Source organism: Asterias rubens, chromosome 20, assembly GCF_902459465.1.
Source record: "Asterias rubens chromosome 20, eAstRub1.3, whole genome shotgun sequence".
Taxonomy (NCBI): domain Eukaryota; kingdom Metazoa; phylum Echinodermata; class Asteroidea; order Forcipulatida; family Asteriidae; genus Asterias; species Asterias rubens.
In genome coordinates this window covers 4,835,019-4,944,092 of record NC_047081.1, presented here as the reverse complement: position 1 = coordinate 4,944,092, position 109,074 = coordinate 4,835,019, and the positions used below count along the sequence as shown (strand labels likewise).

Genomic DNA, 109,074 nt, shown 5'->3' with positions numbered 1-109,074 from the left:
ATATCTCAAGAAATATACAACGATTTTCAAACTTTTTTCAGTTATAGACTCCTTGGACATTCAAGATTAGTTTGAACACATTTGACCCCACGTTGACCTTTACTTCCGGGTCGACCGGAAGTGGGCCAATATCTCAAGAAGTACAAAGCCAATGTTCAAACTTCAGTTATAGACTCTAAGCAATAAATATTAACTTTGAAAAACTGTGACCCTATGTTGACCTCTACTTCTGGGCAACCGGAAGTGGGACTATATACCAAGATCTTCACAACCGATTGCTTAAACTTTTTCAGTTATAGACTCCTTGGCATTGCAGATTAGTCTTTGGTAGCTTTGGGCCCATTTTGACCTTTACTTGTGGGTCAACCGGGAAGTGTGACCTAATACCAAGAGCTACACAACTTTTATGAAACTTTTTTTTCCAGTTATATATTCCTTGGGCAATGAAGCACATAATCCAAGCAAAACATCACGGAACAGCTTCGTGTTTGTTCACAAACACTTAATGTCTAGTTTTTATTATTATTATTATTCTTTGTTTCTCCCTAAATCCCATAGTGTTTGTACACGTTTTTGCGGCAGCCTAATCTCCTAAACCATAATACAAAAGAGTGAGTTTATTATACCAAATTGAAGCTTAGAACATAAGCTTAATTCTTATCGTAAAAAATGTTAAAATTGTTAATTAAGAAGCCTTAATTAAGCTTGTGAATATTTAATTAGCAAACCAAGTTAACACCATATCTCAAAAAGTAGACCGCTGATCCTGAAACTTTTTTCAGCTATACACTAGTGAGGTCCTGTTAATGTGATTTCCGACATAAAATTCTGGACGACGTCACCATGACGTCATGTAATGCACGTTTTGTGTCTGTGCACAAACACAATGGCTCTTGAAGTGTAAACAAACCCAGCTTTCCGAAACATAATTTATTCGATTAAAATTAAATTACATGTTGTACACTTCCCAAAACTGCTTTAGATTAAGATATATTTTATTGATGGTCATTTTAAAAGCATCAGAACTTATAGAAACAGTGTAATTATTTTAAAAAACCTGTATTTCCGGGGATGTTTTTTCAAAGATCATGGGTACGGCGTAAAACTTGATTTGAATAGTCAAAATTGTAAAACTGTTAACTTGACCAGGTCGTTATACTAATTTCGACCGGTGTTATTGCGTTTTTTTGTTTAATATACATAGATTTCTTACGGTAACCGACTAGCACAAGTCTAAACTTGTTCCCAAAATTTGACAAGCCTGAGCATGGTGCGTCGTGGACCGGGTTCATTTCAGCCAACGAGCGTGGACGACGAAAATAGACCGCCCGGGATTTGGAATTATTTACGGGTAAAGTCACCTTGTTCGCGCCGGTGACCATTTGCCTAAACTAATTCCAGTATTTCGCGTTACGTTCGGAAATTAGACCATGACAAACAAAAACTCTTTGACAGGAATACAGAAGCAGAGATTTTATTATGCTGACGTTTCTCTGGTGGTTGAGTGGCTCAGGTTTATAGAGCTGCTTATAATAAACAGGCAAAACATTTTGCTTTACAAAATTGCAGAAATTGAGCAGAATACCTGGATTCACAACTTGAACATTAGGCATGGTTAAGCTGCTTTTTGTGTTTAAAAAGCTATTATGTAGTTTGGTCCTGGGCCAATGGCTTTTAAAGGAAAGAATCGCAGCGCTTACGTAATCAGGGAACTGTGCTTACGCTAAGCGTATTTTACAGCTTAGCAGGGAATGTGTTCTTCACGTCACAATTCGCATCAAAAATTTGCTACAGTTGACTAATTGTGCTCAACTCCTGCGAAACTTTCACTGTGAAAACAGTGACTTAAAAATTTGATTTACATTCGCAGGAAAAACCGTGCTTTACTTGAGACAAAAGTAGGCAGGGGCGACTAGACTGCTTTAGTGTTAAAGTCGCGACTACAAATTATTATTTGAGTCGCGACTACTGTTTTTCTCTACTCCGTTATAATCGTGTCCACACATCGACTACAAAATTTGTCCCGACTACCTGTTTGGTGAACCAGTTGTGTTGCTTACTACTATTCGCAACATAATTAATATTGCCCTTGCGGCATAGCGGCACAAATCTTGAGAATCTGTACTTTATCTCGACAAATGTCATAGTTAGGTTTGAAGTGCGACTAGTCGAGTAGTAAATTTCACTAGTCACACCCATTCGCAAAATAATTAAAAATTTGTCCCGACTACCTGTTTGGTGAACCAGTTGTGTTGCTTATATTCGCAACATAATTTATATTGCCCTTGCGGCATAGCGGCACAAATCTTGAGAATTCGTACTTTATCTCGACAACTGCGTAGTTAGGTTTGAAGTGCGCCTAGTCGAGTAGTAAATTTCACTAGTCACACCCATTCGCAACATAATTAATATTGCCCTTGCGGCACATAGCGGTACAAATCTTGAGAATCCGTATTTTATCTCGACAAGTGTCGTAGGCAGGTTTGAGGTGCGACTAGTCGAGTAGTAAAATTCACTAGTCACCCATTCGCAACATAATTAATATTGCCTTTGCGGCACATAGCGGCACAAATCTTGAGAATCTATATTAATTTTATCTCGACAAGTGTCGTAGTTAGTTTTGAGGTTCGACTAGTCGAGTCATGATGGGAACTTGCTTAATGAAAAAGATTCAGTGCTCTGCAGAAGCATTGAATTCTGCGCTTACGTCAAGCGAAATAGACTGCTTATAGCAGGGATTTCTTTTGTTAGTGTGCTTCCAAGTTCGCACATTATTTTCCAAGCTTGCACATCACAGTAAAGCGAAAATGGTGATCGTAAGCGCAGACTTTGGTGGTCATGAGAACCATGTAATTTTGCCCTGTAAGTAGGTTTGGTAAGGCCTACACTTCAAACATGTAAAGTCAAAAAAGATTGTTAGTACATGAGGGGAAATCTTGTGAAACTGGTCCAATTTGACTCTGCTTCACTGCGTAAGCAAAGAATTGTCACATCAGAAGCGCGGATATTATCGCTAACTTAAAGCATATTTCACAGCTAAGCAGGGATATTTTTGCTTGTGCGCGGGGAAACTTATCATATGTATTATTTGCTTTGAACTAATTGTACAGATATTTCAGCACCTGCACAGTAAGCGGAGAATGGTGGTTGTATAATAAATGGGCAGAGTTTGGTTGAAGCAGACAGAGCCATAAAACTGGGCCGTGTTCTATAGGGGAAATTATAGCTTGACATTTTGTGACAGTTTTGGTCTCTGCAACGTACACATACAAATACAGAGTCAGATACAGACGTTACGGTGCAGAAATCGTGCAATTGAAATGTCTCATAAGAGCGCCCCCTATCGGCAGGAGTAGGAAAATAAAGGAGTATCCTACAAATTAATTATGTGTTTTTAAACACGTAAAATAATATCAAATGGAAGCTTTAGGATGTTTAGCTTAATTCCTATCATAAAACATATTAAAATTATTTATTAATTAACCACCAGTGACCCTCATATGCATATTAATTAGGAAATCTTTGCAGCATCATATCTCAAGAACTTCACGGCCGACTTTTCAACTGTTTGTTTTTAAAGACTCCTTGGGGGTTGGAGATTAATTTGAAAAATCTGTGACCTCAAGTTGACCTCTACTTCCGCGTCAACCGGAAGTGTCACCATATCTCAACAACTATACAGCAGATTTTCAAAATATTTTCAGTTATAAACTCCTTAGGCATAAAATATTAACTTTAAAAAACCGTGACCTCAAGTTGACCCCTACTTCCTAGTCAACCGGAAGTGGGACCATATCTCAAGAACTATACAACAGATTATCAATGTTGGTTCAGTTATAGACTCCTTGGGCATTCAAGATTAGTTTGAAACAACTTTGACCCCATGTTGACCTTTACTTCCGGGTCAACCGGAAGTGAACCCATATCTAAAAAAGTACAAAGCTAATGTTCAAACTTCAGTTGTAGACTCTTAGGCAATAAATATTAGCTTTGGAAAACTGTGACCCCAAGTTGACCTCTACTTCTGGGTCAACCGGAAGTGGGACTATATATCAAGATCTACACAACCGATTTTATAGACTCCTTGGCATTGCAGATTAATCTTTGGTAGCTGTGGGCCCATGTTGACCTTTACTTACGGGTCAACCGGGAAGTAAAACCTTATAACAAGAGCTACACAACTTTTTTGAAACCTTTTTTTCAGTTATATATTCCTTGGGCAATGAAGCACATAATCCAAGCAAAACAACAAGGAACAGCTTCGTGTTTGTTCACAAACACTTAATGTCTAGTTAATTTACTGATTTTATTTAAAAAATGGTAATGGCTGTTAGCAAACTGCGTCCAACTAACACTACATGGTGTAGTACTTGCAAAATAGTGTTACTGGCCTGACGTTTTGACCCTACTAAATGGCTACGTGAGAAGAATGAGACAATAAATCATGAATTCAGTTCAAAAGGATAAAAGTTTGTTTTCGTCATATTATTCATCAAACTATAAGCCTTTACACAATTAAAATCTTCACAACAAAATGTATAATGGAAGGTACCAGACAGCACGTAACGGAGCCGAGTTGAAAAGTGACAATACCAAAGTGCAACCATCAGCCGTTGTCAAAAGGATAAAAAGGTTGTTGTCGCCACAACCAACCTTATATTCAACGAACCATGTGAATCTATTCACAAAACCTTGTAAAGAATATCCATGCATAGATTTGTCAGGTGCATAAAATTATGTGCCACTATTGTACAGATGACGTGTTCAAACATGTCTAACCATCAATTGATTTATGTTGACTTCTTGGTTTCTGTAAGTCAACTTGTCGATATAAATTCTATCAGTAAGTTGACTTATTATTTTATCTAAGTCGACTTGGTGAGATAATTTTTATCAGTAAGTTGACTTATTACTCTCAGTAAGTCGACTTGGTGAGGTAAATTATGTCAGCAAGTTGACTTATTGTTTTATCTAAGTCGACTTGGTGAGATAAATTAAGTCAGTAAGTCGACTTATTACATTCAGTAAGTCGACTTGTTGAAAAAAATTATGTCAGCAAGTTGACTTATTGTTTTATCTAAGTCGACTTGGCGAGATAAATTATGTCAGTAAGTCGAGTTAGTACCCTCAGTAAGTCGACTTGGCGAGATAATTTATGTCAGTAAGTCGACTTAGTACTCTCAGTAAGTCGACTTGGCGAGACAAATTATGTCAGCAAGTCGACTTTTTGTTTTATCTAAGTCGACTTGGTGAGATAAACTATGTTGCTTAGTCGACTAATTGTTTTGAATAAGTCGACTAAGCTAGATAAAATATGTCGGTAAGTTAACTTATACCACGAAATAAGTCGTCTTGATGAGATAAATTATGTCGGTATCTCAATATGTGGGATGGCACTCCTGGAGCTCCGTAGAGGAGAGACTTCGCTCAATTATTGAGTTTCGCTTGACAATTGAACTAATGTGGATACATGTTTCTTGTCCAGTGAGCCTCAATACAGACAGGTAACTCAAATTATCATCTTTACTTGAGATCTGTTTACTCAAGTACTCCCATTTCAGTTCAGATTGCTAATCACACACATCCGTGTTAGGGGAAATAAATTATAGTGTGAACTGTTGGTTTTAATCTTGCAGAAAACGGTTGGTATTGTCCCAAAAGCCCAAGCAAGTTTCTCGGTCATTAAAGGCGCTTGAAACGTTTGGTAATTGTCAAAGATCCTCACTTGGTGTTTCCCAACATATGGTGTATCCCAACATATGGTGTATCCCAACATATAGTGTATCCCAACCTATAGTGTATCCCAACGTATGTATAAAATAACAAACCTGTGAAAATTTGGGCTCAATTGGTCATCGAATTTGCAAGAGAATAATGAAAGAAAAACACCCTTGTTGCATTACTTTGTGTCACGGTTTTCAGATGCATAATAAACTAGAGGTACATGTACAGTTTTTGTTTACTACAAAAACAAGGTGTTCGTGGTGAGTGAGTGAATGAATTGGTGACAACATTTTACCTCATCAATCCAATGACTGGTTAAGGAGTTATGATTTTTTTACAAATTAAACACCAACTTCCGGTTTGCATTGGAGAAAAGGTCAAATAGGGGTTACTTTTTATGTAGCGCGTGATAAGTTTATTAAGACCTTTTAAATGATGGATGGGGTGTAAAAATCCAATATTTGGTTTAGAAGTTATGGTTTGTTCAAATATAAAGTTTCAACTTCCGTTTTGAACCGGAAGGTACTGTCAAATGAGGTCACACTTGGTAGCGTTGGTGATGTCTTTTGAGTTCTATCTTTTGACGTATAGATGATAAAAATCAAATCATGTGGTTTAGGATTTTTTTATTTTTCAAACATTATATATCAATTTCCAACTTTAACTGGAAGTCAAGGTCAAACAGGGTCGCATATTGTATAGCACGTGATAAGTCTATTAAGACCTTTCAGATGATGCATAGATTGAAAAAATCCAATGTATGGTTCAGATGTTATGATTTTTTTCAAATATAAAATTTAAACATCCGGTTTGAAGCGGAAGACAATTTTTTTCAGGTCACAAATTATAGCAATAGTAATGTTTTTCAAAGCCTTATCTGTTGAGTTGAGGACTTGGACAAAGTTAATAGCGCCCTCAAGCGACCTTGTTTACTACTTGTTGTAAGAGACCATGTTTGGATCAGTCCCATCTTTGCATACTTTCATGATCAGGTGTTTGGCTACTTTCACTGCTGCCTCAGCTTTCCCATTAGCACTGTGATGTCCCGGGGAGGATCGAACATGAATAATTCCCCAGTCCTTTAAGAAATTCTGGAATTCTCCTGATGTGAATTGCGAACCAGAGTCCGTTGTGAGCACAGTAGGAATACCAAATCGAGCAAACTGCTTTTTGTACACAGATATCAACTTGGTAGTAGTGATTGTTTGCAAGTGATCAACTTCAATGAAGTTAGAGTAGTAGTCAACTGTTGCTAAGTATTGTCGGCCTTTTGCTTCGAAGGTATCACTTGCGATTTTGTCCCATGGGCCATTTCCATCATCTTGTGGCTTAAGTGTCTCCCTCGGGTTACGAGGTCGCAGCTCTTGACAGGGTTCACATGTATCCACGAGCTGCTTGATGTCTTTGGCAATGTTGGGCAAAAAAACGAGGGATCGTGCTCGGCGTATCATACTGTTGTACCCCATGTGAGCGGAGTGCAATCTCTTCATAATGTCACTCCTCAGACCTTGTGGAATGACGATAGATTCACCTTTAAGGATAACTCCATCCTCATAACTGAGTACATCCCTGATATCGTAGTAAGGACGTGCTTCATTTGGTACTTGGCACTTTGCATCGGGCCATCCATCAAGAATGAGTGATCGCAGAGTTTTTAATGACACGTCCCTGGATGTAGCTTCCCTGACCTCTTGCAGTCTGACATCGGATATGTTAGGAAAGAAGTTGATTTTCATAATGCGAGGTCGGAGGTCAGGTGAGTCAATATAGGCACGGCTTAGGGTGTCAGCAATGATGAGCTCTGACCCCTTGAGAAAATGAAAATCCATATCATAACGATGGACTCTCATCATGAGGGCTTGCAGTCGTTTAGGAGCCTGACTGAGTGGCTTTCTCATTATAGATGCAAGTGGCTTATGATCATTCTGGACTGTTACCTTGGTGCCATAGGTATACTGATCAAAACGCTCAAGCCCAAAGACTACAGCCAATAGTTCTTTCTCTATTTGTGCCCAGTTTCGTTCAGTAGTAGTGAGCGTACGAGATGCGTACTCTACAGGTTTCCCATCCTGTAGCAAAACAGCTCCAATGCCATCCTTGCTGCTGTCTACTTGGAGTACAATGTCTTTATTTGTGTCGAAGTATGCAAGTACTGGAGTGGCAGACAGCTTTTGTTTCACAGTTTCCAGTGCATTGTCACAAACAGTAGACCAATTCCACTCGGTGTCCTTTCTAGTAAGGGCTCTGATCGGCTCGAGATCGGCAGCAAGGTTGGGTAGGAATTTAGCCATATACTGCACCATTCCACATAAACGTTTCACCCCTTGGATGTCTGTTGGGTGCGGCATATGTAGTACGGCCTCCACTTTGGACTTGTCAACCTTCACACCTTGATTCGTGAAGAGGTGACCATGAAACTGGATTTCAGACTTTCCAATTTCCTTTTTGGCCTCATTTAGCATGATGTGCTGTTCTTTAACGACGTTCAGATAATAAACAACAAATTTCTGGTTCCGGAGTAATATTTTTTGAAATAATTAACTGCATCTTCCTGTTTAACTGGAGGTCAAGGTTTAATAGTCAATGTTGTGTATCGTTTCTTAAGTTGTTACATCACTACCCAATGACGTATAAATATATAAAAAATCAAATGTGTGGTTGTGAAATTATTTTTCTTTGACCAATTATTTTCAACCTCTGGTTTGAACAAGAAGCCAAGTTTAAACTGATTTCATTTGTGTAGATCCTGACTAGTTCATTAAAACCTTTCAGCTGATGTATGACTTGTAAACATTTTATAATTATGTGATGGACTATCTGAAGGTGTATAATGTATCTTATAACATCAATGCATATGTATTCCTACTTGTAGTTTTGGTGCGAGACGTTCATTATTACTCAACTACTGCGATTCACCGCGATTCACTCAGCGCTCGATGTTACTAAAAACGTTAAAGCGCCCTCTTTCGCTGGACTAAAGAGAGCACTTTTGGGAATTCCCGCGCTTGCACTGCATAGCGTACATAGCGTGCGTTGTTGATCAAAATGGGGTAAACGCGTGGGTCAACAGGTGCTTTGACGTCCCTTTTCGACTGATGTAAAGGTCCAAATTTTGTTATTTCTGTGCAAAAGATTGAGCGGGATTGCTGTTTTACAATCTGAAACAAAAATTACGTTGAAATGATCAGTAGTGTTAAAAACATGAATACGATAAGATTTTATGAAATTTTCAAATTTTGTTTTGCACTAGAAGTATTAAAAATATTTTACGTGTTCTGTGAAGCATTTGTCCAACTTTTAATGATCTATCCGATGATGTGTAGATTGTCAAAATCCGATTCATAGTTTTTGAGTTATGATTTTTACAAATATTAAACTTTGATCTAACGTAATTCAATTCCCGATGACGTCATAATGACGTAATTAAGTATGTGTCGTCTTGATACTGAGGTTCAACTATCTATTGAGTGTCAACATTCCATTCAATCTCAATTTTGAGTTATTCCGTAGAAAAGCTCGAAAGTTGTTTTTTGACGAAAAAAACCCGAAGGTGAACTTCGACCCAGGGTAACGACCCGGATGCTAAGGTCGTACGATTTTGGCGTTAACTTTTCAAATGTTGCCCCAGTCTTGGTCTATCAGATGCGAAAACTTTGAACATCATAGCTTTCATATTCGTTGAGATACAGCAAAACGAAAATGGTCCCTTTTCAACTTTAAAAACCCTGTAATTTGACACCTAATGACGTCATCATGACGTAATGAAAACTGTGCCGTCTTCGTATTAAGGTTCAATTGTCTGGTGAGTTTCAAGGTTCAGTTTGGCTTGAATCTTGAGTTATGCTGCAGATAAGAGTTGACGGGAAGAAGAAGGAAGATGGAGAAGAAAAAAAAAACAGAGCAATAACAATAGGTGTTCGTGCATGCACGAACACCTAAAAATTTCAGCTGAAGTCGTTCATTACTTTTTGTGAGAAATTACCCCTTTCTCCGAATGTTTTATAATATGAGTAATTTCAATTTTGTGATAAGTTTGATTTATGCACATAATAAATGTACATCCTAGTGAGAAAATTTCTTTTTTTTTTTGGGGGGGGGGAAGTAATATAAAACACACAACATATACAAGTCAAAAAATCTTCTTTTAAAAATTTTATTCTGATTTGAGTAGACAAAAAGCGAAATATAATATATTATATTTCAAAAAGGTGAAGGTTACAAAACTGCCATATTTTCCAAATTATACAAATTACAAAAGTGAAAACTACTATTACTACAGTTTAGTTTCTTCAATATTCACGGACAGAAAAGAAGTGTTATTAATTAGACGAAACATATTTAAATAATTGAGTTGATGTAAGATACAGAAATGAATTCTTAAACCTGTTTGAAAGGAAACACTCTTGTTTAGAGTACTTTTTACTTTGGCAACCGTTTTCAAATCAATTAAGTGTTTTGCAGTAAATATTAGAGAAATAGTGTATAAAGATTTACTTGTTTATCTTGATTACAATTAAATGGCAAAAGAGAGATTTCAAATGCAAGATTAGTGATGAACATTATAATTAGCAGCTGCTAATATTCATTTTACCAAATTCATAACGCATTACACATTACAAAACTTGCCTTTATCCCTGTGCAACTTGATTGACTGCAAGCAATCACTTTTTTTTCAGAATACAAGAAATAGAAAAGAAAACGCCCCAAACTGTCAAAATTCTATAGCAATGCACAAGGTCTGTCCCATGTTGGAGTATTTTGTACAATATGTAGGATGCAACAATCACATCACGCGATAGGCGCAACGCGCACAGCAATCTCCTTATAAGGAGTTGTTTACCCGAGGGCGATACCATTTCATAGCTGGAGGGGTGTAGCGTTGAAAGAAATCATTGAACAATTATAATTTCTGCATTTACTTTACTTTTTGACCAAAAATGTTTTTATGAATGGGATTCGAAGTGTGTTGAATCTATTTTCAACTCGTGGCTAATACATGCCAAGGCCTGGTTCTTTATAATTTACCTCGACTTCGTCTTGGTAAAATTATCAAGAACCAGGCCATGGTTGGGTTAAAACCACTAGTTGAAAACCTCTTCACCACACATTGATTCACTTAGAATGCAACCAAGCATTGCGTTTCATAGCACATGTTTGTGCAGATCAAGTAACGTGTAATGACATGCCTGTAAGTACTTCATCATAAGCAAGCAATAGAGATGAATCAAGGTATATTTGTACACTGTATTCCAGGAATACTGTCATGCGGTATAATCCCTTAATAATTACTCTTATTTAAGTTTTCAGTTTAGCAACAAATTCCAAATTTAGCAAAAACAAAACAAAGGACCATTTGACTGACTGTATTTAGATCACTTTTAATTGAGTACAAGTACCTTTACTTTATCGTCAAGTTTGCTTGTATAGACAAAGCTTGTACTAAATTAGTTTACCAATTATAAAACTATCACCTTCCAATACTCATATATTAATCTTAAAATCTAATATTTGTTGCAGATTTAAAAGCCGAGTATGGTAGGATTGTCCATTGTTATTATAATAACAGAGAATTCCAAGTAGTGTTATGACAATAATACATATTATATATTATACGATTGCCTGTAATAAGTGTGATGTTGATGAACAAGCACAAGCAATCAAAAGCTGTGACATTCTGGACTAGCCTTCCACTAATTTATTGTAAAGACTGTAAGTTTTGATTAATGTCATCCTATTTTGTAAAAATAACTTTGAAATGAAAAAAGAAGGGAATTTAGTTTGAATTACACACAAAAAACTGCAATTTAGGTCAGAAGGAAAGAAGAAAAAGCCTAATGCATGGATTCCTCTGCATTCATTTGTCTTTATAAAAAAAATTGGGAAACATAGGCGGGTTTCATACAATTGTTTGTTGAAATGTTCATGTGTGGCCACTCTTGATCTTGGTTTGTTTGAAGAACTTAATTCCAAACATGGCGACTGCAGTGCTCAACAGCCTAAGAAAAAACATATCAAAGAAGAGGTTTATTCATCTTAATGCAGACTGGTTACATTCTGGTTACATTTATTTACCAATCAGTGTAATTGTAGTTTCACATTCACCTGTGGATGTCAAAATCTCAAAGTTTGAACAAATTATAAACTTTGTATAGCAAAGGGAGAGGAGTTTAAGTCGCTTTCACAAAACACCAAGATTTGTCAATATCATCATAGATATTGGCATCTTTGTGAAACCTAGTCTCCGTTTTGAGAACAACAGTTATTAACGATTACGAATAAGGCTACCTTTAAGGAGCTGTCTAAAGTTATCAACAATTCCAAGGTCAGACAAAGAATAGAACCAGGGGCAACCATGAAAGGTATGACAACATGTTGGTATTCAGACAATGTGCATCAATGTTGAAAGAAAATGTTCACATGTACATAGAAAAATAGAAATTCTTTTATGGCTCAAAAAAAGAGGAAATAATTATGATTCAATGCCCAGAAGAAGAAAAAAACTTGGTTACAATTTGATAATTTTACAAAAATGAAACTAAAATATTCAACTTACACCACATTTGATGGCCTTTTGCTTGCTTGCACACCAGTACGTAGGTCCAAACTTACATGCATCAACATTGAAAAGTCCTCCCAGGGATTTGGGGCACATTTTCAGAACCTGCGTATATATGAGACAAAATAAGCATTCTTTGATTGATAAAATGACAAATATTCAGCTATACACATGTACATTAAACACTATAGAAATCTTGGTTTGGGGATTTTGTTTATGTTACAATACATTGTAATGAAATAATTTTGATTAACATGTATAATAACAGTCAAGGAGGAGGTTTTGACGAGTGCTTCAATTAAACATATCAAAGATAGCTTTACATAAAAGGTGCGCACTTGGCAGAGGATGACAGGATGACATTTCAAGCCAATGATTCCTTCCTGCCCCCCCCCCCCTCCTTTTTTTGTTTATATAAACAAGAATGGTGTGATGACAAACACAAATGCCCTGCTGACATTAATCTCATTCTTGAGTATTTGCTCAGACAAAACTTCTTTTGTTTTAGCCATTTTTACCTTCACATTTGACCTAGGGGGTCCACACACAACAGGCTTTTGGAGGATCCCAAGACCAATCCACAAACCAAGTTTGGAGTTGATATGCCAAGTCCTTTTTAAGTTATCACTCAGACAATGATTTCGTGCACACACACACACACACAAGTATATATGTACATTAAGCCTGCAACCGTGGACCTCCTATTGTCCCTCTTTTTCTTCTACTTTTTTTTGAACAGCTCCCATTGGTTTTGTATATGTTTTCCAACTGTGGACCCTAATGTCCTCTTTTCTTATATGTCCCCGGTTTGAATGTGAATACCTACTCACAGACACCTGGAAGGACAAGAAAAACACTATATGCCCCTTCAGCTTGCTTTGCCAGTGGGGGAGAACATAAAAACTCCTTGAGGAAAGAAACAGGAACTTAGACTGATCCCAAACTGATAACTTTATCAGTATGACACAAGTGGGCATTCACCATTTGGGAGATTCAATTGTATCTAAGACTTACCGAACAGATTTCACTGGGAGTGAAAAGCTCTTCTTTGAGAAGGTCCAGGATGTATGGTCCATACACATCAACGTAATTCTTGCACTTGAGAACAAATACAGAAACTTTTACTAACACAAAAAAAAAAACACTTGAAAGCTACCAATATCATAGACCTAGTTATGCAATGGGCACTATGAGAAATTCAATCATGAGTAGTGATTTTACGTAGTTTTTTTTTTAAAGTACTCTGTTCAAGATTAAACATCCTTCTTCCTCGGTTAAGAGATTATTTTGTTGAACGCAAACAATCCTGATAATGGTAAGTAGGCCTTGATTGGCCCTTATTGTAGACTGAAACCTCCAAGATATCACAATTCAAAAAGTTTACAGTCGCTGTACATCACCAGAAATACACAACTACAGGTACAGGTTTGGACACAATAAGGATTTTTCCCCCTCTCCCTTTGTTGTTTGCTCGACTTCTTTCAAGATCTGAAGGCCTAAGAATAGTTTTGAGAGATCAAAGGCGCCTTGTCAAAACCTCCAAGCCCATCCATTCCGCGTGCATTCTGCGGGAGTCCGCGGATTTTTGTAACAAAAGAACCCGTAGCAACCGGGCATGTCCACGGCCACGACGGCTCATTTACATGTCAATAAACATGAATATTCCGGGGGCTCCGCGGAGCGACCGGTCGCCATTGTAAGGTCCAGCTTATGAGCTGACCGGCGGAACCGCGGAGGAACGTAGGTGGTTAACAATGGTTTTACCTTTGCAGATTAAAAAGCAAAGTAAGGGTGGATGTGTAACTAAAATCCATTTCCTCCAATGTGTGATTTTTAAGACTTGGTTCGGCCTACATAACCAAAACATGAATTTTAAAAATGGTTGTCTTTATTCCCAGCTTCGACTGACAAAAGTTCCAGGCTACGTGCAAACTCCGTTCCAAGTGGGTCAGAGTATCCAGGGGACAATTTTAACTGTTCGTTCTTACTTTCCAAGCGGAAAACATTAGTTTCTTATTTATAAAATCCCAAGTCACCGTCACCAATAAACAAATATACACACCTGTGTGAGTGTGTCTCCATGTCAAAACAACCAGATAGTCTGGTTTGTCCAATGTCTGAGGGGGAGGAAGCCACAGTTTCAGAGACCGGTGTTTCTATTGGCTGTCTAATTTCCATATAGAGCGTAACAAATGTTTTCATTGGTCGATTTTGCCCTACACTGCCAGAGCAGCATATTGTATTTACCATCATGGAAGAAAACCTTCAGTAGTCGCGGCGGCGGTGATTTCTTATTAATTTAGCATCGTTTTTCTTGCGGGAAAATTGATTAAATGTGAATGGTTTCAAGTTAAAAATCGATATTTTTGTATCAAGCATAAATGTTGCAAATTATGCTTCGCAAATTGGATCGCAACATTTGCGATGCACTTTTTACAATTGCATAGCAAATCATCAAAATTGCATCACAAATTGCAATGTGATACAGGTGAAATCGTTCCCTGATTATCACATGCGCTGGATGGTGTAATTGTCTTGTCGGTGCGGCCTGTCCGCTTCCAGGAGGATGGTATTCGTGGGTAGAAAATGTATTGTTCTGGAAGAGCACGGCCGGTCCGCGTCCAAGCCGCTGATATTCATGACCTGAAAATACAACTTGTTTATTCATGAGACTTATTGTTATACTAACAATAGCGCCCGGCAAGGATAGCTCATTAACCTCGCCGCGCTTCAACGCACATGGCCGTTCTTCCGCGGACTGTCCGAGGTCCTTAGCAACGGCGGTATTTGCTGTCCAGTCCGCAGACTGTCAGCGGAGGAACACCCGGGAGGTTTTGACAAGGCGCCTAACAATTGGAAAAAACGAAATCTGAAAGTTCACATGCCTGCTCCCTTTAACTGCCCTTATCTAGACAAAATAATGAAACCAAAGCATTTGACAATTAAAAAAAAGTCCATAATTAATGGGTAGCAGAGGCTGGGTTTTCCTTGGTTGATCGTTTCAGAGAATTTCCACATATCAACCGATGCAATATTGCACACAATGTAAAGACAATCAGTACATTATCACATTATCACACATTATCTTCAAGTACACGGATCCTCCAATCAGAGCTGCAGATAAAGTGGCGATATTAACCCATATTGCACGGCTAATATTACTACCTGCGTCTTGTGTGTTCTATGTCACGCGCCAAGTTTGCTTGAAGATAAATACGTTATCACACGCGCCCTCGTTGGATAGTGGACGCAGAACCGCTATACTTTTTAGTGATCCACTCACGCTTGTGTGATAGCTTATACTATTTGACAAAATACAAGCAACTTTTCCTGTATTGAGTTGGGACTTGACTGCTAGTGCTGGGCGAATAGTGAAATTTTGTTATTCGGATAATGCTGGCCAACTATCCGAAATTAATCGGATATTTGAATAGTTTTTTCGCCGCTAGAGGGCACTATTTAAAAAAAAATTAACAAAATATTATTATTTTTTTGCCGCTAGAGGGCGCTGTTCGTTTGTGAATGAGATCTTGTGGGCAGATTGATATTAGTTTTAGACAGTGTCACTCGGTTCATTCATAAAAATGACCGGATCTAATTTAAAGATGGCGATTTGCTTTTTCTTTTGATCGTGATTGACTCTACGTGAAGGAAAACTTTTGTAATCTTTGAACAAATTACGTCAGATGTGTCATTTTTTGAACTCTTCACGGAGGTGAGCATAGTTAAATACTTAATTTATGCTGTTTTATGCTGTCTTAATAGAAGTTTCATAAGGATTCAGACAAAACATTCATATCAGTTGTCGCCCAATGCCGCGGATATTCCGATATTAAAGAATATCCGGTTACTTGGCTGTAATTACAGAACTATCCGGTTTATAAAACGCTATTCGCGCCCTATGTGGATATCCGGTTAAGAAAAAAAAGGCATTCGCGGTTACGGATAGGAAAACCTATTCGCCATTAATCGGATATTCGAATAATTCGCCCAGGCATATTGACTGCCTAGAAATCACACGCTGGTAGAGATATTCCACTACCCGGAATCTGAGGTAGCGATAGGTAGTGTACATAATTACCTCTTGTTGGTCAGCTGTTGGGAAGAGTTGACAAACCTTAGCAATCTCATCAATCACTTCATCTTTGTTCTCATCAATGAATGCTTCTACAGCGCTAACTATCTCTTTACATGCAGTACAGCTTGCTGTTCCATTGCCTAGCTTAGGCCTTGCTATAATCATTAACATAAAAAAAAATAAAAATTTTACCACATTCAATCATTTTTAGACTCAGGAAATCTAAAGTGTTTCAAGATTCTTGATGCAAAAACAAAGTTGGATTATTATCTCGCTGTTAATGCATGAGTTATGACAAAGTAAAAATCATTCAATTCTAGAATGTAAAGATTCCGCAACTAATGAATAGACATTTATGCCACACCTCATTTCACATACATATTATTTGCTGTTTGTACAATTCCACAATTTTTTTTTTTCTTTATAACATGCTGTATTTGCCTCATAAATGTTTCAAAATGTACAATTATCTAAGTTTCTCTCAAAGAAACTTACTCTAGGAGAATGGACGATAAAGTGTAGAATCGTTAATAGAATGTACGAGCCGCAGGCAAGTACTTTGTACAAACGAGTCTACACTTTATAGTCTACTCTCTGACTAAAACTATCCCCCCTCAAATGTTGTACTTTGTCAACGTTTGATCACATTTATATTTTTTTGGCAAAATATATAACCATGGTTTAAAGTAATTTGAATGGACAATCAGCTTCAAGTTGAACTATCATTTTAGTTTGTTACAAATATACAGTTAAGTGTAGAATTGTAAGGAGTCTACAAGAATCAAGTGTAGATTCATAAGATAATCTACACTTTCATCAAAAGAGTGACATCACAGATATAGTTTTTCCCATTAATAAACAGGAAAGAACCCTGAAAGCTTACTCAATGGGGTGCACAGTTTGATCTCTTTGCAGATGTCATTTGGTTCCAGCTCCGAATCCACAATGAGTTTGAGTAACATGGGTCCATATAGGTCCAGGAATGACATACACTGCTTATTGAGAGAGTCTGGCAGTACAGTGCATACATTCTCAATCATCTTAGTCACTTCCTCCTGTAAGAAATGAAAACCATAAGTCTGTCTTCTAGATGAGAGATCAGTTGCTTTCAGGAATTACTTAAACGTCATCTTCATCACCAAACATGAAAAATGTCTTGATAGTTATGAGATATTTTGTATGGTTTAACTTCAAAACAATGCTCGGAGAAAGAGGAGTATAAGAATGGATCGGTGTATCGAAAAGTGGTAAGGGATTATACAATAGATCCTTTTGTTTGGAAAGCAGTTTGCAACAGCTAATTTTTATTATTTTTTTTTTTTCAGATGGATTAAGTACCAATACACCATGTTCAATAGTACAGTGTTTGCACAAATTTGTGTGATGTGTGTTGTTAGAGAAAGACTCTTCTGGGGTCGAAAAATGAGGCCACTAGCTAATGTTTGCAGTCTATTGTACCATAAGTCATTTTGGTAAACTAGAACAGCGAAGCTGCCATGGCGAGCTGCTGATCACCAGATAGAACGAATGACTGACAGAAAAACCAATCATTTGATCAACTGAAGGTCAAAGGGATGTTGACAAGTATAAGGTTATGACATTTAAGGTTTTCATTGATTTAGCTCATTCAACTGGAACCAGTGATCTTTGAGTTTTATCTTTTCATATTATATGCATTTAAGCAGCAATAATTATTTGAATAAAACTTTGCACTCTTCAGTGATGCACTGGTTGAGTTTTATCTTTTCATATGCATCTTTATGTTAAAAGTAATATTTGATTTAGGTTTCAAGTCAGTACATCATGGAAATAAGGAGTTATGCCTATTCAATGTGTTCATTGTTTTAGCTCATTCAACTGAAACCAGTGATTAATTCTTTAAGTTTTATCTCTTCATATTAATCTACATGTAAGAAGCAACATTTGACTTAAAGGGTCTATGTAACTTTTGTAGGACAAAATACACAATGTCCACAGATTTACACTAAACTTACACAATTTGAAGATAATGATAGTAGAAAGCTTCCCTGAAAATACTACGTGCTGAGGTGCTGTAGTTTTTGGGAAATGAGTAAAACAATTTCGTGAAAATAATTTTCGTCTCATGAGACGAAAATTATTTTAATCATTTACAAATGGATTTTCATGACATTGTTTTACTCATTTTCTCAAAAACTACAGCACCTCAGTAAGTAAGATTTGAAGGGAAGCTTTCCATTATCATTATCTTCCAACCCTGTAAGTTTAATGTAAATCTATGGACATTTTGAAAAAGTACCAACATCATTGCAACAGGGAGTTATTACCATTTAATGTTTGTCATTGTTTTAGCTCATTCAACTGAAACCTGTGACTAATTCTTTGAGTTATCTCTTTTCATATGAATCTACTTGTAAGAAGCAATGTTTGACTTAAGTTTCAAGTCAGTGCATCATTGCAATCAGGAGTTATGATCATTTATGTTCTTCATTTATGCTCATTCAACTGGAACCAGTGACAAAGAGTTTGATTTTTGTTTTAACAAATTATTTCAAACTTTAAGATTTTAATTTGAGTTTGTTTCTTTTAAATCCAGATGTCAATGTTCGAGCCTGAAAAAAAAACTTCAACATTATTTGAAAAAACCCCTGAAAATTACTGAAATGACTGGCAATTGTGTATATACCAAAAACAACTCAACTCAAAGACTTAAACTTAAACCAAAAACTTTAACATTTTAAAAAACTTTAATGCGGACGGCCGCCGGACGGAAATTGGTATTACATAGGCTCGCACTGCTCTGCAGCTCGCCAAAATGCAGTTTGCAAAAGGTAATTTTTTTTTTCATGAATAAATTACCATTACGCAGTGTTACTTAGGGTAGTATTCCTTGATTACTAATAATACAGTGCTAGCAAAAATGAGTGTGATGCTTTGTCAAACAAATCAACTGTGCTTCCTGCAGATCCCAAGTACGGGCGGTTGTGGGCCGCGAAAGTCAGTCAGACTCACACGAGCAAACGTGGTCCGGTCCGACGTCTTTTTCAACGCTGTGATGCTTTGTCAAACCTATCAACTGTGCTTGCCTACACAGTGTGTTCAAAGCAAGTTTAGTGAATGAGATGTGTACATGTACTTACTGTAGTTTTGTTCATCTCTAATTGAGTATCAATGATGCCAAAGATGACATCACAAACTGTGCATAGGGATCCACTCTCTACCTTGCTGACAGCAACTATGACATGAGAAACACAGACAATTACATGACCATATGACCACAACCAAAAGAGCTCCAAAGTATACCAAACAATATGACACTTTTGACCATTGACACAATGGTACTGACCAGCCATATTCTTAACATATCATTGCTACTCTGTCCCATTCTACCAAGTTGAAATCATTTACAAACCCCTTTTTCTGATTTTTGGCGGATTAGTGGACGATGGAGCTTTATGAAGGGACTACAAATCAAAGGACAACTACAGAGAATCAAGTTAATTTCTATTGAGCAGGCAAAGTACATCTTGGTTTAATGAATGACTTCATTACATTTTTTTATGTTATTTCTTATTAACTCTTTCAGTGCTTTCTTTACACACAAAAAATGCAATTTCTTTTAAAAATTCTGTAGAAAGTCTTTAGCAAATTAAGTCTTCAACACCAAATAAAACTGCATCTTGCTGATTTGTGTTGCCTTGATATGTCCCAAAGTCCATAGTATTTCTTGACTGTTAATGCTCTCTTGTGATAACATGTATACCAAGGGGTTGTTAAGGTACGACTGACAACCTTTTTTGAGCACATAAAAGAGGTTGCACAATAACAGTGCTTTCTGAATACATAAAATAGACCGTTCATGTACATGACTTGTAGCTGAAAGAGTTGATTGATAGATACATGTAGAATACTTCTAACCTTTCTTGTTGGTAGAACAGACACTCAGAGATTCACAGATCTGATCAGGATCCATCTCAGATAGAAGAAGTTGAATAATGGGTTTGGTGTAATCATCAACGAATCCAGTACATTCCGATGAGTATTTAGACAATGGAACCTTACTGCATACCATATCAAGGAACTTCTGAATCTCAACCTGCAGGTTACACATATATGTCATCAATAGATACATGTATATTGTAGTGTGTATTGTGTTTTATCCTATTGTTCAGTATTGTATCAAATTGGGTTGATGTGGCTTGCTGCCAAAGGCGCCCTTGCATGCATGCATCACAATTCAGCATCACAATTCAGCTCTAAGCTACAAGTAAGGATGATTAGCCTTCCAAATTATTATATTGTTTTAATGGTATTGTTTTCCAAAACTGGAACAAATCCCATAACATAGTGAAAAAGTCATAACGGAAAGAGTTGAGTGTAAACTCAACCCATTACAAAAACCTAGTCAGTTTTTTTTTCAAAAAAAAAAAACCCTAATAAAAAGTTAGTATTTGACAACACTAAGATGCTAGGTTTGTCATATGAAGGAAAAATGGGATCATAAATGCATAAGATCCTACGTTACTGAATGCATAAAGAGGCTCATAAATGAGGCAGTCAAAAGTTTTAAAAATACCTGGTTTATCCAAGCAAATTCAATTATCAAAAGGTAGTTAAAAAATAGTTTACAACTGCTGTATACAAACCAGAAATGTGTGGTTTCTTTCAATTTGCTTTCTAAGATAAATAATATATTTAGAAAGTTTTTTTTGCACAGAAATCTTATTCCAGAAGAAAAAGTGGGAGCTGTACCTGAGTTGCATTTTGTGATAGTTCAGAGCGCATTTCCTTTACAATCAGCTCACAGATCATACATTCAGCATCAGAGTCTACCTTGGATTCAGGCTCAAACTGCTCAGATTCTAAGGGGGGAAATCATTCAAAAATATCTGTTTATCTGAATATGCTGAAAACCATTCTTTCATATTTAATTCATTTGACAATGCTTAAAGCTGAAATTCCAAATGTATATTTAGATAATATTCTTTTTTTTCAAAATATTGCTGCACAAAAATAGACCCTGTGAAAACACAATGTTCCTATTTACAGAAGATTATTTCAGAACTTTACCTGCTGTGCAAAGCCCAAGTACAGCACACAATTTCTCTGGAGTCATGGTGGTTACTAGTTGTATAATCTCAGGCAGGTATCTTTCCACTACATCGAGGCAAGTTGTCTGTACCTCACCTTCTAGTTTAGAGCAAATCTCACTTGTTAAGAAATCTTCAATTTCTTTCTGTCATAAACCAAGAGAGTAAAACAGACTCATTAGGCAGGATATAGACCGTATTGAATAACGCTTTTTTGCTATGAAAAGTCGCTATCTTGTAGGGCAAACTGTATGTGCGCCCAAACGCGTACATCATCGAAGCACGCACCACTCAACATTCCCCGTTTAATTTCTATGGCACATGCACAAAAACGCACGCACACGCGCCATCTAGCACAGTAGGTCAGATATTGGAGCGGTGACGTCATACTCAATACGATCTTTTGGATTATGCTGATTGTCTAAGGGACCATGGATAAACTATGTCACGGGAATGACCGCGTCACGACGCGTTCCTTCGCGTGACAAATTGAACAAAAGAAAATCTACGGAGTGGAACGCGTTCTTCTCAACCAACGGGTCTTTAGGAAGACCCACTGTATAACAAAGGAACAATGGTGAGGCCGAAAACCACTGTGTAGTTATAATCGGCTTATCTGGGTAGATATAAACCCAAGTTGTTTCCACTGCAAATTACGTAAACTGTTGTTTCAATAAATAAACAACAACCAAAGATCCATGGTAATTATAATAACTGTGTCTCGGGTCTAGTTTATATTTTGACTAGTTTTTTTTTAAGTTACAAAAAGATTAATCCTAGCCCTTTTCACGCAATAAGTCAAAACACAACCGCATATTAAAAAATAAAAAATATTGCGTTTTTGCACGACCGCCATGCAAAATAATCCCCCAAAATACAATAGAATAAAACAAAATCAATAGGAAAAACATCTTACATTAAACAGTAAAACTATACCTTTTTTTTGTACATCCAAGGTATCCAAAATGTTTCATGTTTGAACAATGAAGCCAACACGTTATGTAGTTTTTCTTAAACACGCTAAATATTCCCAAGGAACTGCTGAAAATTCACCACGTTGTTGACATGCCCAAGGTACCAGCAACGGCGCCAATGTTGTACGCTGGTTAGTATTGCAATTTTCGGACACCAGATTCTCCCGAAAGTCTTAATCTCAAGGCGGTTGTAACTGATTTCGTAAACTGTTGCGCAAATTTTCCAACGGAGGGCGGCTCTCCCGCTATATCACATTGTTTAGGAAAGCCCTCTAGCGTTCAATGTTTCTTGCATTATAGTTCGTTGCACGCAAAGTAACAAGACTACTAGGCCTGAATATTGAAAACACTGTGTGTGAGTGTGTCGCTGGATATAGTGTGTTTGTGTACTACGATGTAATTTTGCGTTGTGTTTTGTGTGATTGCAAGCCGGTCAGCATGATTTCGCGGTACTTATATGAACAAATCGTGTAAGTGTAAGCATCTCTGTAAACACAGGTCCTAATGTAATAATTAGATGTAGATACAAAATAAGTTGGCGATGATTTCAAATTTAAGAATAATAGTCACCACTTCAACTTGTTATGGCAGTACCATATTATTGTATTGGCTTTGGCAAACTCGAGGGTTGGCTGTACATGGACATCTCCAACCAATTGTCATGTGTATACCTGAGCTAGACCGCAAACACTAATCCTTCACCCCTTCGTGGCTTACTTGCGAGCTGCCTTGTCCATGTAATCTGAACAACAAAAGGCACCAACAATAGAGTTCGATAATGAGGGACCTTAAAAATCAGTGAAGCGCTTAATCCATCTTGGGACGGGCGCGTGACAATTTTGGGACGGACTCGTTCTAGAACGAGTCTGACCGCGGGCGGCCGCGTTCTTAGTTTATCCATGGTCCCTAAAATGAAGATGATAACCCAAAGCTGGTCATTAATTATTTATATAAAATTGATGTGATAGCCTACCTCAGTTGATCCATCCTTCAGAACAAGTTCAACATAACGAGCAATTTCCTCACAAAGTCCACAGTTTGATCCTTCAACAGGCTTCAGCATTGTTGCTAAACAGAGAGAGGCAAGGGGGTAAGACAGAGAGTTTAATTAAGTAGTTATTAAAAAATATCTCAAAGTGCACTAGCAAAACGTTTGTAATAAAAGACTTCTTTTGTTCTTAATATTTAATCAAGTAACACTAGCATTACAAACAAGTCGCATCAAAGACAAGGAAAGAGAGAACCGGTAACTTTCATTGTCAATATCTGCTTATCTCTAGTTTGGTTTATCTTGTAGAGAATGAATTACATGTCATGATTAAACAGTTTGGTTTGCTTTACTATGTTGAGATTAAAAGTTTTAAAAAATGAGACAGATCAACTAAAATAGGGAAACATTGAATGTGTGCAACGTTAACGCTTGTTACGAGCGGTTTAAAGGGAAGGTACACAATTGGTAGTTACTCAAAACAAATATTAACTTAAAAACTGACTTGGTAACGAGCATTGGAGAGCTGTTGATAGTATCAAACATTGTGAGAAATGGCTCTGTCTGAAGTAGCATAGATTTTGAGAAAGAGGTAATTTCTCAGTAAAATAATAAAAGACTTCTAGCCAGAATACTTTTATTCCTATCTGGAATTCCTAAATTTTCACATGCTTGTTAGTTTATGCTTATGTTGGGATACACCACGTGAAAAGACTTCTCTCTTTGACAATTACTAAAGGTGTACCTTCCCTTTAAGATAAAACAGGGAGGGTGGCTTTTGTTTCCCCGTTGGACTTGTATGCTTTATGGATGAGATTCTGGAGCCTTGACCTACCTGATGAAGCTGTGCAAAGTTTAAGAGTGGCACAAATCTCACCGGCTGACAATTCAGCAGCAAGTAACTTTACAATCTCAGGCGTGTATTGAGTAACAAAACTGTCACAGTCATTCTGCACTGTCTTAGGCAAGACTGAGCACACCTCCTTCAGAGCTGCTTCAATATCAGCCTGTTGGGAATTAACCAAACAACAAGAATTAATAGTTGGTTGGATATGTACATTAAATATAATTATTTCAAAGGCATCAAGTACAGTCTGATGTTTAGTAACTCGTGTATTGGTAGTACATGTTGTGTGTATGCAGAAAGTGCGTTTGGCAAACCATTTATAACTCTGGCATCTAAGCACAAAACTGATGTTAAAATTGGCAAAGTACAACTATTCTGGAAGAGCTACAGAAAATTAGCAAAGATCGGTCAAATTTGTTTCTGTTCTGTGCCTGCATTATAACAAGCATTTTCACACATTTGGAATAGGAAAGGTTTGAGTAGATTTGATTAGATTTGATTGGCTTACCACAGCTGTTTTTCCTTCCAGTAACTGATCCAACTTCTCTATGACAGTTTTGCACAAAACACATTCCACAGATTCTTCAACGTCTTCTACATCGGACACTAAAACACAAATCAACAAATATGAATCATTAAAATCATCAAGGGGAAACAAATCAAATCAAGTCAATATTTGGAAAAAAAATGGTCATAGTGGTTTCAGGCGGTTTGAGAAGCAACAGGCAGGGTTGTTTCAGGCAGTTTGAGGAGTAACAGGCAGGGTGGTTTCAGGCAGTTTGAGGAGTAACAGGCAGGGTGGTTTCATGCAGTTTGAGGAGTAACAGGCAGGGTAGTTTCAGGCAGTTTGAGGAGTAACAGGCAGGGTGGATTCAGGCAGTTTGAGGAGTAACAGGCAGGGTGGATTCAGGCAGTTTGAGGAGTAACAGGCAGGGTGGTACAGGCAGTTTGAGGAGTGACAGGCAGGGTGGTTTCAAGCAATTTGAGGAGTAACAGGCAGGGTAGTTTCAGGTAGTTTGAGGAGTAACAGGCAGGGTAGTTTCAGGCAGTTTGAGGAGTGACAGGCAGGGTGGATAGAGGCAGTTTGAGGAGTAACAGGCAGGGTAGTTTCAGGCAGTTCGAGGAGTAACAGGCAGGGTGGATTCAGGCAATTTGAGGAGTAACAAAAAAGGACAGTTTGGGGAAGTTTGTGGAGGGTAGTTTCTGAAGGTTTGAGGAGCCTTGACCTACCTGATGAAGCTGTGCAAAGTTTAAGAGCAGCACAAATCTCACCGGCTGACAATTCAGCAGCAAGTAACTTTACAATCTCAGGCGTGTATTGAGTAACAAAACTGTCACAGTCATTCTGCACTGTCTTAGGCAAGACTGAGCACACCTCCTTCAGAGCTGCTTCAATATCAGCCTGTTGGGAATTAACCAAACAACAAGAATTAATAGTTGGTTGGATATGTACATTAAATATAATTATTTCAAAGGCATCAAGTACATTCTGATGTTTAGTAACTCGTGTATTGGTAGTACATGTTGTGTGTATGCAGAAAGTGCGTTTGGCAAACCATTTATAACTCTGGCATCTAAGCACAAAACTGATGTTAAAATTGGCAAAGTACAACTATTCTGGAAGAGCTACAGAAAATTAGCAAAGATCGGTCAAATTTGTTTCTGTTCTGTGCCTGCATTACAACAAGCATTTTCACACATTTGGAATAGGAAAGGTTTGAGTAGATTTGATTAGATTTGATTGGCTTACCACAGCTGTTTTTCCTTCCAGTAACTGATCCAACTTCTCTATGACAGTTTTGCACAAAACACATTCCACAGATTCTTCAACGTCTTCTACATCGGACACTAAAACACAAATCAACAAATATGAATCATTAAAATCATCAAGGGGAAACAAATCAAATCAAGTCAATATTTGGAAAAAAAATGGTCATAGTGGTTTCAGGCGGTTTGAGAAGCAACAGGCAGGGTTGTTTCAGGCAGTTTGAGGAGTAACAGGCAGGGTGGTTTCAGGCAGTTTGAGGAGTAACAGGCAGGGTGGTTTCATGCAGTTTGAGGAGTAACAGGCAGGGTAGTTTCAGGCAGTTTGAGGAGTAACAGGCAGGGTGGATTCAGGCAGTTTGAGGAGTAACAGGCAGGGTGGATTCAGGCAGTTTGAGGAGTAACAGGCAGGGTGGTACAGGCAGTTTGAGGAGTGACAGGCAGGGTGGTTTCAAGCAATTTGAGGAGTAACAGGCAGGGTAGTTTCAGGTAGTTTGAGGAGTAACAGGCAGGGTAGTTTCAGGCAGTTTGAGGAGTGACAGGCAGGGTGGATAGAGGCAGTTTGAGGAGTAACAGGCAGGGTAGTTTCAGGCAGTTCGAGGAGTAACAGGCAGGGTGGATTCAGGCAATTTGAGGAGTAACAAAAAAGGACAGTTTGGGGAAGTTTGTGGAGGGTAGTTTCTGAAGGTTTGAGGAGCCTTGACCTACCTGATGAAGCTGTGCAAAGTTTAAGAGCAGCACAAATCTCACCGGCTGACAATTCAGCAGCAAGTAACTTTACAATCTCAGGCGTGTATTGAGTAACAAAACTGTCACAGTCATTCTGCACTGTCTTAGGCAAGACTGAGCACACCTCCTTCAGAGCTGCTTCAATATCAGCCTGTTGGGAATTAACCAAACAACAAGAATTAATAGTTGGTTGGATATGTACATTAAATATAATTATTTCAAAGGCATCAAGTACAGTCTGATGTTTAGTAACTCGTGTATTGGTAGTACATGTTGTGTGTATGCAGAAAGTGCGTTTGGCAAACCATTTATAACTCTGGCATCTAAGCACAAAACTGATGTTAAAATTGGCAAAGTACAACTATTCTGGAAGAGCTACAGAAAATTAGCAAAGATCGGTCAAATTTGTTTCTGTTCTGTGCCTGCATTACAACAAGCATTTTCACCCATTCGGAATAGGAAAGGTTCGAGTAGATTTGATTAGATTTGATTGGCTTACCACAGCTGTTTTTCCTTCCAGTAACTGATCCAACTTCTCTATGACAGTTTTGCACAAAACACATTCCACAGATTCTTCAACGTCTTGTACATCGGACACTAAAACACAAATCAACAAATATGAATCATTAAAATCATCAAGGGGAAACAAATCAAATCAAGTCAATATTTGGAAAAAAAATGGTCATAGTGGTTTCAGGCGGTTTGAGAAGCAACAGGCAGGGTTGTTTCAGGCAGTTTGAGGAGTAACAGGCAGGGTGGTTTCATGCAGTTTGAGGAGTAACAGGCAGGGTAGTTTCAGGCAGTTTGAGGAGTAACAGGCAGGGTGGATTCAGGCAGTTTGAGGAGTAACAGGCAGGGTAGATTCAAGCAGTTTGAGGAGTGACAGGCAGGGTGGTTTCAAGCAGTTTGAGGAGTAACAGGCAGGGTAGTTTCAGGCAGTTTGAGGAGTAACAGGCAGGGTGGACTCAGGCAGTTTGAGGAGTAACAGGCAGGGTGGATTCAGGCAGTTTGAGGAGTAACAGGGCATGGTGGTTTCAGGCAGTTAAAGCAGTAACAGGCAGGGTAGTTTCAGGCAGTTTTAGGAGTAACAGGCAGGGTGGTTTCAGGCCGTTTGAGGAGTAACAGGCAGGGTGGTTTCAGGCAGTTTGAGGAGTAACAGGCAGGGTGGTTTCAGGCAGTTTGAGGAGTAACAGGCATGGTGGATTCAGGCAGTTTGAGGAGTAACAGGCAGGGTGGTTTCAGGCAGTTTGAGGAGTAACAGGGCATGGTGGTTTTAGGCAGTTTGAGGAGTAACAGGCCATGGTGGTTTCAGGCAGTTTGAGGAGTAACAGGCATGGTGGTTTCAGGCAGTTTGAGGAGTAACAGGGCATGGTGGATTCAGGCAGTTTGAGGAGTAAAAGGGCAACTTTGATGACCAATTGAGCTGAAATTTTCACATGCTTGTTATTTTATGCTTATGTTGGGATACACCACGTGAAAAGACTTCTCTCTTTGACAATTACTAAACGTGTACCTTCCCTTTAAGATAAAACAGGCAGGGTGGCTTTTGTTTCCCCGTTGGACTTGTATGTTTATGGATGAGATTATGGAGCCTTGACCTACCTGATGAAGCTGTGCAAAGTTTAAGAGTGGCACAAATCTCACCGGCTGACAATTCAGCAGCAAGTAACTTTACAATCTCAGGCATGTATTGAGTAACAAAACTGTCACAGTCATTCTGCACTGTCTTAGGCAAGACTGAGCACACCTCCTTCAGAGCTGCTTCAATATCAGCCTGTTGGGAATTAACCAAACAACAAGAATTAATAGTTGGTTGGATATGTACATTAAATATAATTATTTCAAAGGCATCAAGTACAGTCTGATGTTTAGTGACTTGTGTATTGGTAGTACATGTTGTGTGTATGCAGAAAGTGCGTTTGGCAAACCATTTATAACTCTGGCATCTAAGCACAAAACTGATGTTAAAATTGGCAAAGTACAACTATTCTGGAAGAGCTACATATAATTAGCAAAGATCGGTCAAATTTGTTTCTGTTCTGTGCCTGCATTATAACAAGCATTTTCACACATTTGGAATAGGAAAGGTTTGAGTAGATTTGATTAGATTTGATTGGCTTACCACAGCTGTTTTTCCTTCCAGTAACTGATCCAACTTCTCTATGACAGTTTTGCACAAAACACATTCCACAGATTCTTCAACGTCTTGTACATCGGACACTAAAACACAAATCAACAAATATGAACCATTAAAATCATAAAGGGGAAACAAATCAAATCAAGTCAATATTTGGAAAAAAATTGTCATAGGGGTTTCAGGCGGTTTGAGAAGCAACAGGCAGGGTTGTTTCAGGCAATTTGAGGAGTAACAGGCAGGGTGGTTTCATGCAGTTTGAGGAGTAACAGGCAGGGTAGTTTCAGGCAGTTTGAGGAGTAACAGGCAGGGTGGATTCAGGCAGTTTGAGGAGTAACAGGCAGGGTGGATTCAGGCAGTTTGAGGAGCAACAGGCAGGGTGGTACAGGCAGTTTGAGGAGTGACAGGCAGGGTGGTTTCAAGCAATTTGAGGAGTAACAGGCAGGGTAGTTTCAGGCAGTTTGAGGAGTAACCGGCAGGGTGGACTCAGGCAGTTTGAGGAGTAACAGGCAGGGTGGATTCAGGCAGTTTGAGGAGTAACAGGGCATGGTGGTTTCAGGCAGTTAAAGCAGTAACAGGAGGGTAGTTTCAGGCAGTTTTGAGAGTAACAGGCAGGGTGGTTTCAGGCAGTTTGAGGAGTAACAGGCAGGGTAGTTTCATGCAGTTTGAGGAGTAACAGGCAGGGTGGATTCAGGCAGTTTGAGGAGTAACAAGTAGGGTGGTTCAGGCAGTTTGAGGAGTAACAGGCAGGGTGGATTCAGGCAGTTTGAGGAGTAACAGCCATGTTGGTTTCAGGTAGTTTGAGGAGTAACAGGCAGGGTGGATTCAGGCAGTTTGAGGAGTAACAGGCATGGTGGTTTCAGGCAGTTTGAGGAGTAACAGGGCATGGTGGATTCAGGCAGTTTGAGGAGTAACAGGGCATGGTGGTTTCAGGCAGTACGAGGAGTAACAGGCAGGGTGGTTTCAGGCAGTTTGAGGAGTAACAGGCAGGGTGGTTTCAGGCAGTTTGAGGAGTAACAGGCATAGTGGATTCAGGCAGCTTGAGGATTAACAGGCAGGGTGGTTTCAGGCAGTTTGAGGAGTAACAGGGCATGGTGGTTTTAGGCAGTTTGAGGAGTAACAGGCCATGGTGGTTTCAGGCAGTTTGAGGAGTAACAGGCATGGTGGTTTCAGGCAGTTTGAGGAGTAACAGGCAGGGTGGTTTCGGGCAGTTTGAGGAGTAACAGGCAGGGTGGTTTCAGGCAGTTTGAGAAGTAACAGGCAGGGTGGATTCAGGCAGTTTGAGGAGTAACAGGCAGGGTGGTTTCAGGCAGTTTGAGGAGTAACAGGCAGGGTGGATTCAGGCAGTTTGAGGAGTAACAGCCATGGTGGTTTCAGGTAGTTTGAGGAGTAACAGGCCATGGTGGTTTCAGGCAGTTTGAGGAGTAACAGGCAGGGTGGATTCAGGCAGTTTGAGGAGTAACAGGGCATGGTGGTTTTAGGCAGTTTGAGGAGTAACAGGGCATGGTGGTTTCAGGCAGTACGAGGAGTAACAGGCAGGGTGGTTTCAGGCAGTTTGAGGAGTAACAGGCAGGGTGGTTTCATGCAGTTTGAGGAGTAACAGGCATGGTGGATTCAGGCACTTTGAGGAGTAACAGGGCATGGTGGTTTTAGGCAGTTTGAGGAGTAACAGGCCATGGTGGTTTCAGGCAGTTTGAGGAGTAACAGGCAGGGTGGATTCAGGCAGTTTGAGGAGTAACAGGCAGGGTGGTTTCAGGCAGTTTGAGGAGTAACAGGCAGGGTGGTTTCAGGCAGTTTGAGAAGTAACAGGCAGGGTGGATTCAGGCAGTTTGAGGAGTAACAGGCAGGGTGGTTTCAGGCAGTTTGAGGAGTAACAGGCAGGGTGGATTCAGGCAGTTTGAGGAGTAACAGCCATGGTGGTTTCAGGTAGTTTGAGGAGTAACAGGCCATGGTGGTTTCAGGCAGTTTGAGGAGTAACAGGCAGGGTGGATTCAGGCAGTTTGAGGAGTAACAGGGCATGGTGGTTTTAGGCAGTTTGAGGAGTAACAGGGCATGGTGGTTTCAGGCAGTACGAGGAGTAACAGGCAGGGTGGTTTCAGGCAGTTTGAGGAGTAACAGGCAGGGTGGTTTCATGCAGTTTGAGGAGTAACAGGCATGGTGGATTCAGGCACTTTGAGGAGTAACAGGGCATGGTGGTTTTAGGCAGTTTGAGGAGTAACAGGCCATGGTGGTTTCAGGCAGTTTGAGGAGTAACAGGCATGGTGGTTTCAGGCAGTTTGAGGAGTAACAGGCAGGGTGGTTTCAGGCAGTTTGAGGAGTAACAGGCAGGGTGGTTTCAGGCAGTTTGAGAAGTAACAGACAGGGTGGATTCAGGCAGTTTGAGGAGTAACAGGCAGGGTGGTTTCATGCAGTTTGAGGAGTAACAGGCATGGTGGATTCAGGCAGTTTGAGGAGTAACAGGCAGGGTGGTTTCAGGCAGTTTGAGGAGTAACAGGCAGGATGGTTTCAAGCAGTTTGAGGAGTAACAGGCAGGGTAGTTTCAGGCAGTTTGAGGAGTAACAGGCAGGGTGGTTTCAGGCAGTTTGAGGAGTAACAGGCAGGGTAGTTTCATGCAGTTTGAGGAGTAACAGGCAGGGTGGATTCAGGCAGTTTGAGGAGTAACAGGGCATGATGGATTCAGGCAGTTTGAGGAGTAACAGGGCATGTTAGTTTCATGCAGTTTGAGGAGTAACAGGCAGGGTGGATTCAGGCAGTCTGAGGAGTAACAGGGCATGATGGATTCAGGCAGTTTGAGGAGTAACAGGCAGGGTGGTTTCAGGCAGTTTGAGGAGTAACAGGCAGGGTAGTTTCATGCAGTTTGAGGAGTAACAGGCAGGGTGGATTCAGGCAGTTTGAGGAGTAACAGGGCATGATGGATTCAGGCAGTATGAGGAGTAACAGGGCATGTTAGTTTCATGCAGTTTGAGGAGTAACAGGCAGGGTGGATTCAGGCAGTCTGAGGAGTAACAGGGCATGATGGATTCAGGCAGTTTGAGGAGTAACAGGCAGGGTGGATTCAGGCAGTTTGAGGAGTAACAGGCCATGGTGGTTTCAGGCAGTTTGAGGAGTAACAGGCAGGGTGGATTCAGGCAGTTTGAGGAGTAACAGGGCATGGTGGTTTTAGGCAGTTTGAGGAGTAACAGGGCATGGTGGTTTCAGGCAGTTTGAGGAGTAACAGGCATGGTGGTTTCAGGCAGTTTGAGGAGTAACAGGCAGGGTGGTTTCAGGCAGTTTGAGGAGTAACAGGCATGGTGGTTTTAGGCAGTTTGAGGAGTAACAGGGCATGGTGGATTCAGGCAGTTTGAGGAGTAACAGGGCAACTTTGATGACCAATTGAGCTGAAATTTTCACATGCTTGTTATTTTATGCTTATGTTGGGATACACCATGTGAAAAGACTTCTCTCTTTGACAATTACTAAACGTGTACCTTCCATTTAAGATAAAACAGGCAGGGTGGCTTTTGTTTCCCCGTTGGACTTATATGCTTTATGGATGAGATTCTGGAGCCATCACCTACCTGATGAAGCTGTGCAAAGTTTAAGAGCAGCACAAATCTCACCGGCTGACAATTCAGCAGCAAGTAACTTTACAATCTCAGGCGTGTATTGAGTAACAAAACTGTCACAGTCATTCTGCACTGTCTTAGGCAAGACTGAGCACACCTCCTTCAGAGCTGCTTCAATATCAGCCTGTTGGGAATTAACCAAACAACAAGAATTAATAGTTGGTTGGATATGTACATTAAATACAATTATTTCAAAGACATCAAGTACAGTCTGATGATTAGTAACTCGTGTATTGGTAGTCATGTTGTGTGTATGCAGAAAGTGCGTTTGGCAAAAACATCACAGTAATAAACTGATGTTAAAGTCACCTGGAGGTGGTATTTTTTCAAAATAAAGCTTTTGTCACTAATATATGTGTTTTGATGAGTTGAATATGAATAAACAGTTAAATAAGGTTTTAAAAAATCAGTTCTTATGTTATTTACAAATTTAAGAGTAGACCCCGACCCGAGAGGGCGCTGTTCGTGACGTCAATCGAGGCAGACTTTGCCTGTAATGCGTAGAGTAAACACAATTGCAAAGTACATGTACGGACCAAGTCGTGAGTTTGTACGTTTAAAAAAAAATGCTAACCAGGTGTATTGCTGCTGAATGCAGAAAGACACTTTTCGAAATGTACCAACTCCCACTTGGACGTACATGTTCTTTGCACGTGTGTTTACTATACGCATTGCAGGCAAAGTCTGCCTTGAATGACGTCACAAAAGGGGTAGGCGGAGTCAGCCCCCCAAACAACTTTATATATTTTTTAAACATATAAATCATGACAAACAATTACTAAAAAAATTGTTTTATTGTTCGTAAGCATATACTCTTATGTTTGAAAGAAAAAAAATTCTATTTCCAGGTGACTTTAAAATATGTAAAGTATGTCTATTCTGGAAGAGCTACTCTACAGAAAGTTTGCAAAGATCAGTCAATTTTGTTAAAAAGGATATCACACTTTAAAACATGGAAGGGTTTGAGTAGATTTGATTTATTTACCACAGCTGCTTTTCCTTCCAGTAACTGATCCAACTTCTCTATGACAGTTTTGCACAAAACACATTCCACAGATTCTCCAACCTCTTCTACATCGGACACTAAAACACACATCAACAAATATGAATCATTAAAATCATCAAAGGGAAACAAATCAAATCAAGTCAATATTTGGATAAGAAATGGTCATAGTGGTTTCAGGCGGTTTGAGAGGCAACAGGCAGGGTTGTTTCAGGCAGTTTGAGGAGTAACAGGCAGGGTGGTTTCAGACAGTTTGAGGAGTAACAGGCAGGGTGGTTTCAGGAAGTTTGAGGAGTAACAGGCAGGGTGGTTTCAGGTAGTTTAAGGAGTAACAGGCAGGGTGGTTTCATGCAGTTTGAGGAGTGACAGGCAGGGTGATTTCAGGCAGTTTGAGGAGTAACAGGCATGGTGGTTTCAGGCAGTTTGAGGAGTGACAGGCAGGGTGGTTTCATGCAGTTTGAGGAGTAACAGGCAGGGTGGTTTCAGGAAGTTTGAGGAGTAAAAGGCAGGGTGGTTTCAGATAGTTTGATAAGTAACAGGCAGGGTAGTTTCAGGCAGTTTGAGGAGTAACAGACAGGGTGGTTTCAGGCAGTTTGAGGAGTAACAGGCAGGGTAGTTTCACGCAGTTTGAGGAGTAACAGGCAGGGTGGATTCAGGCAGTTTGAGGAGTAACAGGGCATGATGGATTCAGGCAGTTTGAGGAGAAACAGGGCATGGTGGATTCAGGCAGTTTGAGGAGTAACAGGGCATGGTGGATTCAGGCAGTTTGAGGAGTAACAGGCAGGGTGGATTCAGGCAGTTTGAGGAGTAACAAGTAGGGTGGTTCAGGCAGTTTGAGGAGTAAGAGGCAGGGTGGTACAGGCAGTTTGAGGCGTAACAGGCAGGGTAGTTTCAGGCAGTTTGAGGAGTAACAGGCAGGATGGTTTCAAGCAGTTTGAGGAGTAACAGGCAGGGTAGTTTCAGGCAGTTTGAGGAGTAACAAGTAGGGTGGTACAGGCAGTTTGAGGAGTAACAGGCAGGGTAGTTTCAGGCAGTTTGAGGAGTAACAGGCAGGGTTGTTTCAGGCAGTTTGAGGAGTAACAGGCAGGGTGGATTCAGGCAGTTTGAGGAGTAACAGGGCATGGTGGTTTCAGGCAGTTCGAGGAGTAACAGGCAGGATGGTTTCAAGCAGTTTGAGGAGTAACAGGCATGGTGGATTCAGGCAGTTTGAGGAGTAACAGGGCATGGTGGTTTCAGGCAGTTTGAGGAGTAACAGGGCATGGTGGTTTTAGGCAGTTTGAGGAGTAACAGGCATGGTGGTTTCAGGCAGTTTGAGGAGTAACAGGCATGGTGGTTTCAGGCAGTTTGAGGAGTAACAGGCAGGGTGGTTTCAGGCAGTTTGAGGAGTAACAGGCAGGGTGGTTTCAGGCAGTTTGAGGAGTAACAGGCAGGGTGGTTTCAGGCAGTTTGAGGAGTAACAGGCAGGGTGGTTTCAGGCAGTTTGAGGAGTAACAGGCATGGTGGACTCAGGCAGTTTGAGGAGTAACAGGCAGGGTGGTTTCAGGCAGTTTGAGGAGTAACACGGCATGGTGGTTTTAGGCAGTTTGAGGAGTAACAGGCCATGGTGGTTTCAGGCAGTTTGAGGAGTAACAGGCATGGTGGTTTCAGGCAGTTTGAGGAGTAACAGGCAGGGTGGATTCAGGCAGTTTGAGGAGTAACAGGCAGGGTGGTTTCAGGCGGTTTGAGGAGTCACATGCAGGGTGGTTTCAGGCAGTTGAAGGAGTAATAGGCAGGGTTGTTTCAGGCAGTTGGAGGAGTAATAGGCAGGGTTGTTTCAGGCAGTTGGAGGAGTAATGGGCAGGGTGGTTTCAGGCAGTTTGAGGAGTAACATGCAGGATGGTTTCAGGCGGTTTGATAAATAACAGACAAGGTTGTTTCAGGCAGTTTGTATCCCGACATGCATGGCTGAAACAAACAAGTCTTTATAATAATAATAATAACCGCATTTCTATATACTAACACCTCCAAAAGAAAGTCTCTATAAGCGCTCAGAGGAACAAAAGAATGATTATGTATATGATGAATTGAACAGATATGTTTTGAGAAGAGTCTTGAAACTAGAGATAGTGGTGGCTTGTTTGATGTGGCATTATTTAAGGGAGCTAAAGTTACATGTTGTCCATGTTTTTTCTTTTCTCATTGTAATGAGCACTAAATCCACCTAGTGTTATGAGACTTACCTGCAGTAGAGCAGAGTTTGAGGAGTTGGCAGAGATATTCAGGAGGGAAGTCTGTGAGTAACAAGTCAGTCAGTGCTGGTGTATATTGCTCAATTAAGATATCACACGAGTCTTGATCTGAGCTAGGTAAAAGACTACACACCTTCTCAAGGGCACTTTCAATATCCTCCTGTAATCAAAATTCATTAACAAAATAAGGAAACATTCATTGCAAGACAGTATCTTCACCCGACAATGTTGACTTCCCCTCAGCCACAGTATCAGTCAACTATATTCATACCACAATAACAACAAAACAAGTCTCTTCTCAAAACTTATCTTATGTAACAGGTTTTCAATGACTAATTTTGTTGTGTCTGTTTTTCTTTGTGTTGTGTTTTGTTTTTGGTTTTACTGTGCCTTGAACACCCAGCAGGGTGGATATGTGCGCATTACAAGTCTTATTATTATTATTATTATTATTATTATTATTATTATTTGGCATTGCTGATGACCAACTCAATATTTGTGTTTATCCGCTTGTTTGGTGCTATGATGGTCATGTGAAAACCTCTCTTTATATGCTATTCTTCTTCTTCTTCTTCTTCTTCTTCCTTTAAAGTGCTGCTTCAAAAAATTTGAAGATTACTCTTATTTACATCCCATGTACACCTTGATTATCTTAGTATCTTGCATATTTTACTTTTCATACTTTTTTCTAGTGCCTCGGAATAGGTTTGTTCATAAAATGATGACACTTTACAAATTTGTTATGTGTTTTATTATTGATTGCATAATTTAGTAGATGTTAAATTTGCAACGGGTTAAATAATATTAATATTGGTCCAACAGTCTCACCAAAGTGTGTCAGCACTGTGTACTGAGTACTTTTCTGAGTTCTGTGTAAAAAATCAAAGGCATTTTTAATCGCGTGGGATACGACTGCACGACCTTTGCAATAATGAGCTGACACACATCAGTGTAAGGGTAAAATCAAAATGAATATGAATGCAGAATGTTTCTCTGGCAAACAAGAAACCAAATGTTGGGAGTAGTCACCTGAGTAGAAGGTTCTTGGAGAAGGTCCTTGAGTTTATCTCCAATGAGTTGACAGATTGTGCAATCAGCGGACTCTCCAAGCACTGACCTAGACTGCGTCTTTAAATCTACAATTTATAACCCAACATGTTATACATCAATGTGACTGTGAAGTTTATAACTGTATTCATTTCTCTTCTACATTAACTTTTATTTCTTAAATTGCTTTTCATCTCAACGCACATAGAGACTTCTCTGTGATTGAGATACGCACTAAACAAGAATTGTTGATTATTATTAATAAACCAATCAGTTTGTGATGAATGATCATTTAATGACAAACTTACCGGATACTTGCAGTGCTGGTAATAACTCTACTTCAGGAACCTGTAATATTGAATCAGGTGAAAGAATTTAGCATTTTACAAGTGGTTTGAACCAAATCATATATAAAGGCAAGCTTTAGTGGTCAACCAATCATCATCATGAATCATTTGTCTACCTACATATACATGAATGTGTTATTATTTTTTTATAATTTGAAAGAGCATGATCAATGCTTTAATGTGTAAACCCAAGTAAAATACCTTCTTCTTTTCTTTTATTTATTTGTATTCATGGTTTATTAAAGGAACACGTTGCCTTGGATCGGACGAGTTGGTCTATGAAAAGCGTTTGAAACTGTTTTTTATGAAATGCATATGGTTAGAAAGATGTTTTAAAAGTAGAATATAATGATCCACACAAGTATCACTCAAAATTGCACGGTTTACACTTTACGTCGCGAACTAACACGGTCGGCCATTTATGGGAGTTAACAATTTGACTCCCATAAATGACCGACCGTGTTTGTCGACGAGGTAAAACGAAAACCACGCAATTTCGAGGCATATTTGTGTAGATCACTGTATTCTACTTTTACAACATCTTTCTAACCATACCGATTTTATAACAAACGGTTACAGAACGCTTTTCAAAGACCAACTCGACCAATCCAAGGCAACGTGTTCCTTTAAGATACTGTAATACAGCGGCTAAGAGACGAGTGTAAAGTTGACAAAAATCGTCATTAAAGGCCGTGGACACTATTGGTAATTGTCAAAGACCAGTCTACTCACTCGGTGTATTTCAACATAAGCATAAAAAAAAAAAAAAAAAAAAGTGAAAATTTGAGCTCAACTGGTCGTCGAAGTTACGAGATAATAATGAAAGAAAAAGACACCCTTGTCACACAAAGTTGTGTGCGTTTCGATGGTTGATTTCAAGACCTCAAATTCTAAACTTGAGGTCTTGAAATCAAATTTGTGGAAAATTACTTCTTTCTCGAAAACTATGTCACTTCAGAGGGAGCCGTTTCTCACAATGCATTATACCATCAACTTCTCCCCATTACTTGTCACCAAGAAAGGTTTTATACTAATAATTATTTTGAGTAATTACCAATAGTGTCCACTGCCTTTAAAAAAACATTACATATACATATAACAAGAGCACATGAGCACTTCTTGTGAATAAAGAAACACGAAGGAATTAAACAAAGAAAAAGAGTTTAAATTCAAGTTGTTTATTGATTGTTCATTTTCTTTCAATGCTAATTTTAGATCTTTCTTTGATGTTTTTTTTATCAGGAAGGACGTTGGCAATAACAACTTAGATAGATTTTGGTATTTAATTTTGAATGAAATGTTGGCATTTGATGCTCTTAACCACTTAGGAAAGACACCCAAAACAATAACTTACTTGAAGAGCTGTGGTCAATAGTGCTGGCTGGACAAAGTTAACACTTGTCACACATAGTTTAGCCTCAGTGCATATTTGGTCAGCTTGCTGTGGTTATTTCAGAGAAAAATACATCATTATAATATACACATTGTACTTAAAAGTTATCTATTTAAAAGAAATGTCTCTTTCATCATAACCAGGAATACTTGTTTTTATTTCAGATTATTCTGGATAGGCTTAAAAACTAATTAAAATCACTCTCGAATGAAAGTAAAATGACAAAATTAAAAACAAAACTCAATCCCATACAATTATGTATAGCTGTCATTTGGGGTTACAAGTCTCTTTTTGCAAACAACTATTTTCCCTATATTAAAGTATAGCCTAGTATCCAGACTATCAAGTTTCTCTTGTACAGTATAGCAAGTTATCATAACTCTTACCAGAAATCCCTCTATGTAGTTAATTACCAGAGAACCATATTCCTTGATGTATGTACTACACTGATCTGCCGGTAGCCCTAGTCCTACACACAAGTTGATGAGTTCACTGAAAATAGCATTCTGGTGAATAAGAAAGAATGTTTGCCATAAGCTTCAAATGATGTGATTTTGACTTATTCTTACATCACAGATACAAAATTGTCAGAGACAGTAACAAACTGTGCCTTGGGTCTCAGTAGGGCTGGACCTTTGGCCTCCGATGAAAGTGTATAAAGATTGATACAATGAAAGTGTATAAAGATTGATACAATGAATGTGTATAAAGATTGATACAATGAATGTGTATAAAGATTGATACAATGAAAGTGTATAAAGATTGATACAATGAATGTGTATAGAGATTGATACAATGAATGTGTATAAAGATTGATACAATGAAAGTGTATAAAGATTGATACAATGAATGTGTATAAAGATTGATACAATGAATGTGTATAAAGATTGATACAATGAATGTGTATAAAGATTGATACAATGAATGGGCATAAAGATTGATACAATGAATGTGTTTAAAGATTGATACAATGAATGTGTATAAAGATTGATACAGTAAATGTGTATAAAGATTGATACAATGAATGTGTATAAAGATTGATACAGTAAATGTGTATAAAGATCGATACAATGAATGTGTATAAAGATTGATACAGTAAATGTGTATAAAGAGTGATACAATGAATGTGTTTAAAGATTGATACAATGAATGTGTTTAAAGATTGATACAGTAAATTTGTATAAAGATTGATACAGTAAATGTGTATAAAGATTGATACAATGAATGTGTTTAAAGATTGAAAGATTGATACAATGAATGTGTATAACTGTATAAAGTCTAGTCACTAGTAGCTAACCTGTACTGTTGAATTGTTGAGCATATCATCTAGATCAGTTAGAATCTCCTTGCAGTCTTTGCATGCATCACCATTGCCTCTAGCTACCTGAAATTTACATCCAAACACACCATAACAACATCAACTACTTAATAACAGAAGACAATTCTGCTTTTTCCAGAAGACGATCAGAACATACTGTCGAAACACCGAGTTGAAACCAATGATTCTTTTCATATCCACCCCAACTCATTTAGAGATAATCATTACATGGTGTAACCGCAAACCTTTCCATAACTTATAACATACAAGTTTCTTTAGTCCAATCTATATATGAAAAGTAGTATTATGAGATTAAGCTTGGGCGATATTCACGATATATCGCCGACAATATATCGCGATATTCGATATAATCGCGATTAATTAAATTTGACATCATCAGTCTTCAAACTCCAAGTGAAAGTTGTAGAAGACACAGTCATAGCATAAGAGAGGTGTTCTAATGACCTATTCTTCTGGTTTTACTCCAAACCTATGGGGTGCAAGATGTCTCAGCTAGCAAATACATCGCGATATTTAATCGATATCGCGATATATCGCGATTATCGCGACTATTGCGATATATCGGGATATATCGATATTTCGATTAAAACCAAATCCATCCGATATCGAAATCGTTTCCAAATTAATATCGCGATATTCGATAATATCGTGATATCGCCCAAGCTTACATGAGGTAAGTCCTTTTTAAGAACACAACCTTCCAGCGAATGTTTCAACATCTATCCTGATTTTGCAGCAAGTTGCATTGCACAGGGAAGTTAACATTATTATTGGTAAAATTGTATTCTTGTTATTCTTTTCCCCCCTAAACATTGGTAAAATGGTTCAAACTGGTAATAGTCAAACGTTACTTTTGCTGGTATTGTACTCAACAGCTAATCAACAATCAAAATAGAAAGCTTAAATGATCACTACATAATGACTCTTCTGTAATAAGTGCAATAAGGCAAATGCTTTTAAACTCTGGGTCAGAATGGTAGCAACATTGTGCTGTCTTAAAGGCAGTAGACACTATTGGTAATTGTCAAAGACTAGCCTTCATAGTTGCTGTATAGGGTTAAAGGCAGTGGACACTATTGGTAATTGTCAAAGACTAGCCTTCACAGTTGCTGTATCTTAAATGCAGTGGACACTATTGGTAATTGTCAAAGACTAGCCTTCACAGTTGCTGTATAGTGTTAAAGGCAGTGGACACTATTGGTAATTGTCAAAGACTAGCCTTCACAGTTGCTGTATAGGGTTAAAGGCAAAGGACACTATTGGTAATTGTCAAAGACTAGCCTTCACAGTTGCTGTATCTTAAAGGCAGTGGACACTATTGGTAATTGTCAAAGACTAGCCTTCACAGTTGCTGTATAGGGTTAAAGGCAGTGGACACTATTGGTAATTGTCAAAGACTAGCCTTCACAGTTGCTGTATAGTGTTAAAGACAGTGGACACTATTGGTAATTGTCAAAGACTAGCCTTCACAGTTGCTGTATCTTAAAGGCAGTGGACACTATTGGTAATTGTCATAGACTAGCCTCCACAGTTGCTGTATCTTAAAGGCAGTGGACACTATTGGTAATTGTCAAAGACTAGCCTTCACAGTTGCTGTATAGTGTTAAAGACAGTGGACACTATTGGTAATTGTCAAAGACTAGCCTTCACAGTTGCTGTATCTCAACATATGCATAAAATAACAATCCTGTGAAAATTTGAGCTCAATTGGTCATCGAAGTTGCGAGATAATAATGAAAGAAAAATAATCATTGTCACAACGAAGTTGTGTGCACTTAGATGGTTGATTTCGAGACCTCAAGTTCTAAACTTGAGGTCTCGAAATCAAATTCGTGGAAAATTACTTCTTTCTCGAAAACTACGCAACTTCAGAGGGAACCGTTTCTCACAATGTTTTATACCATCAATCTCTCCCCATTACTCGTTACCAAGTAAGGTTTTATACTAATAATTATTTTGCCTTTAACATAAGCCTGTAAATAACTATAATTATCACAGGTAACAAAGCTGAATACCAAGTGCTTTTTACAAATATCAAATGTCTAGGTTTTTGTGTTTAAAGACTTTTCAGTTAAGCCCTGGTCAATCCTCTGAACATTTAGAACATTACATACAAGTGCCTGAACTGTACATAATAAACAGTGCACACTGCATGCAGGTGATTGAAAGTAAGCCTTCCATATCTGGGTTTTGATCGATTCGAGGTGATGTTTGTCAGTTGCACCGCTTCACCTCGGACCAACCAAAGCATGTCTATGAAAAGCTTACATCACTGCTTGATTATCCAAGAAAATCATTACATCCAATGAAATCACTGGTTCTGTAAAACCAATACCTGTCTTTATCCTTGCAGATAAAGAGAGGGGACCAGTCTAAGCTTTCCTCAAACTTGATAAGTGAAGTTAGTTTTCCTTAATGTCATCACCAATAGTACAACTTGATTTACAGCAGTCAGGTATTTCCCTTTTATTCTGTTGTGTGTCACTAAATCCCAAACAGCAGTCGGGTCATTTTCTTTCTAGAATTTAACTCATTCCGAGAGCAAAGTAAGGGACGTACCTTTTTCAAAGTTGAAACGACAAAGCGCAATTTACTCAACCTGCCATAGGAGCACAGCTGCAGTTCTTTGCAGATTGTTGGTGAATCCTGTTGCAATAAAACAAATACCTTACATAAAACATACATGTACACACGATACATATTATCAAGTTATTTCAAATGAAGCTTGTTAGGTTTAATTCTCATTTTGTGTAATAAATATTTAGAAGTAGAGTTGGAAATCTAAAAAGGATACTTATGAAAGATATGTTATTTTTGTGACGCCATAATTCCATTTGCTGAAGGTAATGTTAATATGAAGTGATCTTACCAGTTGAGAGAGAATGAAATCCAGTACTAAGGGTCCATACTCATCGATGTACTGAGAACAGATATCTGCTGATACACCAATAGACTCACAAAGACTAACAAGGCTGTTCTCCAATATTGTCTGGGCAAGAACCACAAGATATCAACTTTAATTCATTTTGAACAGAGCTACATGTAGTTTCAAATATTCCATAAAGGAATCAATCTGATATAAAATCAATAACCAAGTTCTGTCTTGACTGATTAACCCTTCAATTCAACCCAGCATCAATCTAGAATCAATCATATGGTTTTCAATGCCACTCATGACGATTTTATCAATTATTTATACGCACCTCCCTTAATATAAGAAATCATCAAATTTCATTTTACTAACATAATTTAGTTTTTCTTTTTATTGACATCTTGCGCTGCTTAGAAAAGTTTGAACTGATCACAAAAAGTACACCTTTGATGCATACCATTTGAATAATGAATACATTTTTGCTGATAACCTTTTATGAACCTACCATAATCAATCTGATTTAATTGAAGAAAAAGAAAAGAACATAAATTTAATGAGAATTTCTGTTTAGACAATGTAAATAAGTTGACATACATCAATTGTTTTGTTGCTGATCAAGTCCTTTAAATCATCTATAATCTGTTCACAGTCAGTGCAGATATTTCCGTTGGCTGTAGACATCTGCAACTAAGACAAACATAAAAACAAATGTGTTTATGGAGCTGACTGACATGGATAACACACTAGTGAATTGTGGTAAAGGCATTCAACGCAACATGAGTTGATTACAAGAATGTTTTTAAATCACAATAACTCGTCTGATGTACGTATATTATTATGTTCATTACACATCCAAAAGTGGGTGTGGCAACAATAGGTTGAATAAGGAATAAGGATTGTTCAGTTTACGTTGTCAGAGGACAATACACCCAATCAGGTGTGAAAACCAACATGTAATGGACTTGCAAGGCTCCGGTCTGAGGTGGGATTCCAACTAGGTAGGGTCAATCAGGTGAAAGGCAGGGAAAGAAACCATCAAGGCAACCTGAAATAATGATCTACAGGCAATCACCCCCACAAATATGCAGTTAAAGTCTATTTTTCCATTGATTGAGTGGAAATCAAGACATACTTTAACAAGGAGTTTTTATACATTCAACATCTTGTGTTTATATATATCTGTTGTTAGTTGGGAAAAGGTATAATAATAAAAACAATAGTAATATAGGTTTTCCCGGTCAAATTCGGAAAATGCGCAGTCAATTTCATTTATTTGCATGCGTTCGAATTAAAGCTGTTTTGCCTCTCCAGTTGTTACTGCGTTTCAAATTCAGAATTCAGCCATTCAATTTCGTTTTGGGTCAAGTCAAATTCCTTTAGCACTCTGTTCAATTTAACGTAGCAGCATTCTTTTTCGTGACACACATGCCTCAAGAAGCGTCTGCGAATTTGAATGCTGCTTTGATGAATCATTAAATTGAATGATTATTTTGTTAACGCAAATGATGCAACATAACATTTGACTAATCCCAAAACGAAATCAAATGACCCTTTTGAGTAGCATTCGATTTTGTGCGAAATAGAATAGCTTGTTGGGTAAATTGGCTGCTCATTTTCCGAAATTGACCGTGAATAATAATAATAATAATAATAATAATAATAACCAAATTTATAACCAAATTTATAAAGCGTCTTTTCCAAAAGATGCAAAGCGCTGGGGATAATGCAACCAACAACCCAGAAGAGAAAAAAAAGGCTAGTATAAAGCAAAAATACAACAAGTGACAGAATCAAAAACACATTAGATGGAACGATTAAACAGATGTGTTTTTAAAAGTCCTTTAAACTGTTCTACAGAGAAGCGTTCCGGATGTTTGTTGGGAGTGAGTAGCATTATTATTATTATTTGTTTATTAAAACCCAATCAAACATCGCAGCTACAAGCTGATTTGAGTTTGTAATACAGAGATTCATAAAAAAAAAACCAGAAATGTCATTAAAGAGCTATCGTGAAGAACTTACCTTGTTAATGTTTGCTTGCTGAGCAAGTTTAGATAGCTTCATTGTGACATCACTGCTGCATTGCCCCAAGAAACCACACATCGTATCTGGCTTCTAAATAACATTTAAAGGACATTAGCGTGATAAGTTTATGTGTGAAAGTTAATAAAATTTGGTTTAACTCTTTGATCACAACACTGAAAATAGTTTCATACCTGGAATTTTTGACCGACATTTCGGTCTTCATCAGCAGGGTGACGCGAGCACATCCTTTTATTTCTGATGGATTATATCTGTGTACACAACCATCACATCAATTCTGTTCCCAATGTGGAACGTTTACTTGCACTGTATAACTTTAATTTTGGTTTAACCCGTACCTGTGTGTTAGCACTGTATATTTGATACTTTCCCCCATGGTTCTGTGAACATAATACTCAGGTGGGAATCAAACCCACAACCTTTGCAATTCTAAAGTAGTGGCTTACCATCTAGAACACTGAGATTGCCTGGTAGCTAGAGGCAGTTTGATTCCTATGTGTAAATTTGATATTTAAACATTTGATAAAGACGTGAGATGTGTTGGTCTTGAGTACATTGGTTGCATTAAAGAGAGTTAGACTGGATACCGAGGTACATGTACTTACCAAGAGTTGAATGATGTAATTCAATACTTCTGGTTCAAATAATGCAACTTCTTGACAGATAGTGTCAGAAAGTCCAAGTTCAGTGCAGACTTGAATCAATTGCTTCAGGATTATTTGCTGAAACCAAAATCACATTGACATGTTTATTCTCTGCATGTACAATTTCATCACTAAAGACTGCATTTGTTTATTTTACTGGACATTTATATGTAAAAATACATATAGGCAAAACAACTTTAAAGTATGTTATATATTTGTTTGAAACTTAATATCAGTTTCCAGTTGATATCTCACTTTTTATAATATATATCTTTTTTTTATATGTTGTGCAACTAATGCATCAATTTAAATCACTAAAACCAAACAATAAATAAGCACCTTGGTCATGGTGCACACCTAGTGTGTATATAATTACTACACCTCATACATATTCATGATCGAGAGCTGAACTCTCACTGGTACATTCACCATCATGTGCCACTTAAGTTGTGACTCCTTAAACCATCTCAGCTCCCTGGGGAGTATACAGCCTGTGCTGCCAAATATGTAGTGCACTAAGTTAATCAATCACAAGAACCATCTCTGCCCTCATAGGTACCCATTTACCCCTGGGTGGAGAGAAGCAATTATAGTTAAGTGTCTTGCTCAGGGACACAAGAGTCCGTCCAGGATTCGAACCCACACTCTGCTGAACAGAAGCACCAGAGCTTGAGTTCGGTGCTCTTATCCGCTGTGTAACCAGTTAACAGTCTACCATGCCTGCGCTCTACGAAGCAATCGAGCAACCACCGTGTGGGTTTACACGAGCAAATATCGCTGTAACATACACACCATGGCACAAGTCATGCAAGATAAGTAAATACATGTTTGCCTGAACTCAATGAATAAGAGTAAGAGAAGTATGAGGTAAAGGAAAACAAATGTAACATGGTTTACATTGTACTTCAAACAGGTGATCAATTTTATCTTCACTAGGTATTAAAAGTTAACAAATTAGTTCCCACTGTGGGCACCTAATACAAACTGTCCACCTTCAAACCACGTTTGTATAAAAATAACCTGCATCTTGGCTTCAGAAATTGACTGCCAACAAAAAGATTGACATTAACCCTCTCTATGGTTCCATGTTGTGCATGTTGGTTGCATACCTGAACAGACTTGTTAGCTAGAATATCATCCAGATCACTGAATATCTGTTTGCAGTCAGCACAAGGGTCTGCATTAACTCTGATAACCTGCCAAAAAAAAAAATCAAGTTATTCTCCATGAAATAAGTTCTTTGCCAGTACATATAGTACACGTAGTTCGGCAAAGATACAGTATCATTACTTCAAATTATTTATGAAGTGCAGGGCCCAATTTCAGGGTCTGCTTACCGAAGCAAAGAATCCGCGCTTTTGGAAACAGGGACTTCTGTGCTTACGGCAAGTGTATTTCACGGGTTAGCAGGAAATTTTGGCTTCTACGCTTGTGTACTTAGGCATAACTGTACTTAGGCTTGTAACTAGGCATTCTACACTCACACAGCTAGCGCAGAAATACGGGCGCTTGCACTTAAAAGGAGAATGGTGATCGTAAGCGCAGAATTCAATGGTTAGCAACAACACTTCAAAAACATTTACAGGTTCATGAAGAGTGTATAATTAGACATAAATAAAGCAACAGAGAAAGCAAACAATACTTGGGAATCAAACCCTACCTTCTTTAACAAAACATGTCCCACTTTGTTATTGGCTTTACAAAGACCTACGGCCTGACAGATCTGATCACCGTCCTGTAGTAAAACAAAGCATTAAGTTAACCATAGTCATATTTAGCCATGTATAACTCCTTTCATTCGCAGTCATTCTTAGCCATGTAGCACTCCTTACATTAGATGTACGCCCTCATTTTCTCATCATGGTCCGTCACTGCTTTTAATATCTTAAATACCATGTGTACAGTGTCCCTTTAGTATAAATTGTGTGTGTGTGTGTCCCCCCACCCCCAGTTTTTGAGGCATTGCATGGTGAGGTATCAATGTGTATTTGGTTTGCGGTAACACCATGTGTGTATCTACTTGCCAGGTAGAGTTGTTCTTAGGGAACTGTCTTCTGACGATGACTAGAGCAAGCTAGTCGAAACGTTGAGACCAATTTCAGAACTGACTCCGCGGCAGTACAGTTATTACGATCCTATAAGCTAAAGTAGTAGTCCAGTCTAAGTTATATACCATCCGCCCTGGTAATAGTTAAAAAGCAGGACAATTCTTTTCAGAACTGAGAAGTCTCCCGAACCTCCGATTATCTGCTCCACGGCAGTAGAATAAAGCAAGACAGTTCTCTAAGAACAACTCTACCTGGCAAGTAGATACACACATGGTGTTACCGCAAACCAAATACACATTCTACAGAGTACTTTTAAAAAGGCTATCTTTGAACTAATAATTCTTAACTCTTGTAGCTCCTTAAATTGTGAGCAAGATGACTTGAACAGGCCACTGTATGCTTCCTAACAGCGACGCGCTGTCTGTAAAGGTTAAAGTGCCGAAAGGGTTATTTTTGTCAGCATGCTGTTGTTATTTAACTTCAGTGGTAGCCCCACCATTAAAATCTATATTTAAGTTACAATTAAGAGTAGAAAAATCAATACAGAGAGGACAGGCGGCATGAGATCCCGCGCTTTGCCAACGCAAAGCGGCCTGGCCACCTCAGTCAGTTTAAATTTTTAGGTTCCTTCAGTCATAGCCATGTATCGCAGACTTACAGAACTACATGTAGAAGGACTTCAAGTGCATTGCTCCCAGACTAAGGTACTTAGCTCACACTGTAACTGGACTAGTGGTGTAGATGATCGTATTGCTAAACATGCCCCCCAGAAGCCAAGCCAATGGCTTTGCCCCTTGACCCCCATCCCACCAGGGACCATTAAACGAGCCCCTGGAACCCATGTCATAAGTGCTATGACTCCTGATGTCCCCCATGAAACACAACAGATTGAAGTCCCAGCCAGATAGTAACCAATACAGTTCAACCAGTGTTGACCGATAAGTCAACTAATGTACAACACATCTTCTACATACCAGAAACTGCAGTAATTCGTCAATCACCAGTGGTCCATATGTGTTGATGTATTGCTTGCAGGTGTCTGCAGATAGTCCAAGTACCTCACATGCCATAATGACCTCATTAAACACGGTTTTCTGTTACATAAAATTGATTGACAGGGTTTGTTTTTATTTGAATTTGATGAATCATTCATACACACTACCAATGTAGTGGTATATAAACTGTGTCAGAGGACAAAGTTGGGGAAACCACACTATTAGTAAGCTTCAGTGGCAATTTTTAACGGCTGTAACCTTAGCGCATTGATGACGTTGACATACAAGTGTAAAAGTTTTATTGACGTGAATAATAGCAACATAACACAAGTAAAAAAGGAATAGTAAAATTAGGCAATTTTCTAAAATTTTGGTGAGGGAAAACACACAATAACCAACAGACAGGTAGCGCAGTCTCACTAGTCATTAACATTGGACTTCTCTGGTGGTGTGGGAGTTTTGGTAGTCTATTTCAAAATGGAGGATGAAATTTTTGTTTATTAACGAAAGGCAATTGAAAATTGCATCCTCTATATAGTTTATTCTATACGTGTACTTAACGGGGGTCATCAACAAAATCTCTCTACACAACCAGTCTTTGCAGTTGCATATATATGGTTAGCTAATTAAAGTTGTAAACTCTAACCATGAAACCCTGCTATCATCATCAACAAGTACAAACATGTTGATGACATTTCATGCTATTCAAGTTCAATATTCTGAGTTAAAAGTCATGAGTAAGAAGCAGTTATAGCTAGAAAATTCAGATTTTTGTAAACTACAGAAAGAAGGTGTGTGTAGAAAAAGAAGATGAGGAAAATTATGTTTGGCTGGAGACCAAATGCCTACTAATCAAAGATACTAGAATCAGATTGGATGGAGTTACAACCCAAGGACCTTCTGAGCAAAGTCTTTGATATTTCACTCTTACTTTATGCAACAATGACTCTGAGTTATGATTGCCACACCAGATATTAACTACACTCTCATGACTTTACCTGGACTGTAGCATTGTTGAGTAGATCTTTCAGATCAGTGAAGATCTGCTTGCAATCGGTACATGGATCAGCCTTAACCTAAAATCAACAAGCAAAATGGTTGGTATTATAAGTATTAATAATGTTTAATTCACAGTCAGAATTTAAGTTTCACAATTTGTTTCAATTTCATTTTCACTGCTCAGTTATCGGTTTCACTTGAGACAATAGAAAACAAAACAATAACATTTTAATTGAAAGAAAGTCAAGATACAGGTACCTTGGACAGAAGCTGGCTTTTTATCTTGGGTGTAGGAGCTTTCTGGCACAGATCAAGAAGTGTACAGACTTTGGATGGAACCTGGCAAATGTAATAAGCAATTATAATAAGCACAACCTATCAATAATAGGTATTACCATGTAGATGTAGCTTCAATGATTTGGGTTTAAATTCAGAAAATACTTCAGCAATAGAAATAACTTCCAATAGGCCTACTTTATACAATGTAGGTTCAAAGGTATTTGTTGCCGATTACTTGTAAGACTTAGTCCCAATTTCATAGTGCTGCTTAACGGCTGATTTTGTACTTACTACGTGATTTCCATTTTATAGTGATGCTTACTGTATTTTATAGTGATGCTTACTGTATTTTATAGTGATGCTTTTAAGACCAAACTAAAAGGCATGCTTACTGCATGGAAATGAATGACGTCACACTACAAATTCATGGTGAACGCGCAAGATGGCTTGCTTAACTTTCTTGCTAACCTGTGGAATACGCTCACATCTTAGAAAATTTATTCGTCAAAGTATGCACAAAAATTTGATTAGCGTTAAGAACCGCTATGAAGTTGGGCCTGTGCTCAACATTGCACGTTTGCTTTTCAAAATCCTAGCCTCAGGAAGCCTCTAGAAAGAGGTGATTCATTCATAATATGTATAAAAGTGCACTTTCATCACTGGAAAGTATCACAAAAAACATCAACACCGCTGAAGATAAATCAATAGTTTCACTTTCCAAATCTTTTTTATATCCTAGAGAAACACCAGAAGAAAATGAAACAGGTAGTAAAACAAGTTCATGTTAGTTCCAAAAGATTTCCTTGTTAATAAAGGTTGTTGAAGCTATACTTTCAATGTTTACCCAGCATTTTACATACAATGGATCCAGGGACCGGCACCCAGGCATGCCAGGTAATGAAAATGAAATGTTTTTTAATGTACAAGGCTTGCCCAGGAATTGTTTTCAGTGACCAGTCACAAGGAATATCAATATAATTGTTGCCTCAAATTTATATTTGGTGAACTGGTTGTAGGTTTAGAATGGAAAATCTTGTAGATGCTAGGTCAAATTTGTTGCAAATTTGACCAAAACATTTCAATGAGCATACTGACCAAAACGTTGAGTCGTTAACCACTGATTCTTTTCAGAACCAACATTACTCAAAAGAGAGATATCCACATGGAGTTACCGGCATCGCAAACCTCTCTCAGACTGACAGAGGTTTCCTACACCAAGCAAAGTTTCATATCCTACTTATTCTTTACATGCCCACTTAAATACAATTAGGCACTTGTATTTGAGTTCCTCCCTGCAAACAATCAAAGTTTGGGGGCAAATTGGATATGTTTAGCTTCAATCAAAAAATGTTTCTTGTCTGTATATAGGTTGACAAAGTTTTTACACAATGTGCAGATAGTAGAAATGTTGTGTCATTGAGTCGTTAACCATCAACTCTTTTCAGAACCAACACTACTCAAAAGATATATTCACATGGTATTACCACAAACCTTGGAAATTAGGTACTTTCAACCATAAGTAAAACCCAATGTTCTCTCATCTGCTACATTGAGTTTAAGTTAACGAAGAGCTTTTTGTTCCTTTTGATTTAAGTGATTTGAGTCACATACTGTGGTACTTCCAGATTGTATGACTGATTATATGAACTATTATTTAATGCGCGTCTATTGTTTGGTCACATGTTATTCTGATGGACTGATGTACAGACAATCAGATACTACTCTGACATGATTGCAAAATTCCATACACATATTTTTGTATGAAGTATTTATAGCTCTGATCAAGTTTAATGTATATCACAAGACTTGATTCAAGGGTCAAGCGTCACTTGTCCACAAAGTAAACATTGTATTCTACAAGTGAAACATCACATGTACATGTACACCTACCAACTGTGTTCACCACTGACCTCAAACAAACTTTATTCAAAAAGGGAAAAATGCTATACTTTTGATAACACCCATTTTGCAACTACATGTAATAGCTACCCATTGCAATGCGTGTCAACACCCATTTTGCAACTACATGTAATAGCTACCCATTGCAATGCGTGTCGTGTATAAGTTGTTCATGGCTTATCTCTAGACTATATTCTGATCCCCTGCATACAATAAACCTTGTTTGTCCTCTTCGTTCTGTTGGCTAAACCTTACTCACTCAAACTACTTTTTCCACAACATTCTAAAGGCAATGAGCATTCACAGGTAACTTAATTGTTGAACGACATACCTGTTCATATTCGCCTAGCTGACTCTCTTCTGATTTTTAAGGGACATTTAAAGACTTATTTGTTTGAATCTTTTAAAAGAAACATTGCTTAGTGTGTAACATTTCATTGTTTAGTGGTTTTTGTTGCGCTCCTCCGACATTATGAGCTACATATAAATGTTTTCAAGTATTATTATTAAATAAGGTGATGTATTAAAAATTTTACTTTCAATTTCAGCTCAAAGAATTTAGGAATCAGCCTTTGGTAAAAAAAATAATTAAAACAAAATATGTGAAAATTCTTTCACCAAGTTGTACAAAAATACATTTAAGATCTTTGAGTGAGTAATCAAAGTCAACTTACTAATTCTGTAACAAGTTTCTCTAGCAGCTCTTTTCCAAACAGGTCCACTAATTCCTTGCAGGTTTCAGCTTTGGAGCCAAGTTTGTCGCACAGGCCCTTGATGAGTGTTATTACATCAGTCTACAATGACAATAGATAATAATAATAATAACAATAATAATAATAATAATATCGAAGTCTTATATAGCGCACGTATCTACCAAACAAGGTACTCAATGCGCCGAGTATATACAAACTTTCAGATAGATAGGTTGTTGAAGTGATGAATTTTGAGACCCAATTATTTAGCACCTTATAAGGGTTGTTTACAAGGTGCTACGGCGCATACAGCAGCCACAGCCAGTAACACATTTTAAGCATATCATATCTAAGTATCATTCATAAATACCTCAGTTTATTCATTCTGATTGGTCGAGAGGGCATCACGAGGGGTTGTTTGAACGGATGATATAACACCAGTAAAAAGTGTTGAAACATGGGCGTGACACGCGAGCTTGCACCTGTGCTTATAAGACAGTTTCTTCATTCCTATTGGTCGAGAGCAACGGCTTGACCAGTTGCGCCACATCACGCAATACACAAGACGCGCACAGCAATTTCCTTATAAGGAGTTGTTTACCAGAGGGCCTTACAATTTCATAGCTGGAGGGGGGTGTTGTGTTGAAAGAAATCATTGAACAATTATAATTTTTGCATTTATTTTACTTTTTGACCAAAAAGTGTTGATGTTTTTTTACCAAAGGTAGGCCTATTTGTGAATGGGAATCAAAGTGTGGTAAGAACCAGGCCTCGGCGGGCTTAAACCACTAGTTGAAAACCTCTTCACCACACATTGATTCCCTTATTATTAACGTTTGAGGAAATGGTCTGTGGATGCTGCCAAAGCCTAACAGGAAGGTATCACATTCTGTTTTGTGGCAGGTAAGTAGAGAGGTAATGGGTCTCTAGTCAATTCTACTGCCAATGTTTCTGTTTAAGGCCTTTTTTAGTTTCCTTATTTGTATGCATTCCTGCCTTGTTCCTTATCTTCAAAACTTTGTCACCTCATTGTTGTTATTTTACCACCTTCAATTTAGTCTCATTATCATATTATTTCGTTCATCCTCTTTGAGTTGGATTGTTAACTTTTTTGTTTGTTTGTTGCTTGTGTTTTTGCTGTCATTACTTACATAAAATTTTGTCACATCATTTTCATTAAATATTTTCTTGACCAGTTCCTGACTGTCTTTGAGTTAAACAATTGTAAGCAATGTGTTTATTATTCTCCTATTATTATCACCAATGTGAACTGAACATTTTGTTTAAAAAGGAAGCAAAATCAATCAAACACAAGTAAACTTTGACCGTATAATCTCTTTATAAGTTATAACATTTTGATGGTTGTTACTTCCTCTTGTGACCATGATGACACTCACTACATGCACTATCTTTAATTACATGGCTCTGAAAGTTATAATTAGCTGAGCTTCTGTGAGTGTCACTTATTTCTTCAATGTTGTCATCAATTAAAGCAAACCTAGAAAGGTTCTACAATGACAGTTCAGTTTTTTGTTAGATCAGTGTGGTGCAATTACAACCTCTCAATAGTTCTGTAGTGACCATACTCAAGTAGAGTATACAACCATAGACATTAATTGCACTACAATGGATGATTTTTTTTATTTTGCTCAGTTATGTACTGTATGTACAACTTGTCCACGAAGCATTACCTGTAAATCTCCACTGTTGAGAACATCATGGACTTCTCCAATGAATGTCATACACTCATCACACAAAGATTCATCCTGTCAAAAAGAAGTAGAATAAGATTAAAATTACACTCTAGGTACATGTACCTCATTTCCATGAATTATTCTTTGTCAAGTAATGCATGATAGAAACAAGAGGCCTCATACATTTAAAGGGTAGGTACGTAGTTTGCTGATGCACATGGTGCACAACAGTTCACGACGCATATTTTACACTGGACAATAGGCCTGAGGCCAGTGATTTAAGTGTCGAGAACAAATACACTCACTGTCTAATAATAGGAGCAGATTATATTCAACTTTTGATTTTGAGTCTTACAAATATCTTTCCATTCTATTGAGTAATGAAGTATATTTTATGCTACCCAATAAAGGCAAAATGAGATAAAACTTCCCTTAAAGCCGTTGGTGGTTGTGCTTGTTCAAATAAAAACCAAAGCAACCTTGAATGCAAGAGTACCAGGAAGTTTTTTCTCATTTTGTCTTTGGTCTTGTAAGATAATCTTTGTTCCAGTAAACAATTTGAGCTACAAGCCCTGGGGTCTTGCATTAATTGTGTCATTTCCATCCATCATGTCCATATTTGAGCCCTGCAGTTCAAACTGAGGTCTTGTATTTAATCATTTTGTTGTGCATTATTCAACTACATGTATTCACTTCAAAATATTCCAACTTGTATAATTTAACTTGCTCAGTGACTACAAAAAGTGTAGTATACACTTATCTTTTATGAGTCAGAAAATAGTGTCAACAACAGGATAGTTCCAATTGTTGTGTAGAGTATTGTGACAATGTAGTGTATATGAAAAATGAATAGTATGCTTTCAAAGTTTTGTTTTGTTGAAAAATAGTAATATGAAATCTCATGTGAGCTATGAATGTACAATTGTATGTACACGTATCAACTTTGAAATTAGGTTGAATTGTAATTTGTTTGTACATGATTGATGTACCACTAACAGAGGTGGTTCAAAGTTATCATGGTCTTTATAGTGCTTCTGTTAAAATAGGCCAAACATGGGAGGGGATGCTCTCATGGGCTTAGTTGTATAATGCTGTGTTAAGCCAAAGGAATACTGCCCTGGGATTGAGATTTGGTGTACATTGTAAATGCTCAGATTGAGTGTGAATCCAACAGAGCTCTACGAACATTGTTTACACAACCTTAAAACTTTCTGGGGAGACCATCTTGGGTTAGGCTTTTCATGATGATTATCTTACTAGGGAAGGGGGAACTGCCCTTGGGTGTCGTCAGGGTTGCAGATTATTTTTCCCGGTAAGATATAAACCAACCCCCTCCCCTCAAAAAAAAGTATTTGTCTGCCAGCTCCAATCCTCTCTTTTCACTCCAAATGAATAATATGTCTTCCTTTCCCCAAACGAATAATATGACTAGCTATGCAAGTTCAGTTGATAGTAAGCTTATAGTTGATAGACAGAAAGAACTAGAAACATATGAGCACTACCATATGACGCCAATGGCTTAAGGAATTGAATTTCATTAAAGACCCTGGTTGTACAATTGGATCAATGAAGAAAGGAAACACACACACATTGACTGTCATTCGTGTTTTTGCTTAAATACAAGTCATAACCCAAGGATTCTTTCTATTTGACAATGGGCACAATGGCTGACTTGATAAAATGAATGTTGAAGAATTGTTAATATTACACTTACATCAACTTTGATCTTTGACCACTCATTCTGGATACAGTAATTCACTGCCTGTGTGCCACATTCTTTGGCTTTAACTGGGTGATCACACCAGTAGGCTGGACCCCATGTGCATCGCTGTGATCCAAAGCTGGCAGCGTTCACTGCAAATCATGCCACAGATAAAAAATATTTAACATCAATGAATAGCTCCTCAACTGCTATCCCTCTCCATTTAAAAATGACAAAATAATGCCTTATTCTGATCATCAGTAAATAGTGCAGTAATCAACAATAACAGACTATTTGAGTCTTACAAAGTGCACATATCCACTAATACAGTACTCAAGGCGCTGAAACAAAGATTTAGACCTTTTAGACAGGTTTTGAAGTGTTTGAATTATGAGACCAATTTATGTAGCAGTGTAGCACCTTCTAATATTTTGCGAGGTGCTGCGGGGCATTCAGCAGCCACTGCCAGAAACACCTGGATAAACCATGGTGGAAGATAAACATTGCACAGCAGAGGGGATCTACGGCTTTACATCCCATATTTTCTCAAGATTGGGAACACCCACACTCTACTGAGAAACCCTAGATACTGAAATTAAAAGTCTTTGAAAATAGCATTGTCAAAAATCAGAATTTTTTTAAAAGGCAATTAACTAGGTCATAAAGGAGTATTCATAAATACCCCAGACAGTTTCTCTACTCCTATTGGTGGAGAGTGCGTCACGTGGGGGTGTTTGAACGGTTGATAATGACCAGTGTTTATAACCCGCTGGCTTCCGCGTGTCAGGCGCGCAAGATTATCACGCAGAACGCAATTCATAGCTATTATGAACAGCGCGTAATCTACTTCTAAGCGCACGCTCGTAATCTATTTCTAAGCGCCCGCACATACACACAACCCAAGCCCAAGCAACAGACTCTTCACAAAGTTTTTGAAAACAAAATTTCAAACCTCAAATTTTTAACTGTCAAAGTGTCTGTAATTGTATTTTTTTTACGTTTTTAACATAAGGGGCATTTATGAATGGGAATAAACGAGTAGTTGACGCGTTCTTAAACGTCCGTTTAAAACCTTGCAGGGTCGTTGCCTTGCGCTAAAAGCCCTCGCCTTCGGCTCAGGCCTTTATCACATGGCAATTCGACCCTGCCGGCTTTAAACGGCCGTGTAAGAACCCGTCGCTACCCTTTTATTCCCTTATTTAAAATGTTGTGGTGAACTTTTGTAAAAAGTACACAAAGTTATTGAGTTGGGGCAAGGACTTCCTTCTGTCATAGGGGATTATGGCTGTTGTTGTGTACATTAAATGATAGCATGGGTAATAATTAACCTACTTTGCACATGTAGGTAAGTGTCTCATACTGAACTTCCAAGAAGATACAGTGTACACCATACATTCTGTACTTACTGACACCTGTAGTCAGTTTATGGACACAGTGGCCCGATTATCATGGTATGTAGCTCCCTCTGCACGCCCCCTACTGCTGCATGAAATAAACTGACTACGACCCACTTTATGTATATATACCACATGCTCAACTGTTTTCAAACGTTTACTGTACTTTTTAAACACTTTTTTAGGTGGAAATCATTGTCTCTCAAAACAAATTTTGCTTTTTGTTTTGAAATAGAAACAGGATACCATTAATATCAGCCTCTGCTAAAAAAGCCAGGTCTCGAGGCCAGGGTGGAGAATTTCCGACCCGTTAGTAATCTGCAGTTTGTTTATAAACTACTTGAAAGAGCTGTAGCATGTCAGTTACAATCTTATCTGACTGAGAATAACTTATACCCATTGATGCAGTCTACTTACCGCAAATTCCATAGTACCGAAACTGCTCTGTTGAAAATTCAAAATGATTTGTTAATGGCTATGAATAGAAAACATGTTACCCTGTTGGTTTTATTAGATTTAAGTGCTGCATTTGATACACTGGATCATGGTATTTTACTGCGTACACTTAAGTCTCGCTAATGGTAAACCGTCTCATAATTATAATCTTGAATGGGGAATTCCGCAAGGGTCATGTCTAGGGCCCCTACTTTTTATTTTGTATACTAGCCAATTGTTTGACATTGTCAAAGTTCATCATCCACAGATTCACTGCTATTGTGACGATACTCAGTTATATCTGTCCTTCAGTCCTGACGAGGCTGGTAGTCAGGTGACGGCTCTTTCTGCCATGGAAGCTTGCATTCATGATGTTTGCCAATGGTTGCTTGCTAATGGGTTGTATCTAAATGACAAACTGAATTCTTGATCATAGGTACCCGTCAGCAACTATCTAAGGTTACATTGGATGGTATTCAGGTTGGGCAGTCAATTGTGTCACCTGTTTCCCTTGCCCGAAACCTAGGTGCATGGTTTGATGCCAATATGTCAATGAAAACTAAAGTTTGTGGTAGTGCATTTTATTATTTGCATAACATTAGGCGCATAAGACAATTATTGTCTAAGGAATGGCTTACCCAACACTAAGATTAAACAACTCCAGAGAGTGCAAAATGCCTGTGCCAGGCTGGTCTGTAATGCTTTCAAATATTGCCACATTTCTCCATTACTTATGGATTTACATTGGCTCCCTGTTCGGTTTAGAATTGAATTTAAAATTTTAATGATCACTTACAAAATTCTTCATAATCTAGCTCCTCAGTATTTAATTCAGCTTGTTTCCATCAAACCCCTATCTCGCTACGTCCTTCGCAGTTCTGATAATGGTATTTTTCTTAGTCACCCTGCTGGTTGTAGTAAGGCCACTCTCGGGGACAGGGCCTTTGAATATAGTGCTCCCACCTCTGGAACAAACTCCCCACTCATATTAGGAGCGCTGATGGCAGCCTGGATATTTTTAAATCTGTCCTTAAGACTTATCTTTTTAAAGAAGCTTTTTACTGATTGTGCATATAAATATATTGTTCCTTTACTAGTTTGTTTTGGTCTGTCTTAATGTTTGCAATTTTAACTCTTCGGATTGTCCTGTAAGGTTCTTGTATTTTCAGTTTGTTTGGATTGCTATATATTTTCCTGTTGTAAAATGTTATATTTTTATAATTATTTTGTTATGCGCTTGTGTACATTTTATGGAATGGGCGCAATATAAATGAATAAATTATTATTATTAGCAGCAAAATTTTGTCTTATTTAATATCGTATTATGCATGTTTAACAATACACACTCTATACCAACAATTCTGTTAAATCTGCAGGGTCCTTGTTTGCTCTGTAGCCAAACGCAGACAGAAAACAAACAAATTCAAATTCCGTTCAATATGAAACACACTGATTTATTTAATACTTCGAGAAGGACAACTTATTCCATGCTCACTCACTGAACTCAACATTTGGTCTGTCTACACATCTTAATCATACACAATACATTGCTAGAAAAGGCGCCAAAACAATGCATCCGGTCCGCGCACCTGGATATAATCTCTTATAATTATTTTATACAATGTTATACATCATCGATAGTTCGTCCAATCACAGAACAGTTCACCAAAAGTTCAAGCCAGCTGCCGTGGGAGTGTTGTCCTCCAAGATCCGGCGGGGCCACTCCAACGCACCGGCGGGGCGCACAGTTTCAGTTCGTTACACTGCCCCCTCCTTAGAATCAGCCTATTCTCCGGAATAGCTGCAACAGCTTTAACACAGCAGCACATTCATAAAGCAAAAAAATTTATGGGGTTTCCTCGGGGAATGGTGATCGATGACGATTCTAGTCCACAACTTGGGGACATAGAATCAAGCAAGGATCCACAATCGACGGGGCTACCCGCAACAACACATTATTTACAGATTTATTTGTTATCTACTTTAAAAGCAAAATCATTTCAATAACTAGTTTTGTCTAGAAAACAATGATGGGTGTCCTCAAAGGATGTTGATCAATGTTGTTTCTGGTCCCCACACTGGTCACACAGAAATCAAACAAAGATACAACAGACCAACGAAGACGACACGACTATACAAAACAACAAAATGTTCCACAACAGTTCAGTGTTCGATTCTCAAAACAAAACAATGTCCATCCAAGAGAGGACTTCTCTCCAGTCATTGTTCGTCACTATTCTAGCTTCGGCGCCTTCAGCTGCGAACTTGGGCCATACGGTCGAACACTTGACACATTCTGTTTGGATTCCGTGTGTAGTGCCGGCGGGTCCTTGGTCATTGGTGTCGGCGGATCCTCTGTCCATGCCGGCGGCTCCCCTGTCCATGCTAGCGGGTCCTCTGTCTGAGGTGCCGGCAGGTCCTCTGTCTGTATTGCCGGCGGGTCCTCTGTCTGAGGTGCCGGCGGGTCCTCTGTCTGTATTGCCGGCGGGTCCTCTGTCTGTGGTGCCGGCGGATCCCCTGTCTGTGGTACCGGCGGATCCCCTGTCTGTGCCGGCAGATCCCCTGTTGGTGCCGGCGGGTCCTCTATATGTGGTGCCGGCGAATCCCCTGTCTGTGCTGGCGGATCCCCCGTCTGTGCTGGCGGATTCCCTTTCCATGCCAGCAGGTCTGTCGTCCATGCCGGCGGGTCCTCTGTCTGTGGTGCCGGCGGGTCCTCTGTCTGTGGTGCTGGCGGATCCCCAATCTGTGTGCCGGCGGATGATCTGTCCGAAGTGCCAACTGGTCCCATGTCTGTGACACTCCCGTCAACGGTAGTTGCTCTGTTTGCGGTGTATCCAGCACCAACGGATCCCCTGTCTTCTGTTGTGCTCCCTGCACCTTCGGATACTCTGTCTTCAGCGGCCTTCTTCAGCGGTGCTCCCTGCACCGGAGGATACCAAGCCGTTGATGCTCCCCGCACCAACAGGTATCCTGTCTTCGGTAGTACTTCCTTTACTCTCAGCCTTGTCTTCTGTGATGCGTCCTGCACCAGTCCGTATCCTTTCTTCAGCTTCTGTGATGCATCATGCATCCGGGGGTCCGTCGGTGCCGTCCTTCGTTCCGGCGGGGCTGCTTTTGCTGGTGGATAGTGCCGCTCCAGCTGAGCTGCCGTCACCCGAACATGACGGTCCTGCAGTTGATTGTCCAATGTCGAAGTCTGTCCTGTCAGTTTGTTGGTCGATGGTGAGATCAGTGTGCTCCGGCGAGGCAAGTTGCACTGGCGGAGCCGTCCACAACGGCGGAACAGTGTGCATTGATGGTGAAGCCTTCCACACCGGTGGAAGTGTAGACGTGGAGTTGAAGGACAAAGCAGTTGGATCAGGGCTGGAAAATCCATCGCAACCACGAACTGCAATCCCACTGGCAAACGCCATGCAGGGCAATATCGAGGGACTAGGGACCACATCAACAGTAGGGCATTCACCGCTCGCAACGGCCTCCCTACTTGTGGTCGCCATATCCACACAACAAAGCCCAACATCGGCGCCAGCCACGGGACCACAGGATGGTTTTGCTAGGTGCTTACCTGCACTCTGATCCTCACTGATGGCTAAGTCACCACTACTCCACGTCGCTTCTAATCTGGCAATCGTCTTCTCGAAGCATCTTCTGTGATATGCATCAACGACTGGTTTCGTGTCCCAAGGATTCTGTCCATACTCAGGTGTGGAAATAGCTGATCCAAAAATCTGCTGTGCCAAGGAGGCTTCCAACTCCCGAATGTCACTCCTCAATCCAAAGATGGCGTCCACAATATCAGCCGATGATTTGTACTTCGTCGTCATTTTTCAGAGTGTTCAACATTGAATTGAGTCAAATATCCCACTAGCTGCCACCATTGTAATGTACTGCCAGGGTACTTGTTTGCTCTGTAGCCAAACGCAGACAGAAAACCAACGAGTGCAAATTCCGTTCAATATGAAACACACTGATTTATTTAATACTTCGAGAAGGACAACTTATTCCATGCTCACTCACTGAACTCAACATTTGGTCTGTCTACACTAGGCCTGGGCGAATTATTCGAATATCCGGTTAATGGCGAATAGGTTTTCCTATCCGTAACCGCGAATGCCTTTTTTTTCTTAACCGGATATCCGCAATGGGCGCGAATACCTATTTATAAACCGGATAGTTCTGTAATTACAACCAAGTAACCGGATATTCTTTAATATCTGAATATCCGCGGACGTCGGGCGACAACTGATAGGAATGTTTTGTCTTAATCCTTATGAAACTTCTATTAAGACAGCATAAAACAGCATAAATTAAGTATTTAACTACATGTATGCTCACCTCTGTGAAGAGTTAAAACAATGACATATCTGACGTAATTTGTTCAAAGATTACAAAAGTTTTCCTTCACGTAGAGTCAATCACGATCAAAAGAAAAAGCAAATCGCCATCTTTAAATTAGATCCGGTCATTTTTATGAATGAACCGAGTGACACTGTCTAAAACTAATATCAATCTGCCCATAAGATCTTTTTCACAAACGAATAGCGCCCTCTAGCGGCGAAAAAACTATTCAAATATCCGGTTAATTTCAGATAGTTGGCCAGCGGTATCCGAATACCAAAATTTCACTATTCGCCCAGCACTAGTCTACACATCCTAATCATACACAATACATTGCTAGAAAAGGCGCCAAAACATCGCATCCGGTCCGCGCACCTATAATCTCTTATAATTATGTTATACAATGTTATACATCATCAATGTCAAAAGTACTTTTATTTTGGACATGTTGGAAGGTCTAATATTCTTCTGTCATATCCTGTGGGACATACATTTTGTTTATTGAAAATTAGATGATACAAAATCGGCTTACTAAAGGGTCCTTGTGACGTCTTTTATACTGCATAATGGCAGGAGCCAGAGACCCCACATTTTTTTGTGAGTTCTTTATACATGTTATAAAACTGAATTTAGCAGTCTATCCCCAAAAACCCAAACCTTAAGTTGTATGCACAGGTAGTCTATATGTTGTGTAGGTTCCAAGGCTCCAGTTGTGTTATCATATTATATGCATGTAACCACAAGACTCTAACCTCCACCAGGGGGTGCGCATCCACCAGCCATACCGTCAACCCACCCAGTATGTCAAAATTTGCCAGCCACTAAATCACTAAACACAGAGCAGGTGTAGTATTAAAGCTGCACATTGTAAGAAAAGCTATGTACATTATACAACTGTTGCACGCTGTGACGGGGTCCATGGCGTTTTAATGGCACCTGAGACGAGGGTGTACAAAACCCAAATCACAGCGTGCAACAATTGTTTTGTTATACCTTGGTAACATGATTATTCCTCTTCTCAAAGTTCTGTTGTCATCTTCAAACATAATTTTCACGACGAGTATGCATAGTTTAAATAACAATTCTTCACTGTTCCCTCGAACCCGCGGTCATTTTGTACTAAGCGCTGGAAATTAACCAATGCTGGGAGTGATCAATCAAGGTATACACCGGTTAAAGGCAGTGGACACTATTGGTAATTACTCAAAATAATTATTAGCATAAAACCTTTCTTGGTGAATAAAACATTGTAAGAAACAGCTCCCTCTGAAGTGCCATAGTTTTGGAGCAAGAAGTAATTTTCCACGAATTTGATTTCAAGAACTCAAGTTTAGAACTTGAGGTCTCGAAATCAACCATCTAAACGCACACAACTTCGTGTGACAAGGGTGTTTTCTTCTTTCATTATTATCTCGCAACTTTGATGACCGATTGAGCTCAAATTTTCACAGGTTTGTTATTTTATGCATATGTTGAGATACACCAACTGTGAAGGCTAGTCTTTGACAATTACCAATAGTGTCCACTGCCTTTAACAAAACTCATAATACCCGTCCAGCTGTGCAGCCATGGTAAATGCACATTTGTTGCACGTCACGTGATTGGTTCTCGACCAATCAAACTTCACAATTTGTTACAGAGGTATAACATTATGTCTTGTTATACCTCAGTAACAAATTGTGAAGTTGGATTGGTCGAGAACCAATCACAAAAACAATAGTTGCACGCTGTGATTTGGGGTCCATGGGTTTTGTACACCCTCGGGGGAAAATGGCACCCTTGGCTTCGCCTCGGGTGCCATTTCCCCCCTCGGGTGTACAAAGCGCCATGGACCCCGTCACAGCATGCAACAATTGTATAGTGTTCATCCCGTGCTTCCCACTCGTTTACTCGGTAAGTATGATTGATATGGTTTGTTCCGCTATCGTACAATATGACGATAGCGGAACGAACCCCATTCAAACACTAAGTTTTAGTCATCATGGTCATATTATCATGTTCATAATCTAGCCCTGGTGGGGTAGGGCAGCAGTGGAGTGCCCTGAGGAGTCTAACCTGGGCTAGGTCATGTAAAAATAGTTTTACTTCTAGTCTACCTAGCAATAGCACGTCTAGCTACATCAGGTAGGAGTGTACACATTCCTTAGATTCGTCAATCATGAAAGGAACTATATGTCATTCATTGTCAGTCAGTACAAAAAACACTGTCACTACACTAAACAGTCAGGCAGTACGCGATCATGGCATTGATGTTTTATAATAATAATAAAATTATTATAGTATAGGCTAATCTAATTACAATAGTATTTCATTTAGTAAAAACAATCAGCAACTATCTAGCCTAGATTGAATAGATAGATTGTTGCCGATTGTTTTTACTACATACTTTTCTAGGGATTCTGTTTCGACTGAGACATCTATGCTCAAGATAGCTAGCCTAAAAAAACATGTCCACTCTTTTTCTGAGCTGGGGGGGGGGGAGGGTCAACATCGTAGCTAAGAGCAGGCCTGATACTTCACGGAGGCAACGGAGGCGATTGCCTCCGTTGCCCCTTGCCATTGCCTTGGTGCCCTTGAAATGCTCCAGTAGAAATTTACAATTTCCTCATACGGTGCCTTGGTGCCCTTGCCCTTTCAAAAACGAAGCATACAGGCCTGTAAGAGTAAGGTGTGGGTCCTTTCAATTCTCTATGCTAAAGTCATGCTATATCGTTGGAGGTCCTGTTTTCGAGGTGTCCCTAAACTCGTGGCAAATCTTTTACCTCGCTGTGCGCGATGTAAACAGTCCCTAGATAAAAATTGTGTGGTTTTATTTGCCAAGCAAAGAGTCTCCTCTCCCTTGACCAAAACTTAGAAACACGTAAGGCTCCACTGGATATTTGCACTTGTAAATGCAAAAAGTTTGGTATTTTAGGCATTTCTACAAGGTACAAAAATATGTCATAATGTTGAGGCCATATAAAAATATTTGCCCACCGAAAAAGTTTCATCAAACACTATTTCAATTCACAATTCATGATGATCAAATCATGTGACTGAATATTTTGCTGAGCATTCTGGGAAAAAAATACAGAGGCTTAAAGAAGCCATGTGCCTTATATCATTTTCTAATTTTTTTAAAGATTTTTTTTTAAACCTCTGATAAATTTTATTATTAATATTAAAATTTAAACGATCAGCTTGTTGATTCGATTATCACTGTTTATTTATACGCTTTATTATAAATTTTAAGAGAAAAAAGGGGAAAATCAAAATCAGAATTGAAAGCCAATAATTATTCACACTTTTTATTAAATTATGTATTTTTGTTATTTTGGATAACTTTCCGTATGGCGCCACCACTTTTTCACTCATTTTTACAAAAAGGGATACATCAATCAGGTAAATTAGATACTATATTATTTTATTTCGAATGAAAAAGTGGTGGCGCCATACGGAAACTTTTCCGCATCGGTTGCTACCTCCATGCTATAAGGCATCATTATTTTTTTTCCAAATTCAAAGAAAAAGGCATAATAGCGTGAAAACTGGTAAGGGGAGGATATAGTATACAATAAGCAGGATTTAATAATTTAAAAATTAACAACAAGTTTTACTTAAAGTAAATAATAAATAAAAAATTTAAAAAAAATTACTTACCTGCAACAACCAGGAAACTTGCGACGAGAACCACGAGTTTCATTTCTGCTAAATTTCGGCTCGTGGGTTTGTTGATGAAATAAGTTTTTCGCCTCTGAAAAGTCTGTTTAAAAAAAAATTAAATACTGTACTAACTTGAGTTAAATTGTTCAGATACACACATGTTACTGTGTGTGTTTATAACATTAAATAAGTGGAATGAGTACACGGCACCGAGTGACACTTCGTCAACAACCGCACAAACTACATACAGTATACCATAGAGGAATAACAAATCAATGCCCAGACCGCATTAGTCGTGCACGGGTTTCGTTTTGCAATTGGCCAGAGCGTAAGCAGAAATCACAAAGAGGAGCTGTGAGCCAGAATCACGTGCCGTGTTGTCACGTGGGCCGTGGGCCGAGCGCAGTTTTAGACCTTATGTCATGTCTTTGGGGCTGTGCGATAAGCGAAGCGGCTCTATCTACTCGCAGGGCCGGCGCTTTAGTGCACGTGAGGGGGCGGGGATAGACTGCTCTATGTTGGTGGAGTTTACGACATAGACAAAGAGCCGATTCGCTTTGATGGGGAGAAATGTCCGGGGGTAACCCAGTGACTATAATTTTCGTGTTTTTTTTATGTTGACCCTGCCAACTCGGGTCTCTCCTATTCGTGGACGGGCTACATTTGCTAGTTAGGGGTACAATGTATATAGGCTAATTATAAGGGGTCTTATTGGGGCAAATGATGCTTATGAGGCAACTCGGTCCCAAGTCAACTCGGTCCCAGTCTACTCGGTCCCAAGTCAACTCGGTCCCAAGTCAACTCGTTCCCTAGTCAACTCGGTCCCAAGTCAACTCGGTCCGTATGGTTGACGGGAAATAATTGAATTGGAAAGGAAAAAAACTACTGTCCTTTGACTTTGTACATGAAATAGGATAAGTGTGCACCAATGTTCGGGGTATAATATTCGATGCCTTCAATAGCAACCCATTTGTTTTTTGAAAATTACCGATTGTGTTGGCAAATAAATTTCAACTAAAAAAAAAGATCTTCAAAATGTCTCTTTGCTTTCAACCAGTCTGTATGGCTAGCTCTCAACAATTCATTAATTGACAAACATTAACAATTGAATCCTCTTTGATTTCTTTTCAAGTAACTTACATTTAAAAATTAAATAAAAACCAAAATCTACTAATTAAAAAACGTAAACTATTAAGGAAAATAGTGTTGTTTGGTCGAAAATAAATAACAAATATAATACTGTTCAATTATAACTTGGGTTGCGGTCCCTCCCTGCGCGCCCGATCCCTCCCGCCCGTGCAAGCTTCCTGCCGCCCGTGCAAGCTTCCTGCCTTGCGACCAAGTTGTCTTGGGACCGAGTTGACTTGGGACCAAGATGACTTAGGACCGAGTTGACTGGGACCGAGTTGGCTTGGGACCGAGTTGACCGGTACCCCAAATGATACTTGGAGGCCCGCCCGGTTGCGGGCTGCTGGTCTTCGATTCGAGTGACTAGTGTTCAGTTCCCCGCCCCCATCGTCTCTAAGTGTGATGTGAGATGTTCAGGCTATTAGGCCGTGACCGAAACGACGACTTCGGCTACAGCTACGTCTAGATCAGCGCGTCTACCAGTGTTGAAGAATAGCAGACGCGCGCGATCTAGCCGTAGCTGTAGCCGAAGTCGCCGTTTCGGACACGGCCTTAGTCTAGGTTCCTAGACCATTGGTGTTGCGTGGTCACACACAACCAACGTTCCGATTATGCACGGCAAAAACTGTACACGCTTGTAATGAACGAACGCTAGCGGGCGCTCTGTTTCTCTAGCTGGTTTCCAAATTTGATTCATATCTATCCCACAATGCACCTCATTCAACAGCCTGCGCTTGCGCATTGGTATTTGCGATAAGGTCTATGGGGAGATCCGGAAATCAGAGAAACAGAGCGCCCGCTAACGTTCGTTCATTACAAGGAAGCGTGTACAGTTTTTGCCGTGCATAATCGGAATGTTGGTTGTGTGTGACCACGCAACACCAATGGTCTAGGAACCTAGACGAACACGGCCTTAGTGTGGGTGCAAAATATTGAGGAGAAGTTTTTTAAGCGCCCTCTATTGAACCAAGTTTAACCCACCGATGGGTGGGGGATATACTAGACTTGACTCAAGTCCCAATCCCGTGCCATCCCCATGAAACTACTGTTTTAATAAAACAGTAGTTTCATGGGGATTTATGATGCTCTGCATTCCAATTTTTCCAAAACCTGTTCCGCATTCTCGGGACCACATTTTGACGGCGAGGGGGCTCGAGCGTGCACTGTACTGTGTATGCTATGTGTTGTTTTATATACACTGTAGTAAGTTATGGGTAGGGACCTCTCACACGAGAATGGGACTTGAATCAAGTCTAGGGATAATACACACACCAGAGAGAGTATCAGGACAATAATAGTTTTTCCCTAATGTGTGGCTATAGCCCTTGCAGCCGCCAACTAATCATGTTGGAAAATGATTTGATGTTGTCCCAGTGTAGATTTATATACAACTGTTGGCCAATAAAAAGTTACAAACTGCGAGTGCAATGCCGCGCAAAACCATGGCGTAGGCTGGGGCTAAGGCCACTTCAGACAGTCTTGATTAAGGTTCTAAGGGTAATGCAATGCAATACAAGTCCACCCCTTATTCTGCTGTAAATTCATGGGTTTCTGAATATGAGATTTTTGAAATGTTAAAAGTATGTTTCTAGGAATGTTGTTCTGAATATCTAGTTATAAAGTGGAACAATTCATTTAACAATCATTAAAACTGGTTGCAGTAAACCTGTACATTGCATTTATCTTGCAATTTTTAAAATTGAATTTTAAACCTTTTTGAAACTGTCAAAATACTCTAAGGTTGAAGAGGCAGGGAGTAAAATGAAGCCTGAGTGGAGCCAACCAAATTAAAGCAATTGGACCCTTTTGGTAAACAGTATTGTCCAAGGCCCACATTTCATGTATCACAACTTCTATATAAAATAACAACCTGTGAAAATTTAGACTCAATTGGTCATCGGAGTCGGGACAAAATAACGGGAAAATCCACCCATGTATTCGCATGTTTCGCCGTGTCATGACATGTGTTTAATTTAAAATAAATCCGTAATTCTCGATATCGAGAACTGATATTGTTTTACTGTTTTCTCAAAAAGTAAAGCATTTCATGGAATAATATTTCAAGGGAAGTCTTTCACCACTAGCTTCTGTAAACCCTGTAAGTTATTTGTAAATCATCTGTGAACTTTTATTTATTTTTCTGTACCAAAAGGGTCCAAAAGTCACAAATATGTAGATGTCAATGCTTACAATACCATACATACAAATGTATACTTATACACACCAATTGGAAATATTTGAAAACAAATTGAATAAACCACTCCAACTGAATCAAATTTAACAAATGAAATACACTTTATTTTATAATATACATTGAAGTTGTGTGTAACTTAGTTGTGTGTAACTTTTCAATCTTGCTCCATACGATATTCCATGTCGCATAATAAAAGGTGCATGCCAAAGTGTTGCAATAGTGGCAAGGATACTATTCTTACACTGGAAGATGATACAGTTTCGTTCCAACAAAAAAGGCCTGAAAACACACTAAGACACCCCCTCCCATCTCATGTTGGCTGTTGTGTCAAATCTCTAACACCATGTTTATCAGACCTACAATTAAAAATGGTCTCTGAACAGAAATGGATTTGATACATTTAACGTATCTAATACCTCGACTTATTGGACACAGGGTTTGAAAAAATGTGCTTTACCAATGTTATACTTAACAGACAGGCAGTTGATTAAATATGACATGAAAGCCTAATTTCACAAAGCTTTTTACTGGTAAGCAAATTTGTTGTGCTTACTTGTGCAAAAAATATGTGTCGGCAAAGGTTTTCATGTACTTCATAATATCAAGACAAAGACTAGATAGTGGATAGTGTACAGTGTTCTGATAATAAGTTGCAATTTTAAATCACCAATCTACTAACTGTGAGCTTGTTGGCATGGCTGCCGCTTTGCTGATGGTAGGCAATAGTTATGATAATATAGTAACCATGCTAAGAGCCATTCTGTAAGCAGATATGTCTGCTTATACAGGCTTTATTTAATTTACCAAAGGTACAAATGGAAACTAATAATTCGATTTTTGCTAACGACATTTTGAACAGCGAGTTCCAACATTGCATCATCTACTACACTGATCATAACACCTGTAAGCAACCTAGTAACCTAGTAATAACCTAGTTAGTTTTGTAACCTAGTTAGTTGCTAACAGCAGGTATATCATGTCATCTGAGGCCGTGTCTGAATTGCCGACTTCAGCTACAGCCGTAGCTGTAGCTGTAGCCAAAGTCGCCAATTCGGACACGGCCTGAATCTCTGAGATACAAGCAATCCAGTCTGGTGCTTATTAAAGACACTGGACACTATTGGTAATTATCAAAGACCAGTCTTCTCACTTGGTGATTCTCAACATAATGCATAAAATAACAAACCTGTGAAAATTTGAGCTCAATTGGTCGTCGAAGTTGCGAGATAATAATAAAATAAAAACACCCTTGTCACACGAAGTTGTGTGCTTTCAGATGCTTGATTTCGAGACCTCAAACTCTAAATATGAGGTATCAAAATCAAATTCGTGGAAAAATACTTCTTTCTTGAAAACTACGTCACTTCAGAGGGAGCCGTTTCTCACAATGTTTTCTACTATCAACCTCTCCCCATTACTCGTTACCAAGTAAGGTTTTATGCTAATAATTATTTTGAGTAATTACCAATAGTGTCCAATGCCTTTAAACCTAGTTAGTTTAGTAGCGTAGTTAGTTGCTAACAGCAGGTATATCATGTCATCTGAGTCTCTGAGACACAAGCAATCCAGTCTGGAGCTTATTAAACCTAGTTAGTTTAGTAATCTAGTTAGTTGCTAACAGCAGGTATATCATGTCATCTGAGTCTCTGAGATACAAGCAATCCAGTCTGGTGCTTATTAAACCTAGTTAGTTTAGTAATCTAGTTAGTTGCTAACAGCAGGTACATCATGTCATCTGAGTCTCTGAGATACAAGCAATCCAGTCTGGTGCATGCTGATTAATCTTCTCAATGATAGTGTTGACTTGAAGGCAGAGATTCTGTATCTGTTTGTCCCACTGCGGTAGTGTCTCACGAGCTGCAAGACACATAGACAATTTGTATTTGACTTAAGCAAGCAAGTAAGCATTTATTTATTAATTTAAGCTAAAATTCTACAATATGTTTTTTTTAAACAATGTTGGCAATGATATCAAGTGTGGCAGCAGTAGAAATGCTCAACGCGAAAGGGGGGGGGGGCTTAATTATGTACATGCTGTACATGTAATACATTATAACCCATACCAAGTGCAATAAGATTTACTATGAAGAACTGAATATATCAAATTAAGGATATTAAGAATAGTATTGTTGAGGATTACACAGGAAGGCAATGCCAATGGAAGTATTCTGTAGACACGCAGTCGGGTAGGACTCTCCAAGGTGGCGTTTAATAACCAACACAGAAAAATTTTGGGTACCATTTTTAAAAGTTTTAAATTGAAATCAAACTTAAATTTACCACAACATCCGCACAGCAAAGAAAAGTAATACAATACAAACCCTTACATTCAAAATGTACGATGCTATCAATCTGGTCAATGCTGCCATTCATTCGACCTTCAGAAATCATCTGGGATGCAATCTTCTCTGCCTAAAACATCAACATATTAAAACAACCAGTGACTTTTCAGATTAGAACATTATAACAAATAATCCCAGGCATCCCAATACTTTTTAATACAAATTGTTACTGCTTGTACATGTACTTGTGAACTTTTGCCCAAATAACTATTATTGTTATTAATATTTGAGAAATTCACAATTTCTGAGTTGTGTGGCTTTGATCTAACAATGTCATTATCAAGTATCATTTCAAATAGTGATTCATAAATACCTTCTAGACAGTTTCGCTATTCCTATTGGTGGAGAGCGCGTCATGTGGGTGTGTATAAACCTTTGTTTATGACCGGTAAAAAGTGTTAATTCATGGGCGTGACACGCGACCTTGCACCTGTTCTTATAAGACAGTTTCTTCATTCCTTTTGGTCTAGAGCAACGGCTGAAACAGCTGTGCCACATCACACGATACGTGCGACGCGCACAGCATTCCCTTATAAGGAGTTGTTTACCTGAGGGCGGCGGAGGGCTTTACCATTTCATAGCTGGAGGGGTGTTGTGTTGAAAGAAATCATTTAACAATTAATATTATAATTTTTGCATTTACTTTACTTTTTGACCAAAAAGTTATGATGTTTTTGACCGAAAAGGTATTTATGAATGGGAATCAAAGTGTGTTGAATCGGTTTTCAACTAGTGGTTTAAACGCGCCGAGGCCTAGTTCTTTAAAATTTCCCTCGACTTCGTCTCGGTAAAATTATCAAGAACCAGGCCTCGTTGGGATTAAACCACTAGTTGAAAACCTCTTCACCACACATTGATTCCCTTATTGAAAACAATAAATACAAAAATCAAATGAGAAATAATAACACTGTTTTTGTAACTAGAGCTATAGTTTAGTCCATTGTGATGCAGATGCTAACTCCACAGTGTGATTAGAACAGCACTTACTTTAGCAGGAGGTATTTCAAGGAGTGCTCCAAGCTCTTCAAATGTGATATTATTATATAGCTTGCTTGCAGATAGCAGATTGTGCTCAATCACAGCACGGTCAAGGATACTAGAACCTGGAATTCAATTAGTAACATTACACACTGTAAGTATGCTTTAAAGAAATGCCATGATACACTAAACACATTCATTTATGTACCGTTCATTTCATTTTTGTACCTGATCATTTCATTTCATTTCTGTACTGTTTATTTCATTTCTATACTGAGACCCGCAGGGTGTGAGCACGAAGTGTGTGCTCACTGAACTGAATCAGTTGGGCACAAGCACAGGGACGAAGAGGGAACCTAGTGGAGAATGAGGGTATAGCTGATCAAAGTCTCAGGGGTGGGGATGAGTTGTTGAGTTGTCAACCACCAGTCGTTTTCAGAACCACCACTAGTCAAAAGAGATTTACACGTGGTGCTACCGCACACCTCCCCTTATTATACTCCCACCATGCAAAGTTTCAAATCCTAAATGTAACTAACATTAGTACAAGATTAGTCCCAGGTTGCCCAGATATATTTAAACGTTAATGTTTTTTAACCACAATAGTATATCAGACTGTCAAAAACTTGCATTTGAGTAATTTTTCTTTAAAAGAACCCCACATCCTGTACAAAAAAAAGAGAGAAGAAAAACAGCAGTTTTTGAAGGTAGGCTAAACTTACCATCTGCAGTTGTTGCTTTTTGGTGAGGCTGTAAGAGAGCAGCAAATTCCTGTAATTGATTGCTCCTTATGATGCGATCTAGGTACATCTTCTCTAAGATGCCATAAGAAGGCAGCTGCTGACATCTTTCATCCTTGAATAGGGTAGCTAACATACGAGAACGCTGCTGACCTGGTGGTCATGTAAAAATCACCAATTAAGTCAATACGGTTCATCTAGTATTCTATCCATTTTTAGCTAGCCGATATTTTAGCAGCCATTCACTGTAGTTGTGATAGGTGTTACTCAAGTTATAGTTCATTTACATAGCCTCGGGTCAAATTTCAGAAAGCTGTTAGTAGAAAACACTGCTTGACAAATTCCTTTAAGCAAATATTGAATGGGGCACCAGCCACAACAATGCAAACTTAATTTAATTTTGGCTGGTAACCTGTTTCTGCTAATCAATGCTCTTCCAAGCTTAGCATACTATTCTGTGCTAAGCAAGTTTGTTGTGCTTACAGGCTTTGTTAAATTTGGGCCTGGTTAAGGCTTGAGTTTGGTAGAAAGTCATAAAGACCACTTGAAGCTGAAAATGTATACTGGACCAGAAATATTTTACAAGACCATCATCAAAATGAGAACAGTTTTATATGTTCACTGTTTGTTGCTTTGGATCGGCCGAGTTGGTCTATGAAAAGCGTTTGAAACCGTTTGTTATGAAATGCATATGGTTAGAAAGATGAATTGAAAGTAGAACACAATGATCCACACAAAAATGTCTCAAATTTGCACGGTTTTCCTTTTATTCTGCAAACTAAAATGGTCGGCCATTTTGTGGAGTCAACATTTTGACTCCACAAAATGACGTGCCGTGTTGGATCACGACTTATCGGGAAAACCATGCAATTTCGAGGCATATTTGTGTGGATCATTATATTCTGCTTTTAAAACATCTTTCTAACCATATGCATTTCATAACAAACGGTTACAAACACTTTTTTATAGACCAACTCGCCCTATCCAAGGCAACGTGTACCTTTTATCTCATTTGTCTTTTGGGCCAATACTTTTCAACTGTAAAACGCAAGCCAACTGGACTTGTCTAGTATTGAGGTTACTGGCATGACACAAAATACACCGAGTTATATTGCTCTCAAATACATATACGCCTATTAAAATCTCGCATTTTAAATTTATGGTTGCTTCATCTATTAACAAGCCCTTAATTTAGTTAACAGCAAGTCCCATTTTCTACTTATTGACTACTGTAATCAGACAGTATGCTTGAAAATACCAGTATGGCATGCTCTTTATGTAAGCTTCAATATGCAGTTTACTTCCTAAATAAACGTACAATCCTTGTTTTCTGAATGCATTTTCTGGCAATCCTCAGACTACCTTAACCTACCCATGTCCACTTACCTGCTGATGCCAGGATGGTACAATGCAATGCATGCTTCAATGCTTGCATTCTCTCTTCTTCTGCAATGATTGTTTTGAAGGATAGCTCATTATACCGCTGGGCTGCCTCAATGAACTTCCGTCTATAATCAAGAACTCTAGCATAACATACCTGTAATGTAAGAAAATTCATATATACTTTCAGATTAGTACTTTATCATTTGGAGGGAATCCAGACAATCAATGATGATCAGATTTATTGCTTATAATAAAGAAAGTGAATGAGACATAAGGCCTATTCACACTCTTCAAAATCTCAAGGTGGCAACTGGTTGCTAACTTGTTCTCCCCGTTTCACACTGTAAAAATTTCAACCCGCCTCCGATCCGGGTTGCACACTCAAGCCGGATAGAAATTAACCCTGGCAGGGACCAGGGTTGAAAATCTCAATCCGGATCGAAATTGCATTTTTCGTGATGGACCGCTATGTTCACGCATTAGCCGGTTCACATAAAGACCAGGGTGAATATTGCTTATCTCTGATCCATGTCGAAAATAAGCGAGGCTGAACCGGAGAGGGCCTGGGTAGGTTTCATAGCTGTTCGAAATGGAGGTAGTGTAACAAGGCCTTTATTAACAGTCTAGATATGTTTACAATTACAACTATGCAACAGCTACTGCAGCATCATTGCAGTCTCTCAAAGCACCTGGCTTGCTGGCAGACCTAGAGGGCTATGTAACAAGAGGATATTTACAAGCAACAGGCAATCTCCAACAAGTAAAGACATTCACATTGCAGTATTCACATAATTTTATTGAAGATCACAGGGCACCTTTAACTATACATGTATATGCTTCTCGTGTTATTAACAAGACAAGGCCCTATAGACCTTTATCACGCTGTCACCATTTTGGTCATGTTCCCTGTTTCCAATAACAGTAACGAATGCTTACATTCATTGCGCATGGCACCAGACTAATATTTTGCCCAGCCTCAGTTTGGTTACAATGAGATGGAATGGAGAAAAATCAAGATGACCACACCATGATAAAGGTCTATGGCAAAACAGAAATGAATAAAGTTGACAAATGGTAGGTTTTTGCGACATAAGTGGGCGTCCCACTCTGGTCCTTTTCTATGAATGTTCCACTGTCCATCATCTCAAATGTTACCAATTGACTACTTAGTTGGTTCATCAGGTTTGTGGAACTAATGGCCAAACCTCTGAACCAAACCTCTGTATGCCCTAATGGCAATTATGTGTGTTCTGCTATCTCTGAAACAGATTCTTGCCAGACATTTCTGGTTTAGTTACGTATACTTAAACCATGTAAAAAAAAATTAAAAGTTAAACACATCTTTAATATCAACTGCTTGCCTACATACCTTGTAATGAATATGAAGTTGTTCATTAGTGGATTCAGCTTGTAATAATGAAGCTCTTTTGATGTATGCTTCAGCATTCACTGGGTCATCATCTTCAAGATACAGGCGGGCAATCTTCAAATAGGTTTCCAACTTGTAATCCACAGAATATTGCCTGAAAAACACACAGTTAATTTTATTTCAAATGAGAATAATGACAAATCGAATTCATTCATTGTGAACTGGTTCATTCAAAGCTGTACCATAAATATCTTAGGATTTCCAGTTTGAACATGTTGAAAAACATAATATTTTTCATCTTCTTTCTCCGAGTAGAGTTAACTTTGAAAGAACTTGTCCCACTAAATGTTATCTACTGCCAGCATTAGCAGAATAAAAAAGTTCCTCATTATTTGAGAACAACATGCAAGTAGAATTGGTTCTTAGGTGAACTAAATTCGACCCAGAGAAAGTAAAAGACAAAAGCTGCCTTATTTGAACTACAAAACATCATTACCATTCTACAAGGATATGCCTCAGAAAGAGACAACCTTTTTGTACAAGTTAAACCCATGGGTTATTATGCTTTGTTGATAGCAGGAATTTGAGGATTTTATATTAGGGAATTGTGGTTGTGAATGTTGTATGAAAGATTGATAACTTTAAGAGGAATTCAAATTCATGTTCATTTATATTTATTTATTTAAAATCTTCAGACTTTTAAATCATTTAAAATTGCCCCAGTCAATTGTTTAAATTTTTGTTATTTCCTCTCTTTTGACACCAATAATGACAGTATCTTTAAGACTTTGAACCCAAATGACGAAACAGTGCACTCCACGAGCTTGCTCGACTTTGGTTTACTTAAATCTTTTTTTGTTTAGAGCCTGCCAGTTAACATGTAGCTACAACCCTGGCCATGCCATGTAAGCATTGCCTAGTTTGAGTACACCACCCATTCCCAAGCCCATCTAGCCATGAATCATGTTAGATTGTTAGCTCTGACCACTCACTTCTGTCCAGTCTCCAGAGGGATACCAACAAGAATATTGGCCGCGTCTCTCCATGCCTGTTCCCTCTCAAATATACCAGATAGATGCTGCCTCACTGTGGCTACCTGAATCATATCAAGAAAGCATCAGTTACATCAAAGTACAAATTTCTTAAAGCCATCAGACACTTTCGGTCCAAAGGCCTACACTTTGTGTATCACAACAATAACAAACCTGTGTAAATTTAGGCTCAATCAGTCAACGGAGTCAGGAGAAAATAATGGGAAAACCCACCCCTTGTTTCCGCACCTTTCGCCGTGTCATGACATGCGTTTAAAATAAATTCGTAATTCTCAATATCAAGGGTTGATTTAATGTTTTCTCAAAAAGTAAAGTATTTCATGGAATAATATTTCAAGAGAAATCTTTCACCATTGCCTTCTGTAAACCCTGAAAGTTATTTATTAATCTGTGAACCTTTTTTTGTTCTGAAAGTGTCCAGTGGCTTTAAACAAGATTAGTCTGCTCTATAATAACTAACAATTCTTCAGTTACAATTACTAGGTACATCTAAAACCTATAAACAAATGAAAACAGCCAAACATACAATAGAGGGCCCATTGCCATACCGAATTAATCTGTTACTCACCTACATTATGTTACCATAAGGGGCCATTCATAATTTTCAATGTTTTAAAGTTTCGATTTCTTTTCCAAAGATTTTTGACCCACCCACCCCTAATTTCGATTATAAAAACATTGATTTGTTATGTGCAGTATTAAAAAGAAAACTACATGTGGTTTGCATTGTGCATACTGTACTTGCATGGTACTTGTACTCGTGTGTGCTGCATCATGGATGTTATTAATGCACATTTGGGCCTAGCACCGGACCGCAGGCCCAGTTATTGTAGCCCTGGGCTAAAACTTTTATCAACTTTTATTGTGACCGAAACCCTTGGCTATACAAAAATTGTCCAGAATTTTTTTTAAAGGATTTCTTTTCTTCATATGCATGAAAAAATTTTCCAGTTTACTTCACATTCACATGAGGTACACAGGAGATGTTGCTGGATGTGGAGGTACGATTGTGTCAGAATATTTCCCCCAAGAAAATTAATTTCCGGCTAAAATGATGTGCAAAATCGTCCGCACATGACTTCTACCTGATGTGTTGAGTCTATATGCACGTGGGGCGCATTCAACAAATTTGCTAAACGGATTGGGACAAACTTGTGCGCAATTCGCGTTTTGCGCTTAGCAAATTCGAAATCTGCAAATTCGCGCTCTGTTTGTATGCCAGCAGCCCAAGTTGATAATTCTGAAAAACTGCGCGCAATCTGAAGATTTTGCGTTATTACTTTGTTTTCCCTGTCCAGCCCTGAGCGTGAGAAGATGGTTGCGTTGCATGAAAGCATGAGACTTGCTTGGTCTGCAGTTGCTACCTCCATGGAATGCAAGTCAAACGATCTAGCTTTTTTTTTTTTTTTTTTTAATGAAAAGTGAATTTAAATTTCGAAGAGGCTTTTGACCCACCCACCTAATAATTCGAAAAGAAATCGAAATTTTAAAACATTGACAATTTTGAATGGCCCCTAATATCAAATATATCTGCTCTTACGCAAGCATGAAATAGAAACCAGTCATACTTTGTTTTGTTTTTAAATATCTTTGATTGCAAGTCAATGCAACTATTATAAGTTACTGTTTCTCTGTAGAAATCTTGACTACTGACTATTATAAGTTACTGTTTCTCTGTAGAAACCTTGACTACTGACTGTTATAAGTTACTGTTTCTCTGTAGAAATCTTGACTACTGACTATTATAAGTTACTGTTTCTCTGTAGAAATCTTGACTACTGACTATTATAAGTTACTGTTTCTCTGTAGAAATCTTGACTACTGACTATTATAAGTTACTGTTTCTCTGTAGAAATCTTGACTACTGACTGTTATAAGTTACTGTTTCTCTGTAGAAATCTTGACTACTGACTATTATAAGTTACTGTTTCTCTGTAGAAATCGTGACTACTGACTATTATAAGTTACTGTTTCTCTGTAGAAATCTTGACTACTGACTGTTATAAGTTACTGTTTCTCTGTAGAAATCTTGACTACTGACTATTATAAGTTACTGTTTCTCTGTAGAAATCTTGACTACTGACTATTATAAGTTACTGTTTCTCTGTAGAAATCTTGACTACTGACTGATCTTGACTACTGACTGATCTTGACTACTGACTGATCTTGACTACTGACTGATCTTGACTACTGACTGATCTTGACTACGGACTGATCCTGACTACTGACTGATCTTACCTGCTCTTCAAAAGACACCACTCTAGGTTGAACCTTCTCAATCATAAAATGGCAAACTTTCTTGGAGATTTCATCTGTCAATGTGCTAAGATGGTTGGACACCTCTGTCAATAACTGTCTTGAGATGACCAGACTGACAGTTTCATTCACCACTGCAAGGTAATAATAATAATAATAATAACTAGCGGGATGCCGCGCTTCGCGCGGCACCCCGCTAGATGATGAAGCCCCTTTACACAAATGTTTTGAAATGTAATGTGGGTGAGGGTGTTATACGCCTCTCTTAATATTTATGCATTTCGTCATAATTCTACCCCAAAATGATCGGCTATGGCGCAAGTCCGCCACTAGTTGCAGTGGATGCGCCCATAGCTCTGTTTTGGGTTGACGTACCTTATGCATACATATTAAGAGAGGCGTATTCGGAGGAACAGAGGTTACACTCACTTTGTATAGTTGGATTGGGAATTGTATTTAAAATGAATGAGGATCTTAAGCTCCAAAGATTCATAACATATAAGATTCTATACTTTTATTATTTGGATTATTTTTTATTTGAGTCTTTATTTGTTTTTTTCTCCTTTTATTTGTGTCTCAATTTTTTTTATATATCTGTGTTTCGCCATTTGTTTCTTTTTGTCCATGCCCTTTAAACTTCTTTTAAGTGTAATTATTTTGACTTGTTTGTTTGTTGATGTTTTGGTGTGTAGTTTGGTAATTCCCCATGAGGGAGCGAATTAATGATATAGGCCCTAATGTATGTTTCTTGGTATCGATGTTAAAGTTTAGTTGTGGATGTAGTGTTGTAGGCCCATATTATTTTAGTTTTTTTTGGGGGGTCTCTTCATTTCGTTCTTTGTGTAAACTGTTGATTAGTGTAAGAAAAATGGTAGTGTTAGGGGTGTACATGTAATTGGTTGTCACAAGATTGTTGATCATTATTTTGTGTATTTACCTTTTTGGGTATTATTATGCTTAAGATTGAAATATGAAGTACATTATAATATAAAGGATATAAACATAAAGAGGCGTATGAGACCATGTCAATTAATCCTGGATGAATACAAAGTAAACTTATTATCCGCATAAACGTGGATTAGTTTGTCCCCGACTTTTGAGCATAGTTTTAATTCAATCGGCTCTGTTATTGTTATTGTAGTAATTTTGTTAACTCAACTGCACAAGTATGTCCCTGCTTAGCCGAATGTAATGGTAATTACCTACATGTAGTCGACTAAAATATAACGCACTGCTATACACACTTATTGTATTGTACCGAGCGCATACAATTCACGTGCTCGCGGGTAATAGTCAAGTGTCTCCACATTGCCTACCAATCAGGAGGTCTTTGTCAAAGAGCAAATCAGACCAAAACATTTTTATAACCTGATGAATTTGTCATTAGTGGTATTTTGGTTCCCTTCTCAACAAATCAGGTACCTCCACGAACCAATGGCTGGTAAGAGGCTGGTTTAATATAATATCCTCCTCAACAATAATCATCGGTACTAAATAGCAGAGGAGATATCCGACTAAAAAGGCTTGAATAGTCTCAGCCAATATCAGAGTTTATCCGACTGTAAAAGGAAGAAAGTTAACAGCTTTGCTTTGGTGAATTATTTGTTGCTTTGTTTCCAATAACGCTACGATTTTAGAATCTTGGACCCTTTACTTATTGCGTCACGTCCCACGATACATAGTGTTGTTGTAGCACTAAATAAAGCAAGTTTTTGGAACATGCTGTGTGCCACAACTCTATCTACTTTTTTGTTAACCACCGCTCTTTTCGGTTGGGGGGGGGGGGGTAAGAGCGTCGGCCTCTTTTTAGATTTATTGGAAATACGAGGTCGCAACCCACTTTCAACTTAAAGTGCTCCCACTGGGTCCTCCTTCACCAAGCAACAGGTGGCCTGTCTCCACCACTCATACACTGACCAGAGGCTTGGCTCGATTTCACATGCTTTATACAGCACGGTGACTTACTTCATTCAATGCAAATTTGTTTCGGTTTTGTCCTGGCAGCCAGCCTCTTCGACCCTGCGTGGCAATAAATGAACCGATCCGGAGAACCATGCTTAGTACAACACGAAAGTAACCCGACCAAAAAGGGCGGATCAAATGGCGGGTGGGCGGGCAAGGGGCAATGAGTGAACCAATCCGGAGAACCATCTTCGGAACACTGTCCAATGAGTCACCTGTCAGAAAGATTTCTAGGAAGTCTGGAAACAACATCGACCAGTGGTTGACACACGGTCGCCGCCCAAACTTCCTTAAATCAGATGACTCGTAAGTGGGAGTTTGGGTGGGGGTTTTGTAGACTTGCAACCCGATGTCTGAAACCACACAAACGTGTTGAATTACACACACACAACTGTGTTGATTTCCACAAGGATGCCATGCCACTGGACCTTCTAATTTCAATCCAAGATGGCGCAGGTTACGCTTTTAATAGTATAGATAATAATAATAACTAATCCTTGTGTTAGAGGAACACGTTGCCTTGGATCGGTCGAGTTGGTCTTTGAAAAGCGTCTGTAACCGTTTGTTATAAAATGCATACATGTATGGGCAGAAAGATGTTGTAAAATTAAAATACATTGATCCACACAAACATGCCTCCAAATTGCACGCTTTTCCTTTTACCTCGTCAATTAACACAGTCGGCCATTTATGAACAACCGTGTTACATGTAGTTAACAAAGTAAAAGGATCATTGTATTCTACTTTCAAAACCTCTTTCCAACCATATTTAGCATTTTATAACAAACAGTTACAACTTGTCTGATCCAAAGCAACGTGTCCCTTTAAGTGGGTTTCGGATTATAAACCGCGGTTTATATGTTGATTTTGACATTTTTTTGAACTCCTGCGGTTTATTCTCCGGGCGGCTTGTAAGCCGACGTATAAATATTTAAGAGAAAAACGGCATTTTTAAAAAGAAAGATCGTTTGTAAAATATTCTAAATAATGTTTTTTTTTTTTTAAACGAGAACAAAAACCTGCCTGTGTGATGACAAAAACCTGTTGAAAATCCCACCACAATTGTATTCCATGTTTCCTTTGTAAAACGTTTAACAGCCGCCCTCAGCTAGCTAGCTCCCCCCGCTCAGCGCAACTCGGGTTAGACTAGACTGGTGCCCGTCTATTTATCCTAGCGATCTCTACATGCTGGCGTCAGACATTCAAGCTATACTCGTGTCTCGGCGAAATAGACTCGTCCCCTGTCTATTTTTCCCACGATCTTTATATACTGACGTCAGACATCCGCTACACTCGTGTCAGCCAGCGGTTTCTTCAGCTCAACCACGCACACCGCAACAGCAGAATGGTGAATGGACGTACGCAAAGAGCTATGCCGCTCCGGGGGATCAAACAAAACGTTTCCAAACTGCCCTGATTGTTGAGTCCAGTAACATTGGGAATTTTATTTCCAGGCGGCGCAAATGCGAGGGCGTAGCGCAACCCGTCAGCGAACATCGCTCAGTACGGTGCAGCCAACATCTGTTGTGCAATCTCGAGATTGAGCAGCGCAATTAACAGACTGCTAGCTTTACGAACTCGCATGTGTGTACATGTGCTTAATGTGCACGCTGCATGATACATTACTGCATACACACACGCTACGTCCGTCCGCCCGTCCGTCGATGCAATAATCTGTTGTGTGGATCCTCGTTGTGGGACTACAATAAAAGGGAGGGAGAAACACCGGCCAACCAAAAAAAAAAAAAACCAAAAAGAATGCTATCCTATAATAGATCATTTCAATTACGATCAATAGTGTAAACTTTAATACATTTCCACTTTAATTACGACGCAACTCCACATTGCGGCCAACTATACAAGACTGAGTGATGTGCCGCCCGCCTGTCACTGCACATCGCCACACGGGGACCGCAAACAAGCACGGCCCCTATGTGTTCACGCATGCGGTGATTGGCCGTTTGATGATTGGCCGTTGTTGATTGGCCGGTGATAGTTCCATTCATAAAATCTTGGCTAGACTTCGGACGGATCGAGTAGAGCGGCTGCCCATTGTACAACGGGGAGCTTGAACGTCTGACCCACGCTTTGAGGCTCGGGGCCCAGTCTAATCAAACGTGAACAACTTTTGTCAACAGAGGGCGATGCGATGCAGGGCAAAGTTCAACTATTTCTCGGTGTGCGTTGTAGACCGATCTTTGATTCACGGAGATTATTGCCAAAGAAGTTCACAAAACATATGGTCAACACAACCGATCATCAAATCGCAAATTCTTGAAAAGGGTTGTTGATGGAAACAAAATATAACTCAGGACTGACAGTGTGAGATAAAAAATCACCCGTAACGCGGCAGGTTTGCGTACTTCACTTCCGTGTTTTGAGGTTAGTTTTTTCATGTCTTTTTTTATTTTGATCGCGGTTTATACGCCGCGCGGCATATACGCCGACATCTAAATATTTTTTGTATATTTTGAGGAAGTGTGGTTTATACGCCGCGCGGTTTATAATCCGAAAATTACGGTAATTACTTTCTCAGCTCCCTGGGGAGTATACATTCCCGAGCTTATGGCGCTCCAAAGGCTTTTTCAAACACAATATCAACCTCTCTCTACCCTCGCAGGTATTGCATGTATACTCATGAGTGATGAGAAGTAATCATAGTTAAGTATCTTGCTCAAGGGAACAAGTTTTATGACTGGGATTCTAACCCACAACACCCTGATGACTTATTGCTATCTCTGTAATTTTTTAAATACGGTTACACTTACAGACATGTAAATGTTTACTCACAGGCTTCAATTAATGATTGGAGACCCTCTCTCAGATCATTCTCCTTCAACTTTAGAACATCAGCCAGAATTTTACGATACCTTTGGGATGAAAAAAAAACAGGCCAAACTTAAGTACTGCTCCAATGCTGGCTGAATACCAGAAAATAATGAACAAACATTTCAATGACCATTTTCAAAACATACAGCGTTATGTATGCCCAGAATGGGAAGCCATTATTCACTTACTGACTTATACAGGCAAGCAACTGTCCATTGAAAAAAAAAAGAGTAAAATTTTCAAAGGCACAACGCAAGTGCGAAGCGAGGCAGCCGAAACGCCACAAGACATGATACCTACAATGGTTCCCTAGAAAATGTTGAGGTTTATTATGCTCTTAGTTGCATTGTTAGCATGTACTACTGACTAGGCTTATTTTACATGATTGTAGTTGTACACTGTTGTTGCCAGGCATATATTTGGCTAAACAAAATCGTGGAAGAGTTGCATGCCTGCTTATACTAGTTTTTTTTCTTACTCCTTAGGCCAATTTAAACAAATAACATGTTGCTCGTCCCCGCCAGCTCCAATATTGGAAGCCGCAGCGGCACTGAAATTTTTGTTATTATTTTGTTATTAAAAAAAAACAAAAAAACAAAAACAATTTGATTTCATTATCTTTCTTGCATGTAGGCCAACAAAAAATTCTATTTCGACAACCCAATCGCAAGAAACTTGTTTCTTTAAAATGTTTTGCCCTTCACGCTTGCATGCCACAGTTCTTTTTGAACGAGATCTTTGCACCAGAACGTGCTGCCACACACGCAGAATAATTTGATGCACTCACACTTCATAACAATCCGTTTTCCCCCATTTCAGACCAGTAATGTTTGGTTTCACTTTCAGGAGATAAGAAAACCAATCTATGATATTTTCTCTTTAATGTAGACTTAAAATTTATTACGCTTATCGGAATTTATAACCATTATGCAGTAAATTAAATAAAAAATTTGTTGTAATTTTCACTTAATTTTTTACAAATATTTTCCCCACATTTGCACACCAGAATCCCAAATACTAATAGTAACCACCCCTCACGTGATCCATCTAGTGACTAAAGCAGAATGAAACTCAATCTAGCAGATAGTAATTTTGTTTTAAACTTTCGAGGTTGGATGATGTTTCTTTGACTAATTTGAATGTTGGCATAATAATGCACTAGTGATTAGTACCAAAAATCAACCATTTTATAAATATTTGATCATAACCAACGACAGGAAACTTTATTCTCAGCATGATTAAGCCTGATGAAAATACAGACCGTGAGACGTGAGTAAACTGCATAGCTTCTGTGACCGGTGCAGCTTGCACAGTTTCGCGGTAAACGGGAATCAAAGTTGGGGACCGAAAACATATGAGGGTCGATAACGTATGACGCTACGAATACGATACTACAATCCTACGTACATGATGTACCTCTTCAAATCAAAGTTCAATCAACTCAATTCAAATGATAATAACCCTTTTTGTAAAAATGAGTGAAAAAGTGGTGGCGCCATACGGAAAGTTATCCGGGATTTCTCAACATAAAAAGATCCACTCGCAGCAGCTACGTAAAAGTAAAACAAGAAGACAAAAATAGGTACTTCTCTGTTAAATCTTTAGGAGCACACCCAGTATTGACCAGAGCTAAAAGTTGTTGTTTGATGGACGCCGCCATGTTGAGTTTTGGATCTACGGCACAAGTGATGCGGGCTTTACAAATAAAATAACTAGATGGTAACTAAACATATCATACAATTTCAAATAAATAAGTAAAACAATATATAAAGACTAACTAGATATAATTGGTTACAAAAAATATGTTCAAATAATTTAAAACCTTTATTTTTATGATTTTTGAAAACAAAAACTACAGAGTGAGGTTGACCTTTGATCACTTTGTAAATATTATGGGCTGTCACTGTGCATGTAGTGGTACGCGCGTGATTTTGAACAAATAGCCGCAATGGAAATCTGCAAATTCGGTGAGAATTCATTTATATTTCAAAACATATCTTAACGATTGAAATAAATATCTACATTATCAGACATATTTTATCATTATTTGTAAAGCCTAACTTAATTTGGGAAATATTAAGGTGACAATTTTTGACATAAATTGGCGACGTTCGTCTCGATTTCGTGTGTGCATGGTCAATGGTCCGACTCCGAGGGCTCTATTGTGATTGTCGGGTGTCGAGTTGTCCATTCCATGCATACATGTAGCCCCACTTGTGTGGCCAAGGATAGCTGAATCCTTAGCCACACGTCCACCCCATTCCCTCATGCAGCTAAGGAATTAAAACAATTCTCGCGCGCTATCTACAAGCCACCCGGCATTATAAACCAGCTGAACTGAATGTGTTCACATATTATAATTATGACATCGACAGGACATAACTCTTCTTAATCTTTTCTTAGTCTTAGCTTGCTTTGTGTGTATTGAAAAGTGAAACAAATAACAAATTTAAAAGAATTTTTTAAAAGAATTTTTAACGATTGCTACCTTTCGCCGACTCTAATTTTTTTAAAAGAATTTTTAACGATTGCTACCTTTCGCCGACTCTAATTTTCATCGAATCGTGCACGGCGCAGCCGTCTTGGAATATGCGGATCAGCATGACGTCATCGGCCTGCTGAGCTATGGGCCCGTGAGGGCGCGAATACAAATCAACGGCTGTTTTATGTGAATTAAGCTTGTGTATTTTTTACGTGCACGTGCTACGTAGTTCACGAAAAACTACACAAGCTTAATTCACATAAAACGGCCGTTGATTTGTATTCGCGCCCTCACGGGCCCACATCTCAGCAGGCCGTTGACGTCATGTTGATTCGCATATTCCAAGATGGCTGCGCCGTGATGCACGAAACGATGAAATTAGAGTCGGCGAAAGGTAGCAAAGTTATCGTTAAAAATTTCTTGTTCAAATGTTATTTGTTTCACTTTTCAATACACACAAAGCAAGCTAAGAGTTATGTGAATACATTCAGCCGGTTTATAATGCCGGGTGGCTCGTAGATAGCGTGCGTGAATTTGTTTAACAACATAGGCAAGCTCTTTGTTTAAGGGCCTTGAGTACAATACATGTACCTACATGTAAACGTTAGAAGCCAACCTGATGTTTATTTTTTATGTACAATGTTTTATTGTTGTTTTGCAGCTTCAATGTGATTTCTTTCTGATGTTAACCTATTCTACAAGGCCGTGACACAGAAAAGTTGATATAATCATGGCATCTTCAGGGTCCCAGACAAGGAGTAGAGCCAAGGAAGAAGCAGCTAAGACTGGCAAGACTGATCCTGTGGCAGTAATCCAAGCAGAATTAGACAGTCTGATTGCAAAGTCTAGCAGTGACACAAGTACATCATCTCCTTCCAAAGCGACCAAGCCCACCACAGCAATCATAACAGCTACTACTAGTGAGACTACTGTTTCATCTTTACCCACTGAAGTCAGAGTGTCGTCAAGTGGAAATCCGACACAAGTTATAACTCTTCCTCCAGGGTCACCGGTGGGTAAGACGATACAAAACATTGTTAAGCGGAGCATACCATCTTCAACCTCTGGTCAAGTTGTTACCAAGGTAATAATAACACGGAACCCTTCAGGCAAACAGTCACTAGCTAGTACAGCTGGACTTACCACTGCAACAGTAACCAAGATGACCACAGGTGCAGCTCAGACCACTGGAGGAAGGCAGTTACTGTCCTCCGGATCACCGATCAAGCTTATTCCCATCTCTCAACAAGGCATGGTTCCCCAACAGGGAGTAGTCCAAAAAGGCATCGTCATCACAACATCCCCGGCAAAACAAAATGTGACCAAAGTTCCAATTCCAATGATGAAAAGTCCAACAAAGACTGGAGTAAGTATAATACCAAAGAAAATAGCTCCTTGCCCAACTCCACCACAAGGACTGATCGTCAAGACATGCTCAGGTACAACGAAAGGTGGAGTCTCATTGACATCTGTGTCTGGGGTCAAGACAGTCGCTATGGTTGCAAACACGGTAAGTTGTCAAAACAACTTGTTTTAAATCCTGCCATTTTAGGACCCAGAACATGGTTCACAGTAAAATCTTTAAAACCTTTTCATAACTACTGGGGACTGTTCATCCATTCTGATTGGTTGAGAGGAGATTACAAGGCCATGCTTAAATATGCAATATATACATGGTGGGCAGTTTTTAAACATGGCTTTAGGAAATTTTGCTAAAAAAGCACTATCAAATTTAAGTTGGGAGTAAACAAACTATATACATAAATCATTTGACACTACCTCCCCCCCCCCCGAAAAAAAGAAACTCTTCTTTGAAGGTATCAAACTGTTATATACATGTACTTAGATAATTCCAGAATGTGGAATGATGAATTCATTGATGTGACTGATGTTTTGTACATAGGTGTCAAGCCAGGGTCAGACAAAGACTATTCAGATACAGCCAGCTATCCAATCACAGAGTAAACAACCCATCAGTACCAACATTACAGCTACATCTAAAGCAGGCCTAGTGACTACCCCAGCTACTACTGTACAGTCAGTCAACGTCCCTGGCTCCAAGTTCTCCTACATTAGACTGGTGACTGTAACTGCATCAAGTGCAGCAACTACCCAATGTGAGTTTACATCCAGTTCTGTAACAGAATGGAGCTTGACCATAGAGTTATATATAAGTACTAGAGGGCGCACCGGCCTTTATATGCGGCCCCGGCAAGCACCCAGGCGGCCATTTTCTAAGTTGCCAAAACAGCATCTCACAGCGTGTGTTTTGCGGCCGTTTTGCGGCCATTTTGTAAGTTGACAGAACAGAATCGTGTAGCGCTCAATAAACACAAATTACAATGTGTACTTCATATTCAACGCACGTACAGAATGGCACACATTTCTCCTTGCTGTTCCGTTGCGTTTGTGCAAGCTACATCACCAGTGCGCCCTCTAGTTCTTCTATATAACTCTATGAGGTTGACATTCTACAGTGGGGTGGGAGGTTTGGTACATGTACATGTTTAATGTGTATAATTGTGTACATAGTCATATGCTCACTAAGCATATTATGTGGACTATTTACTGAACATGTTTGATAGTTAGTATGAGTGTTAACACTTACTAAATACTTAGGTTAATACTACTGCTGATAGGCAGCATACTGCGCCACAGTACATTATACAAATATTGAGTGGAATGGGAGGAATATTATCGCAAGGTCAAATTTGGACTGTTCCATTTCACGAGGCGAAGCCAAGTGAAATGGAACAGTTCAAATTTTACCGAGCGATAATAATCCTTCCATTCCACGAATTAAAGCCATTCAATATTTGTTTTATATAACTGACATACATGTATAGATCCTTGTCATTTGATGTATTTTAAAAGTTTAACATTATGAAAAATCACACAAATTACTGACAACCAAAAATCATATAGCGCTGCGTAGTGGCAACAATGCACAATTAATCGAATCACAACCTTTTGGCATCTTCTTTATTATGTGGACCATTTTGTAAGTCTGAAATTCGGATATTTTCATAAGTGAAAGCTATTTTGTTTATTTATACATTGTAATAAACTAAGAGGTACCTAGCAAGATATTATTGTATACAAAATTTTGACAACCCATGCCTTTCAAATAAATCGAGGTAGAAGAGATTTCGAGTTCCTGACGTTAGCATTTTTGAAAGACCTCAACAACCTGTTAGATAATTGAGGTATTTAAATTATCAAAATTTCATACTTGCATGGCATTTATTTAACTTTTGAATGCGCAGGTGGTGGGGGATGTTGACAACTAATTTAACGCAGAGATACCAACATACACGATTTGGGCGTAGCAAATACGATTTTGAGCCGTGACTACGACGCTACGATAATACTCAATAAAACACGCTAAACAAGCCGCCCAATATAATTTTATTAAATCGTACAATACATGCAAACAACGAATGAACTATTTAGTGGAAATAAAAATTAAGAAAAATATCAAAACAATTGTAACAGAAAAGAAAAAAACACTTTTAATTTTAGAACGCAGTGTTGAATAATAGCGGTGAATTCACTCGAATAATTCACTCGAACAATGTACGTGTCTCGACGTAATGATTGTTGCGTGCCCTTCCCCGCTGGCTGGCCGGCTGAGTGTGCATTTTTTACGCTAGTGCATTGCTGCAAGATCGTACCCATTGATCTCTATTACACGATGGGGAATAGTGCACACGTGCGTGGGGGGAATGAGGTTGTGTGTGAGCTAACGTGTCACAGTTACACATGTACCTCATTCCTCATGTATCCACTATTATTGTGCCCACGCTGTCTGTACATGTATCCCCCCCCCTTACCAGTTTTCACGCTTTTATGCCTTTTTCTTTGAATTGGGAAAAAAATAATGATGCCCTATATCAACCGATGCCCTAATTACCTTCTTTTGTTAATATGAAGTATGCAAACATATATTAAAACTTGATGGACATTGAAATGTTCACACTACACACCGATCTTCGATGACTTCAACTGGCCCCATTTGTTTGGAGTTTTTCCTGTTTTCACGGCAAACAAGAAAGCATGGTTTCCCGGTAAAGCCATACAAGGAAGAAACATCTGCAGTGACTACAAGTGTTCTTTGAGACTCTGTGTATGACTCTATAGCTCTATGACTCCTCGTTTTATTCAAAATATTTTTTAATGAAATTTTAAAATTACCATGGTAACTTGCAAAAAATAACAAAAATAAATAATTTAATAAAAAGTGTGAATAATCATTGGCTTTCAAATCTGATTTTTATTTATTTTTTTCCCCTTTTTTTCTCTTAAAATTTATAATAAAGCGTATAAATAAACAGTGATAATTGAATCAACAAGCTGATCGTTTAAATTTTAATATTAATAATAATATTGATCGGAGGGTTAAAAAAAAAAATCTCAAAAAATATTAGAAAATGATATAAGGCACATGGCTTCTTTAAGCCTCTGTATTTTTTTTCCAGAATGCTCAGCAAAATATTCAGTCACATGATTTGATCATCATGAATTGTGAATTGAAATAGTGTTTGATGAAACATTTTCGGTGGGCAAATATTTTTATATGGCCTCAACATTATGTCATATTTTTGTACCTTGTAGAAATGCCTAAAATACCAAACTTTTTGCATTTACAAGTGCAAATATCCAGTGGAGCCTTACGTGTTTCTAAGTTTTGGTCAAGGGAGAGGAGACTCTTTGCTTGGCAAATAAAACCACACAATTTTTATCTAGGGACTGTTTACATCGCGCACAGCGAGGTAAAAGATTTGCCACGATTTTAGGGACACCTTGAAAACAGGACCTCCTACGATACTTCATCGAAGCTTGGCAAAAAAAGTACGAAATAATGGTGACAAAAAAGGAGACCTTCTGAACAAAAATACCTTCAACTGAGTGGCCTGTGAGGTCTAAGCTAGACAGTTTCCATGTTATCCTACCAGTAATTGTAGCGCCGATGTCCAGACAATGGTTAAAATACGGACACGTATTTTTGGCCCAAAATCCGGACACGTTGTTTTTTCTTTTTTTTTCTCTCTCTCTCTCCGAATATCTTGTTGTTGCATTTCTGATCATTAAAACAAAAACATTTAAGTAAGGCCACCCTTTTTTATGTTACATTTAAGTAAGGCCACCCTTTTTTATGTTGAAACAAAGTCAGAAGATGAGCGAAATCAAGTTTTTTTTCACTGGCCATTATAAACATTTGTAGCTGTTCTGTTGATGCATACAGGTAATTGTTATTCCACAACAATGCCTGAAAATGAGCTAATTAGCATTGACAAGAGTAATAGAAAGATCGGTTTAGGGAGCCCAAGCTGCGCTCGCCCTTAACATTTGGGAGATGCTACTCTTTTTTAAATTTAATGTTGGCATCTCTTTTAACGGCAAAATACAATCAAAGCCCGACAATTAAAAAAAAAAAACATTTTTAAGACATTCTATAAGTTAGAAAAAAATCAAAGAAAATCGTACAAATAATAGTTATTTTGTGACCATTATTGCTGCGATACCTGGTCAACTATCAGAGTAATCAGTTTTCCAAATCTCCAGCGATGTAATTTTTCCTTGTCTGTTATTTACTTCAGCGCGACATTCATGAATTTTCCAATCAGCCTGTAAGATGACCTTTGACACGAGACATCCCCCTCAAACGTCTGCTTGTAGTCAGGCACCCTCAGTGTTTTTATGGAACGCGCGATCAGCACGTTTTTCTGCGCGATCTTATACTCGGGCAAAATAATTCTGTCAAGAAAATTACTTCGGCATTTACTGCCATTCGACAATCCATCAGACAGCTCCAGATGAAAAACTAAAACGTCTTTCAGATGAGTTACAACGGAAATACTTTCTTCAGAATGCAAGATTTTGGAAACTAAATCAACTTCCGTTCAGTTGATGTGGATTGCGCAAAGGTAATAAAGTCTGGAATGTCATTTTGCAATTAAGTCCGTCTTGTTTTTTGGAACGTCATGCAAATCTGTAATTTTTTGGCAATCGTCACTTAAAATCTGTCAAAACATACGTTCGATACTTACGTTTTTTACTTAAAAAAACAAATGTGGACTCTTGACCGAGTTTTTATTTTTGATAGATATTAGGTAGGAGAGGCTGCAATAATCACAGAAATTACAGTAGTCTTGTGGCAGAAAAAAAATATTACACGTACAGACAATTATTTGCTTTGTTTATCTGTCAACCTTTTGCCCTCCTCTGTCAGGCTTATATTTTCTGTGTTTGGTGTTTTGTTGATTTTTTACTGATTTTGTTTGAAAGTACATCTGTTGGGCCTCATTATAGTAAACAATGAATGTTCCTTGTCATTTACTTAAAGGGAAGGTATACGTTTGGGAATTGTCAAAGACCAGTCTTCTCACTTGGTGTATCCCATCATAAGCATAAAATAACAAGCCTGTGAAAATTTGGGCTCAATCGGTCATCGAAGTTGCGAGAAAATGATGACAGAAAAATCACCCTTGTTGGACGAATTTGTGTGCTTTCAGATAGGAATAGCTAGAAGTCTTTTGTTATTTTACTGAGGAATTACCTCTTTCTCTAAAACTACGTTATTATAGAGGGAGTTGTTTTCCACAATGTTTTATACTATCAACAGCTCTCCAATGCTCATTACCAAGTCACTTTTATTATTTGTTTTGATTAACTACCAAACGTGTACCTTCCCTTTAAGCTAGTTTTGAATTAAATATATATAACCACAGGTTTCACTGCTGCAGACTCTACATTTTTAAAATGATCACCACACGTTTAAAATTAACTGAATATCCTTAATATTTATGTTTACAATTATTTGAAATATCTGAAAAGGTCAAAAATAATTTTTTGAAAATGACATTTGAGGTTGTAAAATGGTCCATATTTCAAAGAAGATGCCTTTTGCACAGGTGCTCCTTTGTTTTAGCAGCGGCGCGGCGATGCTGTACTACTCAAAAACATTGGGAACAAGGATGATCCTAAGTGTTGAATGTGAAATGCTATTCCCCATGGGCAAATAGGTCTTTTTGATCGCCGGTGCGGATGGGAGTAATAGTGAATGTCACGTGAAGTAAGTTCCACCAATCAAATGACAAGGATCTGTACGTATGTATGTCAGTTATATATTTTGTAAACCATTACATGGTGCTATGTAAAATGATTGTAAAGGTCTCATAACTCAAACATATTTCCACATATACCTTGCAGGAAAATACTATTTAATGAAAGTGCCTTGAGCGTCACTGAGTGACGAATATGCGCGCTACATTGTACAAGAAGCCACTATTATTATGATTATTACTTAAAATACATACAGTATTGTGCTGATGAGAGGGACTGATGAATGTCTTTTCAGGACACCTTTCTACTAAATACACACGCCAAAAGGATATTGAACAACTTGAAACCCTGTTCTTTATTAATATAGAAAATATTTAACTATTTATTGCTAAAAGTTTGTATGTTCAATGTAACACATTTATAGAGTAACAGTGTAGACTGGTAAACGCATTGAGGAACTGACAATGGTTATGTACCCACGTATGAGACTAATGAACAATAATTGCACCCAGTATTGTCACCCAATTCTCAGTTTGTTTTTGACCATACGCTGGTACTTATTTTATTGGTATTTTTTTTCTGTGTAGCGAAACCTGTGATGGTGACCACGACTGCTAAACCAATTGCTCCCGCTGTGACATCAGTAAATAGTATTGTCAGACCTGCCATAAACCCAGTCAAGGTGAATGTGCCTATTGCACCGGCACAGGTAAGCATGGTAAGTTGAAAGATAATAATTATAGAAAAAACACCCTTGCCACACAAAGTTGTGTGCTTTCAGATGCTTGATTTCGAGACCTAAAAATTTATCTGAGATCTCAAAATCAATTTGGTGGAAAATTACTTCTTTTTCAAAAACTACGTTACTTCAGAGGGAGCCGTTTCTCACAATGTTTTATTATCAACCTCTCCCATTAATCGTTACCAAGTACATAAGGTTTTATGCTAATATCAATTTTGAGTAATTACCAATAGTGTCCACTGCCTTTAAATATCCAACAGCACAATTACCACCAATAACAGGATGAACAGTTTAAAACAAGAAGAAAATGTTTAGTTTAAAGCCCCAATTGGGAAAAACCACACAATCAGGTGGGGAATGGAAATTGAATCTTAGGATCCGGTTTGAAGTGGGGTTTGAACCAAGGTCCACAGAGACGAAAGGCTGGGAACGAAACCACTGAGCCAACCTGATCCCCCAAACGTTTCTGGTCCTGATAACAGTCAGAATAAACATTTCTTTTGCAACGTCACAGCCTGAGTGAGGTAGAAAAACTATGGAAAGCCAAAAATGCAAATAAAAAATGGATCACTACTATTTGTAACAATGTACACAAATATCCAAACATTGTGTTGTTTTTGTTGTAAATAAAACAACTAATTATGGGAGGTATTTTATTTAATTGATCAGATTGCAGAAAATGTTGAATTTGGTTAAAACATCTATAATAACAGTTGAGTGTTTCACTGACATTCGGCGGTCCATGCCAACCAAGGCGGTTTGTTTATCAACAAAGGAAAGGTCTATACAAAATTTGTTGTACTTCCTCTATGTCTAAGCTCAAAGACATTTAAGATTGTGAGATCATGGTGTAATAAAAACCATGAGTCTATCACTTCACTTTGAGCAAAAGCTGCCGGCTAAGAAATCACTGAAAAAGGGTAGTCAAGTTTTTAAAACTAGGTTTTAAATGTAAAATGTTTATGGTGTACTACACTAGTGTTAATTCTATACAGGCAAGCCGGAGCAATGTTACCCAGGCTGCAACAGGTTCCGGTCAGAATCGAATGATCATGCCAGCCAATACCCAGCTAAAGATTATAAACCCAGTAACAGGAGAGACAAGGTTTGCTGCATTCCCACCAGGTACAACACTACTGGCACCATCTGGTAATATCCTACAAAGCTTTGCTATGGTTCCAATGGTTCAGCAGGTAAGTAACCAGGTTTCTTTATCCCACTCTAATTTCTTGTAATAAAGCGAATACATTTTATTTTGACATGTTTAGGGTCTCCACCTCCTTCCTTTTCAGAAGCTGCTTCATTTTTGTTTTGTTTTTAATGATACATTATTACATGTATAATGATCTCAGCCGGTTGTCTTTAAAAATGTGTCAGGCAGCTATTTTGAAAAGAAATAAAAATCCTTCAATTTTTTAAAAAGAGCAGGACGCTAAATATATATATATATATATATATATATATATTTATTTTTTTGCCTTACTGCATTGATAGTGCAGCAGTCCAATCAATACCCACGACAGTCTTTTGAAGAAAACACAAGTAGCTCCTAACATGAGCGAATTAATAGCTAGCTAGCTTGCGTAGCAACACTATTGGTTGGGTAACTCTATATAGTTATGCACTAGGCAGAAGTGTTTGTACTCTCATGCGATGTGCAATATAAATATATTATGAGAAAAATCTTTGCCTAGATGTACATAAGTATTCTTTCATGTCATTTGATATAACCACAACAATGGGAGACTTTGTAACACAACAATGGGAGACTTTGTAACACAACACTGGGAGACTTTGTAACACTACAATGGGAGACTTTGTAACACAACAATGGGAGACTTTGTAACACAACAATGGGAGACTTTGTAACACTACAATGGGAGACTTTGTAACACTACAATGAGAGACTTTGTAACACAACAATGGGAGACTGTAACACAACAATGGGAGACTTTGTAACACTACAATGGGAGACTTTGTAACACTACAATGGGAGACTTTGTAACACTACAATGGGAGACTTTGTAACACAACAATGGGAGACTTTGTAACACAACAATGGGAGACTTTGTAACACTACAATGGGAGACTTTGTAACACAACAATGGGAGACTTTGTAACACAACACTGGGAGACTTTGTAACACAACAATGGGAGACTGCAACACTACAATGGGAGACTTTGTAACACTACAATGGGAGACTTTATAACACTACAATGGGAGACTTTGTAACACAACAATGGGAGACTTTGTAACACAACAATGGGAGACTTTGTAACACAACAATGGGAGACTTTGTAACACTACAATGGGAGACTTTGTAACACTACAATGGGAGACTTTGTAACACTACAATGGGAGACTTTGTAACACTACAATGGGAGACTTTGTAACAACAATGGGAGACTTTGTAACACAACAATGAGAGACTTTGTAACAACAATGGGAGACTTTGTAACACAACAATGAGAGACTTTGTAACACTACAATGGGAGACTTTGTAACACTACAATGGGAGACTTTGTAACACAACAATGGGAGAATTTGTAACACAACAATGGGAGACTTTGTAACACAACAATGGGAGACTTTGTAACACTACAATGGGAGACTTTGTAACACAACAATGGGAGACTTTGTAACACAACAATGGGAGACTTTGTAACACAACAATGGGAGACTTTGTAACACAACAATGGGAGACTTTGTAAAACAACAATGGGAGACTTTGTAACACTACAATGGGAGACTTTGTAACACTACAATGGGAGACTTTGTAACACTACAAGTGGAGACTTTGTAACACAACAATGGGAGACTTTGTAACACTACAATGGGAGACTTTGTAACACAACAATGGGAGACTTTGTAACACAACAATGGGAGACTTTGTAACACAACAATGGGAGACTTTGTAACACAACAATGGGAGACTTTGTAACACTACAATGGGAGACTTTGTAACACAACAATGGGAGACTTTGTAACACAACAATGTGAGACTTAGTAACACAACAATGGGAGACTTTGTAACACAACAATGGGAGACTTTGTAACACAACAATGTGAGACTTTGTAACACAACAATGGGAGACTTTGTAACACTACAATGGGAGACTTTGTAACACAACAATGGGAGAATTTGTAACACAACAATGGGAGACTTTGTAACACAACAATGGGAGACTTTGTAACACAACAATGGGAGACTTTGTAACACAACAATGGGAGACTTTGTAACACAACAATGTATGTTTGTTAATGTAGGTGGCAGCAGACTTACCTGGTATACTTACAACTTGTTTAAATAGTTCTGGATTACACATTTCATAGAAGGATGGATTTACCTGATAAATCAACTGCCACACAGCATCCCAAAATTCCCCCATTATGAAGCATTTAGTTAGTCACCCAGGAGTAGTTTTAAAATGACACAGATTAGAGTTTCTCTTGTGTGGTAATGTTGTACCTGGGCCCAATTTCACGGCTCTGCAAACTGCCAAATCCTGCGCTTACAATCACCTTCCAAAATTTCTGTGCTAGCTGAAAATGCCTAGTAACATGGAGTACACCTACGCCCCAGCCAAAATTCCCTGGTAACTCGTGGAATATGCTTGACGTAAGTGCATAATTCCCTGCTTGTGTAAGCGCTAATTCTTTCCTTACGGTAAACATGATAACTATAATTCTTCTCGTGAAACTTGTGACGCAAAATCACCTTCTAAATAAAACTTGAACTATAGACCGATCCAGCCGCGCAAGTGCTGGGCGTGCCACTGCTGGGGTGTCTTTGTCCCTAGTTTTGAGCACAAAGACACAAGTGAAAAGGAACATGATTTCCTCATGTCTTTGTGCACAAAACTAGGCACATGTACACCGCAGCAATGGCGCGCGGTGCTAAACACTTGCACGCCTGGTGCGCGTCGGATCGGTCTATAGTGGAGGGGAAAAACATTTAGATGTTTAGCAAGATTGACATACGTGGTGCTTGTGTTTGATTTTCCTTGAGCTAGTCTAATATAATGCTTTACCTGTGTAACGAATTTGTGTTTTTACAGCAGGTAGTGACGCAGGCTAAACCAGTGGCACCCCAGAACTTTGTTTCTTTAGCTCCTTCTGGTGGAGTTCCTCAAGCTCCTACACCAAGGCCACATTCTCCACCACCACCCAGTCGGATCATTAATGGGTAAAAAAAACCTACTAACTTAAATTTCTATGTTTTCGACATACATGCATTCATGTACACCCAGTTAGCATTGCTATTTTCTTCTGTTTGCTTAAAATTGTTGCATGTGAGTACATTATTTCTCTTTCTAAATTGTCAGTTTTTTGTGTTGACGTGCAAAACAACAGCTACATGTACATGTTTGTATCATTAATTTTACACTGAACATTCTTGTAAACATGGTAAAGGTTTGTCTTCCTACGAGGTATATTTGAATGTTGTTAATAATAGCCATGTGTTGTATGGTTATAATCATTCCTTTTACTAACTGTTTGGATAAAAACAAACAATATGGGAGCCTTGGATTCCTACATACATTCTGAACTTTTGAAGTAAACAAAATTATCAAATAGGACAGGTCCTCACATTTTAAATTAATTATCAAATCAAACTATGGAATCAATATGCAGAGCTGTAGTGACTGGTCAAAAAAAACATACTGCTGTAAGTTCTGTATTGAGGTATCATATACTTTGTCTTTGTGATTATTGCCTTATTTGTTTATTTCATTATCTCAAATGTACTTGATTCATTGATGCACATAATATTGATCTAACGTGTGGCGTTTTCATTTTGAAGGAGGCGTTCAATACCCAGTGATGCTGATCAGAGACCCCGTAAACCATGCAACTGCACCAAGTCACAATGCTTGAAATTGTAAGTATACTCAATAGAGTGCATCAAGCCTGTATGCTTCGTTTTTAGAAGGGCAAGGGCACCAAGGCATTTTCTCCCTGGTAAAAGGCGCCTTATGAGGAAATTTTTCATTTCTACTGGAGCATTTCAAGGACACAAAGGCAACGACTTTGTGGCATGAAGGCAATCGCCTTTGAGGTCGTTCACACGCTGTACTAAAGTTGGTCTAAGTCCACTTAGACCGGTTCGGGTTCAACTTTTGTGTGTGTGAACGCCAAAAAAGTTAGACCGGATCGGGTCTAAACCCCAAAACTTAAACCGTCCAGCGAGGCGGTCTAAGTCTAAACCAGTTCGAGTTTATCTTTTAACACTGCGTGTGGACAGAATGACATCCGGTTTTAACTCACAACGGTCGACCCATTGTGTGGTGTAATGCACACGCCCGGGACCCTGAGTGCTTGTATTTTAATTGTATGTATACATGTACTGTCGTCTCTGGTGCCGCTTACCGAGTTGGCGACACTCTCCAATCGGTGTGTGCAGTTTATTTACAACGGTCCAACATTGATTAAATTCTGAAAAAAAAAAATATTTTCCAAGCGTTTTTTGTTGAGTGTCCTACAATAAATTGAAACTGTTTTCATCCGTATACTACGAGCGCAGCGAAGAAGCATGGATATTTTGTAATGCTTCTCACATGCACAGCGCTGCCATCCCATAGTGATCAATCTCTGATATCCCATAGTTATCCTAACGATCCGGTGGATGTGCTTTTCTATGGCCGTCACCGTTACTAGCGTGATATACTTTCAATCTAGGAGAATGAACTGTCGTGGGTGCAAGGCTGTGTGTAGGGGAAATTCCCCTTGGCCAGCAATACCACGTTACAGTACATGTATTTATGTAACTTGCACGTGTGAAGCTGTGTGAACGAATCGGAATAAAAATCGCGGCACCAGCTTTTGAGAGATTGCAACTTCCAATCGATTGAGGTACAAACTTTTATTAAATCAGAACCGATGGTACAAAACACAAAAAATAAACGTGTTCTGATTCATGGAATATGGATAATATTTTGGTGAGTTTTCTCGGCTGTTTGTATCAATATATTGTTTGTTTAATTATTTGTTTAAGAGTCGTGTTCATGTTTGTTTTAAGTGCCCGTATCCTCCTAACGGTAGAACTGTTTTTCGCGTTCGATTGAGCCATTTTTATCCAATATATAACATGTTCTGGTGATCGTCCAGTGCACTCAGTATCTCGGTGCGTGAATCTGATGAATAAAACCGGATGTAAGAGCAATGGGGTCACGTCTGCTTTGACCTCTTAAAACCGGAGATAAACCTCATAGGGTTTAACTCTGTGCTGTCTGAACGCAAGGGGGTTTTACTTTTACGACCACCCCCCGCTGCTCGTAAAAGTTAAACCGGTCAGGTCTAAGTTAGTACGCTGTCTGAACACAACCTTTGTTGCCTCCGTGAAGTACCAGGCCAGGTGCATTATATCAGTTGTATAAAATTTGCATTGTATACAGAGTCTCATTTAGTAAGCCATCCAGTGTTTCATTGAATCACCTTTCTGCAGGACAGCTGCCATCCAAGTTCCAGTGAAAACAATTCTGGTTTTAACACGTTTGAATCAGTTAGAAACTAAAACATACATAGGAAAGAAAAAGAATTAAAAAACAACTGCAAAAACAAAAGCTTTACCTAGCTGTCTATGCTATGCAATGGTGTATCCTACAGTAGCAAACATAATGAAAATAGTATACATTTATAATGCCCGTACTGAATGGTGGAGCTTGTTAGAATGATTTTTAAACACCTTGAAGGAGATAGAAAGTGAGGTGGCACATATTGGTACCAGACCATGCCAGAAATACCGGGCAAACCCCTTCTCTTTCTGATAAGTATTATTATTGTTCCCTTTTCACTAGTGTGTCAGAGATTTTTCCTTATGTCATCAGTTGTTAGTCTTCCCTAAATCCTCAAATTACAGCGGATTTTTGCCAGGAGTAAAAAGATGGTAAAAAGAATATTATGCACGTAAACACACGTTGTTCATGTATCTTAGACTTATGGGTCTTGTTCACTACACGCACATAGTTACTTTACTTTGAGGATTGAGAGAAGAATAACAACACTGACGCTATCGCAGCCTGTGGCTATCGCAGCCTGCGGCTATCGCAGCCTGTGGCTATCGCAGCCTGTGGCTATTGCAGCCTGTGGCTATTGCAGCCTGTGGCTATTGCAGCCTGTGGCTATCGCAGCCTGTGGCTATCGCAGCCTGCTGTTGCAGCCTGTGGCTATTGCAGCCTGTGGCTATCGCAGCATGTGGCTATCGCAGCCTGTGGCTATCGCAGCCTGTGGCTATTGCAGCCTGTGGCTATTGCAGCCTGTGGCTATGGCAGCCTGTGGCTATGGCAGCCTGTGGCTATCGCAGCCTGTGGCTATCGCAGCCTGTGGCTATCGCAGCCTGTGGCTATCGCAGCCTGTGGCTATCGCAGCCTGTGGCTATCGCAGCCTGTGGCTATGGCAGCCTGTGGCTATTGCAGCCTGTGGCTATTGCAGCCTGTGGCTATCGCAGCCTGTGGTAACTATAGTTAAGTGTCTTGCTGAAGGTCACAAGAGTCATGACCGAGATTCAAACCCCAACCCTGATGACTTTGCCTTCAGAAATTTAGTCTGGTGCACTACATGTAGGTCACATGGCCACAGTGCATCCCTTATACATTGTTGGTAAATGCATTTGTGCAAGACCATGTTCATGGCAGCAAATGCTAGCATGTTATCTTCATGTAGTGCTCTATGCCATACGTACATGTACTACTGCAATTGAGACAAGTTTCAGAATATATAAGGAAACAGGCCAGTCTGGAGGAGAGTTCACTTACTTGATTCATTTGACACTGTTAATTCCGAGAAATATGAAAGGTCACCTTCATATAAGACGTTTGTTTTGGTATCAAATCTTGGAATGTTAAAATCATTTACTGTTTTGTAGTCATAATTGACGTTTGATTTCTTTCTTTCTAGGTACTGTGATTGTTTTGCCAATGGTGAATTCTGCAACAGTTGTAATTGCAACAATTGCTATAATAACTTAGAACATGAAGATGACAGGGCCAGAGCAATAAAAGCATGTCTTGACCGTAACCCTAATGCCTTCAAACCCAAGATAGGCAAAGGACGTAATGGAGAGTTGGATAGAAGGCATAACAAGGGATGTAACTGTAAACGTTCAGGGTGTCTCAAGAATTACTGTGAGTGTTATGAGGTAAGTCTATATCCAACTGATCATTTCGTTTTCATTCTTAAAAACCATAATTGTATCATCATCAATGAGCTGCACTGCACGCAGACACAAGTTTTTCCCATTCTCTCCTGTCTTGTGCTAGTGTCTGATTCTCCAGCAGGGAGAGCAGAACATCCTGTGACACTAATCTTACGATTCCTGGTGTATAATAGTCTATGCCGGCCTTGAGATGGGGAGTAGAGAGCATAGATATTGAGCCAGGCCTGGAATTACACCGTTGCCCCTAGTGTTGGCCTTAGTGTCCTTCAAAAGTTTCCCATTGACTTTCAGATTTTAAATGTAAGTGCCCTTTGCATAATGAAAATGGCCTTGCCCTTTCAACATGTTAAAAAAAATGAATTCCCAGGCCTGTTGAGCATCTCATTTTGAGGTTTCCCTTGGATGTTTTCAAGCAATCTGAGTTTTTGGATGGTTTGTATTAAATGCATTGTGCTGGCTGGTGTTGTACAAGTTGTAGGTAATTCTGTCATATTATTGTATAGAAAGATGTAAAACTCTCAGACTCACAGTCATCACATCAACAAACATTTAAGCTCATACATCATTAGTTTTGTTCCATTGTCTCTTGCATTCTATCTAACCAGGCAAAAATCTTGTGCTCCAATAACTGCAAGTGTGTCGGATGCAAGAACTTTGAGGAGAGTCCAGAACGTAAGACGTTGATGCATCTTGCAGATGCTGCAGAGGTACGGGTTCAGCAACAGACAGATGCTAACACCAAACTACAGTTTCAAGACTTCCCATCAAGGCCTGCTACTGTCAATGATTCTGGAGAAAGGTATGATGCTTTGTGTCTTTATAATGTTCAGCAATTTCTGTATAGCACTTTACCTGTTCATTTAAAATGGCGACTTTAGTGGACTATGCACTATTTTTGTTCCAAAAAAGGAAAGTATTTGAGTTTACAGATCACTCATGGGAAATAAAGCCTTAGACTTAATTTATTGTCTGATTTCAACAGGTTTTTTTATTTGTGGGGCGTGTCTTGGCGTAGTGGTCTTGTTCACTGGATCTAAGCTTTAGTGTTGTCAGCAGCAGAGTGTGGGTTCAAATCCCAGTCATGACACTTGTGCCCTTGAGGGAAGGTTGCGGAGGTAGTGCATTCTGCTTTATCAGCTAGGCTCCCAATGAATGACACCCATGCCTACATCCTTACCGACTGTGTATAGGGTAACTAACCCTGTATCAGCCCCATGAGTAAGTGGCAATGTGCACCTGGTAGCAGTTGATTTGGGTCTACAGCCCTAATCAATTAAGTGTAGCTCTCACCTTGAAGTATCTATCCAGGCTTGTGATGTTGGGCGGTCTCTCATAAAAGAGTAAAAAAAATGATGACAGGAAATTCAATATCGAAGCACACTTTTTTTTAATACTTATTTTATTCAGTAATAATGTAGTTTTCTGGTGTCTTTCCCTACAGGTTACCATTTTCCTTCATAACCAATGACGTGGCTGAAGCAACCTGCCAGTGTCTATTAGCTCAGGCAGAGCAGACAGAGCAAAAACATCACTCACAAGCAAAAGCAGAAAAGTTGATCTTGGAGGAGTTTGGCCAATGCTTATGGCAAGTTATTGATTCAGCTGGCAAAACAAAAGGTATGTCACATGGAGAGTAAAACAACACACTTTAGTAGTCATTTTAACTGGAGCGCCAAGGGTGCAGTGTTGTGTACTCCCCAAGGAGCTGAGAAAGATTAAAGGAATGTTATTTTCCCAATGACCAGGGCATTAATGTAAAGCAGTTTGGAACTGTCGTGGCCGAGTGGTTAAGAGCACCGAATTTAAACTCTGGTGTTTCTGATCAGCAGAGTGTGGGTTTGAATCCCCAGCAGTGACACTAGTTTCCTTTAACAAGACACTTGACCATTGCTTCGCCCATCGAATGGGCCATAAAGCTGTTGGTCCCATGTCTTGTGTAACGCAAGTAAAAGAACCAAGTGCACTTATCGAAAAGAGAAAGGGTTTGCCCGGTGTTCCTGGCTGTGGGTGCTGTACCGTCGGAGCTATAAGGTGCTAAATAAGTGGATCTCAGAATCCATCACTGCAATAACCGATCTCTCTGAAAGTTTGTATGTACTCGAGTACCTTGTTTAGTAGATACATGTACATTCGCTATGTATAGACTTTGATATTATTGATATTATTATTGAGACGGTTATTATGAAATGCGCTCGGCTATATAATGATTTATTATTATTATTATTATTATTATTATTATTATTATTATTATTATTATTATTATTATTATTATTATTATTATTATTATTATTATTATTATTATTATTATTATTATTATTATTATTATTATTATTATTATTATTATTATTATTATTATTATTATTATTATTATTATTATTATTATTATTTTATTGTTATTGTTATTGTTATTGTTATTGTTATTGTTATTGTTATTGTTATTGTTGTTGTTGTTGTTGCTGCTGCTGCTGCTGCTGCTGCTGCTGCTGCTGCTGCTGCTGCTGCTGCTGCTGCTGCTGCTGCTGCTGCTGCTGCTGCTGCTGCTGCTGCTGCTGCTGCTGCTGCTGCTGCTGCTGCTGTTGTTGTTGTTGTTGTTGTTGTTGTTGTTGTGATGATCATACAACAGTATCAAGCCTTTCCTTGGTAAGACTTTCAAATCATGATTCCGTACACACTGAGAGTTAAATCCCACAACTTATACAAGTCCCTCTCTTATCAATTATCAATTATCTTGATAAAATTGAGACAAAATTGGACAACGAAAACTTAACAACGAAAGATTGGACATACCTTAGCCTTTCCTTTTAAAATTTACACTGGAGCCTAATTTTGTTAACAATAGTTTTACAAAGTTTAGGTCAACAACCAAACATATCTGTGACTTATTTATGATTTTGTTTTAGGAATGTCGGCTTGAATTCTTCACTCATCTTGTAAAATACTTTGGCGTTTGTACCAGCCAGAGAGTGTTGAGGGCAGTGCTGTTTGGCTGAAAGATCTTCTTACATCATAGCTATGGTATCATCAAGAACACTTTATTTCATCAGTGAATGAACAGGGCCCAATTTCATGGCTCTGCTTACCTCTGAATTCTGTGCTTTCGACCACCATTCTCTGCTTGTGCACGGCAAGCGCCGAATTTGTGCGCTAGCTGTTTAAGTGTAGAATGCCTTATAACATGGGGTAGGCATGTGCACAAGCCAAAATTCTCTGCTAACCCTTGCTTATGGTTAGCAGAACCATGAAATTGGGTCCAGATTTGATCAAGAATGATTGATCTTGTTGTGGGATTGCTTGTATTACCTGGAGTAAATGAACCAATACTGTGATTTCCATGTACATGGCATGTTTGATATTACCTGATGTGTACAAGAAACATACTGTTGACATGATAAAGCATGCTTAATTATCTACATGAGTTTAAAAACTTGTCATTACTGTACAGGAATAGTCTGTTTTCTCACAGACTAAACCCTTGACACAACTTGAAACTAAAACAACTTTTGTCTTGCATTACTAAGTAGTGTTTATTAGTGTACAAACTGAGGACACCCCTTTGTCCTCGCATTGTTTGGACTTGGGTTTTCTTTTAGCAATGTCCCAATAAGTTTTGTACACATCACAGAGCGAGCAAGGACTGTCCCCTTCTGTCATTTTCCCAGATCCCTTTTGTTAAAATCCTTGGTTTGAATGCGTAGACATGTTTCATGGTTAAACACTCCATGCAACACATAGTTAATACGAAAAGGTGCACACACTCACAAGTTTTTTTGCACACATGGTTGTGGGGACTTGCTATACGCCTCTCTTAATATTTATGCATGAGGTACGTCACAATGCTATTTCAAAAGGAGGCAAAGGGCGCAGCCACTGCAAGTGATTGGGGACGTGCGCCCATAACCTCATTTTGGGTAAGAATTATGACGTCATGCATAAATATTAAGAGAGGCGTATTGGAGCAATTATTTCATTTACTTAAGAATTCCCTTGTGGAGACCAAGTTGAATAAACAAAAACGTTTTGGAGACCTTTGTTCCAAAAGTTCTACAAATGTAACTGCATGTATATACCTACCCCAGGTAACAAACATGCATTCCAATCCTGCCTAAAGGCCCCTTGCATTAGCCACCATTGCTGATGAAAAGTGCGCACGAATGAAGAGCTATCATTTGCTGAGAGTGGTGCATGTTTCCATTGTTTGTCATCAAAGATGGCAGCCATTGCAATGGGTCTCAGGTAACAAACCCCATGATTGGTTCCATACTCGGGTCACACCCCATAGTTACAAACTCCAGGTAACACACCCAATAGTTACATACTCCAGGTAACACGCCCAATAGTTACAAACTTCAGGTAACACACCCAATAGTTACATACTTCAGGTAACACACCCAATAGTTACATACTCCAGGTAACACGCCCAATAGTTACATACTCCAGGTAACACGCCCAATAGTTACATACTCCAGGTAACACGCCCAATAGTTACATACTTCAGGTAACACACCCAATAGTTACATACTCCAAGTAACACGCCCAATAGTTACATACTTCAGGTAACACACCGAATAGTTACATACTCCAGGTAACACACCCAATAGTTACATACTTCAGGTAACACACCGAATAGTTACATACTCCAGGTAACACGCCCAATAGTTACATACTTCAGGTAACACACCCCATAGTTACATACTCCAGGTAACACATCCAATAGTTACATACTCCAGGTAACACGCCCAATAGTTACATACTTCAGGTAACACACCCAATAGTTACATACTTCAGGTAACACACCCCATAGTTACATACTCCAGGTAACACACCCAATAGTTACATACTTCAAGTAACACACCCCATAGTTACATACTCCAGGTAACACGCCCAATAGTTACATACTTCAGGTAACACACCCCATAGTTACATACTCCAGGTAACACATCCAATAGTTACATACTCCAGGTAACACGCCCAATAGTTACATACTTCAGTAACACACCCAGTAGTTGCACACTCCAGGTAACACACCCAATAGTTACATACTCCAGGTAACAAACCTTGTGGTTACGCACTAGGTGACATACCCCCATTGTTCTGCACTAGGTGACAAGCCCCATGGTTACCCACTGTGGTTGCATACTCCAGGTGTTACATGTACACTGATCAAGAATAACATCACCAAAGACAAAGAACATGGACTTTTAAAAAACAGTTAGTTTATTGAAACAACATTTTATACATCTTTCAAATTTACCATTTTTAATATAAACATTTAAAATGTATACATTAAGCATTCAAATGTTAATGCAATCATGTGTGTCGAACAATAGTCCTTTGTATATAAACTTCTAAATGAATACAAGAATTGGCAGAAAGCAATACGTTATCATATTTTGTGAGGTAATTATATTCTTTTTGTACATCTGTACAAAGTGCTTTGGTAAGAGTAGCCAGTTATGTGTTTTTAATAATTGTAGTATTGATTATTATGTTAATGTATAGCATTTATAAAGTGAATTAAACTTGTACCTTATTGAGTGTAGGCCTCTGGGCACCATAGAATGGACAGTCAGTCATATTGGAATATTTGCTCACATCAGATTGCGGGTATTTTCATTTTCTTGGTTTGAGCCTTTTAAAGAAGTTTACATCATGTACAGTTTGTTTATTCTTGTTTTATTTTTTAAGCCCAGATCATGGGTGCGTTCCACTCGCGCAAACGTTGCCAACAGTTGCGCACGTTCGCCAACAATTTCAAGTGGAACGAGTTGTTCGCTGCCACCGTTGGCGAACGTTGGCAACTTTAGGCGAACATACTTCGGAGGTGTTGGCGAGTGGTTTTTAAAATGGCGGACAAGCATACGGTATTATTTCTTTGTCACAAACATAATTACATTGTATTTTCGGTGGATGATAATGCAGATTTGGAATAACAAAGTTAATTAGTTGATGTAATGGTGTCAAAAAGAGGACTATTGCAGCAAAAACAAAGTAAAAAAAAAATACGTATGGTGCGCGCCATCTTCATTTCAGGGCGCCGCCATGTTGACATCGCGTATACGCACCAATCGTTCAAAAGACAACAAAACGTTTGCGCGAACAGTTACGAGTCGTTTGCGCGAGTGGAACCAACCCCTGATGACAGAGATCTTCTTGGATGTTTGGGCCAAGTATAATGAATCAGATTACTAGCCAATGTGAACACGTTTTGGAGGTTACGCTCTGAAAGCTGCTGAACTGGTTTGCCTCGTTGGCATTTCTTGTTTAATTGGATGAGGTTGGATCCTGTTTGACTGTAGCTTGACTTTGTTGACATGCGCATTGAATAATGATTACACATGGTGTGATCTATATGTGTCTTATTGTATGTAGATCTCCTCTTATTGGAATTAGAAAGGGTTAGATTTTTATATGATGAGAAATGATTATGTACATCTAAGCCTTAATTCAGTACCCACCTGCCTCTAAATTATCCAATAATCAGTGTTTTGATTGTTACCGTAAACGTTACCCCTCAAATCAAAGGAAATTTGTAACATAATTTGATGCAAACTATCGATAGTGTCAAAGATGCATATTCAAAACTAAAACAGTTCCCTGTGCTATCAGCAATTTTGTTTGTGATAGTTGTACTATTTTACCCTCTACATTAAAAATATCCTACCTGTTTACTTCCACAAAATAACTACAAGTAATTCACTCAGAGATTCTATTCTCGTTGACATTTCAGAACCATTTGTTTAACTGTCATGTTTTAATATTCAACACCTTAGGAGATTTCCCAAGACGTGCTGTATAGTCTCTTGTGACCATTTTATCAAAAGTACATGATTATGCATCTAATCTTTACTTAAATTTTGTTTAAATGTGTGCATAATCGATGATGAGAATGGATTAT

The 109,074-nt window shown here is 38.8% G+C and overlaps 3 protein-coding genes across 9 annotated transcripts; 1 reads left to right on the top strand and 2 right to left on the bottom strand.

Annotated features, from left to right (window-relative positions):
* Positions 1-10,647: 10,647 nt before the first annotated feature.
* On the bottom strand, positions 10,648-65,850 carry LOC117303652. Of its 5 annotated transcripts, XM_033787888.1 has the most exons (41): positions 65,660-65,829; positions 65,499-65,612; positions 55,705-55,844; positions 53,988-54,062; positions 52,279-52,398; positions 49,685-49,765; positions 49,426-49,503; positions 48,407-48,526; positions 47,045-47,119; positions 46,494-46,580; positions 45,346-45,462; positions 44,720-44,812; positions 43,292-43,384; positions 42,695-42,814; positions 42,385-42,471; positions 39,784-39,870; positions 38,873-38,992; positions 38,448-38,534; positions 37,055-37,094; positions 36,729-36,835; positions 35,691-35,859; positions 33,454-33,551; positions 32,421-32,592; positions 28,852-28,949; positions 28,332-28,503; positions 27,229-27,326; positions 26,709-26,880; positions 25,987-26,084; positions 25,467-25,638; positions 24,745-24,842; positions 24,225-24,396; positions 23,375-23,469; positions 21,408-21,573; positions 21,090-21,199; positions 20,256-20,433; positions 19,478-19,572; positions 17,242-17,413; positions 16,362-16,513; positions 13,295-13,378; positions 12,278-12,385; positions 10,648-11,720 (listed from the first exon to the last, which is right to left on the bottom strand). In XM_033787888.1, the coding sequence occupies exons 2-41, from the start codon at positions 65,539-65,541 to the stop codon at positions 11,685-11,687; spliced, it is 4,485 nt and encodes a 1,494-aa protein (XP_033643779.1). In that variant the 5' UTR covers positions 65,542-65,612; positions 65,660-65,829; the 3' UTR covers positions 10,648-11,684. The 5 variants fall into 5 exon arrangements, with proteins under 5 accessions (XP_033643779.1, XP_033643778.1, XP_033643780.1 ...); XM_033787887.1 differs by having other exon boundaries at positions 65,499-65,829; XM_033787889.1 differs by having other exon boundaries at positions 43,292-43,386; positions 44,728-44,812; positions 65,499-65,829.
* Positions 65,851-70,440: 4,590 nt separating this feature from the next.
* LOC117303877 (COP9 signalosome complex subunit 4-like) lies at positions 70,441-85,407 on the bottom strand. The gene is made up of 10 exons (XM_033788279.1): positions 85,321-85,407; positions 83,696-83,775; positions 78,926-79,077; positions 76,628-76,731; positions 75,636-75,789; positions 74,270-74,420; positions 72,866-73,036; positions 72,153-72,268; positions 71,151-71,235; positions 70,441-70,680 (listed from the first exon to the last, which is right to left on the bottom strand). The coding sequence occupies exons 1-10, from the start codon at positions 85,392-85,394 to the stop codon at positions 70,550-70,552; spliced, it is 1,218 nt and encodes a 405-aa protein (XP_033644170.1). The 5' UTR covers positions 85,395-85,407; the 3' UTR covers positions 70,441-70,549.
* A 224-nt stretch (positions 85,408-85,631) lies between these two features.
* On the top strand, positions 85,632-106,036 carry LOC117303905 (protein lin-54 homolog). 3 transcript variants are annotated; one of them, XM_033788357.1, is made up of 11 exons: positions 85,632-85,701; positions 86,878-87,726; positions 88,120-88,333; positions 93,869-93,990; positions 95,019-95,216; positions 98,083-98,210; positions 98,829-98,906; positions 101,921-102,161; positions 102,785-102,978; positions 103,621-103,796; positions 105,080-106,036. In XM_033788357.1, the coding sequence occupies exons 2-11, from the start codon at positions 86,947-86,949 to the stop codon at positions 105,091-105,093; spliced, it is 2,145 nt and encodes a 714-aa protein (XP_033644248.1). In that variant the 5' UTR covers positions 85,632-85,701; positions 86,878-86,946; the 3' UTR covers positions 105,094-106,036. The 3 variants fall into 3 exon arrangements, with proteins under 3 accessions (XP_033644248.1, XP_033644247.1, XP_033644246.1); XM_033788356.1 differs by having other exon boundaries at positions 93,869-93,999; positions 98,086-98,210; XM_033788355.1 differs by having other exon boundaries at positions 93,869-93,999.
* Positions 106,037-109,074: the final 3,038 nt, after the last annotated feature.

What these genes read in the sequence shown, in the direction of transcription:
- LOC117303652 (XM_033787887.1), bottom strand. Translation starts at nt 65,541, where the DNA reads ATGAAACTCGTGGTTCTCGTCGCAAGTTTCCTGGTTGTTGCAG. An exon ending in TCAACAATGCTACAGTCCAG is followed by an intron (nt 48,527 to 49,425) that starts GTAAAGTCATGA and finishes TTTATGTAACAG; the next exon opens with AAAACCGTGTTTAATGAGGT. An exon ending in TGGAAGGAAAAACAGCTGTG is followed by an intron (nt 26,881 to 27,228) that starts GTAAGCCAATCA and finishes AATTCCCAACAG; the next exon opens with GCTGATATTGAAGCAGCTCT.
- LOC117303905 (XM_033788355.1), top strand. Translation starts at nt 86,947, where the DNA reads ATGGCATCTTCAGGGTCCCAGACAAGGAGTAGAGCCAAGGAAGAAGCA. An exon ending in CACCGGCACAGGTAAGCATG is followed by an intron (nt 94,000 to 95,018) that starts GTAAGTTGAAAG and finishes AATTCTATACAG; the next exon opens with GCAAGCCGGAGCAATGTTAC. An exon ending in CCCAGTCGGATCATTAATGG is followed by an intron (nt 98,211 to 98,828) that starts GTAAAAAAAACC and finishes TTCATTTTGAAG; the next exon opens with GAGGCGTTCAATACCCAGTG.
- LOC117303877 (XM_033788279.1), bottom strand. Translation starts at nt 85,394, where the DNA reads ATGGCGGCGTCCATCAAACAACAACTTTTAGCTCTGGTCAATACTGGG. An exon ending in TGGTGTCTTTTGAAGAGCAG is followed by an intron (nt 76,732 to 78,925) that starts GTAAGATCAGTC and finishes GATATGATTCAG; the next exon opens with GTAGCCACAGTGAGGCAGCA. An exon ending in TAGCATCGTACATTTTGAAT is followed by an intron (nt 70,681 to 71,150) that starts GTAAGGGTTTGT and finishes TGTGTCTTGCAG; the next exon opens with CTCGTGAGACACTACCGCAG.